The sequence below is a fragment of the Rousettus aegyptiacus genome, unplaced genomic scaffold (assembly GCF_014176215.1).
Source record: "Rousettus aegyptiacus isolate mRouAeg1 unplaced genomic scaffold, mRouAeg1.p scaffold_m13_p_9, whole genome shotgun sequence".
Taxonomy (NCBI): Eukaryota; Metazoa; Chordata; class Mammalia; order Chiroptera; family Pteropodidae; genus Rousettus; species Rousettus aegyptiacus.
Genome location: NW_023416312.1, coordinates 81,847,148 through 81,991,326, shown reverse-complemented (window position 1 = coordinate 81,991,326; position 144,179 = coordinate 81,847,148). Strand labels below are relative to the sequence as shown.

At 40.4% G+C, this 144,179-nt stretch overlaps 2 protein-coding genes and 2 pseudogenes across 4 annotated transcripts; 2 read left to right on the top strand and 2 right to left on the bottom strand.

Moving 5' to 3' along the window:
• The first annotated feature begins 14,337 nt into the window (after nucleotides 1-14,337).
• LOC118607951 lies at nucleotides 14,338-14,456 on the top strand (annotated as a pseudogene).
• A 19,598-nt stretch (nucleotides 14,457-34,054) lies between these two features.
• APLN (apelin) lies at nucleotides 34,055-43,155 on the top strand. Its single transcript, XM_016152757.2, has 3 exons — nucleotides 34,055-34,538; nucleotides 40,167-40,338; nucleotides 41,005-43,155. The coding sequence occupies exons 1-2, from the start codon at nucleotides 34,472-34,474 to the stop codon at nucleotides 40,331-40,333; spliced, it is 234 nt and encodes a 77-aa protein (XP_016008243.1). The 5' UTR covers nucleotides 34,055-34,471; the 3' UTR covers nucleotides 40,334-40,338; nucleotides 41,005-43,155.
• A 41,703-nt stretch (nucleotides 43,156-84,858) lies between these two features.
• Nucleotides 84,859-140,263, bottom strand: OCRL (OCRL inositol polyphosphate-5-phosphatase). Of its 3 annotated transcripts, none has more exons than XM_016152756.2 (24): nucleotides 139,866-140,263; nucleotides 139,563-139,642; nucleotides 129,111-129,190; nucleotides 126,425-126,463; nucleotides 118,797-118,907; nucleotides 118,297-118,386; nucleotides 117,494-117,614; nucleotides 117,244-117,405; nucleotides 115,930-116,031; nucleotides 115,294-115,408; nucleotides 114,087-114,203; nucleotides 113,797-113,984; nucleotides 111,758-111,869; nucleotides 110,440-110,549; nucleotides 108,787-108,922; nucleotides 104,619-104,729; nucleotides 103,815-103,980; nucleotides 103,316-103,551; nucleotides 93,523-93,546; nucleotides 90,718-90,834; nucleotides 89,220-89,304; nucleotides 88,483-88,610; nucleotides 87,627-87,738; nucleotides 84,859-87,437 (listed from the first exon to the last, which is right to left on the bottom strand). In XM_016152756.2, the coding sequence occupies exons 1-24, from the start codon at nucleotides 139,902-139,904 to the stop codon at nucleotides 87,313-87,315; spliced, it is 2,706 nt and encodes a 901-aa protein (XP_016008242.2). In that variant the 5' UTR covers nucleotides 139,905-140,263; the 3' UTR covers nucleotides 84,859-87,312. The 3 variants fall into 3 exon arrangements, with proteins under 3 accessions (XP_016008242.2, XP_036082693.1, XP_016008241.2); XM_036226800.1 differs by having other exon boundaries at nucleotides 126,425-126,460; nucleotides 139,866-140,100; XM_016152755.2 differs by lacking the exon at nucleotides 93,523-93,546 and having other exon boundaries at nucleotides 139,866-140,099.
• On the bottom strand, nucleotides 120,068-120,186 carry LOC118608617 (annotated as a pseudogene).
• Nucleotides 140,264-144,179: the final 3,916 nt, after the last annotated feature.

The following is a 144,179-nucleotide window of genomic DNA, read 5'->3' as shown; positions in this document are numbered from 1 at the left end:
GAAAAAGACAGGCAATATACCCCAAGGTAGAGAAATACATGTATTTATTTGAAAATCTACAAGTGCTGCAGAAGAATGCAGGGTGCTTTAAGAGCACTTACCCAGAGAACCTGACCCAGACCACGGATCAGGGAAGGCTGACTTGAGGAAGCAACATTTTCATATTTGGGCCAAATTATGAAAATCAACTAAGTGTTACCCAGGGAACCATGGTATCTTTTAAACAGAAGACAGCGGATTCAAAGGCCCTGGGGCACATTTGAAGAACAGGAAGAAAAGCTGTACTAAGGGATGTGGCTTAGTTAGATGAGGGTCCTGGAAACATCATTTTGGTTGTGTTGTGCGGAACAAATGGGAGAGGAGAAAGAGTAGGTACAGGGAAACCAGTCAGGAGGGGATTGTAACCATCCTGTGTTAGTTTGTTCTTGCTGCTGTAACAAAATATTGTAGTCCCTCCTTATTTGTGGGGGATACATTCCAAGACCCCCAGTGAATGCCTGAAACCACAGATTTAGCACCAAACCTGATTTAGACTATGCTTTCTTCTATACATACATACCTTTTCACTTAAAGAAAACACATAGTTTTTCTTTGGCATACCTAAAATACCAGCATCATTACTGTTGTGCTTTGGGGCCATTATTAAGTAAAACAAGGATTACTTGTACACAAGCACTGCAAAATAACAAAAGTTGATCTGATAACCCCAATGGCTTACTAAGTGACTAATAGATGAGGAGAGTCTACAGCGTGGAGCCTGGACAAAGGGATGATTCACATCCTGGTGCAGAACAGAGCAGGACTATGCATAATTTCACCATACTGCACAGAATGGCCCACAATTTAAAACTTATGAATTCTGTATTCCTGGAATTTTTAATTTAATATTTTCAGACCTCGGTTGACCGTGGGTAACTGAGATCATGGAAAGTTAAACCATAGATAAGGAGGGGGGACTACTGTACCACAAAGAGTGGCTTAACACAACACAGATGCATCCATTTTTAATTCTGGAGGTCAGAAGTTCAAAATAGGTCTCACTGGGGTAAAACCAAGGTGTCAGCAGGGCTGTGTTCTTTCTAGAGGCTTTTCTGGCTCCTAGAGGTGCATACATTCCTTGGCTCATAACACCTTTTGATTTTCAAAGCCAGCAATGGCCAAACAGATCTTTCTTATGTCCCATCACTCTGAATCTGACTGTCCTGTCTCCCTCTTTCACTTACAAGGACCCTCGTGATTATATTGGGCCCATCTGCATGACCTGGGATAATTTCCTAATCTTCCTATTTTAAAGTCATCTGATTAGCAAACTGTAATTCCTCCTTGCCATGTAACATAACACATCCATGGGTTCTTGGGGTTAGGATGTAGACATATTTGGGAGGCCATTACTTTGCCAACCACACACCCCGATTTATGTATATTACTTAATTTACTCCCTCTGCCCCCCCCCCCGCCCCGCCAAGAGATTGGTATGATTGGTATGATAAGAAACCGAGGCTCTAGGAAGTGGCACAGTCTAGAGTCAAACCCTAGGCTGCCTGACTGTAGATCCAGTGATCTTATCCGCTGCCCCATACTGCCTCTCCATGTGCTATGAAGACAAGTGGAGGGCACAGCAGAGCTAGCTTCTCATGTGTGATGGACTGGCTGTTCCTGCCACATAGGACGAGGTTCTGGGTGACTCCGGAAGGCAGAATCAGGTCAATAGTTATAAGGATGTAAATTCCAATTTTTGTTTCACACCTACAGCACCCGGTCTTCCTAGGTGGTCTCTTATCCAAATACTAACCAGGCCCGACCCTGCTTAGCTTCTGAGATCAGACAGGATTGGGCTTGTTCAGGCGTAAATTCCAATATTTAGCAATTCAGAATGTTATAGCTGGAGGGGAACTGAGAGGCCATCTAGTCCATTTTCTTCCAAGGAAACCAAGACCCAGAGAAGGTAAGTAATTGACCTAAGGCCACTCAGCTAATTAGTAACATAATAAAGAACTTTCAATCACAGTTCTCCTGACAGTAATATGGGCTGCAGCATTAAGTGAGGGGCTCTTCATCATTGAAGGGGGTTGATCATCTAACAGGGACCCCAGCATAGGTGTTGTTGGCTATTGTGAAGTGTGTTGAGAGCAAATTTCTTAAATTTCTATTAACCACGAAACACAAAATTTGTGAATAATTTACTTGTGTTAATAAGCTAAAGCAGTTCTTTCTACAACAGTTTCACTCTCTCTGATGTGAGGCTTTTATAAAAATTGGGCTTATTAAAACACATTTTACATACATTAAAATTCACCCTTTATGTGTACAGTTCAGTGAGTTTTAACAAATATATAGTTATGTAAGCATCACCACATTAAAGATAGGAAACATTTCCATTACCTTGAAAAGTTCAAGAAGTTCTCTGTATCTCTTTATTTGTTTATTTTCAAGTAACTATAGACACAAGAAATTACAAAAACTGTACAGAAAGGTCCCATATACTCTTCATGCAGCTATCCCCAATGCTAACATCTTACATAACTGTAACACAATATCAAATCCAGTGAAATGGCATGGGTATAATACCATTAGGTATATTGCAGACCTTTTTCAGATTTCATGAATTTTGCCATGCACTCACTTGTGTGTATAGTTCTATGTGATTTTATCACTAGTATAGGTTTTCATAACCACCATAAAGAAACTCTCTGGTGTTACTCCTGTAGAGTTGCACAGATGCACCCCCAACTTTGACCCCTAACAACCACTAATCTGTGTCCCTTTTTACATGCATTATCATTAAACTGAATTTTTAATTAGAAAATAAATTGATGAATAAATTCACATGGGAAAAATCTAAACTAGGTATTTTGCAAGAATTCTTTGAGACTCCTTTCTCATTCCAGTCCCTTTTCTGAAGGTAATCTCTGTTAGAGTTTGGGGTATCCTAAGTTTTTATCTGTGCAGTTGCATACTGTGATGGTTAATTTTATGTGTCAACTTGGCTGGACCGCAGGGTGCCCAGATTAAATATTATTTCTGGGTGAGTCTGTGTGGGTGTCTCAGTATGAAATTGGCATTTGAATTGGTGGACTCAGTAAAGTAGATCACCCTCCCCAATGTGGATGGGTATCATCCAATATGCTGAAGATGTATTCAGTCAGAACAAAAAGCAGAGGAAGGGACAGTTTGTTCCTTTTCTATCAGCTTGCTTGAGCTGGACCCTAATCGTCTCCTGCCCTCGGACTGGGACTTAGACCTTTAGGTCCCCTGGTCTGCTTCTTGACTCGGACTGGAATTATACCACTGGCTCTTTGTATCTCCAGTTTGCTGATGGCAGGTTGTGGGACTTCTCAGCCTCCATAATAGCAGTAGCCATCTCTATATCTCTATATCTCTGTTATCTCTATATCTCTATATTCTGTTGGTTCTATTTCACTGGAGAATTCTAACATACATACAAGTACATACATTTCTTGCATATGTACCTATCTATAGAAATAGATTATGTTTGCATGTGATGTTTAACATATATATTGTATCATACATATTGTTCCACAGCTTTTTTTTTCAGTTAACTATTTTTCTTGGATAACATTCTATGTCCACATATTCATGGCTACTGCATTAAAAAAATCTCTGAACAGCATTCCATATTATGGCTGTCCCATAATTTATTTAACCAATCCTCTGTTGGTTGACACTTAAGTTGCTTTTGGTTTTTCCCTATTGCAAACAATGCTGCAATGACCAGGCTTGGTGTACTTGCACAAGAACTTATGATAAGCTGAGAGAAGTAAAATACTTTTTAGAATGGGAGGAAGAGGGATAAATGAAGTTCTAGCTGACAGACAGAGAATTACTCCAAACTCTGGAGTGGCAATGGGTCCCCCATATGAGTGTCATCTGGAACTGTTTATTCTGGAGGCTGACAACCACTGGGCTTGAGGATTTTGGCAGTGCTTTTTAGTTCTGAGGGTTTGAGATTCTCTAACTCAGCCAAAGTCATGTCACATGACCAGAATTGCCTCTCTAGTCTGCTAACTCCTGGGCCCACACCCTGCCTTATCCAGGTCTTAGGTCCCGTGAGATAAGGGAACCTAGGGGGCTCCCTTTATTTTGGGAAAAACATGTATTGTTTTGATGACTGTTCTGACTTAATGTTCCCCAGCCCCAGAGGCTCACATGCCACCCTTGCACAGTAGATATGATAGAGCCAAGAAATCATCAAACTTTTCTCCAGCAACAGGGGTTGTGATGAATCCTTTTTCTTCTAAGAAAACTAAGGCCTAGAGAAGAAAAGTACTTCACCCAAGGCCATACAGCTAAATTAGTAGCCTAACAAAGAACTTTCTAACTGGAGGATATAGGACATACCTATTCTAGACTGTGTATAATCTCTGGGGATATGAATAGGCTGGGGATGTTAGAGCAAGGCAGAGTGGACTTGTGAGTTCTGTGTTGAACACTTTGTTCAGCCTCAGCTCCTTCCAGAGTGAGCTGTTTAGAAACTAGGGGATGGACATATTGCAAAGCTCTGTCTGCCTGAATACTATCATATATTCCTAAGTAAACGCTATTGGCCAATGGCAGTTCTATAACCACTCACAGCCAACTTACCCATTCCTTGGAATCTCCATGCTGGTGGGGAAGGAAGTGGCAGGAGAGGCAAGAAACAAGTACAAAAATTAATAGCATTTTAAAAGCATTTTCTGCTCTCAGAAGGTTCTTTCTATATTTCTTATTTGATGATCACATAGGAAGGAAGAGCAACCTTTAGGTTTCATATTGCAGAGGTAGGGAAACTAAGACCCACTGACAGAATGAGTGGTTTGCCTCAGGTCACATATGCATCGAATTGGCCAGAGAGCTAGTGCAAGGACCCTAGTTTCCTAATTCCCAGCCAAAGGTTCTTGCCAACACATTTTATTGCCACCACCCACCTGAATGCCAGGACCTTGTGCTCAGAGCTCAGTCTGCTCCTGGGCCCAACTCAGAAGAGACACCGAACTATGATTACTGCTCTGTCCTACCCTTTATGGTCAGAAGCCATGTGAACCTGATGCTCTATAACCCTGGAAGAGTGAGAAGGACAGTTTAGCCAACAAGACTCACATGCCTAGGGCCGAAATATGAAACCCACAGACACTCTGACCAAGTGTGGAGCAAATCTTTGGCCTATTAAACATGCAAGTATCTGTGTGATTTGAATGAGGGGGAAACTGCTACTCATGGTGCTCATGGGATTCTTTAGGGAACTTTAAGGAAGGCACTGGAAAAGAGCAGAGGGCCCCTCGGCAGGAGCCTGGTAACAGCCAAACTACAAAAGCAAGACATCAGAAGTCTTGTCTGAAGGGCCTGTAGTGGCCCTGTTGGCTAAAGCAGAAGGTTCACGTAAGGAAAAAGTGGGAAGTAAGATTGGGATGGCAGGTAGTATTTTCCCAAGATGGCTGCAAAAAGATCCACCCCGCATGTGCTCCTGACAATGTGACTTTGACATTGCCCCCATTGAGATGTAGGAGCTATCTATGGTCCTTTTTCCCCAAAGCTGGGCAGGATTGCGACTATAGCAGGAATAAAACTAGGTGACTTTGCAGGCTACATCATAAAAGGAGATACAGCTTCCATTTTACTTTCTGGAACACTTACTCTTGAAGACTTTAGCCACCATGTGATTCATTTGATGGTCACCATGCTGTGAAGAAGACAAAACTAACTCAAATAGAGATCACAGGACTACATGGAGAGAGAAATGCCTGGCCTGTCCCCAGCTGCTTCAGCCCCATCTTCACCACTCAGCCTACTCTTCCATCAATAGTTACTCTCCTACTGCAGCTTTAGAAGAGACTCTAAGTCCGAGCTGCCCAGCTGTGTCCTTCCCTAATTCCAGACCCACAGGAACCATGAGACATAATAAAATGATTGGTGTTGTCTTAAACCACTGAGGTTTAAGGTGTTTTGTACATAGCAACAGACAAATGAAGTTAGTGAAAGCAGAGTAATGTTGTGTAATAGCTCTGATTTGGGAGTCAGGAGATCTGGGTTCCTGGGTTTACCCTTATCAATTACTTACTATGTGGTCTTGGGCAGGAAACTTTTCCTCTCTGGGCCTCAATTTCATTATTTGTGAAAACAAGATGTTAGGATGAAATGATTTAGTCAGCCCTTTCTAGTTATAAAAATTCCTTTGTGATGATAAGCCTCAGAGAAGTTAGAACTTTATCCTTAAGCAATGGGGGATTATTGAACAGAAGATGACATGCTAAGAGAGGGTTCTAAATATAAGAATGCATGGATGAAGGTGGAGCTGGGGAATTCTCTTTCTTCCTGCTCAGACAAGTGAAAGGAGAGCACTGAGGTGATGAGGAATCCCCAAGGAGATATCCAACAGGAGGAGACGGTTGGATAAGTCAGAGACAAGCTGTCTAACTGGCCAGGTTCAGAGGAAAAGCTTCAGTGGTACCAAAGAAGCTCCTCCCATTTGGAGAAAGAACCCCTCCAACCCTTTCTACCTCAGACCCATCCATCTCCGTCTGCCTGAAGGACCATCTATTTATGAAATCCCTGCTCTATCTTCCTGGTGGGAAATTTTATGTTTTCTCACTTTTGGAACAAACCCACAAGGTCACCACTTTGCTCAAATGGAGCCAAAATTATACTCATCTTGTGCCCATTGCTCAGATGTCAGGGTCTCAAGCAGTAATCACCACAGGTAGCCGACCACAGGGGAAGAGCCAGGCCAAATGCTTCCTGTGACTTCCTTTGGGCTCTTTATTATTCTTCCCAGGATGCCTGACCCTGGGCTCTGTTCTAGAGTATTTAGCTGTGGAGAATTTGGGGTATATAATACTCTCACTGCAATGGCATCTCCAGGGTGCCATTTCTGTAAAACAGAGGTAGCCCTAGCTTTTGGCTTGGGATGGTCTCTTAGGAAAACAAGGGACAGTCTTGTGCTAGTCGGGATGGGATAGGTTTGCTTCTTAGCAACAAAGGGAGCATTTGAGTGGAAAAGAATCCCAGGGGCCTTCTAGGACTGTCTCAGTTGGTTATTACTCTGTGCTCCTAGATAACTTCAGGCAGCTTGGCGTCCTGGACAACTTTGTCTGTAGCCTGTGGCTAACACCTCCCCCAGAGTAAAAGAGGGCCTGTGTTTTTGCAGCCCTTGAATGGAGCAGCTGGCCTTTTCTACATCTACCTTGGCATAGGCTCACGAACTATTCAAGGAGTTGCAAAAACTGGAAGGCTGCAGTTGGAGAAGAGTAGGAAGGAGCATGTGGGAGAGCAGAACTGTTTGAAATGGGCTCTGCTGTACAGCTAGAGCTGAATCTGTCTTCTTTAGAGGGAGGTCAAGGACACAGCTGAAGCTTGTTGGCAGCCCCTTCCTTTCTACATACTAAAATTTACCGAGCCCTTAGGATGAACGAGGCACCATTCTCAGCCTTCTCCATGAATTGTCTCATTTAATCCATCATAATAGCCCTGTGAGTTAGGTCTATTATTATCTCTACTTTAGATATTAAATAATAATTTTTAAAAACCCTGAGGCATATAGAGGTTAGGTAAAATAGTAAATGGCTCAGCCAGAATTACCAATCCAGTTTGGCTCAAGAAGGCAAAACCTAACCATTAGGCACTGTCTGTCACATGACAGCCCAGTTACATTGTCCCACCCTCTTGGGGCTGCCTTCTGAAGTGTCCCTTAGGGGCTTGTCCTCTTGGAGCCTACCTCAATGCTTCAAACACGATAATAACCACCTATTTGTGGAGTGTTTATGATGCATTTTAAATAGTTTATTTAGTATAATCCTCATGACGATGCTATGGAATAGGTATCGTCGCTATCACTATTCTACAGATGAGGAAACTGAGGCTCCAGAAGATTTAATAAGTTGTTCAAGGTCAAGCTAGTAAGTAGGAGAGCCAAGATTTAAATTTGCACCCATCTGATTTAAAAGCTCTAAAAATGCATACTATTCATTCATTTCTTCAACAAACCAGAAAATTTCAGACTGTCTGCTGTGTGCTTGGTGGGTATACACAGTGGTAATATTTCTTCACTTCTGACCCTATCTGTCCTCCAGCTTAGACTGCTCTCTAGAACTGAAGACTCATGAGTCCAACCACCTGTTTGACATTACTATCTCAAATGGACACATTCAAAACAGAACTCATGAACCTTTCGCCAAAGTTGCTTGCCCAAAGCCTTCCCCAGTTCTGTAATTGGCGTCACCATACATGAAACTGCTCAAGCCAAGTTAGAGGCCATCTTTTCAATATTCTCTTTCTCTCATCCCCTATTTGTAATCTATCAGCCTATCTGGTTGACTTTATCTCTGAACGTATCTTAAATCTTTTCACTTTTCTCCATCCTCCTTTTCCCCACCAAACCATTCCCCTGCTTCAAACACTACAGTGGATTCCCATGTTCTCATAACCTATAAGACCCTACCTGAAGTGGCCCTTATACTCCCAGTTTGGTCTTGCTCTCTCTCTACATCACAACGCATGATCCTGCCTTATGTTTCTCTCATATGCCAAACTCCTATCCACCTTTGCTTTTGCTCACATACCTCTCTCTTCCTGGAACATCCTCCCCGAGATCTCAATTTAAATGTCACCTCTTCAGAGAGGCCTTCCCTATCAGCTTCTATAAAGTAGCCACTCTTCTCTCTGCATGGCTCTTATTACCAAAAAAAATTTTTATTTTATTTATTTTTTTTATTTTCCTACTTACCTGTCTCTCTCACCAACAAGAATAAATGTTCTGTGAGAGGAAGGAACTGACTTCTCTTATTTATCATTTTATTCTCAGCATCTAAAACAATAGCTGGCACATTGCAGATACACAATGAGTAAAGTAGCAGAAGTTGGTAGATACAGCATGGAGGGGGTATGCAGAGTAGCATATGATCCTTGGGAAATGACAAAAGAACAACAGTCTGCAAGAAGCAGAAGGGAGTAAGAAACATATTGACCCTCCTCTGAGCTTGGGGCTATGGGAAGAGGAGGTGTGAGGCCTTCAAGTTTCCACTATGTCACTCACTAGCCAAGTCATTCAGCTTTCCTGAGTCATAGTTCCCACATTTGAAAATGAGAATAATAGTAATATCATATAGCAGCATTGTTGGGGAGACTCTGCTCAAATTTTCCAATGACTTCCCATCTCGCTCTGGGTAAAAGCCAAGGTCACTGCACTGGCCTCCGTGGTCCTGAACCATCTGACACCCCTCCTCCCATTTCCCCTCTGTCCTCATCTACTACTCTTCCTCTCACTCTTCTCCTTCAGCCTTACCAACCTCCTCCCTGTTCTGGCCTCAGAGTCTTCAACTAGATGTTCTTTTTGCCCATAATACTCTTCCTTCAAATACTCATAAAGGCTCACTTCTCATTTCCTTCAGTCTCAGATGTCTACCTTCTCAGAAAGACCTTCCTTGGTCACTCTATTTGACGCTGTAGCCACCCTTCTGTGTACTCCTCCCCCTTCTCTGCTTTGTTTTTCTCCATAGCACTTCCCACAGGCTGGCTGACTATATCATTTAGTTATTTATTTTGTGTACCATTTTTCCTCCCCACTAAAGTATAAGCTTTATGAGAGCAGTGTGTTTAGCTGTCTTATTCACTGCCATCTCCACAGTCCCTATAACAGTGCCTGGCACATAGTAAGCACTCAGTGAATACTGAATGCATGCATGCATGCATGAATAAAGTGCTGACATGGTACCTGGCATATAAAACATGTTTGATAGGTGGCAGTTATAATTACTAATAGCCATCTCTTTGTGTATTCATTCCCATGCCTGGGGCTTAGCACAGAGCCCCATACTCAGCAGGTGCTCAGTTGACACGTGTTGAAAGAGGAACCCTATGTGAGATGAAAAATCCCCTACCTGCCACAAGAGAAAAAACAAAGGACACAACTCTAAGAGTGCAGAGGAGTACTGCAGGCTGTTTCTAAAAACCAATATCCAGTTTCATGCCTGCTCCTCCCCCAAAAAGGAGACCTCGAGTGAGAGGACTTGAAGCAAAGGGTGATTCATACAGAGGAGCACCAGGAAGGCTATGTGGATCCTTAACTCATACCCCTAGTCTTATAAAGGGTCTGTGCTTATAATTCCAAGAGTTCATGGACTTGGCTGCAGAAAAATACATCTTTATTTCTGCTCTCTTTTAACTGGGCTTTAGTATTTCCTTCAATCATGAATGCACGCAACAATTCACCATAATATTAGAATACCTACGACTTGGCCATCAACGGAAATCACACATATTTTTATCACATTAGAGTGAAATAGATCTCTTAAAATATGAATATGCTCATTACTATTTTGAAATTATAATAGTTATAAGACACACCACTAGAACTTGTTATTTAGTGTGTCGTAGTCATCACAAAATTAAAAAAATATGTTGTTAGCTGTACTTCAGTATAATTGGTTTCTGTGATAATCCTTTGCATTCTATTTTAAACATTTAAAATATTATTCTGAGAAGGGGACCATAGCTTTACCAGACTGCTAAGGGGTCCATGACATGAAAAAAGCCAAGATTCCTAGGTTAGAGCATACCCAGTCTGGTTGCAATTGGTCTCAGCCCTCCCAGGTGACTTCCTCCAAAGAGAGCCTGAACTTTTGCATATGTGAGCATAAGTCGGTCAGTCATTCTTGGATGGGGACCTCTATCCCCTACAGTCTCATCTTCTAACACTATGAGTGCAGAAGATGATAAAGATGAGGAAATCAAGGAACACAGAGGCTAAGGCATTTGAAGTGATGTCCATATGAACATTGAAGTCATCCATGACAACAGGGGGCTTCTGGAAGAGAAAAAAAGCATGAACTATTTTACCAAAAGTCTTTAATGAATGATAGATGACAGTGATTGGGTGAGGGAAAGGATAGCATAGCCCAGTAGTATGGACCTTGGGAGAGCAAGCTATCAAATAGAGTTCTTCAAGGCCTATTCTAGTTCTCTTGTCATTCTACAACATTTCCCCAAGTGATTCATTCACCCCCTGGCTTTAAATATCTATACTAATGGCTTTCAAATTTGTATCTCTAGCTCTGATCTCTCTTGAGCTTTGGACATCTTATCCAACTGCGTACTTGGAGAAAACTATGACCTTCCTTCTAGATGTAGTCTTCTTCTAGTCTTCTCTATCTCTGTGTCACCACTATTTGTTCAGTTGTCTAAGTCAGCAACTCGTAAGTTCCCCTGTCTCTCTATTTCCCACACCCAATCTATTATTGAGTCCTACTGATTTCTCCTCCTAAGTAACTCTTGAATTCATCTACTCCTCTCCAGCACCACCCTGGCTCCCGCTACTAATATCTCTCACCTGGTCTAATTCAATAGCTTCTCCATACATGCATTCTCCCCCTTCCCCTGCAATCTGCTCACTATGCATCCAGACTGATAGTGTTAAAATGAAAATATGATTATGTGACCTGATTGCTTAAACACATCAATACCTTCCTATGGTTCTCTCTGTGTGTGTGTGTGCGTGTGTGTGTGTGTTCTATGCATGGTATTTTATATTATTATAATCCATCAAACTTAAAACAAATACATTTAGCATAATATAAATTATATGTCACATCATTATTACATAACATGTAATATTATGTTATATAATTTAGCAAACATTATTACTGTCTTTTTTTATTTTTTATTAAAAAATTATTTAGGTCTTTAGTTCTTAGTTCTTTTTTATTAAATTTATTGAGGTAACATTGGTTAATACAATTATATAATTTTCAGGTGTACATTATCATTTGACATCTGTATATTCTAATGTGTATTTACCACCCAAAGTCCAGTTTCCTTCAGCTACCATATACTTGATCCATTTTACTGCTTCTCCCTCCCCCTAATGCCCTATATTTGACTCCCTTTACCCTGTCTACCTACACCTTCCCCTGTACCCCACCAGTAATCACTACTCTATAGTCCTCTGGTAACAACTAGTCTATAGTCCATGTCCATGAGTCGCTGTTTGTTTGTCCTGTTCATTTTTTGCTTTTAGGTTTATATCCCACATAAAAGTGATATCATGTGATTTTCAACTTCTGTCTGGCTTATTTCACTTAGCATGATTATCTCGAGGTCCAGCCATGTTGTCACAAATGACAGTATTTCGTCTCTTCTTATGGCAGAGAAATATTCCATTGTATATCTGTACCACAGGTTCTTTAGCCAATCATCTATTGTAGGACACTTCGGTTGCTTCCATGTCCTGGCCACTGTGAATAATGCTGCTATGAACATCAGTGTGCAAAAATCTTTTTGGATCTGGATTTTCAAGACTTTGGGGTAAATACCCAGTAGGGGGATTGCTGGATCATATGGTAGATCAATTCTTAGTTTTTTGTGGAAACTCCGTACTATTTTCCATAGTGGCTATACCAATTTGCAGTGTATGAGGGTTCTTATTTCTCCACATCCTCTCCAACATTTGTTATTACTTATTCTGTTGATTATAGCTATTCTAACAGGTGTGAGATGTTATCTCGTGATTTTGATTTGCTTTTCCCTAATAGCTAGCGATGTTGGACATCTTTTCATATATTTGTTGGCCACTTGTATGTCCTCTAGGAAGAAGTGTTTGTTCAGGTCCTCTGCCCATTTTTTGATTGGATCATTTCTTTTTTTGTTGTTATTGAGTCATATTTTATCAGAGGCATTGCTTGCAAATATATTTTCCCATTTGGATGGTTTTCTCTTTACCTTGTTGACGATTTCTTCTGCTGAGCAGAAGCTTTTTAGTTTGATGCAGTCCCATTCATTTATTTTAGCTTAGATTTCCCTTGTTTTTGAGGTCAAATTCATAAAATCCTCTTTCATAAAATCTAAGTCCAAGGTCCTTGAGTTTAGTTCCTATGTTTTCTTCTATGCATTTTATTTTTTCAGGTCTTAAATTTAGGTCCTTGATCCATTTTGAGTTAATTTTGGTGTGTGGTCATAGACAACAGACTAGTTTCATTCTTTTGCAGATCGCTCTCTAGTTTTCCCAGCACCATTTATTGAAGAGGCTTTCCTTTCTCCACTGTATGTTTTTGGCACTTTTGTCAAAAATTATTTGCCCATATAAATATGGGTTTACTTCTGGACTACCATTCTGTTCCACTAATCCATGTGTCTGTTTTGCTGCCATTACCATGCCAATTTGATTATTGCCACTTTGTAGTATAATTTGAAGTCACGGAGAGTGATGCCTCCAGTCTCGTTCTTTTTTCTTAGGATGGCTTTGGCAATTCGGGTTCTTTGTGCTTCCATTCAAATCTGATGATTTTTTGTTCCATTTCTTCAAAAAAAATGCCTCTAGGATTTTGATGGGGATTGCATTAATCTGTATAATGCTTTAGGTAATATGGTCATTTTAACTATGTTAATTCTTCTAATCCAAGAACATGGACTATCTTTCCATTTCTATCTTCTTTTAATAGGGTCTTATAGTTTTCATTATATAGGTCCTTCACATGTTTCATTAAATTTATTCCTAGGTATATTATTCTTTTTGTTGCAATTGTAAAAGGAATTATTTTTTCCACTTCTTTTTCTGATGCTTCGTTATTAGAGTATAGGAACGCTATGGATTTTTGAATGCTGATTTTGTATCCAGAGACTTTACCGTACTTGCTTATTGTTTCTAGTAGTGTTCTTATGGAGGCTTTAAGGTTTTCTATATAGACAATCATGTCATCTGCAAATGGTGACAGTTCAACTTCTTTGTTTGCTATTTGGATGCCTTTTATATATTTCTCTTGCCTGATTGCACTCGCTAGGACCTCCAATCTTATATTGAATAACAGTGGTGATAGTAGACAGCCTTGACTTGTTCCTGATCTTAGAGGGAAGGTTTTTAGTTTTTCACCATTAAATATAATGTTGGCTGAGAGCTTGTCATATATGGCCTTTATTATGTTAGGGTACTTTCCTCCTATACCAATTTTGTTAAGTGTTTTGATCATAAATGGGTGCTGTATCTTGTGGAAGGCTTTTTCTGCATCTATTGATATGATCATATGATTTTTATTTTTTAATTTGTTTATGTGATGTATAACATTAATCAATTAGTGTATGTTGAATCATCTCTGTGCCCCTGGGATGAAGCCCACTTGATCCTGGTATATAATCTTGTTTAATATGTTGCTGTATTCTTTTTGTTAGTATCTTATTTAGGATTTTTGCATCTGTGTTCAACAGAGATATTGGTTTGTAGTTTTATTTTTTTGTGTCTTCTCTTTACCAGGTTTTGATACCAGAGCAATATTGGCCTCATAGAATGAGTTGGGAAGTATCGCCTCCTCTTTGATTTTTTTGGATGAGTTTGAGAAGAATAGGTATTAAATCTTCTTTGTCTACAGCTATGCAACCCTGAACAAGCCTGATTCCATCTGATCTCGGAAGCTAAGCAGGATCTTGCCTGGTTAGTACTTGGATAAGAGACCACTTAGGAAGACCAGGTGCTGTAGGTGTAAAATATAAAAAAAAAAAATAAGGGATTGTATGCTGACAAGGTCTTTGCAATCTGTGAGGTCAACCAAAGTTTGCCTTGCTTAAAAAATAATCTTCTTTGAATGTTTGGTAGAATTCACTGGTGAAGTCATCTGGTCCTGGACATTTTTTGGTAGGTGTTTGATGATTGTTTTAATTTCCATAGTGCTGATCGGTCCATTTAGATTTTCCAGTTCTTCTTGATTCAGTCTAGGAAGGTTATGTCTTTCTAAGTACTGGTCCATTTCTTCTAGGTTATTAAATTTGGTGTTATATACTTTTTCATAGTATTCTTGTATGATTCTTTGTATTTCTGTGATGTCTGTCTTAATTCCCCCTCTTTCATTCCTGATTTTGTTTATTTGTGTTCTTTCTCTGCTTTCTTTAGTGAGTCTAGCCAGAGGTTTGTCAATTTTATTAACCTTCTCAAAGAACCAGCTCTTTGTTGAATTTATTTTTTCTACTGTGTTTTTGTTTTCAATATCATTTATTTCTGCTCTAATTTGGATTATTTCTTTCCTTCTGTTGACTTTATGTTTCATTTGTTCTTCCTTTTCTAGTTCTTTAAGATGAAGCGTTAGATTATTTATTTGGACTCATTCTTTTCATTTTTTTTGGAAGTAGGGTTATAATGATATGAACTTTCCTCTTATGACCACTTTTGCCATGTCCCAAAAGTTTTGATATGTTGTACTATCATCATCATTCATTTCTATGAATCTCTTGATCTCCCTTTTTATTTCTTCTCTGACTCAGTTATTCTTCAGTAGTATGTTTTTTAATCTCCATTTATTCCTGATTCTTCCTTCTTCCTTTTTGCAGTTGATCTCTAGTTTCAAAGCATTATGATCAAAGAATATGGTTGGTATGATTTCAAACCTCTTATATTTGTTGAGACTATCTCTGCATCCTAGTATGTAGTCAATTCTTGAGAATGTTCCATGTGCACTAGAGAAGAATGTATAAGCAGCTGTTTTGAGATGGAAGGTTCTGTAAATGTCAATTATGTCCAGTTGGACTAATGTGTCATATAAGGATGTTATTTCCTTATTTTCTTTTTGGGTGATCTGTCCATATCCAACAGTTTGGTATTTATGTCCCCTAGTGTTTTGGACTGCTTCTTGTGCTTCTGTTAGTAATTGCTTTACATATTCAGGGCTCCCTGATTGGAAGCATAGATATTAAGATGTGTTATTTGTTCTCGATGCATGATTCCCTTTATCATTATGAATTGTCCCTTAGTATTTTTCTTTACATGTTTTATTTTGAAGTCTATTTCATCTGATATTAATACCACTACTCCCGCTTTTCTCTGAATGCTATTTTCTTGAAATTTCATTTCTCAACCTTTCACTTTTAGTCTATATTTGTCTTTGGAGCTGAGATGTGTCTCCTGGAGACAGAATATGGTTGGGTTTTGTTTTCTGATCCAATCTGCAGCTCTGTGTCTTTTTATTGGTGAGTTCAGTCCATTTACATTTAGGGTGATTATTGAAATATGAGGTCTTCTTATAGCCATTTTATCTTTTGCTCTCTGGTAGCTCAGTGTTTCCATTGGTTCCTTGTCATTGTGCTTCTGTTTTATTTATTTTGGTTAGCTTTTGTGGTTTTTGCCTCTGGTTTTTCTTATTTTATGTTATATACTTCAGTTATGAATCTTTGGTGTGTGGTTACCATTACAAATATGAAAATGATATTTATATATATACAGTTGTCCATTTTCTTCTGCACATGCCTTATTTCCATTCCCCTTTGCGAATTTGGATCTCGAATCCTCCCCTTTTCAGGCATTGTTAATCTCAATTTGTCCCTATGTATCCTGAATGTTTAATACTATTTCGTTATATCAATTTTCTTCTTATTATTTAACCTTATAATGCCCTGTTCTTAGTAAGAGTTGCACTCCTCTGCTTCTATTTGCCTGATATTCACTTACTCTTAATTATGTGTATTTTTTTTTTTTTGGTTATTTTGTTTTAGGTGAACTGATCCCTTTCAGTATTTCCTGTAGTGCAGGCCTCGTTGTGGAGAATTCCCTCTGGTTTTTTTTTTTTTATGTCTGAAAAGGTCTTAATTTCTCTTTTATATCTAAAGGAGAGCTTAGCTGGATACATTATTCTAGACTGGTATTTTCTTTCACTTATTAGTTTGATTCCATTTGATTCCATTCTTTTCTGGTTTGTAACATTTGTGCTGAGAAGTCAAGGATAATCTAATGGGTTTTCCTTTATAAGTTACCATTTTTCCTTCCTGGCTGCTTTGAGAATTCTCTTTAGATAACTTTAATACAATGTGTCTAGGTGAAGGCCTTTTCGGGTTGAGATAATTGGGTGTTCTGTTGACTTCTTGAATTCCCAGGTTCTGTTCATTCTTTAGATTTGGGAAATTCTCACCCAGTATTTCTCTGAAAATGCTTTCTAGTCCCTGCTCCTTTTCTTCACCTTCGATAATGCCCATTATTCTTATATTTCCTCTCCTGATAATATCAAATAGTTTTCGAATTTCTCTTTCATTATTTTTCATTCTTCAGTTTCTCTCTTATTTCTTCTGATTTATTTCTAGATTTCTGTCTTTGATATTACTGATCCTTTCTTCCATTTGGTCGACTCTATTTCCCAAGTTTGCTATTTCATTTTTCAACTCTTGCAGTGTTTTGTTTGTTTGTTTGTTTTTTGTTTATTTCCAGAAGATCTATTCTGTTCTTTTAAGGTTTTCAATCTCCTTGCTCTGCTCATGTAGTTGTTTTTTCAATTCCCGAAATTGTTGATATGGCTCATTTCGGGATACACTGAGTTTTTTCAAAAGTACCATCCTGAATTCTATGTCATTTAAGCTGTATATTTCTATGTCCGTAAGTTTATTTTCTGGAGATTTTTTCTTTCTTCCTGAGATGCCTTGTCGCCTTGGTTGTTCATGGTGTTTAATGGACTATTTCTTTGCCTGGGCATTAATGGAAGTGTATTCCATTAAAAAAGATTTATTATATAAAGATCTCTCTTTAGACTGCTGCAAATAAGGCACTTTTCTTTTGGTTTCCAGTAGGTGGTGTCTTAGCCTCTTAGATCCATGCTTTACATAAAGCCTTAAAATGCCTTTATAAAAATTTTCTTGTAGATATTTAATCACGCTCACTACCCTCAGTTTCAGTCCCTGTCAATGTCAGCGACAGTTTCGGCAGTGTTTGCTCAGATTCCCCTGGGGCTCCATGGTGATCATTCTCGGAGGGTATGGGGGGAGGTGCCCTCTGGGTTTGGAGTTGGGAGCTGTGGTTCAGACTCAGTTGTGCAGCTAGGGCTGGTAAAATCAACTGTTTCTCTGCGGTCCTGTCCTTCTTCTCTGTCTTCTGCCCTGATGACTGGGCCCTTCCACCTAGTGCAGGGAACTTACAGCAGTCCCAGGCAGGGCTGTTCATGGAAGTTCCCACACTTTTACCCCTCTTCCTCCTCCTGCTGGGAGCTCTGGTGGCTGCGAGAGGCAGTTTTTTTTTTATTTCTCCCAGTCTACCACCCAACACCCGGGGTTCTGATGTGTGGTATACACAGATCCCACACTGTTTTTTTTTTTTTTTGAGTTTTAGATGTTCAACTTATTGTTGTGTCAAGGGAAGAGATCTGGGGACATCTCTCATTCCACTATGTTTCTACCCGAATCCTCTATTTTTTTAATTGAAGAAATGATTTAAAATTTTCCCGCATCTACCTTTCTTCTCTCCTTTCCCCCTTCCCTTTGGTGACCACTAGTCCATTGCCTATGGTTCTTAAGATAAAGGTCAAAAGCCTTATGTAGCTCTTTATCAAGTGATTCCCATCCTTGACTCGACATTATAATTACCTGGGGAGACTTTAAGATTATTGCTACCTAGGTCTTACCCCAGACAATGAAATCTGAATCTCAAAGTTGGAACCCAAGCATGAGTATTATTTAAAAGTTTCCTGGGGATTGTAATTTTCTAGGAACATTCGATCTACATAGGTACTTCTCTACCTCTCAAGCTTCATCTTTCCCCATGTCCACCTTGGCTTTGCATTCTGTGCACAATGCTCTACTGTCAATCTCTCTGCCTTGAATGTTTCCCTTTCCCTCTACCCCCTCTCTTTCACATAGTTAATAGAAATTCATCCTTCAGATTGCAGGTAATTAAATGTCATTTTTCTGTCCCTTCTCTCCTTGTGTGCACATTAAATCAGACATTTTTCTTCATTTTAGCACTCATCCAATTGTACATTTGCATTTATTTTAGCAATTCTTTTATTATTATCCGTATCAACCACTAGGTTGTCTGTCTTATTCATTGTTGAATCCTTAGTAACTAGCACGGTGCCCAGTACAATATAATAACTCAATAAATATTTGATGATTGAACGAAAGTGAGGTAAGATGAAGTATTTGAAACCATATGGACCAATTATGTTCTTTTATTACAAACTGAATTCCTAATTTTGGTTGTGAACTGAACCATACGGTTGGGCTAAATATGAAAGCAATGTCCCTGGCTATAGCCTAAGTCCCTCTTCATAGCTACTTAGACCAATGGCTCTCAATCCTGACTGTCATTTTAATTACATTAAAAGTGTAATTAAATAAAAAGCCCACCCTAAACCAATTAAATCAAACTATCTGGTGGTAGAGCCTGGCCTAATTAGTTTCCCCCCCAGCTTTGTTGAGGTCTGATTGACAAATACAAATTGTATGTATTTCAGTTGCACAACATGATTTTTTTTAAAGATGTGCAATGGGATGATTTGACATATGTATACAATGGAGTTGACACGGCTATTACCTCACATAGTTACATTTGTGTGTGTGTTCGTGTGTGTGTATGTGGTGATAACACTTAAAGTATATTTTCTTAGTGATGTTCAAGCATTTGAGGATCCTCATATAATTTTAATGTGCAGGTGCAGTTAAGAGCATTGCTCTACCTGTTGCTCCTTCAAGTGGGATCCAGGGCAGCAGTTGCATCACCTGGGAGCTTGTGAGGAATGAAGAATCTCGGGCCCCATCCACATCATCTGAATCAGAACCTGTGTTTTAACAAGGATCCCATGTGATTCGCTCAAGTGATAATATTTGAAAATCACAGCAAAGGAGCCAGGCAGGAGAGTGAGGACTTCAAGATGCTCCCAGTTTTTAGGGAGTGTGCAGCTGCTTGGGTGGGAGCAAATCTCCACTCCTCCTGAAGTCCCAACCTAACGACTAGCTCAGCATTTTGCCAAGTTTGTGGTTTGACATCCTAGTGTAGATATTGTAAATAAGGTCTTAGCATGGACAAAAAACAAAACAAAGCAACAACAACAACAACAACAAAAACCTCATCATGAATAGTGACAGCAAAGCAAAGGTATTCATTTCATTGGGAAAGCCAGAACTAGCAGAATGTTTGCTAAAGCCTTTTCTGACAGAGTGATAACAATAGAATAAAGAATCAGCCCTTGTGGTCCTGTCATGTCCCTGCACCCAGCTAGCAATGATTGCAAGCACTGATGCTTGCCAGGGGATCAGCTCCCTGTAACTCTCCACCAGCTCCCCACCCACCCCAAATCCCCACCCCAAGCGATCAAATGTGCTCCAATTCTATTATTGGTTTGGTTTCTAAATGTTGGCTCTGCTTTGGCTAAGAGCCCTGATCCTTCGGGCTGGGATAGGTGGGTGAAGTCGTGGGGAGCACGACTCTCCCCATACCCCACGTCAGAAAGGGTCTTATGGGCACGTTGCCCATACACAGTATGTCCCCAGCTGGGAGACATCTCTTCCAGCTGAGACTGCAGTGGAGAGGGCAGATCCCAGGGGCACAGAGAGGCGGTTGCAGGACCAAGGGCACCAGCGGGGCAGATGGAATCTGTTTGCTTACCAGGCCTGGCGGGCACTTCACTGTGCTGCAGCTGCCCCACTGCCTCTCTGTACTCCTCCCGCCCCGCCCCGCCCCCTTTCCCCTCCAGGAAATGTCTTCTTACTGGAAAGACTGCCGCTGTCTGCTGCTGCGGTGGCAAAGTCTAAAACTAATTTGCACAAACCGTGGACTACAGAAAACTTTCTGTTCATTTTTGGAGGCATTCCATCAGAATAAGTATTTTTAAAAAGCCACTTGTCAGGTCCCAGCCCATAAATGAGCACTCCCAAACCTACTGGTGGAGGATGAAGGTGGAGGAAGGAGTCTCACTGTCCAGGTTTAAAAACATTGCTGGAGGCTCTGGGTCTCAGCGCTTAGGACGCAGCCATTCTGGAGCCAGCTGTTTGCTGTGTAACTGAGAGCTAAGTCCTCTGAGGACAGTCAGGCTATTGGGTAAACACTCTCTTTGTCTTTCCTGCAGCTGAATGTGGACTGAGGTATTCTATGACAAGGAAAGTTAGGACACCCAACTGTTGTTCAGCCAAGGTGCCTCCTTCCTAAGGGCCCCAGGTATCTAGCACTTTCCTGAAGGATACAGAGCTTCTGAGGAAAGCACAATATGGTCTTTCTAGGAGGAAAACATATACAATACATAAAATCATGTGAATCATGTGTCTGACTGCTTAGCACTGGCCCTGAGGCCTGTATCCTCCTGCCTCCATCTTGGCAATGATTCTCTGGGCAAGGGTATGGTCCCCATTGAAAAACTGGCTCCCTCATGAAAATAAATAAATAGGGGAAATAGATAAAACTAGAAGCTGGCTCTTAGAGAAGATTAAAAAATTTGATAAATCTCTAGCCAGGCTGATCAGAAAAAGAAAAAGATACAAGTTACCAATATCAAGAATGACAGGCGACATGACATAACTATAGATTCTACGGATATTAAAAGGATACTAAGGAAATATTATGAACAACTTTCTGACAATGAATTTGACAATTTAGATGAAATGGACAGATTTCCTGAAAGACACAATACAAAAACTTACTCCAGAAGAAATAGGTACTCTGAATAGACTTCTATTGAGGAAATTGGATGTATAAACACCTTACTAAAAAGATAACTTCAGGACCAGATGGCTTCACTAGTGGATTTTATGAAACATTTAAAGAATTAATACCAATTCTAAACAAAGTCTTTCAGAAAGTTGAAAAGGAGGGAATACTTCTTCATTAATTCTATGTTATCAGCATTGCTCTGGTAACAAAACTAAAAAAGACATAAGAAAACTAAAGACCAATTTGTCTCATTAATATAGATGCAAAAAATTTAGAAAATCAAAGTTAACAATACATAAAAAGAGAATACATCCATGATCAAGTGGGGCTTATCCCAGAAAGGAAAATTTGGTTTATTATTAGAAAAATCAAACAATGTAATTCACCATATTAATACACAAAAAAGAAAAACATCATTTGATTATTTCGATAGATGCAGAAAAAGGATATGACAAAATTCAACATACATTCCTAGGAAAATTCTCTGTAAGCTAGAAATAGAAGAAAACTTCCTGAATTTGATGAAAGATATTATGAAAAACCTATAATTAACATAACGTTTAATGGTGAATTACTGAATTCTTCCCTCCTAAGATCAGGAGCAGGACAAGGATGGCTGCCCTTATTCAACATTTTACTGGAAATTTTAGTCAGTGCGAAAAGTCAAGAAAATGAAACAAAAGTCATCTAGATAGAAAAAGAAGTTGTGAAACCATCTTTATTTTCAGGTAACAATAATTTATGTAGAAAGTCTAATGAGATCTACAAGAAAGCTACTAGAAATAAGTGACTTTAGCAAGGTTTCACAATACAAGATCAATTTTACTTCTGTATACTAGCAACAAAAATAAGTGGACACTGAAATTTAAAAACAATAGTGTTTACAATTCAATGGGTGAAAGAATAATCTTTTCAACAAACAGTGCTGAGATAAATGTATAACCATATGCAAAAGAGTGAAGTTGGTCTCCTTCTTTACACCATACATAAAAATCAACTCAAAATAGATCATAGACCTAAATGTAAGAGGTAAACCTATAAAATTCTTAGAAGAAATCATAGATGTAAATCTGTGTGTCCTTGAAATAGCATTAGTCATTAGGGAAATGCAAATCAAAACCACAATGAGATACCACTTCATACCCACTAGGATGCTTATAATGAAACAAAAAGAAAATAAGTGTTTGGGGGACAATATGGAGAAATTGGAACTCTTGTATATTGCTGGTGAGAATGTACAAAGTTATTGCTCTGGGAAATACTTTGGTGGTTCCTCACAAAGTTGATCATAGACTTACCATATGATCCAACAATTCCACTCCTAGGTATATACATACCTAGGAGAACTAAAAACGTATTCACACAAAAACTTGTACACGAACATCCAAAGCATCATTATTCATAATAGTTCCAAAGTGGTAACAACTGAAATGTCCATTAACTAAAGAATGAAGAAACAAATCTGGTATATTCATACACTGGAATATTATTCAGCCATAAAAAGGAACAAAGTACTGAAACAGGTTATAACATGGATGAACCTCAAAAACACTATGCTAAATGGAAGAAGCTATTCATAAAAGGTCAAATTACATGATTCCATTTATATGAAATGTGTGTAGAAATGTTCCGGAATTAGATAGTGGTAATGATGGCTGCACAACTTAATGAATATACTAACAACCACTGAGTTGTATACTCAAAAACGGTGAATTTCATGTTATGTGAATTATATCTCAATTTTAAAAATAGGCAAAGGATTCAAATAGCTATTTCTCCAATGAAGCTATATAAGAGACCAATAAGCACATTAAAAGATGCTCAGCGTTAGTAGTCATTAGGGAAATATAAATCAAAACCACAATGAGATATTACTTCATGTTACTAGGATGGCTAAACTAAAAGTGACGGACAATAAAATGGTGAGATGAAGAAAAATAGGAACTTCACACATTGCTAGTAGGATTGTAAAATAGGGCAGCTGTTTTGGAAAATAGTTTGGTGGTTCTGCAAAAGGTTAAACATCATAAGGTATATAAATGTCAAATCACAATGTTTTATACCTGAAACTAATATTTTATACACACACGCACAAATTTGTACATGATTGTTCACAGCAGCATTTTTCACAATAGCCAAAAAGTAGGAACAAACTACTAATATATATGACACTATTAATAATTACATGAATGGATCTCAAAATAATTATCCTGAAAAAAGAATCTAGCCCAAAAAAATGCATATTGTGTATTACATTTATATACAATTCTAGAAAATGTAAACTATCTTCTTGGAGAACTCACCACCCCACCACATCTTCTCCTGGCTAATATAAGGTCACATAAATCTTCCTCAAGGGATACTTTCCCTTGCCCCCAGACTGGCTGATATTCCCCTGTAATAACATCTCTCATAGTTTGCAATTAGATTTGTGTTGAATTAGTGTCTCTTCCTGCTCATCTATCCCCCAACTAGACTGAGCTTCATGAGGGCAAGGGTTGTGACTGTCTGGTTTCATCACTATGAAAGCAGATCAGTGGTTGCCTGGGGAGAGTAGGGAAGTGATGAAGTGATTAAAAAGGGCCAGAAGGAAATTTTAGAGAGTGATGGAAATTCTATACCAGGGATGGTTTCATGGAGGCATGTATATGTCAAAACCTAGCAAATTGTAGTTTTTGTACATAGCATGCAAATTGTACAGGTTACTGTATTTCAATTATATCTCAATAAAACTATAAGCCTAAAAGGAGCAGGTCTCTGAACAGATAAGCTGCAAGGTCCTTTCCAGCTTCAGTTCTGTGGCCCTTATTAGAGGGAATAATTTTGAAGCCTTGTACCAAAAAGGCACTTTGTACTAGGATGTCTAACTCATTGAGACAAAACTGAGGATTTTGTTTGGATTACTCAGAGGCGTACCTTTTTCTTCACTTTTCTGGGACCATGCGGACAGAACCTCAAAGCCCAGTGGAAGCATATCATCAGGCCAGTAAGAAGACATTCAGATCAGTGGAGGAAGCTGAGGAAATGACAACCTGGTGAGGTCTGGTCTTTCCAATTTCTTTAAGTCTGTGATTCAGAGGATTGGCTCACCATAGACATTCCAGACCAGTGAGGCATCTCAGGGCCATGAATGCAGAGACATCCCAGGGGAGAAAACAATAGAAGAAAATATGAAAATGAGAAATGGCCTTTTTAGGGCTCTTGACCCAAGTGCAAGAAGCTAAGAGGATATGGAGAAAGAGGTGGAAGTGTCTCTTCCCTGCAGGAAAGGAGATTATGATTTGATGGGATCTGGGGAAATCAAATGTAAGAAATTGAAGACCTGGAATGTTAATCTTCCAAAGATGCCTTTTAGATGGACGTGCTAGAGTTGCAGGAGAAAGTAGGCGATACCCTCCCCAACTCTTAGCAGTGAAAGCCAAGAAAACAAGGAAGGAAATGAGTAAAAAGGTAAGAGGCACGCTTCAAAGTTATTTCTCAGCTGGGTAGTGACTTAAGCCAGTGCCACGGCTGATGGACCACCTCATGGGAGACACTGTTGAAGATGAACTCAGCCCAGGAGGCTGTCACCCTATTCTCAGCCTACACCTGGAGCAGATGCTTTAAAAGAAGACAATTAAACCTCAAGATGCCCAGGGTGACTTTAGGCAATATTTATACCTAAGAAGAGTGGTATGTTCTTTTGATTCCAGAGGGTGATGAGTTATGAGCTTCAAATCTGAAGCAGGGGAATTGAGTGTTCTGATACATAGTAGGTGTTCAATCATTATTTGAATAAATATATGAATAAATGAATGGACTAATCTGAACATCTGTGTTCTGATCCCTCAATTTCCTTTCCTAAAAATGGGGGAAATAATGCCTATTTCACAGGGTTGAATAAGAATTAAAATAAGGTAATGTGTCATGAGTCTCTCCTAATTTTGTCCTACGCAGCAGAGCCACAGAAATGCTTTTTATCCAGAAGAATGTAGACCTCAAGTACCTTTCTCACATCCACCCCAGTTTCTCCTGCAGTCTCTATGCACCTCCCTGTCCCCAAGAGGGCTGGGTAAATTGACCCATATCATAGTGATCCCTTAAATCAGTATAGAATCTCATGGTTTATAAAGCTCCTTTTCTCCCATTATCTTATTATATGTCTATTATACATGACAATTTTTTATTCATTCATCTGTCCATGGGCACTTAGATTGTTTCCATATCTTGGCTATTGTAAAAATGTGGTGAACATGAGGGTGTATATATCTTTTTCAGTTAGTATTTTTATTTTCTTTGGATAAACACCCAGAAGTTAAATTACTGGATCATATAATAGGTCTATTCTTGAGTTTTTACACTAATTTTTATTTTTCAATTACACTTGACATTTGATATTATTTTATATTAGTTTCATGTGTACAGCATAATGATTGGACATTTATATAATTTATGAAGTGATCCTCCTAGTAGTCTAGTACCCACCTGGCACTATACATAGTTATTACAATATTACCGACTATATTTCCCTATGCTGTACTTTACATCCCCATGACTACTTTGTAACTACCAATTTATACTTCTTAATCCCTGAACTTTCTCCCCAGCCCCCAAATCCCCCAACATCTGGCAACAATCAATTTGTTCTCTGTATCTGAGTCTGTATTCATTTTGTTTGTTCATTTCTTTTGTTCCTCAGAATCTGCATATAAGTGAAATTGTGTTATTTTTCTTTCTCTGTTTCACTTAGCATGATATCCTCTAGGTCTATCCCTGTTGTTGCAAATAGTAAGATTTCATTTTTTATGGCTGAGCAATATGCCATTGTATGTATGTACACTACTTCTTTTTTATCCAATCGTCTATTGATGGACACTTTGATTGCTTCTATATCTTGGCTATTATGAATAGCACTACTGTGAACAGAGAAGTGCATAAAACTTTATGAATTAGTGTTTTGGTTTTCTTTGGTTAAAGACACAGAAGTGCAATTGTTGGGTCATAAGGTCGTTTTATCTTCCATTTTTTGAGGAACTTCTATACTGTTTTCCATAGTGGCTGCACCAATTTGCAGTCCCATCGACAAGACACAAGGGTTCAGTTCTCTTTTCTTTTCATTCTTGCCAATGCTTGTTTTTTGATTTATTGATGATGATAGCCATTCTGACAGCTATGAGGTGATGGCTCATTGTGGTTTGGGACTGCATTTCTCTGATGATTAGTGGTGTGGAGCATCTTTTCATATGTCTATTGACCATCTGTATTTCCTCTTTAGAGAAATACCTATTTGGGTTTTCTGCCCATTTTTTAATTAGATTGTTTAGTGTTTTTTTTATTGTTGAGTTGTATGAGTTCTTCGTAGATTTTAGATATTAACCCCTTATCAGATGTATCATTGGAGAATATCTTCTCAGAGTCTATAAGGTTGTCTTTTCATTTTGTTGATGGTTCTCTTTGCTGTACTAAACGTTTTAGTTCAATGCAGTCCAATTTATTTATTTGGTCTTTCTTTCCCTTACCCAAGGAGATATATCAGAAAAAAATATTACTAAGAGCAATATCAGAGAGTTTACTGCTCATGTTTTCTTCTAGGATATTTATGGTTTGGGGTCTTACATTTAAGTCTATAGTCCATTTTGAGTTTATTCCTGTCTATAGTATAAGAAGGTAGTCCAGTTTCTCTCCCTCTCTCTTTTTTTGCATGTATCTCTTCAGTTTTTTCCAACACTAGTTGTTCAAAATACCATCTTTACTCTGTAGTATATTCTTGATTCCTTTGTCACATAGTAAGTGAGTGTATAGGCATGGATTTATTTCTGGGCTCTCTATTCTGTTCCATTAATCTATGTGTGTTTTTATGCCAGCACCGTGTTGTTTTGATTACTATAGCCTTGTAGTATAGTTTGATATCAGGTAGTATGATACCGCCAACTTTGTTCTTCTTTCTCAAGATTACTGTGGCTATTCAGGGTCTTTTATAAACTTCAGGATTATTTGTTCTAGCTCTCTGAAAAAAATGCCAGTGGTATTTTGATAGGGATTGCATTGAATCTATAGATTGCTTTGAGTAGTATGGGCATTTTAATGATGTTATTTCTTCCTACCCGTGAGCGTGGTGTATACTTCCATGTATTTATATCTATTTCAATTTCCTTTTTCAATGTATTATAATTATCCAAGAACAGGTCTTTTAACTCTTTGGTTAAAATGATTCCTAGGCATTTTATTGTTTTGGATGCAATTGTAAGAGGGATTGTTTTCTTAAGTTCTCTTTCTGATAATTCATCTTTGGTGTATAAAAATGCAACTAAACTTTGAATATTAATTCTGTACTCTGCTACTTTACTGAATTGATTTACCAGTTCTAAAAGTTTTTTGGTGGAATCTTTAGGGTTCTCTATATATAGTATCATGTTATCTGCAAATAATGATAGTTTTACTTCTTTTCCAATTTGGATGTCTTTTATTTCTCTTTTCTGATTGCTGTAGCTAGAACTTCTGATACTATGTCGAATAGAGTATTAAGAAATCGCTTTTAGCTTTTCCCTATTGAATATAATATTAGCTATAAGTTTGTCATATATGGCCTTTATTATGTTGAGGTATGTTCCCTCTATTCCCACTTTGCTGAGAGTTTTTATCACAAATGGATGCTGGATTTTATCAAACTCTTTTTCTGCATTTATTGATATGATCATATGATTTTTATCTTTCAGTTTTTTAATGTGGTGCATCACATTAATTGATTTATGGATATTAAACCAATCTTGCATCCCAGGAATAAATCCCACTTAATCATGGTATATAATCTATTTAATGTATTGCTGAATTCAGATTGCTAATATTTTGTTAAGGCTTTTTGCATCTATGTTCATCGAAGGTCTGGGTCTATAATTTTCATTTTTTTGTAATGTTTTTGTCTGGTTTGGGAATCAGGGTAGTGATGACCTTATAAACTGAGCTTGGGAGGCTTCCTTCTTCCTCTTGAATTTTTTGAAGTAGTTTGAGAAGGACAGGTGTTAATTCTTCTTTGAATATTTGGTAAAGTTTACCTGTGAAGCCATCCAGCCAGAGACTTTTGTTTGCCAACTGTATTTTGATTACTGGTTTGATTTAATTGATAGTAATTAGTCTGTTCAGATTTTCTGTTTCTTCTTGACTCAGTCTAAGGAGATTGTATGTTTCTAGAAATGTATCCATTTCTTCAAGATTGTACAGTTTGTTGATATAATGGCTTGTAGTAGTTTCTTATAATCCTTTGTATTTCTGTGGAGTCATTTGTTATGTCTCATCTTTCATTTCTGATTTTATATATTTGGGTCTTCTCTTTTTTTTCTTAATGAGTCTGGTTTAAGGTTTATCAACTTTGTTTATCCTTTTAAAGGACTAGTTTTGGGTTTTATTAATCTCTTGTGTGTGTGTGTGTTTTTTTAAATTCCAGACCGTATTTCATTTATTTCTGTTCTAATTTTTATTATTTCCTTTTTTTCCTACTAACTTTGGGGTTTTGTTTGCTGTTATTTCTTTTAGTTCTTTTAAGTGTATGGATAGATTGTTCATTTGAGATTTTTCTTGCTTCTCGAGGTAGACCTGTATTGCTATGAATTTCCCTCTTAGGACTGCTCTTGCTCTGTCCCATAGATTTTGAGCTGTTGCATTTTCATTTTCATTGTCTCTAGGTATCTTTTAATTTCTTCCTTGATCTCATTGTTAACTTATTCATTATTTAGTAACATGTCATTTAGCCTCCATGTTTAGTTTTTTTCTTGTATTTGATTTCTAGTTTCATACCATTGAGGTTGGAGAAAATGTGTGAAATGATTTCAATCATCTTAAATTTATTGAGGCTTCTTTTGTGACCTAACTTGTCTATCCTAGAAAATATTTTATGTGCAGTTGAAAAGAATGTATATTCTGCTGCTTTGGGGTAAAACACTCTGAAAATATAAATTAAATACAATTTGTCTAGTGTGTCATTTAAGACTACTGTTTCCCTGTTGATTTTCCGTCTGAAAGATCTGTCCATTGGTGTCAATGGGGTGTTAAAGCCTCCTACTATGAATGTATTATTGTTGCTCTGTCCCTTTATGTCAGTCAATATTTGCTTTAAATATGTAGGTGCTCCTATGTCAGGTGCATATATGTTTACTAGGGTTATGTTCTCTTTTTAGATTGATCCCTTTATCATTATGAAATATTTTTTGTCTCTTATCATAACCTTTGTTTTAAAATCTATTTTGTCTGATATAAGTATTGTTACCTCAGTTTTTTACATTTATATTTGCATTAAATATCTTTTTCCACCCCTTTACTTTCAATATGTGTGTGTCATTTAATATGAAGTGAGTCTCTTGTAGATAGCATATGAATCAGTCTCGTTTTTTATCCATTTAGTTACTCTAAGTCTTTTGATTGGACCATTTAGTACATTTACATTTACAGTGATTATTGATAGGTACATAGTTATTCCTATTGGTGATGAATTCTTGTAGCTTTGACATGTCTGGGTAATTCTTTATCTCATCTTCAATTTTAATTGATGGCCTTGTTTGGTAGAGTAGTCTTCATTGTAGATTCTTGTTTTTCATCACTTTGAATATTTCATGCTAATCCTTTTTGTCCTGCAAGGTCTCTGTAAAGAAATCAGTTGGCATTCTTATGGGAGTACCCTTGTAAGCAACTAGCTGCTTTCCTCTCTGCTGTTAGGATTCTCTCTTTGTCTGTAACCTTTGGCATTTTAATTATGACGTGTATTAGTGTGGGTCCATTTGAGTTCCTCTTGTTTGGGACTCTTTCTTCCTGGACTTGTACATCTATTTCCTTCACAATGTTAAAGTTTTCTGTCATTATTTCTTCTAATAGATTATGAATTTCTTTCTCCCTCTCTTCTCCTTCTGGTACCCTTATGATGCAAATGTTGGTACACTTGATATTATCCCAGAGGTCCCTTAAACTCTTGCCATTTTTTTTGGTATTTTTTATTCTTGTTGCCGTTCTGATTGGATATTTTCTTCTACCTTGTCTTCCAAATCACTGATTCATTTATCTGCTTCATCTAGTCTACTGTTGATTCCTTCTAGTGTATTCTTCATTTCAGTTATTGTAGTCTTCATTTCTGACTGGTTCTTTTTTATTGTTTCTGTGCCCTTTATGCTTATTGTCTTTCTGCTGAAGTCCTCACTGAGATGATCTATTCTTCCCCTAAGTTCATTGAGCATCTTATAAGCAGTGTTTTGAATTCTGTATCTGGTAGATTGTTTGCCTCCATTTTGTTTAGCTTTCCGCCCCCTGGAGTTTTCTCCTCTTGTTTCATTTGTGCCATGTTTATTTGTTTTCTAATATTAGTTGCCTCTCTGTGTTTGCTTCTATATATTAGGAAGATTTGTTACAGTTCAACAAGGAGCAGTTTGGGAGGCTACTAAGAAGACAAGATACATGGAGCAGTGCATTAATAGAGCCTTTCTTTCTTTATCATTCCCAAGAGGCCAGAAGACATATTCCAAATGTGGAGTTGGGGGAACATGTGAGGAAAAGGAGAAAACTCGCATAGAATAAGCAACTACCATGGGCTAGGAACCTCGCTAATATTTTACATGCATTATGTCATTTAATCTCCCAACCATAATAAGGTATGTACTATTATTATTGTCATTTATCAGATAAAGAAACTGAGGCTTGGAAAAGTTAAATAACTTTCCCAAATTCACACAGCTAATGAAGGGGCAAGAATTGAATTTAGTTATTTGAAATTCCGAAAGCTCTGTTCTTTGTAATATTCCACATTGCTCACATGAACTCAGAGGACAGAAATGTGGTAATGACACAGGACACTAAACTGGTGGTAATGACATTGGACATTAAGGCAGAACTGAATAGCTTGTGCAGAGTGCTGATGAGAGTGCCTTCAGGTAAGAAGAACTACCTTACCTCTGTCCCTAACAATACACTGAGTCAGACCTTTGCCTCCAAGATTGCTCCTTACCTTGATTGGAAACAGAGACTTGTCCTTGCCTGAGCCCTGTGGAACAATGTACTTCGCAACACTTTGCTGCTTTAGGGCAAGAGAGTAGGAATGGTCTCATGTATCTCCTCCCCACCCATGAAGACCTTAAAACATTTATTTTGCTGATATTAACTCAATAGTATCATCTTCTTGAACAAAAGACAGCAGAGAGTTATGCCAACAGTTATTTCTTTAACAAGCAGGTTCTAAGTGCTGACTACGTGGTTTCGGAGTGAGCAATCAGAGTTGCATTTCTTGCCTTGTGGGCCTCAATTCTAGGATAGGTACTCTGGTAATGGATCCTCTCCACAAGTCCACAGCTCATGGTGTGAAGACACAAAAGTGCTCCCAGTACATTGCAATAGAAACTTCCAGTGGAAGGTATAGCCATAGCTGTTATGAAGAAGGCAAAGCCTCTGTGGACAAGAGTGGCCTGAGAAAGGAGGAAGATGAGATCTTGGATCTGGGACTAGAAAAATGGATGCAATTTGGTTAAATGGAGAGAAGGAGAAGATTAAAACATGATTCTCTCACAAGTTCAGCTTTTTAAATTTTGCTTTATGCATAACTTCTATTTACTGGGTGTTGCTTGCCTTGAACACTATTGATTTGTTGTATTTTCCCCCCTGTGCATTTTGAAGCCTAGGTAAGGTAGGCAAAAGATTATTATTATTATTATTATTATTATTAGAAGAAGAAGAAGAAGAAGAAGAAGAAGAAGAAGAAGAAGAAGAAGAAGAAGAAGAAAATGAAGTACTGTAACTCAGAGCTGTCCGATAGAACTTTCTGTAATGATCGGAAGGTTCTATTCTATGCTATCCAATACCATAGCCACTAGCCACATGTGGCTACTGCACAATGAAAATATGGCCAGTGCAACTGATAAAATGAAGTTTTTATTTTATTTTAAACATTGTTAGTATCTACTGGATTGGAAAGCACAGCTCTAACCACTTAGCAAATAGCCCATACACACCCTAGTAAAAATATGATTACACATGAATGCTTCTATTAACCTAGTTATAAGGGGCACTCATTTGGGGTGCACGGGCTTACTCATTCAGGGCTTGGAGCATCATGGTTCCTAAAAGTGACTCTACAGTGGCTTACTCCTATTGGCATAGTGCCCTCAGGTACATTACCTCATTTAATCCCATAGTACCTGTGAAGGGGGGAGGGTAGAGACGATCAATCGCCATGAGACTTGGTAAATTTAGGTGATGATAGCATAGACCTACAGTAGATAAGGGTGAGACTAGAGGCCAGGAAGACTTTTTCCAGGGTGACAGCAGGAGGAAATGATCTCATGCTACTAACGCCCATTGCTCACAGTCTGGGCCTCAGATGAAGAGGTGCTCTGCTTCAAGTCTCAGCTATTTCCTACTGGACAGTGGCTAATGGGCCACAGACTATTAACAAGAACCTTATTTAAATCTATTCCCACTACCTTTGTTTAGGTAAAAGGAGTGTTTTTGAAAATTTTATGTATTCAAAATTATGTATTGAGCACCATGTCCCAGGCACTGTTCTAGATCTGAGGATACAGCTGTGAACACAGTGAAGATTCCTCTCTTGTAGAGCTGACAATTACAGTGGAAGGAGTGTATGTACTGGTATACTGGATTGTTTTAACATTTCAAACATATTTTAAATATATCGTGTTCTCTCACATCTTTTATGACACACATACACACTGTCCAATGTATTTTTTGTTTAAATCTGGACTTGCATTTCAAGCAAACTGCCTGAAATTTGGAAATATCTTTCAATTTAGGCTTTTGACAGGTGTTGAGTGCCACCTATGTGCAGAGTTCGATATTAGGGACTTTAGAGAGATGCATAAGAATGAGAAGACAGGGTCCTGTCTTAGAGGTTTCCCAGTCTGGTGAACAAAGTAGTCCCTTCCCTTGAGAGCTCCCAGGCTATAGGAGCCCATGGTCTAGTTTGGGAAGGCAAACAACTTCAGGACACACTTACGAAGGGGAATCCCAATGGCATGAAAAATGAATCCAGTCTAGACTGTTTGGAGTTCGGTATATAGCCCTCCTCTCTCAAGAAAAAGGACACCATAGGAGCTGTTGCATGTCCCAACAATGAGTAGGAACACAGAGGTAGCCCCTCCTGTAATATTGCTACCCTGGCAAGTCTTCTAGATTTGAGGTGCCACTGCAAGAATGAAGAACTCAGGGGCAGGATGGACAGGGTAGGGGCATTCCAGGTAGAAGGTACCTCCTGGGGACACTGAGCAGTGAAGAAATCTTTGACACGAGCCTGAGCAGTCATTCCCAACACTAATCCAGTTGAAGTTGCAGAGGAGAGAGGAGGGCCAGTGTGGGGGGTCTTGGTCAACCCCATGCTGCTACAGAGGGGCAGGGGGAAGGAGATGGTCAGAAATGTTGCGAGTGAGTCGGGGACAGCCTGGGCCGGGTCCTTCTCAGAGGACCCAGGTTCCTAGACAGGAAACCAGGTGATAAAGGGTTAAGTGTGTCCGTCCACCACCCCAAATGCTTCCTGTGTTTGAAATCCTTCAGTTTTCCCAAACCGTCTGGCCCCCAGCCAGGCGGGCATTGTCCGGGGAGTGGTTGAGGGTTGTTGGAGCGGCAGTGCAGCCTTTGTTGTGGGGCCACCTCAAAGTTTCCTCTAGTGCCCTGGCTGGGGCTGCAGAGTGCCTGCTGGGATGGGGGCGATGCGGGAGCCTCGCTCCCTCTCCCTCTTCCTGTCCCTCCTCCAGCCCTCCCAATGACCACATGACCAAGTGGGCTCGCGGCCAAGCCACAAGCTACAAAATGCAGCCACTAGAGTGAGTGAGGAGCATTCTCGCTGCTAGACTGGACAACGGGCAGCTGGAACCTCGGCCGAGCAGCCAGCCGCTTGGGAAGAGCTTGCCGCCGCCCCGAAGCCACCAAGGCCAGCTTGGCCACCTCACTCGGGAAGTAGGGGGAGGCTGCAGGCGAGGGAAGGCGACAAGTGCGTGCGGCAAGCCAGCCTGTAGCACGGCCCAGGAGCCCCGCAAGCTCTGCGCCAGCCCGCACTAGCCGTTCGCGCCTTTTTTGGCCTGCGGGCGCCCGGCTTCTCCTCCTCTCTGCTCCCTTGGCTAGGGCAGCAGCGGTGGCTAGAGTTGCAGCATGAATCTGCGGCTGTGTGTGCATGCGCTCCTGATGCTCTGGGTGTCCCTAATCGCGGTATCTGGAGGTGAGTGCGCGCCTCCTGCTCGCCCGCGCTCCCCTCGCGGTTCTCCCGGTGCCGCTGCCGTGCTCCTGGCCCTCCGTCCCACCTGTGCGCTCTCTGCCTCCTGGAGTCGGGTGCCTGCAGGGCTGGAGCAGCCACGCGCTGGCCGCGCCCGGCTACCGACTGACAGGTTGCCCCCGTCCAGGTTCCAGCCGGCTGTGGCCTCGGGCATCATCCGCTCTGCCTCGCCGCTCCTGACCGCCCCTTGCAGTACCAGGAGCTCAGGACCGTAGGAAATGCTCTCCGTGTCCCGTGCCCCAATTCCCACGTGGTGTAGGGAAGCGGGGGCGGGGCACGTCCCACTCCCCTCCGTAAATCGATGGAGGGAACTGACCTGAGCCTGGTGGTCTGGGCTCCCACGTTGAAGGTTTTCTGACCCCTAAAAGTTAGGAACCGCTGGCGGGTCCATAGGCGCAGACCACTGGGGAGGATGTGCCAAGATGTAGACGTAACACTTGTTGCATAGGCTGGAGTGCGCGGTGGGGTTGGCGGTGGGGAGCCCAGCTGTTGCTCCTTTCAGCTTACATGTGAGCAGAGGCAGTCTCCTCCTGGCCAAGGGCTGGGCCAAGTTGGACTTCTCCTCCTTTACCTAAGGTCCTGCCTGGTCCGTTTTGCTGCTCCTGCACAGAAGGCCCACAGAATCTGGACTCCATTCTTCCTTATCTTGCACAGGCCTCCCCTCTGCCTCAGGCACAGGCATGTTTCACCTTAGTCCACCTGTCTCAAGGAAACAGCACCTGACCTGACACCTCCATACAGTTTAGGGAAGGGGAGTCCTTCTGCCCCCATCTGCACCACATCTCCCACCTGGCATACTTGTCACTGGTGCTTCCTTCCCCTCCCCCAACCTGGGCTGCCTGTCTGTGTGCCAGTGTCTCCTGGGGCTGCCGGCTCCCACCTTCGGCTGCCACAGTCCTATGATCTGGCTGTCACTGATGCCTGCCTGGCACCACAGAAGGGAAGACCAAAACCAGGTGGACTAAAACCAGTGCCAGGGCTGGAGTCACAAGGAAGTGGGAGGAAAGGGGAAGTGAGGGCAGGGCAGCAAGTTTCCTAGAGGAAGGGCACAGGGCCCCACTTGGTTCCAGACCCTCCAGAGCAGGATGGCCTGCAGCCCAGGAGCCTCTGAGGGGCCTGGTGGGCCTCTACTTCTTTCTCTTTTAGGTCTCTTCCTCTCTGTTCTTGTTTTTTTTAACACTGCCTTGGCCCTGTGAGCACTGCCTGGCTTCTAAGGAAGATTCATTGGATGGGTCTGGCATCACCTGTCTTCTGCTAGCTGTTCAGTCATCTTTCACTTAGGGCCTGAGCGCTGGGTCAGCCACCTCCTTGGTAAGAAGAGAACAAGCTTTTTCCTCAGAAACTCCTATCAGGAAGGCAATGGCAGGAAGAAAGCAAAAAATATGAATGAAAGACATTACATGGCCCTGCCTTCCATAAGCCTACCATCCAGTGCAGTTGGCAAGACAAGACACCCACCTGACACCACTACTGGCATATAGTCTGAGGTGATGCTTTCAAGGAAGAAAGAGTAGGTACAGAGAGGGTATTCCAGAGGAAGCTGGGTCTGCCTGATATACATACCTGATGCTCCTCTAGAGGCCACAGGGAGACCTTTGGCCAACTGACAACCACTAGAACCTTTTAGGGGTCCAGCTATTAGGGCAATACTGGTAAAGGGGAGAGCTGGTTTCATGGAGAGAGAATGCTGTTTCTAGCCCAGATCCTGTTACTTCTTGCTTTAATTTACCCCTTTATTAGGCCATTCATCCTCATGCTCTGATTTGGGTAAATTTGTTTCCCTCACAAGAAACTTCCAAGGCTATAACTGCCTTCTCCACCTCACGACTTTTCCTGGAGCTTAGGAAGGGTACCTCTGTACAAGTGGCAACCGGCCAAGGTCCAGGTACACACATCTTGTTCTTCCTGCCTTCTGTCTTGGGTCAGAAACAGGAACCCCAGAACCACCTTGCCTTTGTCTAACTTGCATGCTTTCCCCATTTAGAGTTCCCAGTCAAAGACCTGGGCCTGGAAACCATGCTTCTTCCACAACCCACTCTGTCCTGACTTGGAATGTCCCTCCTTTTCCACCCAGCACACATATACCCCTCCACTGCCTCCTGACCCGGGATACACCTTTCTCTTCTGAGCTGGAGAACTGCTGGACTATAGCCAAGTGTCCCTTGATCGTTGTCTGAGCACCTCTTTCATTCCTTCTCCTTCTTAACCTCAGTTCAAAGCCCACAGTCACAGTGATAGTGTAGGGGCGGCCTACTGAACCCTTTCCACTCAGAGTAGGAGCATCACCACTCCAATCCTAAACCTTATGTACTAAGCACCCATGTAACCTGAGTCAGCCCTCTTGGGTGGCAAAAGACTAATTCAAGTGAAATGGAGGGACAGGCTGCCAGAGTATACTGTTTATAAGAGTGGCAAACTGGCTTGGGAAGATTGCTTAGGACTACTGGGTTGGGGTGCCGGGAAGACAAAGGAAGAGGCCTCTTCCTGGAGACACACGAAGGATCCTTGAGCAGTGGAGGGGACAGAGTTATCAGGGTCTCCACAAGAGCACTGATGTGGGCTTTTAAAGCAATCATAAGATGGGCTGGAGGACTAGAGGAAAAACAGATGTGTCATTCTTGGTGAGGCTGACATATTCCTGAAAAGTCGCATGTACCTCTTTGTGCATTGGCTGGCTTGGAATTCAGGCTGCCTGAAAATCAAACCCTGTTTACCCCTGACTGTGGTTCTCAGTGCAGAAATGCTGGAACTTCATTGCTGATGGTGTTTCAGAGAGCAATGGCTCCAGTCCCTGTAGGCTGGAGATTTTTTTGGGGGGGTTGCCCCAGCCTCCTTTAAGTAGCAAATACGTTGAAAGAAACTACTTAAGTGCACTGAGGATGGCCTTCATTTCTAAAGGGGATTCTTTGGTACAGCCAGAATCTCTTCAGTGATGAAAATCAACAACCTGTAAAAGTCCCTTTGGATTGGATTAAGCCTGGGTTTCAGGTGTCAGCTTATCTAAAGGTGAGCCAAACTCAGAATCAAAAGTAGGAAACAGGTGGGTGATGGGATCAGGGTGTAGGGGGAGATGCAGACTTCTTGTTACAAGAGCAATGAACTCACTCTATGGGGTGCAAAATATCAGGGGCTTCTTAGTGGCTGCTCTCTAGGGCTTGGCTGAGTGCTCAGTCAATGCAGGATAGTTCTCTTCAAGCTTAGAGTCTAGACATCTCCCTGGCCAGTATGAGCCACCATCTTTTTACCCTATCTTGGTTTTTTTCCTCCCCTCACTTACAGATCTTCACCCCTAGCCCTCCCTCCCTGACTGCCATCATCACGGTCCTGGGTGCTGAGCATTTGGAGATGATACCCTTGCCCCCACGTGGGCACCATGCCTTTCTTCTCCATGCCTGCTATACTCCTGGGGCCGTAGCCTGTGCTATTTCCCCATGCCTATCCCACCCTCAGTTAGTTGACAGGGATTCAAGAACCAAGGTCTCACTTACATTGTCAAGGCCCCAAAGGTCATTCCCATTTCCTGGCCACACCCTCAGCACAGTCCTTCTTGCCCTGAGTATTTCTCTAGTACTGACCCCTTATCAGCATCATTCTTATCGCCATCGGTAGGCAGGGAGAAACCTCAGGAGATCCTGAAACACAGGGGGAAAACTGAAGCAGCTGGAGTGGGGAGCTTAGTGAAAGTCCCTCCCCCATCTCCCTCCTCAGCCCAGCCCCTTTGCTGATGGCACCAAGATGGTAGCTCTGTGACAGACAGAAATGTCCTCCTGGACCCTGTTCATACCTATGGCACCAAAGTGTAAATCTAATTTATATTTTAATTCTCATTAGATGATGGATTTAAGGAAGGAGCTGACATATTAACCCACTCTGACCAGAAGCATGGAAGGGTGACTGGTAAATAGCAGAGTCATAATGAACCTGTGACTTTTCTTGGGGAAGGAGAGTGGAGGACTAGAGCGTATGTGTGTGTGGTAGCTGTGTATGTCTAGGAGGAGAACAACAGGCCCCAGAAGCCTGGGCAGGGAGGACTCAAAGGATAAAACTCAATGCTTTTGGCCTAAGAGGAGAATAAATGCCTGGAAATTGTGTGCAAGTAGAGGAAGAGTCACAGGTGCCAAGGAGCCAAGGAAGGAGCCAGAGCATGGGGATGCTGGAGGCAAGGAGGAGTGAAAGGAGGAGCTGCCAGGACTCAGGGGCTTGACTGCAGGCTAACAGCCAATAAGGGTTTATGTAGAAACTGAACTAGTGGTGGGGATTCATGGATGGATGGAAATGGGACTCGAGGTACAAGGATATAGTTGAAGGTGAATCTGATGGTGTCAAGTGAGAGAGACTGGGATTCCTGATCATAGGCCTCAGAAGCCATATTCCTGCAGGCCAGCCCCATACTAGACATTGCACGAACATCCTGCCAGTCTGCCTGTTGTCTAGCACCACCTCACCTCCTCACTCTGCCTGCTTCCAGCCTTGGCTGGGTAGCAGTCTCCATGAGGACCAACCCATGTGCCTTCTACCTCATTGCATCCAGGAACACCTAGCACCACTTGGATTCCATCACCAAGGCTTGGTCTGGTATCAGAAGGCTTCTGCTCTAAGCTGGATGTGGACTGAGGCAGATCAGGGCCCTAGAGAGCAGAAGAGAAGCCAACTGGGTTTAAAATGGAAGGAATTTACATCAGATTCACAATGGAGTGTGATCTGGGGATGAAGGAGATAGGGAATCCAGTAGGGAGGTACCAACTGCAGCAACCCAACCCCTTCCTCATGCACCAAATTGCTCCTTCAGGGAGCATTCACCCATTTATTTACTCATCCATTTATGCAATACTAGTTGATATCTAAATTTGGTTACAGGCTGAGTAGAACCCAGCATAAAGCATACATAAGAGTCAGAGGACACCCCCAGCCACAACCACAGAAAGGCCATAGGAGAAATGAGCTCCACAGATGCTTACACACTGATGAGATGCCAGGAGTGAGGTGCAAGATCTCCAGCACTCAAAAGTGGGTTACCTGTAAAGCGAAGGATGTAAGAGTACAATGACATGATGCTCCAGATTAGCTTTAAAATACTTCGGCAAATAAAAAAGAAAAGGGATAACAAAATCACACATTTCTCCACTGGATAACTTGAATCTGGGTGACGAGGACATGGAGGTGGAGACATTCATTTCACCGAAATGTTGTGTGTTTAAAATGGTTTAAGTGCATTGGTCCAAAGGAAGCTATTGCTGTTGTGCCCCAGCCAAGTAGAGGCATAATTCTCCAACTGTCACCCCCTTTTCAATGATGTTCTAAACAAAGAATGAGTTTGTGTCTGTCAGGAACACGATAGAACTGTCAAGAGGACATAGAGTCAGTCAGCTCCATAAAATTCAAGACTTGCAGAGTGGGTTTCACTTGCCCTAGGACAGTGTAAAACTTGCAAATTGTTCATCAAGGTATTATACTAAAACAAAGAAAGCTATAATGAATGCTATCTCATGGAGAGATTGTCCCCAACCATGGGCCTGTGTTCTTTGGTCTCCATTTGTGTCAGCTTTCCTGCTAACAGGCTTCTCCTTCCTACAGGGCCCCTGATGCAGCCTTCTGATGGGAAGGGGCTAAAGGAAGGCACTATCCACCACCTGGTGCAACCCAGAGGGTCAAGGAATGGACCAGGGCCCTGGCAGGGAGGTCGGAGAAAATTCCGCCGCCAGCGGCCACGCCTCTCCCATAAGGGCCCCATGCCTTTCTGAAGCAGGTACTTGAGCCTTCTGGTCAGTGGAAGGGGTCCATGGAAGGGGTTGGGGAGAGACAGCCTGGAAGCTGGGTGGCCCTGTGTTTATTACTGGCTGGAAACCTGCCCCAAGTAGTTCTGTTATCACACACACTTGTCTTACCCCCTTCAGTTTGCAGAAGAGAAGATTGAGGCTGAGAGAGGGGCTTGATACCCAGAGCTAATCTTATTCCTTAGGAGTTACATGCTGGCTACTCCCACCCTGGGGTTGGGCAGGTCGGCCTAGTTGGAAAGTTCTAGAAATCCTGGGGCGGGGGGCCTTGATGAACTGGAACATATGCCCCAGAGCATGCCTACAGGTGTGCAATGTGGATCCTCACCAAAGACGGGGAGGGGAGCAGAAAACCTTGAGGGGTAGCAGGCAGAGAATTGGAAGAGAGTTGCTTAAGCATGGGGAAGAGAGAAAATCAAAGGCAGCAGCAGAGAGAGCAGGGCCTATGCCTGTCCCCAAGGCCTGGCCTAATGTCTCCCTCTGTAGCCAGGACAGGGTGACACCAACTCAGGGGCCTTTGGCTTTAGGTTCAAGATTGTGGAGAGGGGACAAAATGAAGGCTGTCTGTTCTTTCTTGGATGGTTTCTTCGACTTAGGATATGTCAATGACTTCTCTTTGATCATTTTTGTCTCTTTAGGACTAAAGGGACCCTCAAGTGCCCACCTCCTGCACTTCTCTCTACTCCATAGATGAGTCTGCTTCTCTGGAGCCCTCACATCCATTCGCCTCTCATCCTACACCCATCATAGCTGCTGATGGTCCCAGCTCTTTTCGCCTCACCCCTAGCCTCTCTCAACGGTGTGGTCCTGCCTCTAGTTCAATGATTCCATTTCTCTCCCAAGGATCCATTCAGTCACTCTTCCTGGCCCTTCCCTGGACTGCCTTTGGAGACTAAGAACTGGAGACCCCAGCCCTTCTACTGCTCTACTCTCCACCTCTCCCACCTAATACCAAAACCCTTCACCCAGCCATCCCTTTCTCAGGTTTTCCCTGGGAGCTATATAGAAACACTCCCTTCTTCGATGGGCTCTAGCGGATCCCAGATTTTTGTACCAGTTGGACTCTTCAGCTGGCATCCAGAGAGGAGTGCAAAGATGAGCAATGAGAGACTAGTTAGAGGCCAGGGCTATTGGGAATGCAAACAAGTTACCTTGAGGGACATTAGAGTTTGGGGTTGACAGTCTGACAGGGAAGGGATGAAGCATTAGAAAAGAGGAAGAATAGCTATGTGGCTTCTTCTTCATTCCCATGTTTGTTCTGGTTAAGGAAGAGGTGAAGGAGAGGAGCCATGAAATACTTTCTCACTTCTGTCACTTTACTGTGTCTTCTAACACTCCCCCCAGTCTCCCTTCTCCTAGTTTACTCTGCCCCCTTCCCCTGGTAGTTCAAGCTTTATCTCAGGAAGGGAGGACACTGGGTCTGAGGTGGCTCTATACCCTCCTATACGGAAAAGCCAAGCAGGAGTAGTGTTTTTTGCCAAGAATCACTAATTATCAGAGCCAAAAGGAACTTTGGAGATGACTTAGGCTCTCCATTCTTATGACAACTCCTGCAAAAACAGAGGCCTAGAGAGGGATAGTGACCTGTCCAGGGTTACTGCAGAGCTGGAATGAGGACCCAGTTCTCCCAATTCCAACTTGATGATGTCCTCTTCCATTCTGATGTCTTTTCAAAATACATTAAGTGACTTCTCTTGGGTTCGAGACTAGGAGCAGCTGAGAGGGGAGAGACAAGCGGGCCGTGAATTGCCCAGGGGTGAGAATGGCATGGGGAAGAAGCTGCTCCTGCCTCCCTGGCCTGCCCCTGCCGGTCAATTCCCCAACCTAGGCTGAAAAGTTCCTTAACTGGCCAGCTGATTCCATTCCTTCAACTCTCTTAGACTCCTGGTATTTTCATAGGGGCAGCTAGGCACCAAGACTGCAATTCCAACCCCAACACTTGTTCTCAGGAGCCCAGAGGTGGCCTTAAGTAATTGGATTCAATAGCCTTTACTTCATGTTGACTGGACCTTCTCTCCCAATGGCCTCTCCATGAGGGAGGGGAAGGAGGTGAAGAAGAAGGAAAGGAGAAAGAAAAGGAAGGAAGGAAGGAAGGAAGGAAGGAAGGAAGGAAGGAAGGAAGGAAGGAAATAAGGATGGAAAAGAGGGAGAGAAGGAAAGGAAGGAAGAAGAAAAGGAGGAAAGATGGGAGGAAGTATAGGTCGAGCAGGCTTCCTTCTCAGAGGCTTCCCAGGAGGGAGAAAATGAGAGACAAGAGCCTGAAGGTCACTTATGTTTGTGTGGTGGTAGGGGGAGTCAGGGTCTCTCCATTCCCACAGTAACCCCAAGGTTACCTACCTGCCTCTCCCCCTTATTTCTGCTGCTACTAATGCTGCTGCTGCTGCTGTTTCAAGGCCTGCCCTAGGGAACTGGGCTGGGCACTCATCCCTTCCCCCATCCCTCGGGCTCAGAGTTGGGGCTGGCCAGTGTCCAGAAAGCCTCTTCTGCCACTGATACCCCTACAAGAGGCCTACCTTTCTCCCCTCCTCTTCTCTGCACCTCCTGCCTCATCAGCTGCCCAGCCTGGCGGGGAAGAGAGGAAAAGGGGACAGCACAGGGCAACAGAGGGCAGTGCAGGACTGGAAGGCTGTCTTATTTAAAGTGGTTGTGTATGATTCTTATACTAATTTATACAATATTAAAGGCCCTTTTCATTAAGAAATTGTCCTTTTTCCAAAATTGTGTTCACTACATTTATAAAGATTGTTCTGTGTAAATATGTCTTTATAATAAAGAGTTAAAGCTGGTAATTTGCCCTTATTCTTGGAGGTCATATACAGGAGGGATGTTCTTGTCCCCTGAGGTTCATGGTTGTCTCCATGCCCACAATATTGCATGTGTAAGGGAATAAGCTTGCATTCTAAATGGGTTCCAGGTCAAATCACCACAAACCAATTTGCCACAAACTCCCAAAAAGAATCTCCATGCTTAATGACCTGTTCACACAAAATTCAGTGCACTTTTAACCTTTGGCATCTATTTGGGTGTCCTAATTTTTTTTGTAGTGTCATTTAAAAGATTTTTAGAAAGCAATTTATTTAAGAATATTCTGGTTAAAAGTGAGATTTCTAATAAAAATTGTTTTATATCCTTGGTGGGTGTCTTCTCATTTTATTTACTTTTGAACACTTTGAGGACTTTTTAGCTGCCAGTTTGCCTTTCTTGAAAAATGTTATTTTTCCTGAAATAAATACATTTAATAATGACTTTGTATGTATCATTTTATGTTTCATAAGTACAGTTGCTTGATGAATGAGATAACCTGAAAAATAAAATGCAAAGAGTTCAATACAATTCTGTCCAATCTGTCTCACTTACTCTTGCTTGTTGTCAAAATGCCAATACCTTGCAGAACAGTAAGGAACAATGGGTACATGCTAATTTGGTTAATCAACTCATTAGGTGTGCATGGGCATACATTATGCAAAGTAAAACCCAGCAAGTAGTTGAGGGCGATCAAAAAGGTGCATTCAATAAATCTTGTGGGAAATTCTACAGATTTGACAAATATTTAGTGCTAGAAATATACAATTTTAAGAGGTCTTCAGACAAACTTGCTAAAAAGTCATAAAACTGCTCAATAGGAGATAGAATAGAAAAAGTCATCCACAAGCATACATAACGATCTCATCATAGACAAAATGTTACAGATTGTGACAGAGTAATTTAAAAATATGACATTATGTTGGAAGTGCCTCCTAAGAAAATTGGTACAAAATGCCTTCTTTCAAAATTACTACTTTGACTTTTAGGCAAACTGGTTGTCAGAGTCATTGGTTTTAGGCAAGGAGTTTTTGGGTGGGCTAGCTTTATGCTGGTTCATCTGTTACCTCCCTAATTACACCCCAAACTCTAATTTTACATGAAACCAAGGAAAAGGGGGGGCAGTAGCAGGGCAGGGCAACTTAATACTGACCCATAAGTGTGTAGCTCTTTAGCAGTTTATAGAGCTCTTTAAAAAATATCAACTCATTTTATCACCCTAATAATTGGGCAACACAGACCACTATACCCATTTAACAAATGAGAAAACAGGCTCAGATAAGTGAAACAATTTGTCCAGAGGTTCACAGCCAGTAAGAAAATCTAGAATCTGGACTTTGAATTCTAGAATGCAAACTCTTTCTATGGTACTATAGAAGGTCCCCTAATTAGAGAGTAGACTTAAGTACAAAGTATGTTTGGTGTTTTTAGTAAATGCAATAGAAATGGATGTCATGGTGTGGACTGGTGGGATTAGAGAAAGGCTAATTGAAGCTGACCAACTAACAATGGCTCCTGAAGGCCCAATTGAATTTGGGTAAGTTGGCAGGAGGATGCTGGGCAGTGGAGGTGTGAACATGAAGCAGGAGAAACCACCTGGGTCCTCCGGGCACATGTAGTCAACTGAATGCTAGTGGGTAGCTGAAAGTGTGAACTCCTAGGGTGGGGAGGAGGAGAAGGAGAGCTGGTGTCTTTCTCAGAAGATAATTCAACATCAACCAAAAGAAAGCAGGACATGTGGGTTGCCACCCTTTGGTGATAATTTGATTTACCAACCACAATAGAATCAGAGTATGAAGTTGGTTTTGAAAATGCAGAGGAAAAAAAGGGGTTCACTTAACTGTTTCTGGACCATAAGTCCTGAACCTAGATGTTGTAGAAGGGGAGGGGACAAAGAACCTGAAAAACAACTGTGCTTCAAATCCATCTGAAACGACAGAGATTAGGGAGGCAAACAGACTCAAACCACACGTGGTTTTTCAGGCCCCCAGGTGTGGTATAAAATGAGCCATAGCCGCTTTGAAGCCTAACATTTCAGACTCTCCCACAATCCCTGGCTGACTTAGTACCCATAATTGGGCCTGGGCTCCTCTGCCACTGAGGGAACTATAGGACCTGGCTCAAGTGGTGTTTATATAATTCTAAAATATTCAGTCCCAAAGCTTAACTGAAATTTCTCAGTCCAAAGTTTCTTTCTGACCAGAGTGAGCCTGTGCCAGCTAACTGACAAAGTGAAGACAGAGAAGATGACTACATTCTGCTCCTGGCCATAGAAGGGGCTGCTTACCAAGCCAGAATTTCTCTGGGACCCCCAAATGGAGGGCCTCAACTGGGTTCCTTTGAAAAGTCAGTTTTTCCTTTGAACTGGCCAATGCTCAGAGAGGTAGCTGAGCAAGGGACTTCCCTTGCTGCTATCTTGGACTTTAGCCAAAGGCCAGAACTGCATCTCCAGAATATTTCCTTGAATGCTAAAATCAGGAGTCAGCAAACTTTTTCTGTGAAGAACCAGATAGTAAGGATTTTCAACTTTGTGGGCCTTTCGGTCTCTGTCCCAACTACCCTGGTCAGCCGTTGTCGTACAAAAGCAGCCATAGACAAAGAGTAAATGGATGTGGCTGTGTTCCAACAAAACTTTATTTATAAAAACAGGTGGCAGACTACAGTTTGCTGAACCTTGTCTCACAGGAAGCATCATCAAGCCCTTGATTCAGCCCTTGGACCCTTGCCTGGGGCCCAAAGGGAAGACTTACATTCTTCGGTAAGGTCTAGAATTAAGGGAATTTAATAAATTGGTTATGAATTGACCTCTATGCATGCTATCTGATAATAATTATAATAAAGGACTTTAGATGGAAGGGGAAGCTGGGTCAGATCAGGGTTCAAATCCTGATGCCACGATTTACTTATCTGTGATACCTGAAAGCCAGCATCTTGATCACAATGAGCCTTGTTTCTGCATTGGGCAGGATATTCTGCCTACTTTTCAGCGCTATGGTTAGGCTTGAATGTAATGATGCAGGTAAAGTGTTGGGCATGGTGCCTGGACCATGGTATGAGCTTACTAGTGGGAGCTAATATTATCTCTGCTAAATCTCACTCTAACCCTGAGAAGAGGACAGGACAGCCATCATTATTCCCAATTTATAGATGAGTAAATAGGCTCAAGGCGGTCAAGTTGCTTGTTCAGATTCATAAAGCTGCTAATTGGTGAGTCAAACCTCAAACCTGGATCTGTCCTCAATTTGGGTTGGTTTGCCTTGCTCCCAGAGCTAGGGGTCTGCTTCTATGCCCTGAGTGTGCCTCAGCCACTGGAAACTTCCAATGTCCTAGACAATTCATAAAGCCTCCCTAGGGACAGATCAGATCCTCAGCCTTCCTTTTTTGTGGCAGTATTAGCTTGGGCAGAACCTGGGCTGGGATTGTAAAGCCAGATACTTCCTCCAGGAGACCTGCCTGGTTCTTGGGCTCCTTTCTACACAAACCAGGGGCCCAGAAGCCTGAGTTCCAGTCTGCTTCTTCCCAGGGATTGCAGGGTGGCTTGGCAAAATCTCTCTTTGGGCCTTTCTGGGCCTTAGCCTCCTCAGCAGCCCAGGCTACTTTGAAAGTCTGATGTGTGTGTGTGTGTGTGTGTGTGTGTGTGTGTGTAGTATCTGCTCATGATTATGGCTTTGTTGGGATCCCAGCAAACAGTGAGGATGTTTCAGGCCACCCTCCAGAGAGAATCAGTGCTCTGGGAGAAGAAATAGGTGTATGGCAGAAAATGGGGACCTCAGCCAGTGAGGAAAGCCACCCCAGGATATGTGCGTCTGCACAAGCTTCCCTTAGCCCCAAAGGTTGTTGGAATCTCCATTTAGTACTTCCACCATTGTGCAAACCAAATGCTTTCTGATATTTCCTAGGTGTTAAAGAACTGGCAGGCTGCTTGTGAGCCAGCTGAGTGGCCTGAAACTAGTTTAACACTCTGGATCCTAAACTCATCTTGGCCTTTAACTGGCTGTGAGACCCTCAGCAGGTCAGTTCATCTTTTGGGGTTGTCCAAGTACCCCCACATATTTTCATAGAACAATATTCTTTGCTCTCCTTACCTCAGACGTATTGTATCCTTGAAAATTAGAGCTAGCAAGAGCCTGGGAAGTCATTTAGTCCTCTGAGCTCATTCATTTTTATAAATGAAGGAAGTAGAATTCAGAAAGGTTAAATGGCAACTTAAAGGGACATAGCTAGATGATATTAGCAAACTTGTAGGGAGCACTTTCTATGTGCTAACCACTGTTCCAAGCACATTGCCTGTCCTGACTTCCTCAGTCCCCATCATAACTCCATTTTGTAGCTGAGAAAACTGACGCATAGAGAGGCTAAGTTCATCTGAGGATCTTCTGCAGTATGTGAAAATGAAATGAGAGGACCAAAGTGACATTGCTTTAAAGGAAGATAAAAGCACTGTTGAAATGCCAAGCAGTCACTCAAGGGCTGCGGTCACCTCTTGGCTGTGGGGAGAGCTTCATTCTGACACTCTTAGTCTCAAGACGGCAGAAATACTTGTGTCTCTGACTCTCTCCCCAGGGTGGGGACAGGGGCTGGTGAGGTTTCATCCCCCTGCCTCTAGGCTCCCAAACTTTTCTCACAGCCTAGAGTTCCTCTCACCTCCTTCAGGAGCTCCCGACTCTTCAGGTGTGAAGGAAGTGTTAAGATAAGGGAAGATAAAGCAGGGAGGGAAGAGATACCACAGGGATAGAATTGGGTGGGGTCTCAGGAAAAAGGGCTCACTGCTCAGCCTTTTCCACCTCTATCCCCTCAAAGATCTCAGATGCTGCTTTCCCCGGGAGTCCAATCAGATTCCCTTCCTTCCCCACTCCAAGGTGACTCTGGGCTACCCCACAGTTCAGCTCCACGACCTTCTCCATCTTCATTCCCACCCCAAATTGACTGTCAAGTTTCAGGTCTCATGCCTTGTGAAGTCACCTCCCCTCAATCTATGCTAACATTTTCAGAAACCAAGCATAAGAAAAGCCCACTTAGCCTGCCCCTACTTAAGAACTGATTCAAAATAATTCCCTGGACGATCAGCTAAAAAACACCTACCCTGGGTAGGATACCACATAAGAAGCAGTGGAGAAGTCTTGCTCCATGCCTGGCCTACGGAATGCTCAAGAGAAAGGTGTGTGGTAAGGGTGTGATAGCCCTTTATGCCTGTGGCTGCCACAGTGCCCTCTCTTCAGTCCTGAATGATTTCCTGGCCCCAGGAGAAGTCGAGGAAGTGAATAGCTTTCAAGAAGCAGAAGCTGGGACGATCTCAACCTAAGTCACCCAAAACCCATTTCCTGGACCCTCTAGATCCTCTGGTCTCCCCAGACTTCCCTTCCCTGGCTCTCTGCCTCCCCAAATGCTCCTGAGGCAAGATAGATAATTCGGGGACACAACTCCCTCCTCCAGGATATGGCTCCTGAAATTTTTTTTTCTTTCCTTTGAGCTCCTCCTGTTTTAGCCTAGGTGAGGAGATCTTATGGTAAGGCTAATTATAATATCATTGTAATCTCATCTGCATTACAAATCCTGCAGCTTCCATCAAGCACTTGATGGCACAACAGTTTCAGGAACATTATATAAGAAAGAAAGAGTGGGAAACCAAGCTCCCAGCCTAATGGGAGGAGACAACAGTCTACATCAGTATCACATTTCTGGGCCTTGACCCCAAGAAGAACAAAAGCCCATAATTGATTCATCCTCCCATGACTCACACACTCCCCCCCTCACCTGCACTCTCCTCTTGAATGTGTACTTTCATTTAATAAACCTTGCACTTTCCAGCTTGCTGTCCGTCTTGTCATGCCTTGAATTCTTTTTCTAGGCTTAAGACAAGAATCTGGTCACTGGAGCTCTGAGCTTTATGTCAACACTCCAGGTCCTCCAAGTGCCAGCTAGGGCTACTCCAACCCTCATAAAGCTGTCAATGATGCTCCTCCAACCCTGAAGATCACCAGCAGGCGATGCCTGGATAGGATCCCAGGCTTGTTTCCCTGCAATTCTGTGTGCCTGCCAGCATACACTTTCTTGTAACCACGATGGAAGTGACAATGTCCACAGTAATGATCATACCTTTCAACACAGGATCTGGAGACAAAAAAATCCTGACTCCTCCAAGTACCAAGCCTGAAGTGCTCACTTCACCTTTCTGGGCCTCAGTTTTATTGTTTCCAAAATGGAATTAATAATCCCTAGCTTCCTCACAGATTTATAGTGAGGCATAAGTGGTTTCTGAAGTTAAAATGTTTGGATGCATGTATGAAAAAGGGAGAAAAATGCCTACCTCAAAGGGTGTCCAGTTTGCATGTGAAAGTCCTTTGTCATCTGAAAAAGACTATAGAAATTCATTTCTAAACATTCAAGAAATGCGTACTGAGTGCCTACTATGTGCTACTATGTATTCCTTATAACCGTGTAGAGAAACCAAATGTTATTCGAAAATCACAAAGCATCGTCTGACTGGCACTGTGGTAAGGGCTCTAGGAAGTTCATTTTAGAGAGAGCCCAAGATCTAGTTTACCAAGGGGGTCAGAGAAGCTTTCTTAAGTGGGAGCTGAGACCTCAAGGTGAGTAGATTTTAAACAGGAAAAGGAAAGTCCTGGCCGAGGGAGCATAGGGCTTGAGTTCAAGCACTAAGGATATAGGGAACAGATGTCATTTAAACCCACTTTACAGACAGGAAGCAGGCCCCAGAGGGCTATACTTGCAGAATGAGAGATTCTGTTCAACTCCTATGTGCTGGCTGATTCCCTTCCAGGGTCTCCCTTGACGGGGCAGAACTAGAGCAGGGCTCTCTATGGTAACTAAGACATCCTCTCCTGATAACCTGCCCAATAATCTCTCGATTTCACCAGCTGGCAGGCTTGGGCTGAGCCCCCTGCCTCCACAGAAGTGGGGTGCCCCTAGGCCAGCCAACCTGGTCAGGTACTTTGAAATCTTAAAATTTCCATTTTCCTTGTACTCTGCCTTCCTTTCTCCTCCAGGCCTTTTAGTCTTTGGGTGAAATTTAGTGTGGTGTGAGAAGCTGTCCTCTGCTGGCAGAGCCTGGGAACTGCAGGGAGTTCTTACTGCCTGTGAAAGCCCAGGACTGAACCACTGAAGGGAAGCTCCTAAAATCATCTCATGTGTCTTATTCCATAGGTGTGAGGAAGAGCAAAGACCAGAATGTGTGTGGAGGGACATCGATAGGAGTTAGTCAAAATAGACTCTTTTAGTTGTTTCAGTTGAGGGATTCTGAGTCCGTGAATGATTTCGTGGGTGTGAGGGTATGTCCCATGCATGAATTGAGAAGGGATAAGGGTGCGTCTCCAGGTCATGGATATAGATGGGCTCTGTATGTGTGAACACTGACTAGGCAAGTATGTGCATTTCTATTGTATTAAGTCTGTGTGCATACTAAGTGCTCGTGCATGGTATGTGGGTGGGGGAGGAAGAGAAGTTGCCACCCAAGGGTTCCTAGTGTGATGTTCTCTAGCTTGTGGCTGCAAAGGGAAGCAATTGGTTCGCTGAGTCCAGGCCAGGCTCTGTCTGTGCCCATACAAGATGGTCCCAAGTTGTCTGGCTCCCAAGGAACACTTTTTTATTCCACCAGTCTTGAGAAAATCTGATTTCTACATTTTCTCATGGCAGGGGCCTAAAGGAATTTTCCCACTACAGCTGAGGCTCAATCCAGGGTTGCTCCTTTCCTCTGTGTGTTAGTAGCTCCTTCCTGGGTGTTTCTGGCCAGCAAATATTCTGATTAGTAGTTGGTGCCCACACCATGCTGGTTAAAGATTTTTAATGTCACCCCTGTTCATCTCCCACACTCTCAGGTAATATATATATTCTAACCTTGAGCTTCAGAAGACCATGAGTTTAGGGTATTGTTCTTGTTCTCAAGCCTAACAAAAAGTTTTTTTTAACATCCCTTCTTCATCACCTCTTCAAATGACATGAAAGCACTAGTCTACCTTACTAGTCTCAGCAAACAAAATCCTTTGTCCAGGCCATCAGCCATCAGATAAATATTTGAGCCATTAAGTTGGGAGCAGAAAAGTCAGAATGGAGTCTAATGACTCCCTTGAACTTTCTCCCAAAGCCTAGCTTTCTGAGTAAGTTCAGAAGGATGGAACTGCTGGTGAATTCAAGTTAAGGTTAAAGTAAGTGCTCAAGAGCAGGTCTAACCTTGTCCTTTGCCCATGGGTGGGGCAAACCAGTCACACCCAAAGCATTTCTAGGAAAGACCCTCTTCTGCTCCCTGGCCTTGGGGCTCAGCTCCTTCTTGAAAAAATGCAAAGAGCAGAGAGCTGCTTTCCACAGGTCACTGCAGGGAAGGGCTACTCTTCTGCTCACTTAAAGACTTGCTCCTTCCAATTGCTGTCCTACACATAAGTTGACCCTGAGGACTGTGAGGTAGTGTGATAGAGGGGAAACTTTCATCTCACTTCTGCCACTTGGTAGCTGTGTCACTTTTCCCCTTTGAGCTTCACCTCCCTTATCTATAATATGAGATGATCGTTGTACTTGCATTGTCTTGAAGCTCAATTAAGACACTGAATTAGAAAAACTCTGAAAAGGAAACTATTGCTGGAAGCATGCAAGGGGTGAGTGCAAAGCTCTAAGATGCTCCCATCAGCAAGCTCTCCAGCAGGACAGTCTCACCCTTCCCAGAATCTTTTTTATATCCTCAGAGTGTTCAGGAAGACTTATAACTAACAGTCATATAGAATCCCAGGGTTGAGCCATCATTAGATAATGCAAGCTAATGTTTATTGAGCACTTATTATATGCTAGATAATAGTCTAAGTGCTTTTTATATACTCATTTAATCCTCACAATAATCTCACGAAGTAGAAACTCTTATCTCCCCTATTTTACAGACAAGAAAACCAAAAGTCAATAAACTTAGATTGTCAAAAGTCGCATAGCTATTCTATTGGGCCAAGATTTGAAACCTGGCAGTCTGGCTCTAGAACCTGTGCTTTTAGTCATTGTGCACTACAATCTCTATACGATTTGCGCTGAGCAGGTTTTTTGGTCTCTGTGCATACCATCAATGATGGGGAGCTCATTAGTTCCCAGAGTAGCCTGTTTTGACTTCACACAGCAGTGGCTGCTAGAATCTTCTCATACGTCTGGCCAAAGTTTTGGTTATCCAGACCACACAAAAATTCTGATTCCCTGAAGACCCAAGCAGGGGGTAGGCTCAAAACAGGAGACTACAGAAAGCAAACATTGTCCCTTTGCTTTCCCCTCACACACAGACTCCTTGATCCCATTCCCTTTAACATGCTAACACTTTCTCCTCAAATGGAGATTGAAGCAGGAAGTAAGATGGTTCCTCCCACCTCACTATTTCTCTTTCAACTGAGGAGAGTGAGTGAGCAGGTGATCCCATGGTTAGAGCCTAGTGCATTGTGTATGAACTCATTGTATTAATAGGTCCTCAATAAATGCTGAATGAATGACTGAATGAATTGATGGACAAGTGAATGAAGGGCAGGCTCACAGCCTCTTTACCTGGCATCTTCGTTCTCTTGGAGGAGATAATATTTTGCATCATGCTTTAAGATCCTTAAAGCAGCACTTCCATAGTAACAAAGCATAGCTTTGCCACTCTACAGGGCCTGATTCTTTCCTGTCACACTGACTCTGAGTTCGCTCTAGAAAAGATACTAAACTACCTTGAGTGTCCAAGGAGTAGGTCACACTATCCATTGGGAGGCCTGTGGAATGTGCACCGCCTTAGGCAGATCCCCCAGCACACATCTCTTCAGGGAAGTTCCCAGGCTGATTGACTTTGCTGGGGTTTCCATGGTAACAACACAAGGCTAATGGGTTGCCAGGGAGATGGTGTGCTACTGCTAAGATTGCACAAGATGGGACCACACACAAGGCCGCTGAGTTGAAAATATGTTAATAACACCTTTCTGAGTCTCCATGGCAACAACACTCAAGCACTGGGTAGGCTTTTTCCCAAATACAGATTACCTACTCTCCACGCTCAACAAGAATGCCCTGGAAGGTGGGCTACTGGTCCAGTGTCCTGGGAACTTGGCCCCTGCCATTGCCTCTGTAGAGGAAGAGCCAGACAGGGCTTGTTTCCCCTCTGAGATCCCCTTTCAGTCCCAGGCTCTCTCACTATACTGCTCCTTGAGGCATTTGGCTGAAGCAGTCTGTGTTTGAGCAGTTGGGAATGTCAGGTGGAAGGGCTGGGGTAGAAAGAGGGCTCAGGCTACTTGACATGGGAGAAAATGAAGTTTGGGCAAATTTCTGGTCAGGAACATCTTTTGCTGTGGCTTCTCCTAGGTCATGAGGCTCATGCACTCTGGGGCTGAGGAAGCGGCCAAGGAACCATCTTCCACTAGCAAAGCCAGGAGCATGGGGCCAGAGTTTTCAAACTGCTTTTAAAGCTGTGGCACATATGATGTCCATTGAAGGAGGATTAGAGGCCCAGAGCCTCACTCATTCAGTCTTATCCCTCCTCCCAACACAGTGTCCCCCAAAGCACCTAGGCTTCTGTGGAACATAATCTGGCAAAACCTCTTGCCTAGCCCAGTCCCTCATGGTCCATATGGAGAGGCTAACTGGCAATCAGAGGGCGGATAACTTTCCCAAGGTCCCATAGCCAGTTATTAGTATAGTCAGGACTAAAATAAACCCCAGGTAGAGCCACTCCCAATAAACCAGAGTGTTATAAACTTCTGGGTGACCTCAAACGTGGGGTCTTTGAATTCTGAAAGACAGCTCCGACTTCTGTTATAATAAGGATCTGGAGAGGAGAGAAGGTTCCATTGTGCAGGCAGGCAAAAATGTTTAGAATGGAGCTTCCAGATTGACATTTTTGAACACTTACTATGTGTTAGACATTTTGCTAGAACATGTTTTCTGTGCTAGATTTCATCTTATTTTTTCTTTATAACAAGCTATTTAGATAGGCATGATTATCTTGATTTAGCAGATGAGAAACCAGAAGCTTCAGGGGTTGACTGAACCCTGAGTCTATTACACATTCAGCATCTCTTCAGCAGGGATGCCTGTGGACTAGCCCCAGAGAGGATTCTTGGATGAATGCTGACCAATGGCCTATCTCTGGTGACATTGAGCTAAGGCAGATGGATGCATTCAAAACATTAGAGACACCTTATCCCCTGCCACCCCACTCCCCACAACTAATATCCACATCTAACTCTGCCCCTTCCAGGGTGACTGCAGGGGACATCCAATATTAAAGGCTGAGCATGTGTTATTTCTTCACAACCTCACACAGCTGCTGACTGCAACAGGCAGAACATCTTGTGAGCTGGAATGGGGGAGGTGATTCCTAGTTTGCACAGAAACTCAGGCACAGGTGTTATGAATACCAAGTTTGTTAAGTGGAAGGTTTGGGGCAGCAGAAGGCAAAGTTTCCTCACCCGTTGGTGGGCCTGGTGGGTATGGCCCTTCTTTGGCTGCCCCAGGAACTGCCAAGTGTGGGGGCTGCTGCCAGAAACTTTCCTGGGACTTTACTGTGCCTTGAAGGGCACTGAGCTCTCACAGGTTCCACCTCTCCCCCTAGATACCTGTACCCTCCTTTGGACTCCATCTCTCCTATAAGATCACTTTCCTTCCAACCCTTCCTGCCTCACACCTTTCCACTATTGCATGACTCCCTTCCATCATTGGATGCTTGTTTGCATTTGCCCTTGCTGCAGTAGGGAGTACACTGGACCAGGAGTCATAACATTGACTCTGGGTCCCAGCTCTGTGACTCATTGATGGTGTGTTCCTTGGCAAGTTACTTGACATCTCTGAACCTTAGCTTCCCTCTCTGGAAACTGGGCTGTGGTGAGAATCAAACAAGATCCCAGCTACAGGTGTCCAGTTCTTTAGGAGATAGTCTCTGAAGCACTAGCCTGGGTTTGGATTAGACTTAGGTTTGATCCCTCTTTAGTTCCCCCATAGCCCTCTCACTGCCTCCCTATTGGCCCCATCACACCACAGAGTGACTGTTTGCTAGTTGTTCTCACTTTCTAGACAGTGAACTCTGACTGCAGGGACAGGCTTGAATGGGTTTGAATCAACTCCTTTACACTCTGCTTAGAACTCTTGCCTTAACTGTATGACAGTCCTTTCTCAGCCTTGAGTCTCCTTCAAACTATGGCTCTCTTCCTCAGCTGCTCAGTAGCTCTGTGATCTTGCACCAAACCGGTCTCTCTTCTGTACATCAATTTCCTTATCTAAAAATGAGGCTCCAGAAGGTCTCTGAGAATCCTTGTAGCTCAGGTGATCTGCAAGTTGTTGCTAGCTCCTTGTCTCACCGTCAGGGGTGACTTGTATGTGTCCTGGAGCTCACAAAGGACAGTGTTTGGGTTGCCTGTCTGCCAGGAGAAACACAGCTAAACAGTCTCAAGGTGCTCTAGGTATCCTGGGGAAGGGCTAAGGCCATGGTGGCAGATGAGGTGGGACCTGAGGCAGGGATTCACAGAAAGGACATCGTCATCTCCCCAGTGAGTTTTCAAATGTTACCCAAAGTGAGCCAAGCTACAGCTGAAAGGGGGAAGACAGGCATTGGTGAGGCTTGATAAAAGTAACTGTCTAGATCTCACTACGGCCTTCCAAGCCTAGATGGAAACTCTCACTGGGCTTGTCAGCTGCCTGCAGAGCCATTGACACTGAGTGGCTAGAAGAGGAAATCATGGGGACAGCTCCTCCGTAGTGAGAGCCAGCCTCCCAGGCCTTGGGCCTCCCCTGACGGGCCTTGGCCCACATGGACTCGGCAGCTTTCCCACACACACTCCTTCATTGGGCCTAAACAGAGTCTCATAGACCCTGTGGCATATACCTCATCAGGTCACTTTGAAGGGTCTTTCCTACATACCCCATAGCCACACAATTAGAGTTACAACCCCTTGACCTTCAAGAAATTCTTACTTCTTTCTATCTGTAGTCTGCCCTGCTTTAAACTGAAATTTTAGTCCTTCATCCAGTCCCCTGGGGGTGAGGAGAGATCCTCAACTTCACAGGCACAATGGAACCAGGTTGGTTCCTGAGCAGTGGAAAAGTATGATGAAATTGTTGGGGCTTAGTGAAGAACCAGCACTGGATTTGAAATGCTGAGGGACGGGAGACTGAATTCCAGTCCTGGTTTAGATAATTGCTATATGACCTTGGGAAAGCCACTTTCCCTCTCTGCACTTGTCCCCTCATCTGTAAATGGGATGATGCTATAACCTGCTCTTCCAACCTCACTGAGTTTACATGAGAATTAAATAAGAATATATTTGTAAAAGTGCCTTTAACCTACAGTGTGCTATACAAATGTTCAGCGGTAGATGGCAGAATGCCCTTCCTTCTGTCCTAGGGGTCTGGCTTCATGCTGGCTCCTTCCCCTTGGCCTTTAACCCATTTCCCACTTACCCCAAGAATAATCACCAGTGGCACTTAATGCTGCAGCGTTTACCCAAGATAACTCACAGATCATAGTCCTAACCTTACCCCCAAAGTTTGCCACGAAATATCTAACTTTTGTTATTATTTTCACATCACTCTAGTATCTCGATAGTCGTTAGAAACAAATGACATCATTCTATTTAAGCATTCTGTTTTTAGTAGTGGTATTTCCATTTACAAAATACAGTAATTCTTGATCACTGAAAATGTCAAATCCTAGAAAACATAGCATTCCTATGTATGGTGTTAACTTCATCCTCAAACAGTTGTTAACTGAAGTTTCATTTGATGAGTCTGATTTTTTCAAAATAGACGATTCTGATTATATTTTGGATAGTGCTTCGGAAGACTATATGGTCAGGCCTCCATCCAATTTGGAATCTGATGGAAATAGTCCTACATCAGCTGGTCTAGGTCACACTTTGAAATGGTCAACTTGTGTTATGATACCATGTCAAAGGTATAAATTTACCAGCACAGCTGGCAGAAAAGGTGATGTCAGTGATACCACTAACCCACTGCAGTATTTTGAACTTCTCTTTACTGAGGAATTAGTTTCAAAAATTACCAGTGAAATGAATGCCCAAGCTGCTTTGTTGGCTTCAAAGCCACCTGATCTGAAAGGATTTTCGTGAATGGATAAATGGAAAGACACTGACAATGATGCACTGAAAGTCTCTTTTTGCAGAAATGTTATTGTGAGGTATTGTGCAGAGTCCTGAGCTGGAGATGTTTCGTCTATATCCGCTGGTTAATCAAAGGCCCAGACTTTATTGCAGAAGATCAAACCCGTGTTCAACCTTTTTTTGTAAATGAGTTTTCAACTGTATATTCTCCAAATGGAAACACTGCAGTCGAAGAATCACTGATGTTGTTCAAGGGGCAGTAGCTATGAAGCAGTAGTACATCCTGACAAAACAAGCACGATTTGGTCTCAAATTATGTGTATTTTGTGAAAGCCAATCTAGTTATATGTGGAATGAACTTGTTCACACAGAGCTCAGTATGAATTTGAAAAATCCAGCTGATGGTCTGAAATCGTCATACATTGTTCTTACCTTAGTCAGCAACCTTCTTGGCCAAGGATATTGTGTCTTCCTCAATAACCTTTGTACATCTCCCACACTTTTCAGAGAATTACATCAAAACATGACTGATGCAGTTGGAATGGCTCATTTGAACAGAAAACAAATACCAAATGATCTGAAAAAAGGATTGCAAAGGGAACAACTGTAGTCAGATTCTATGGTCAACTCATGGCACTGAAATGGTGTGACAAGAAGGAGGTGACAATGTTGTCAACATTCCACAATGATATTGTGATCAAAGTAGACAACAGAAATGGAAAGAAACTAAGAAGCCATGTGTCATTGTGGATTATAATGAGAATATGGGAGCGATGGACTTGACTGATCAGATACTCACTTCTTACCCAACTGAGCGCAAAAGGCATAAATTTCGGTATAAGAAATTCTTTTGCCACCTTATAAACATTACAGTGCTGAATGTCTACATCCTGTTCAAGAAAGACAATCTTTAGCACATTATCAGCCATGTGAATTTCAGACTGATGTTGATTGAAAAAATGCTGGAAAAGCATTACAAGCCAGGGCAGCAATGTTTTTATGCTCTGGTGATGTTACACCATTTTGCCTGTCTGGAAGATATTTCCCGGAGAGCATTCCACCAACATCAGGGAAACATAATCCAACTGGTCACTGCAAAGTTTGCAGCTTGCACAATGACAAAGATGGCAAGAAGATCCAGAGAGAAATGCTATATTTTTGTGTGGAATGTGATATTTCACTTTGTGTCTTTCTGTACTTTTAAATTTACCACACACACACACACAGATTAAATACTGATCATCATATACATTTCTGTTACATTAGGATTAGAGACAAGTTCTGTTTAGAAGTAACTGCAAGAACAGTTTTTATATTTTATTTTCACATTGAACACCAGTCAGATTTGCTTCAGCTTCAAAGAATGTGTTTATGTAAAATTAAATTAATCCTGGCAGTGAGCTGTACTTTTCTTTTCTGAATGGGAAATGGGTTAAATGTGCTTGAAGTTTCCCTATCCCTCCACTTACATGCCTTTTCACTGACATACACTTTACTTTCATCACCAAAGATCTGAGACAAATGGTCTCTGCCAGATACCTTCATTTTCTCAGCCCATCATCCATCTTCCTACTCCCACTCTCTAGCTTTCACCCTCTAGCCTTCCTCACCCTCCATCTTCTTTGATGTCTTTGCAGGCATTCGAATCCCATTGATCTTATACCCACCTACGTTCTTTGGTTTCTGTGGTAGGCAGCTTCTATGATGATCCCCATGTTCCCCGTCTACTGGTATTCTCACTCTTGTCTAATCCTTCCCCAAGGCGTGGACTGGACACAGTGACTTGCTTCATGCAAATAGAATATGGCAAAGGTGATAGGCTGTCATTTCCAAGATTAGATTGTAAGACTGTGACTCTCATCTTTCTCACACTCTCTCACCATCTTTCATTTGTGCTTTGGAAGCTGGCTGCTATATTGTGAGCTGCCCTGTGGAGAGTTCCACGTGTCAAGGAACCGCAGGTGACTGAGAGCTGGCAAAGAATGAGGCTGTCAGTCCGACAGCCAGTTAGCTCCTGAAGGTCCCTACCAACAGCCTCTTGAATGAGCTGGAAGAGATCTTCCCCTACTTGAGTCGTGAGATGCTTGCAGCCTGGGATGACACCTTGATTGCAGTATGAGAAAAATCCCGAGACGGAGGGTCCACACCCCATTTCTCATCCACACAAACCACCAGAAAAATGATCATTGTTTTAAGCTGTTAATGTTTGGGATAACTCGAAAAGTGAAAATCATTGCTGTTATTTTCCAGCCGTTTGGACTATGCGGCTAACCAAATATCACCAGAGAGAAAACGGTTGGGCCCAGCTTAATGAATAAGACACAATGAACTCAATAGATATGATTGGTTCCCTATAGCCTAGGAATTAATTATCCCAGACATACAAGTGGAGGCGAACAGAAATAATCACTTATTATCTGTGTGCTTAGCACCAGGAAGCATTGCATCACATTCCATGGAAGCAGAAAATGCATCCAGTAATTCAAGCAACCTAAATCTATTAATAGGGACATGGACACAAAAATTGAGGCATAATTATACAATAAAATACTATAGAGTCAAATTAAAAAAAAAACTATACTTTTTAACATGATAAATATCAAAAAAAAAACTAGCATTGAGCAAAAAAAAAACAAGTTACAAGAAGATATGGTATTATTTATACAAAATTTAAACACTCATAAAGCAATCTTAGAAATTATTTATAGACATAATGCAATGTAAAAGCATAAAAACACACACAGGAAAGGTTTAGGTCTCTCTCCTGAGCTCTAAACTCATGTACCCAACTGCCCATTCACGTCTCCATTTGGATGTCTGATAGTCATCTCAAACTTAATATGGCCATAACTCAGTGCCTGATTCTCTGCAGTCTCCTGTCCCTGCCACTGAGTAAATACCTGATTCTCTCCTCCCTACAATAAATGTCAATAAATGCCAACTCCAAAGTAGCTTAGGGAGAAACTTTTGATTCTTTTTTCTTTCACATCCCGCCGCCCACCCCTCCCCCCCGCCCCGCCACCCCACCATCAAATGCATCGGCAAATTCTGTTGACTCTATATTCAGAGTATATCTAGATTCTGCCCATGTCTCATCACATCCACCATTACTTGTTATCTGGATGATTTCAAGAAGCTCCTAACTGGTGTCCCTGTGTCTGCCCTTACCCCCACTCCACAGTCTATTATCAACACAGCAGCTGAAATAACCCTTTACAGTATAAATCAGGTCACATCCAGCCTCTGCTCAGAACACTCTGGGAGCTCCCATCTCCCTCATTACAATGGCCAATAAGGTCCTTATACGATCTGGCTTCCATAGCATCTCCAGGCTCACCTACTACTGTTTCTCCTTCAAGTCCTCCATTACAAATACATTGGGCTCCTTGTTATTTCTTGCTTATTCCAGGCACGTTCCTACCACATGGTCTTTGCATTTGCTACTCCCTTGTTCTGGAACGTTCTTCTCCTGGGTTTCAGCATGGTCTACTCTTTCACATCCTTCAGTATTTAGTTACATGCCACTTTTTCAGTAAAGCCTTCTCTACCCACCACATTTAAAATTGCAAACCCTGTCCTTACTTGCTTTTCCTCTTTCATCCTTTATTTTTTATCCATAGCTCTTATCACCATGTCTCATAATATACATTTTACTTGTCTATTGTACTCATCTTCCCACACTGGAATGTAAACTCCAGGAGAGTAGGGCTTTTTTCTGGTATGTTCTGTACTGTATTCCCAATGCCTTTGGGCCTGACACATAGTAGCTGGAGGTGGATGGGGACAGTTTCCACTGGGGAAGATTTATCTATTGTCAGGGAAGGTTTTCTGGAAGAGTCTCAGTCCACGTCCACAGCAAAAGTAGCTTCTGGCCCTGCCACACTTGACAGCTTCCCTGGAAGAATGGGTTGGATGGGAGTATACATATAAAGCTGTATGTGAAACTGTATGGAAAGAAATAAGATTGGAAATAGGGGTGTAGCTATGTGTGTGTGTGAATGTAGGGTAACTGTGTATATGTTCAGGAGAGAGAGGAAAGATGCCCTTCTGGGGCCTTTAGGGTGAGCCTGTGAAAAAGAATCCTAGTTAGCCCTTCTAACTGGTCTTTGGCCTCCAGCAGGTGTACTTGTGGTGTTGCCAGCCTAGCCAGGCACTCTCAAGCAGTGTCCCTTGAGGGGGAGTAGGAGTGCTGGTGACTATTCGACCAAACATCTCTGAGGGGATGGGAAGCTAGCTTCAGGCATTTCCCCTCATGAGCCAAAGGAATGCTGAAGAAACCCAGAGAACAATGGGGAGCTGAGAGCTCCTCAGTGGACCTCTGACGTGAACCCTGAGGGGGCACACGGCTGCCTGCCAGAACTTGGGACAGAGGAGAGGGTTTGGTGCGGATACAGAGGAGACTCAAGATCCATGAAGGAGGAAGCAGGAAGCATCTGGGGATGACACTGATAGGCATTTCCTGCCTCAGGATGCCCTCCCGCTTTCTTCACTGCCGCTGCAGCTGCACAAGCAAAAGCTGCAGCTTCTCTCTGGCCCCAAATAGCCATCCTAGAGTTTAGAAGCTGTAGGGCCTCAGTCAACCCCCACTCCCAGCTTTCCTCCCTGTCCCTGAGGAAAGAAGTCTACTCTCGCAACCCACAGCAGGGTACCCTTTGGGACTGAAGGAAAGCTGGGCTAGTTTAAGACGATCATCTAAAGCTCTTTCTCTGCTTGAACCCAGGCTTGTGCTTCTTTTGCCCAAAGTTGAGCTGGTTCTGAGGGTTTGAGGTCTGGAAGATGTGACTGTCCTCTCGCCCTTCCACTGTGACCCATGCCAGTGCGGCCTTGCTGGCTATCACTCAGCCTCAATGTCTTCTATCAATGCCTCAGTGAACAACATAAGGTTCCAGAGGCCTTTCACTATGGACATCTTATCCCACCTTGGTATCCTGTTCCAGAACTTCTCAAGCTAGTTGCACTATGACATACTCTAAGCATGCTCCCATTGACATACTCAGATTGTGATACCTCCTCACCCCAAATTTGTAGTCATCATGACCACACCTATAAGTGATCCTCAATTGTTGCTCAAGAGTTCCACATAAGGAAGAGAGGCAAAGGGTCATGTTCAATTTCCAGCACAGAAGCTATAATCCCACCTTTCCTCTCTCATTTAAGAAGGCCTACTGGAGCGAAAATGGCATCGTTCTAGGAGGAACTTGACTTTATTCTTATTTATAATAGGAATAATCCTGAATCCCACCTGGTTTATAATAAAAAGTAACTCATTTGCGAATTTGGTAACCAATCTGCCTAACTCTGTTGTTGATAGAAACGGCCCCATCCAGAGCTTGCTCTGAAATGTGATTGCTTAAGAGAGGTTCCAATGAGTCGCCCTCCCCTGGATATCTCAGCAGGGATGGAGGTGACTATGGGTACAGATGGCAGGTTGTACCAGGGGCCAGCACCCAGGTCGTGCACACAGTAGCATCAGCTTGTTTCAAGCCACCTTGAATGCTGGAAAGCAGCCTGTTCACCACTCTTTAGGTACACATCACAAAGCTAGAGTCCATTCAGACAAATATATGTAGAGAAGACAATGTTTTTGATATATTGAGTTAAATAAAATATGTTATTAAATATATAATTACAAAGGGGCACAAAGACACTTCCAGGGGCGATGAGTATATTCAGTATCTCAATTGAGTATATTCAGTATCTCAATTGTGAGGATGGTTTCACAGTGTATGAGGGTTCCTTTTTCTCAGCATCCTCTCCAACATGTGTTATTACTTATTCTGTTGATTATAGCTATTCTGAGATGGTATCAGTGTGATTTTGATTTGCATTTTCCTAATAGCTAGCGATGTTGAGCATCTTTTCATATATTTGTTGGCAATTTGTATGTCTTCTAGAGAGAAGTGTCTGTATCGATCCTCTGCGGTTTTTTGATTGGATTATTTGTGTTTTTTTTGTGTTGTTGTTATTGAGTCATATGAGTTCTTTGTATAATTTGGATATTAGGCCCTTATTGGCGTCCTTGCTTGCAAATATCTTCTCCCATTCAGATGGTTGTCTCTTTACCTTGTTGATGGTTTCTTTTTCTGAGCAGAAGCTTTTTAGTTTGATGTAGTCCCATTCATTTATTTCTGCTTTTGTTCCCTTGCCTTTGAGGTCAAATTCATAAAATCCTCTTTAAGTCCAAGGTCCTCGAGTTGAGTTCCTATGTTTTTTTTTTCTATGAATTTTATTGTTTTGGGTCTTATATTCAGGTCCTTAATCCATTTTGAGTTACTTTTGGTGTGTGGTGATAGACAACAGACTAGTTTCAGTCTTTTGCAGGTGGCTTTCCAGTTTTCTCAGCACCATTTATTGAAGAGGTTTTCCTTTCTCCACTGGATGGTTTTGGCTTTTTCATTGAAAATTATTTGTCCCTATAAGTATGGGTTTACCTCTGGACTCTTGATTCTGTTCCACTGGTCTGTGTGTCTGTTTTTCTGCCAATACCATGCCATTTGGATTACTGTTGCTCTGTAGTATAATTTTAAGTCAGGCAGAGTGATGCCTCCAGCCTCATTCTTTTTTCTCGGGATGGCTTTGGCAATTCAGGAACTTTTGTGCTTCCATACAAACCTGATTTTTTGTTTGATTTCTTTAAAAAAATGCCAATGGGATTTTGATGGGGATTGCATTAAATCTGTATAATGCTTTAGGTAATGAGGTCATTTTAAGTATGTTGAGTCTTCCAATCCAAGAACACAAAATGTCTTTCCATTTCTTTGTATCTTCTTCAAATTCTTTTAAAAGGGTCTAGTAGTTCTCATTATATAGGCCCTTCACATGTTTCATTAAATTTATTCCTAGGTATTTTATTCTTTTTGGTGCAATTGTGAAAGGAATCCTTTTTTTCCACTTCTTTTTCTGACACTTATTTATTAGAGTATAGGAACGCTACGGATTTTTGAATGTTGATTTTGTATCCAGAAACTATACTGTATTTGCTTATTGTTTGTTGTAGTGTTCTTGTAGAGTCTTTAGTGTTTTCTATATAAAAAATCATATCATCTGCAAATAGTGACAGTTCGACTTCTTCATTTGCTATTTGTATGCCGTTTATATTTTTCTGTTGCCTGATTGCACTTGCTAGGACCTTCAATGTTATATTGAATAACAGTGGCAATAGTGGACAGCCCGGCCTTGTTCCATTAAGTATAATGTTGGCGAAAGGCTTGTCATATATGCTATTTATTATGTTATTTTCCTTCTTTACAAATTTTGTTAGGTGTTTTGATCATAAATGGATGCTGTATCTTGTTGAAGGCTTTTCCTGCATCTATTGATATGAACATATGATTCTTATATTTTAATTTGTTTTTGTGGTGTATCACATTAATTGATTTGCATATGTTGAACCATCCCTGTGCCCCTGAGATGAAGCCGTGTTGTATAATCTTTTTAATAAGTTGCAGTATTTGGTTGGCTAGAATCTTATTTAGGATTTTTGCATCTGTGTTCATGAAAGATATTGGTCTGTAGTTTTCTTTTTTGTGTGTCATCCTTTCCAGGTTTTGGTATCAGAGTAATATTGGCCTCATAAATTGAATTGGGAAGTATTTCTTCCTCTTTGATATTTTGGAAGAGTTTGAGGAGAAGAGGTATTAAATCTTCTTTGAGCGTTTGGTAGAATTCACTGGCGAAGCCATCTGGTCCTGGACTTTTCCTTTTTGGTAGGTTTTTGATGATTGTTTCAATTTCCATACTGCTGATCAGTCTATTTAGATTTTCCAATTATTCTTGATTCACTGTAGGAACACTGTATTTTTCTAAGTATTGTTCCATTTCTTCTAGGTTATTAAATTTGGTATTACATACTTTTTCATGGTATTCTTGTATGATCATTTGTATTTTCAGCGGTGTCTGTCGTAAATTCCCCTCTTTCATTTTCAATGAAATAAGTGTCCTTTCTCTTTTTTCTTTAGTGAGTCTAGCCAAGGGTTTGTCAATTTTATTAACCTTCTCAAAGAACCAGCTGTGGGTTGCATTTATTTTTTCTATTTTTTTGTTTTCATTTATTTCTGCTCTAATTTTGATTATTTCTTTCCTTCTGCTGACTTTAGGCCTCATTTGTTCTTCCTTTTCTAGTTTTTTAAGATGAAGCGTTAAGTTTTTTTTTTTTGTGGGGCGGGGGGGGGGGCTCGTTCTTGTTTTTGGAGGTAGGCCTGTAATGATATGAACTTTCCTCTTATGACCACTTTTGCAATGTCCCTAAAGTTTTAATATATTTTACTATCATTATCATTCGTGTCTGTGTATCTCTTGATCTTTCTTTTTATTTCTTCTGTGACCAGTTATTCTTCAGTAGCATGTTCTTTAATCTTCATGTATCTGTGGTTCTTCCTGATTTTCTTTTGCAGTTGATCTCTAGTTTCAAAGCATTATGATCAGAGAATATGGTTGGTATACTTTCAACCCTCTTATATTTATTGAGGCTATCTCTGTGTCTCAGTATGTGGTCAATCCTTGAGAATGTTCCATGTGCACTAGAGAAGAATGTATAAGCAGCTGTTTTGGGATGAAATGCTCTGTAAATGTCAATTATGTCTAATTGGACATAACGTGTCATTTAAAGATGTTATTTCCTTATTGATTTTCTGTTTGAATGATCTGTCCATTTCTGACAGTGAAGTATTTAGGTCCCCTACTATGATAGTGTTTTGGTCTGTTTCTCTTTTTAGTTTTGTTAGTAATTGCTTTACACATTTCAGGACTCCCTGATTGGGAGCATAGATATTAATAAGTGTTATGTCTTCTTGGTGCATGATTCCCTTTATCATTATGAAGTGTCCCTAGTATCTTTCTTTGCATTTTTTTTTATTTTGAAGTCTATTTCGTGTGATATTAGTATTGCTACTCCCACTTTTCTCTGAATGCCATTTGCTTTAAATATCATTTTCCATCCTTTCACTTTGAGTCTATATTTGTCTTTGGAGCTGAGATGTGTCTCCTGGAGGCAGCACATAGTTGGGTTTTGTTTTTTCATCCAATCTGCAACTTTACGCCTTTCTATTGACGAGTTCAGTCCATGTACTTCTAGGGTGATTATTGAAATATGAGGTCTTCTTATAGCCATTTTATCTTTTGTTTTCTGGTAGCTCGGTGTTTTCACTGCTTCCTTGTCCTTGTGTTCCCGTTTTCTTTATTTTGGTTGGCCTTTGTGGTTTTTTTTGGTCTGGTTCTTCCTGTTTTATGTTATATACCTCAGTTATGAATATTTGGTGTGTGGTTACCATTATAAATATGTAAAGGATAGTTATATATACAGTCATCCATTTTCTTCTGTGTGTGCCTTATCTCCATTCCCCTTTGCCAATTTGGATCTTTGAATCCTCCCAAAGGGGGTAGGATTTAGATATTAATTCCTAACACTTTGTATAGTGCTTACTCTGTACCAGGTACTCTTCTAAGTGCATTACAAATAGTAGCTCTTTTAGGGCTCACCACAATCCTGTGAAGTAAATACTTTTATCACCTTCGTTTAACAGATATGGAAATGGAGGCACAGAAAGGTTAAATGACTTTTCATGTAGATGGTAAGCCTTGGAGCCCAGAACCAATCCTAGAGAGAGTCTATGTTCATAACTACTACACTATACTATCTCTTGGATGAGCAGAAACAGCATGGGGCAGAATGGTCCAAGGAAGAGAATAAGCAGAAAAGGTCAGGAATGCAAGAAAGCTTGGCCCCTTCCTGGAAAGCAAAGATGAGTCTGTTATGGTTGGTGAGTTTGGTACATAAACGGGAGTAGTCCAGGATGGGATAGAGAAAAAAAGGTGATTCAAGCTCAATCTTCAGGCACCTGAGAGCAATGGGTTTCATGGGGCTTTGAGAGATGCATTTGCAGCGCTCACCCCAAGCCTGACTCAAGAAGGGAGGCATGCTCCTCTGAATCCAGGCCAAGCTAAGACGGTGCTGCCCATTTCCAGGGGGTATTGCTAAGCCCCATTGCCCTCCACTAGGCTCTAATATTTGTGTTCATTCGGGGACAGAAATGGAAAAACCATCGTGTCCAAGGCAGGAAATTCCACAGTGAAGTTCCCTTGATTTACATCATTGTAGCAAGGCCATTGCCCGTGTGAGGCAGGTTCCATTTCTGTTTGTTTCAGGACTGAGTGTTTTTATTCTCTGCTCTGCCTGTGTTTATGTTGGGGGAATGTTTGTTATCAACAAAGTCCAGGCAGCGCCTCCTCCAGTGAGCAACCATAGACGAAGCCCTTCACTCTGGCATTTCCAGGCTTGCTCCCACCTGTTGTATTTCTCAATTGAACAACATCAAAGACCTTCTCTTCTGGCTTCTGTCTCATCTTAAAGGGACTGGTGCTGAAAGGAGGCCATTTGGTTCTGGAATAAAAGCAACTTCTATACCTAGCATCCTTGCCCATCACTAGCCTGGGTTAGAAGCAAAGCAACACCCAGAAAGCAGAAGCAAGGCACATAAGGCCTGACCCTTCATGTCTCCCCTCTAGGACATACATTTGCAGGAGCCAGCAGAGCCAAGAACAAGGAGAGCAAACCCATGGCAGCAGCTCTTATTGAATCAGATTTCAGAACTGGAATGGAAAGGAAGAGAGGTGACACCACCAATCTCCAGCACGAGTACCGTTAATTTGCAGGTGAAGTAACCGAGACTCAGAAGAAAGGGAGGAGGACCACAAAGAGATCCAAAGAAAGGAGAGACAGTAGGGGGAGTGGTGCAGAAAATGAAGGCTAAAAGGAGAATAGAATGAAGGTTGGAGAGAAAGGACCAACTCCATGGCCTCTGCAATCATCTGACCAAAGGTCCCTGTGTGCCTTTCTTCTGCCTCCACCTCTGGCTCCCATCTGGGTATGCTATCTGTTGCCTGGGCCGAATACACATGTCCTTCACTCCTCGCTGCCTATTGGTGCCTGCTACAAACCCTCAGACGGTTGATTGAGTCTGCCCACTCCATCCTAATCCTTGTGTTCCTTTAATGTCCAGCCCCAGTCCCACTTCCTCTGCTGTGGCTCTCATTGTTCTTTCCCTCTTCTTTCATAACATAAAGTACAGGCTGCACAATTTCACACTGGAAATTGTGTGGACTGTCCCTTAGGTTTCCTCTCTCCCTGCTGCAGAAGATGACATACTCCATTAGCCAGGGCAAAGACCAAGTCCTCTCCTCTCTCCCCTTTTTCTTTCCTATCCTTCTCTCCCAACAGCACCCAACAATGGGCCATGCCCTGTGGGGCAGTGAGACATATTGACATGATCCAATGAGCCTCCCCATTGCCACGAGGGATCTAATGACCCTGTGGCTAGTAGTGACTGAGAACAGTGATTGGAGAGTGGGAGATAGTGGGTTGGGCAGATGACAAACAAAAGGACACAAAGATAACAGGAAGAGTCTCTGAAAAGAAGAGGAAGCCACTTCCCAAGAAAAGGTAGAGAGTGATGACACATTTCCATTGGCCTAGAAGCTGAGGAGGGGAAACAGAAACACAGTGACCCAGTTACAAGCTGCACATCACTGGTTCCCCACTCCCTGTTCAATGCGCAACTAGAAATGTATGCCCTGGTCCACTGTGCACTTGAACTTGCACTCAGTTGTGATTCTAGCAGTGGTGGGAGTGTGGAGGATAGGAGTGTGGGTGGTTCACTGAGCCAGTAACACTCTCTGGCCTGAACTTTGTGGGACCCACACCAGCGGCTTGCACACTCAACTGCAAGGTCTTATGGATGAGGTGGATGGATGGGAGCTGGGTGAGGAACACAGCTGAGTTGGCTCTTGTCTGACTTATCTCTGAATTCCTCTTCCTAACTCTCCCACATCTGGCACAATGCCTGGCACATAGCACATGCTCATCAAGTCCTTCCTAATTAATAGTAATAACAGCTGCCATTTATGGAACATCTGCTATGTGTCAGATTCTGTGCTAGGTACCTTACAAGGATTATCTCATTTAATCTTGACAGCCTTATGAGGAAGGTGTTGCTTTTTAGTGTTGTTTTATGGATGAGAAAAATGTTTGCTCGGAGAGGTTAAACATGACTTGTCTGAGGTCATAGAACAAGTGTATGGTTGGACTAGTACAATAGTGCCCCGTTATCTGAAGTTTTGCTTTCCACAGTTTCAGTTACCTGCAGCCAACTGCATTCTGAAATATTAAATGGAAAAGTCCAGAAGTAAACAATTCATAAGTTTTAAATTGCATGCTGTTCTGAGTAGTGTGATGAAATCTTGCACTGTCCAGTTCCATCCCACCTGCGATATGAATAATCCCTTTGTCCAGCATATCCACGCTGCATACATTACCCACCCATTAGTCACTTACGAGCAGTCTCAGTTATCAGATATGTCAGAGAGAGACTACATTCACATAATTTTTATAACAGTGTATTGTTATAATTGCTTTATTTTATTAGTAATTGTTGTTAATCTCTTATTGTGCCTAATTTATAAATTAAATTTTATCATAGATATGTACATATAGGAAAAAAAACAGTATACATAGGGTCCACTACTATCCGTGGTTTCAGGCATCCACTGGTGGTCTTGGAACATCTCCCTCACACACTCACAAGTAAGGAGGGACTACTATACTCAAGGTAAAGTTGATCTGATGCTAGAGTCAGGTTCATAGCCCCATGTTATACAGTCAAATGAATGAAAGAAACTGTATCCTACAACTATGACCTCATTAGTCCTGTGCTCAAAACAAAAGACACCAATTGATTAAATGTGAAGATCTGAGATAAACTTCTCCTTCAAATGACCCCACATACACACACATCCATGGCTTTGGAAACATCTCTTTAGTGTAAATCACAGTCCTAAGCAGGGACGTGACTCTGCAGAGCACAGACTGCTGGGGGTTAAAGGGCAAGGGAGGGCCTCTGCCAGGTCTGCCTTCATACTAAAAATACAAAACCAGAAGGACATACATCAGCTGAGGTTCTCAGCAGAGAACTTATAACATTCTGGGGAGCGGGGTTGCCTCTTTGTGGAGTCTCTTGCAGTTGTCTACCCGCCCCTTTAGTTGCAAGAGAGTCATGGGGATGGCATCATTTCAGCACAGCAGTGTCCCAAGACCTGACAGGGTGAGAAGTGGGTGCCCTTAGTCTGAACTGCTTATGCCAACCTTCAGCCAACAGCAGCTAAACACACAAAGTTAAAAATAAGAGATCTACCTCTTAGGCACTGGCAAGCCAGGCCAAGGCCCAATGTCTTATATATACAAGGGCCTCAAGCTAAGCTAAGAAGGAACACTCTCACCTTCTTCAGATCTTGCTCATGAGCCACTTTCTCAGTGAAGACTACCCCAGCAACCCTATTTAAAGTTGTACCCATCCTCAGCTCTCCTTAGTCTCCTTCTTTGCTTTCCTTTTCTCCAGTAGCATTTGTCATCAAATGGCATTTTTCAGTTATTAATTTTCTTTGTTATCTATCTCTCTATCACCTTCTTTGGACCAAGAAAGCAGGGGGTTCTAGGTTGTTTTGCTCACTGCTGTAGCCCCAATACCAAAAATAGTACTTTGCACATAGTTGTCACTCAAGAAATATTTCTTGAATGAATTCACTGATTTCAATTATTTTTGAGCACTTTATAAAACATGATGATATTTGCATTGTCATATATTCTCAGCCATGCCTAAAGGAGAGGTATGACATTTGGGAGTATAGCATTAAATTGGTCAGTGTGAGATCCTAACTTAGAACAAAGAAGACTTCCTTGCTAAGATCAATTACTCTTCAGGAAGGGCCTCACTGACTCAGGTTCAAAGCTATTCAATCATATATGAAATCAATGAGAAAATTCAGCAGTGCTCTGGGCACACACAGGCTTCCTAGAGCATTGTTTGTTTACTGTGACAATCAGCAGATAGGATCTAATCTGCAATAGGAGTTGATGTAGCACTTCCTAAGCAACCTAGGTCAGTCGACAACAACCACAACAGAAACAGGGGAATTCCCTGGTTAGTGACTAATAATAGCTTATTTCACACTCACTGGCTATGTGACCTTCAGCAAATTACTTGGTCTCTCTGAGCCTTGTTTATACAAATGGAAACCATAATGCGGTCTACTTCATAGGGCCCACTGTAAGGCTTAAATGAGTTAGTAGATGTAAGGTGCTTGGAACGATGCATAGTACATAATGAGCACTATATAAGTGTCACTTATTATTTGTATTGTTATTTCTAGATGGTGAGCCTCTATAGGAGAGTATCTATATTTCCCCTTCCCACATGCACAGAATAAAATGTGTAAGCACAATATAAGTATTAGCTATTACTACTGCTATCAGTATGATGATGATGATGATGATGATGATGATGATGATGATGATGATTAGGGGTAGGTAGTATAATTACTTGATTTATGTGTCTTCCACAGGAACCACAAGCTCCAAGAAGGCAGGCAGAGACCATGGCTACCTTGAGCCCTAGCACATAGTAAACACTAAACTAATCCACAGTAGGTGCTCAATTAAATCACATGCGTGACTTTCACCCAGAGCTTTGGTAACTCTCCTGTTACTTTAGAACTCAAATATTCCTGAACATGACTCCATCCTGTAGGAGAAACAAAGGATATAGAGATTTCAGTTCCTATTTTTCCTGGGGAAACTCAGAGTCTAGTAGGTCCAGCCCCGAAAAATCACCTCCAAGCCATTCATAAATAAGTAAGTCACTGAAACAGGTAGATGCAGACTGATCATTGTAACCAGAAAAATAAATTGAGTGATGATAATGAGTTCAGGTGCTGATGGATGGCCAGGAGACTTTATGACTTTATATGGGTAGTCAGACCTCTATGAAATGGTGGCGTTTGAGCTGAGACCTGAAAGATGAAAAGGAAGCACACTGCAAAGATTTTGGAGAAGAATATTTTAGGTAGAGGAACAGCAAGTACAGGGCAGCAAAGTGCTTGGGGTATCTTGGAACCAAGTGGATGACAGTGTGCCTGGGTCCTTAGGCAGAAGGGTAAGGTTGGAGCAGCAGGCAGATCGTTAATTCACAGTGAAGAAGGTCACTATCTCAGATGGCTGAGACTTTTCCCTAAAACAACCTGTCAATACATATTACTCAATTTACCTACATTTTATCAGAATGGAAAGAAGATGTGACACTCAGTCATGCATATTCTCATCATGGTCATGGACACTTTAGAACAGCTAAGATTTTCTATTTTGGACTTCATCAATTCAAACTTTAAACTAGTTCATGAGGAGGCTGGGCTGAGATGGTGGGTTTTCTGTACTTGCAACCAAAGGAACCAGAGTTTATCTGTTTGAAAGAACAGATTCTCCAGCAAGGTAGAAATCAACTATGGTTGTGCAGATCACAGAGCAGATTTAATGGCACTGTGTTAGCCTTCTTCCTATTTATATGTGATGAGAAATTATTTTTTTAATGAGAAACATAACTTTGGGAAGGAAGAAATATTCAATGTGTTAATAATTTTTTAAAAATTGAGTCAAAAGCCTGGTCTCTGCTCAATTCATTTGAATTTCCTGAGCATCTATTGATACATCTATGATGAAACATTTGTGTTCAAAGCCTGAGACAAGTTTCCTATATTACCTCTCCCACACCCCACTCTTAAGAATCCTATTCAGAATCATGTTTCAGGTGATGGCTCCGTGAACTCACCTGACAAATAGTCCCAGGTGTGTGTTTTTTACCTTATATCTCAGAGCTGTTCTGACCCTGAAGATTTTCTTTCTTTAGCAATGCTCAGCTCATAAGAGAGTGTGTGGCAAAGATTTTGCTCTACAGATATCCACTTGTTCCCCTACATATCCCAGCCTCCTTTACACTTACGTTTGGGCCACGTGACTAATTCTGACCAAGAGTGTCATCAGAAGTAATGTGCACCATTTCTGAGCTAAGGCGGTAAGAGCTGGTGAATTGTGTCTCCACCACCAAACCCATATGCTGAGGCCCTAACCTCCAGTGTAGCTGTATTTAGTAAGTAATTAAGGTTAAATGAGGTCATAAGAGTGAGACCCTTATATAATAGAAGTGGTACCTTTATAAGAAGAGACACTAGAGAGCTCTCTCTCTCTCTCTGCCATGTGAGGATACAGTGAGGAGACTTTCTGCAAGCCAGGAAGAGAGCTCTCACCAGGAATTGGATTGGCTGGTACCCTGATCTTGGCCATCTAAGCCTCCAGAACTGTGAAGAAATAAATTTATGTTGTTTAAGTCACCATGGCTGTGGTATTTGTCATGGCAGCCCCAGCTAACTAAGACATGTGTTTCTCCAGCTCTCTCTTCCCTGCTATAGAGATTTGGGAAACCACATGTTTCAGATAGCCCAGGCTTTCCTGTGTTCAACCACTGGGATTTTCAGGTTTCTATGTTGCTGCAGCATAACCTAGTCGATCCTGACCAACGCACAGTGGCATAGAAATGACATGTATGCCATGTTTGTCCAAGCAGGAGAAAAAGCAGATGGGCACCACCAGCTGTTCTCCTTCTGGTCCTGCTTGCCCCCAAGATTGAGTGTGGATCCAGTGAGTCCTAGGTATTCAGACAAAAGATAAGTGTACTTCCTGGGTCCTGGGGTTCAGTCAACAATGTAGGTATAAATTGCTCAAGGAACCCATTGCAGTTTAAAATAATAATAATAACAACGATAATAATAATAATAAACTAGCTCCAACTTCTCAAAAGTTGGGAAGCCCTGGGAGGTAAGGCATTGTCCCCAGAAAGCTACCATTGAAATGCATACCAGTTTCCTGGAAAGGGTCATACATTTATCTGCTGACAACCAGGAAAGCACATTCTTAAGGATCAGTTTCTCAGGGGAGGACTGGAGCCGACAGGCCTAGGCCTCTGGAGGCTACTGTGGGTCACAAATTAGAGGCATACCACAGAGCTTGTCCCAGGGTTAGCCCTCCCCTGCCCATGAAGAGGTATAAATTTCATCGGGAACAGTAGGGACATCTCACCACTTCAGTTTCCCTGTGACTTCTCACTGGCCACCCATAGACCATCTCTTTTTTTTAATGCTTGGCAAGACTTGCCTACAAGCATCTTCTTCCATCTGACCTTCCAAATTCTCCTCTTTCAAAGTCAAGCTCAAACCTAATCTCCTCCCAGGAAAACTTCTCTAACTCCCCCCTTCACTTAGTAATGCCTGCTAATAACAGTAGCTATTACCAACATTGATCATATATTTCTACTTACCAAGCCCTCTGCTAGCTCACATTTCTTGTATGCTATCTTATCTGACCCACTCAGATCTCAAGAGAGGTATTATCACCCCTACTTAATATCTGAATAAACTGAGGTTCAGAGATGGGAAGTGGTTTATCCAAAGTCACACAGCTAATACATGGCAGAGCCTCTCTGTACTATTCACTCGCTGTGTAATTCGGAGTGAGTCTCCTAATCTTTCTGTGATTGGTCTGTATCAAATCGAAGAATGTTTTTAACTACCTGAAAATGGGTATTACATGGAAATGGAAGTATTTTTTTTAACTACTCGAAAGAAGAGGGCTGGTTTTTATGGTCTCTTAAGTTTCTTTCCTGTTTTGTGCTTCCAAAACAAAACACCAACAAAAACTCTCCTTGGAATGAGAGAGGGGAGTCAAATGACAGGGTGCAGCTTTCTGTACCACTCCCCCAACAAGCCAAACAAAACTGATGTTATTCTGCCCCCTGGTGTCCTCTTCTATCGCTTCAGTCACTCTTAGTGGCCCATCTAGGTTTCAGAAAATTTAGAATCACTTATTTTCATTTATTCATTCATTCATCGCTTACACATTTATAGAGTGTCCCACTCTGGGCCAGGAGCTGTGCTGTACACTATGGGTACAAAGATGTATAACACTAATGTTCTTCCTTGAAAGGGGCTGCGGTCTACTGAGACAGGCAGACACACAAAGAGTTCATTTTGATACAGTTAAATAAGTGTTCTGTTACAGGTCATTATGTGGTGCAAGGAGAGAGAGCTTGGCTTGGGGTAAGCAGGGAACATGTTAGGAAGAGCTCGGCAAGAAGAGGTGGTGGTTGTTTAATGGCTTTTTTCTTTAGGTGGCTGGGGGAAGGGACTTCAGGACAGAGGTGGGTGTGTGTGAAGGCATGTGGGGCACATCTAAGGGACTACAGGATGTTTTGTATGTTGGAGACATAGTGTGGATTTGGAGGGACAGTGGAAGATGAATTTGAGAGCTGGCTGATGGTCAGGTCACGGAGGGACTTGTGAGCCAACATGTGAATTTCTGTGAGTTCATTCTGGCTGCTTTCTAGAGAATTGGTTGTAGAGGTATAAAGCTGGGGAGTCTCTTGGAAGGGTTGCCAGATTTAGAAACAAAACAAAAGAAAAATAAACAGGACGGAATTTCAGATAGAGAACAATTTTTAATATAAGTGTATCCCCAAAATTGTTTGGGATGCACTAAAAATAGTTCTTTGTGTACCCGAAACTCAAATTTTATCTGTTAACCTTATCTTAGAGGCTTGGAGCATAGGGTGGGGATAATAGAATTGTATAGAAGTAGAAAAATTCAAAGGGTATTCAGGAAATAGAAATGGAAGAACTTGAGGATGACATGTATGAGCGAAGGCGAGAGAGACGGGTCAAACATAATACTCAATCTCCAGTTTGGGCTGTTTGCTCTGTGTTGGATCTTGTAGCTGTACTCCAGCCCAACCACCATACACACCGAGATCAAGGGTCCTTCCTAAAACATACCAGAGAACCCCTGAACCCAAGAGCCAAGACCATCTAGACTCCTGTCCCCACCCCCACCCTCGCTCTGGCCTACCTCCTGCTTGTTCCTCTCAGGTTTACATCTGCTTGGTTCTGTATCTTGATCCCACTGCTTATTTAATCCAGCTAATCAGCCAAGGTCTGGTGCCTGGAATCAAGCTAGGGCCATTTTAGGTCTCTGTTCTTTGCCTCTCTGCATCACTCTGCAACAGGTAGCATGAAGCACCCAGTCCAGGTCTCCATGGCTGATTAGGATAGATCCTTGTTACTAGTGAAGAATGTCCCAAACATTCTTAGAATGCCCCAGGCTTTCCTAGAGGTTTTCTCATTCCCAGAAAGCTGGCTGGAACTGTGGCCTGGCTTCTCAGAGCTTCTCGTGACCCAAGAGTGCCTCCCAGTGGTCATAGAGCACACTGCAGGCTGAATGATGGGAGACTGGTTTTCAGACCACTGGGAAAGCTTTGCTTTCCTGATCTCTCCCCTGGCAGGGCACAGAGGTCATCCATCAGGAGTGCTAATGGCACTCCTCAGCAGTTAGGGATCTGAACAACACATATGTTCAGTGGACCTGTTCGTAGAGAGGTGGCCCAAAATGACATCCAAAGAATGGAACAACTAGGCCCTGAGGTCTCCATTCTTGGCAGGACTCAGGAGGGTGTTCCAGGTAGAATGAGTCAAGAGTCTCGGAAATCCCCAGTCTTCCATATTTGATAGATACCACCCTAAAAATAAAGGTACACTCCAGACTAGCCTTGTACTCCAGGAGTGCAAGGAGGAACACTCCTCCCAACCCCCCACCTTCTATGGACATCCCCACCTATAAAATTGGAGAGATGGGGTGGGTCTCACAATTGAGCTCCCCACAGCAGGCATGTTGCCAGCCAGCCAGTGGGCCTGGCTACCATAGAGGGTGGCTGCCCAACTCTCTAGTGTGTTACCACCTTCTCTGAGGTCACAACCAGTCAGAAAGAACCTGCCAAATGTCCCACATTCTTTCCCCTTCACACCAGTCTTTGAGTTTGTGGCCAGAGTCAGGGTTCTATGCCCCAAGCCAGAGAGCTAAGAGACATCGGGCCTCAGATGGCATTGTGGGCTGGAATGCAAGGCTAGTCTGGAGTAATTGAAAAAGTCTTCTAAGGAGCACAGTTCAGGAAATACAGCCCTCTGACTGAAGATACTTGCCATGGGGGCTGGGGGACACCCCAGGCTGTGGTAATTACTGACCTACTGCTGGTGTTGCTAGTACCATCTGCCTGGAGATAACAAACCATCCCCTAGGTATAGCATGCATTCTGCTTTCTATCATGTTTTGGCCATCAGCCTTTACTATGAGCCCTGTGGGCCCTGGCCCCTATTTTCTGGGGTCCAGGACTTTGGAGAAATATACAACCATTTGCCTCATCCGTATAATAATAATACCTCATAGGTGTTAATATCTCACTCAGGCTACATGAGTTAATACATGTAAAGTGCTTTGTTGTTGTTATAATTAATACTTCTTAGAGTCTGAAATTGAGCTTCTGTAAGGATCTAGACACCGGCTTGGGTCTCAAGTGCCTTAAGCTCTCTCTCTTTCTCTTCCTTTCAGGGTCTCCAGTCATCTACTTGTCATAAAGTCCTGCAAGGGTTGGGGAAGCAATTCTGTCCATTTTCTTCCATTTTCTCATTTACCTCTGAGATCCTTGCCCCAAAGAGTCTAGTTTGCGTTGACTGCTGTAACAAGTAACAGAGATTGGGTGGCTTAAGCCGGGGGTCCCCAACTACCGGGCCGTGGATCAGTAACAGTCCACAGCTTGTTAGGATCCTGGCCACACAGCAGGAGGTGAACAGTGGGCAAGCGGGTGAAGCTTCATTTGTATTTGCAGCTGCTCCCCAGTGCTAGCATCGCTGCCTCAGCTCCACCTCAGATCACCAGGCATTAGATTCTCATAGGAGCACCAGTCCCTGGTGCCAAAAAGGTTGGGGACCACTGGCTTAAGCAACACAAATTGATTATCTTACAGTCCTGGAGGCTAGAACTTCAAGATCAAGGTGTTGGCAGGGTTGGTTCTTTCTGAGAGCTGTGAGGGATTCTCTGTTCCATGCCTCCCTCCTAGGTTCTGGTGGTTTGCTGTCAAGCTTTGCTATTCCTTGGCTTATAGATGCATCACTGTGATCTCTACCTTTCTCTTCACATGGTGCTCTCCCTATGCATATGTCTTTGTATCCAAACTTCCCTTTTTCATAAGGGAAGTTTTTTTTTTTTATAAGAACACTGGTCATATGAGTTCAGGTCTACCCTATTCCAATATGACCTCATCATACTTAACTAATTACATGTGCAATGACCTTATTTCCAAGAAAGGTCACATTCACAGGTACTGGAGTTTAGGACTCTATATCATTTTTTGTGTGTGTGTCGGGTGGGGGGACACAATTCAACCCATAATAATCCTGTTGATCTCCTTTCTTTCTACTTCCTGTTCAATCATCTGACCAGGGAGCATTCGGTTCCCTCCCATTCACATCTGTGCCTCTCCCTCCTGCAGCTGTGTCATCATCACTCCTTCCAGCTCTCCTCTCTCCAGAGAAGATCTGATTCATCAGCTTTCAGCAGCAAAATTACCTTTCTACCCTTGCCTAAAGTGTCTAAATAACTTGGGGCATTGAGGAATGGTGAAGGAGGCAAGAGAGGAAAATGTTATTTAATTCCTCCTGGTTTTCAGTGAAAGATAGGGCTGAAACCTCCATGGTCTTTAGACAATTTCAATCTAGTCTTGAAAAAGTGTTTTGTGGTTGTTGTTGTTGACTTTTTAGGCCACAAGTAAGAGATTTTAAGAATAGTCTAATTTCTCAAAATTAAAATGATCATGAAAACTGAAAAGTAAGTTCAGCTTTAAATACCATTTTTATAACAGGGAACAGTCATTCTCCTTTGCCATCTGCTGGCCACAGCTACAATTGGTAAATAATCTTTGGTTTTTGGAGCTAGGGACACCATTAGAGGTAGAGGAGAGGCCATGGTGCCAAATAGCCCTTGCAAGTGTGCATTGTGCTTGAACATGGCTTACAGCATCAGGCTCAGTGGAGCCAGAAGGTCCACAGTCGGGATGGGACCTTGACCAGCCAGGGAGCCCTGAGGCTGCCTGGTGGCCCGCTGGTCTGATGTGCCAGAAGCTAGAGGAGAATAGCCTACAGATGCAAGGACCAGAGTAGGCCTGGGATGTGGGGGTGGAGTGGGCAAGTCCCTGTACTGGTGAATCCCTCTTCAGCCACCTACATGCCTGAGCGTGACACTGTGTCTGTTCATTCCAACACACAGACATCTGTTTTATGAAATAATGTTTTCTTTAACCATTTTCTGATATAAAAAGTAATGCACATTCCACTGCTGGTGGGAATGCAAATTGGTATAGCCACTATGGAAAACCGTATGGAGGTTCCTCAAAAAACTAAGGACTGATCTACCATATGATCCAGCAACCCTTCTTTTGGGCATTTACCCCAAAGACTTGAAAACCCATATCCAAAAAGATATTTGCACACTGATGTTCATAGTAGCATTATTCACAGTGGCCAGGACATGAAAGAAACCAAAGTGTCCTATGATAGATGATTGGCTAAAGAAGCTGTGCTACATATATACAATGGAATATTAGCCGTAAGGAGAGATGAAATACTGCCTTTTGTGACAACATGGATGGACCTCGAGATAATCATGCTAAGCGAAATAAGCCAAAGTTGAAAATCACATGATATCACTTATGTGTGGGATATAAACCTAAAAGCAACAAAGGAAGAAGACACACAAACAGAGACTCATGGACATAGACTGTAGACTAGTGGTTACTAATGGTGTGGGGGAGGAGGGGAGAGGTAGATCGGGTAAAGAGGGTCAAATATAGAGGGGCAAGGGGAGGGCAAAGTGGGTAAAGGGGATCAAATACATGGTAGCTGAAGGAAACTGGACTTGGGGGGCAAACACACTATATACCAATGTCAAATTATAAAGTACACCTGAAAATAATATAATTTTATTAACCAATGTTACTCTGATAAACTTAATTAAAAATTAAAAAAAGAAAAAAACATAAAATAAAAAAATAAAAAAGTAATGCACATTCATTGTAAAACACTTAGAAAACCAGACAAATATAAAAATTAAAAAAAAATCATATAGGTTGGCACTAGAGGGTGACTTGGAGGCTTTATCATAATCTCCATCAGCATCCCCGAAGTCACTCTAAATGCACATCCAATTTAAGGGAAAGCTGCTTCCTATGCAAAAGCAACTTGCAGTTTCAAGACAAATCTGTAGCCTCGTTCTGAATGGCTTCTAAATCTTCCTTTATAGACGTTCTGGAGCTACCGCAATACTATCTAAGGGTGACTGCTACTTGTAGAACAGAACATTGACTTCCAACATTTTTGCGCCTTCGTATTATTATATTATTTTTAATTTATTTTATTGAGATATAATTGACATATAGTTAGTTTATAATTGTAATATATTAGTTTTAGGTGCACATCATAATGATAGATATTTATATGTATTGCAAAATGATCACCATAGTAAGTCTAGTTAACATCTATCACTATACAGTTACACATTTGTTCTTGTGCTGAGATCTTTTAAAATCTACTCTCTTAGCAACTTTCAAATATACAATATAGTATTGTTAACTATAGTCAACATGCTATACATTACATGTCTTATCTTCATGTATTATCTTTATGTCTGATTTTTAAATTTAGGGACATTCAGTCCATACCTACTTATATCCTGCTTTTCCACTCAAAGTTGCATCTTGGCTTTTTTCCATGCCTCAGCAACATTATTTGTAAAGGCTGCACAATATTTTATTCTTAAAAATTTATGTATTTATTCACCTTCTGGTTCTGAAGGCTATGTAGATTATTTCCAGTTTTTGCTCTAATGAATAATGCTGGTATGAACCTCAGTGGACTTATGCCTTTGTGTGCCTCTAGGATCATCTCCTAGAAGCAGAATTACTGCTGTGAATGTTTCCAGGCTCTTGGCACATATTGCAATTTGCTTCTATAAAGGTCACACTCATTCACCCTTTGACAAGCAGCAGACGTGCATGTTTTTGCTCACCTTTGCCAACACTGGAGTTGCAGATGACACAGATTTTTGAGTCCCAGGCATTAGGCTAGGCACCGGGGATACTATAGTAAGGAAAAAAAAAATAACGTTGTCTGTGCTTCTACTGAATTCCTGACCTGGTGGGAGAGAGTAGTTTTCATCAAATAGTGAATGTAGATTACAAACTGTGATGCATGCTCTGGAGGTGTGAGGAGAACATAGCACAAGAAGAGTTGGCTCTGTAGTTGGGGGGGGGGTTTGGCAGAAAGCAGTCAAGGACAGACGTCCCACTTGGCTGAAGCCAAGAGAATGGGGGTGGTAGGTTGTGGGAAGAGGCTGGAATCAGTGACACTCAGACTTGCTAGGCCTGTGGGTTTTTGTAAGAACTCCAAGAAGCCACTGAATGGTTTTAAGCAGATGCGATCAAATTTGCCCTTTGAGAATCACTTAATTTTTTTTTTTAAATTTCAAATTGCAGTAAGAAAATTTGAATTATGGTTAAATAAGTAACATAAAATTTACTACTTTAACTATTTTAAAGTGTATGGTTCAATAGTGTGAAGTATCCCCAAAACATTTTCTTCTTGCAAAACTGAAGCTCTACACCCATTAAACAACTTCCCTTCCCATTTCCCCCTCCCCGCAGGCCCTGGCAACAGCCATTCTATTTCCTCTGTCTATGAATTTGACTCCTACTTTAGATGCCTCATATAAGTAGAATCATACAGTATTTGTCTTTTTGTGACTGGCTGGCTTATTTCATGTAGTATAATGTCTTCAAAGTTCATTCATATTGTAGTAGTCAGAATTGCTTTCATTTTTAAGGCTGAATTATATCCCAGTGTATACCACATTTTGTTTCTCCATTCATTCTTTGATGGACACTTGAGTTGCTTCCACATTTTGGCTTTGTGGAAAATGCTGCTATGAACATGAGTGTGCAAATACCTATTCAAGTCCCTGCCTTCAATCTTTTGGATAAATATCCACAAATGGGATTGCTGGATCATATGGTAGTTGTATTTTAATTTTTTGAGAAACCTTGAGGATCACTTTAAAAAGCGAATATAGCAAGGCTATCGATTGCCTAAAAAACAATAGAAAATAGTAGTGAATGGCTGCTAAAAGCTATTCTCTTCTTGGACTACATTAATATAACTTATCAAGCGCACACATGTGAATGCCTCTAAAGTTAATAGATCTCAGTATGAATAATTAAATATATACACATTTCAGGAACACCTATTGTATACAGACTTGTGTCTTTAAGTGTTTTGAGGGACAATCTTTATTTATTAACCAAATAGTTTATTTACTAACAAAATATTAACCAAATATTGAGTATTTGTTCTCTGCAAGGCATCATAAGGAAACCCAAATTATGCCCAGATTAGTTTCCACTCTCACAAAGCTTCTAGTTCCAGAGGGGTAGCAACACCCTTTGGTGTGCGGTGTGTTAAAAGCGTTACAGAGAAAAGGTTCTTGGGGTTCAGGGGAGGCAAGAGCGATGAGGACAGTCTTCCTGGAGGTGACATTTGGGTTTGATGAGTATGGGCAGGTGGCATGGTAGTGTTTAGAGGGTTCCCAGTGGCTGGCACACTGAACCAAAGTGGAGACTGTCAATGAGTTTAGGGAAGTAGAGAGCAGGTCAAGAGTGGGAAATTTGGCCAGAGAGCTGAGATGAAGACACTAAGGAGGGCTTTAATGCCAGGCTGAAGAACTGGAACTTTTGCGGTAAGTGGGGGTGAAGGGACTGGAGGGCTTTTTTGGGGGGGAGTGATATCAAAGCAGTGCATTGGGAAGATTAGTCTGGCAGTGATATATGTATGATAGACTGAAAGGGAGAGGTACTGGCAGCTGACAAATTAGTTGGAAAGGGATTAAAAGGAATACCTCAGGCCTGAGATGATGAGGGTTTGAATTTGGTGGTGGGGTGTGAGAAGTGGGCAGTGGAAAGTAGTGGCGGGATAGAGGATACAGTGAATTACCTGACCTTGGCTCCTTTTCTATGGATGTTCCATCATACCTCTTCTCCCTGCCCCTCCCCTCCCTCTTCCTTCCTTCTTCCCTCTAAATATATATTATATATGCCTTATCTTAGGATAACCAATCATACTAATTTTGGTTTTCTTCAGAACCTTGCCTAGTAGCCTACACTTAGCAGGTGCTCAATAAAGCAGGTGTTGAATTGCAATTGGCAACTGATGAGAAGTGGGTCAAGAGCCAAAAATAACAAAGAGTTCAAGCCTGTGTGATAGGAGAAAAGAGGATACCAGAAGCTGGTCAGGTTCAAAATCAGGTTGAATTTGAGCCCCTGGCAGGTTATCCAGCTGACTTGAGATCTAGGGATGTAGCTAGAAGAGAAAGGACTTTTAAGGAACATTCCCACCTTCACTCCCACTCCAGCTAGGGAGATAGTGGCTAAGTATAATAGCTGAATTTTGGTCTGGATTCATATTCTGGTCTTCCTCTAGTCAAGTACCAAGTTAGGTAGACTCTGAGCCTCAGTGTTTTTCACCTATAAAAGTGAGGTAAAGTAGTACTTTATAAGGTAGTTGTCAAGGCCAAAGGTGAGATAAAATTATTATTACTATTATTAAGCATAAATCATGTCACTCTTGAGTAAGGTCATCTACGGATTCCTGTTGCACATTGAATGAAAGATAGCCTCCTTTCCCAGGCTCTGAAGGCCTGAGTGAGCAGCTTCCTGTCCACCTCTCATCCAACATCCCCTCTCAACGGCACTGTTCTGCCTGGCTGTCCCCTGAACGTGGCAAGATGTTTTGCTACCTTAGGATCTCTGCATTTGCTCTTTCCTTTGCTTGGAAGGTTCTTTGTCAGATCTTGTACAGCTTTTTTTTTTGGTGGGGAAGGTATATTCGGTGTAATCATTCAAATCAAACCTAAGTCCCTCATTCTCCCCTCTAAGCCTGACTTTGCCCACCAGAAAAATGAGATTGGATTAGTTCATCACTTAGGCTCTCTCCCTAATACTTTGTGAGCCTACTGTGACAGTGTGTGGCTTTAGATTATTAGGCTACACCAAGAACAAGGTCTTCAATTTGCCCTGAAGTTAGGAAAGCCTTAACGGTTCTCTTGGAGCAGCAGCCTGGGATGCAGTTTCTAATCTCTGGAAAGGTGGTCACTAAGGCTGCTCTGCCACATTGCCTGCTGGTCTGTAAAAACAGCTGTTTATCATTCTCCACCCACTGGGGGAAATCACTTAAAAATAACATGACAAAACGAAAACCGCTTTCTTCTGCCCGAGGCTTCAGGGTGTGGCTATAAACACTGTTCATGACAACACTGAATCAGCACATTCATCAGGGTCAAGCTCACAGTCAGAAGGAACTGGAAGAGGGCCCTGGTTGAGAAGGAACCTTTGGCTGAGGCCTCTTCAGTGTTAAAGGGAATGAAATCAGAATGTGCAAATCCATAATGGAGATGGCAGAGGAATAAAGGCACCACAATCAAGTTTGGCATTCCCTCTTCAAGTGCTAGAGTTCGTATTAGAGAAAAAAAATATTAAATTTGTGGACTTCATCATTCCAAGAGGTAATAAAAGTTCAAAACTTGTTTTCAAAAAAGTTGCAAAATGAGTTATGTAAAAACAGGCTCTTTGGGGGGCATGTCGAAACTACTGAGGCTATGTTGGCAAGGACAACTGGGATCTCTCAAAATATGTATGTTGAGGTTTGTCAGATTTCTGGGCCTGGAGCGCTCATGGATCTGACCCAATGTGACATTTGTGTGCATTAAGAATCAACATCCTTTCTCCTGTTATTTTGTTGCTTGAATATCTAGGATTAAATAAGGATCCTTGGTTGGCCTCCGAAAGCACTGTGACTTCTTTATTAGCCTCTGAAAATATGTGGCTGCTTCTACTATCCAAGAGCAAATATAGTGAGAATTCTTGATATTTCCCTCTAAGACAGGAAATGACAGTACACGTGTAGCTGTGGGAACTGCAGCAAATGGGATTCAGGGACATGTCTCCCTCCTCAGTTCTTCACCAAGATCACACTTTGATTTTTTCATAACATATATTTATTCAGAGAAAAATCTGCAATAAATAATAAAAAAAGATGACACAAAATACAGAATCCCACTAGCAGCTTTGCTTAGTGACCATAACATTCTGGGGAAATATAACAAATAATTATAAAACAAGAATCAGAAAACAGTGAAAGGGACATTAATGCAACATCACCACATGAGTTTGAACAGTTTCTTCTCTAAAACCATAGATACAGAGCACTTCTCTACCAGTTGGATATGAACTCCTTACTTCTGAGGTGCTATGTACTAGTACATTAGAGGTACTTAGGGATTAGAGGTTGAGGTGCTGGAGGAGGCACAGTAGGGAGGCATCTCTCTTATGTTTGTTCTGTTTCTTGTCTCCGCTACCTAGATTGTCTAAAACCCTCAACCCTGTGTACATCCCAGGACCAGAGCTGAAAAAAGGTCGAAGTAGTAAACCGAATTAGTGCATTTGCTTTATGAAGGGCTAGGATGCTGCACATGGCCCCCACTAACCACATCCTTGATTAACGAAATATCCCAGGTTGGCAACATATTAGAAAATGGGCCCAGGACAGGCATTGCCCTGTCTTTGCGTTATGGCCTTGTCTCTCTGGTGATCACCTTCTGGCCTAATAGAGATGACCAAAGTGTTCTGCTTACCATCTTCCATTGTACAACTATTTGGCACCAGTAACTTGACTCCTAGTTCCATAACTCCCAGTCAGGAAAGGGTTTAATCAGTCTATTGCAGGATATGTATCTTTTCTTCCTTCAAAGAATTCAACTTATAAGTGATGGGGGAACTGGAGAAACATTCAGCTGTGGGATTTTTCCTGGCTCTCTCCTCCAATATACTAGAAGAGTTGGGAATCAAGGTCCAAGACCAGATGCAGCACCTGTCCTTTAGGATCTTTGGATTTAATGGTAAGAGGCAAGCATGAGTGGACTGAGGGTGGTTTTAAAGAAGGAAAACCAGGAGGAAGCCAATTGCACCAGGCAGTTCTGCAGTCAGTGGCTGGTGGCTGGTTTGCCAACTAACATAGACTAATTTAAAAAAAGGGCTGCCCCACAGAGGGTTTTCTTGGGTGAGAGAAAGATGCCTGGCTGGTCCCACTGCACAGTCTCTCTTACACAGCACTGGATAAAGTGTCTGGGAGCCAAAGGGAGCTGGTTGTTGAGCCCAGTCGGCCTTGATGAGGGAGCGGTGACACCCGCCCCCTTGTACTTCAGGAGACCGAAGAGGGTTCCAAGGGTTATCTTCAGTATTTCCTTACTGGAGAAAGCAGCAGTAGCTCTAGAAAGGCCTGCTTGAGGTGCAGACTTGCTTTCTGACTGTGGTACAAGTGTTGCTCCAGAGGTGGATTTCTAAGTAGGGGACAGGTCCCACAGACACCCAGAATTAGTTCTCATGTAAAATTTGAATAAAACAAAGGGATGGTAGGAAGCAGGACCTGTCAAACATGAATATTTTCACTCCTGAAATACTCAAAGCACTTCCATTCTGACTGTGATTCTCTCACATCAATGGGATGTCATCTCTAATAGTCCCTAAGGTTCTACTACTAGATGTGGTCTAAGACAAGAGAATATGGTTCCATCCAGTATAGATCTATGAAAAGGCCAAAGTTACAGAAACATATAGACACCATTGTAGTAGAAATGCACAAATGCATGTAATAACCACATGTAGATGCTCTCACCTCACTGTTGGGACACCCAAGGAGTCACTAGCCTTATTCAGACTTCCTTCAATGTGATAATACTAGTGAAGTGGAGTGCAAAGAGGTGGCATGGTGAAGGGGGGGGGCAAAAGTGCTTTAGAGGAAGGACTACACATAAATCTGAGCTACAAGTAGTGTTTATAGGCCTAGAACAGGAACATCTCATAATCTAGGCCTAAGGTGCGAAGGACAACCATGACAGCTGGGCAGGAGGCAACAAACACATCCTTAGATAAAGAAGTGTAAATACAGACCTCTTCGTTTTATAAAGAGAAAACACAAAACACACCAAAATATAATAACTTTGGCTTGGCAACGTAAGTCTAAAGGTATTTTTCTGTGTAGGATACGGTAAGGGAGGGACTAGGAAATTCTCTTCCTTTCGCATCAGAAACAACTTTTTCATGCCAACAGCCTCAGAATTCTGCAGTAAACCCATCATGTGGCATGACTTTGCAAATAATTCTGAAATTCTTGGTATCTAAGATATTCCACCTTCAGAATCTTGGAGAGTACTTAAAAGAAAAAGACTTATTAGTCTTCATCGCTCCCAAGCAAGAAACCCAGAAGGAATTGGATAGCACGCTGGCGGTCACTCGAAGTCTGTCTTGCCATCAGGTTGGGTGGAGGCCTTAGGAGAAGACTTGTAAAGAGAGTAGCTAGAGGGCAAGGAAAGAAAAGGAGGGAAACCCCTTATTAGAGATGATCTAAGCAAGAGGCTAAGGAATGAGGGCAGTGGGAAGGAAGTGACTGTCCTTTGCCTACATATTAAGGACAGAATACACTGTGTACACCATTCAGATTGTCCCAACCAGCAGCCACTGTGGCCATTTAAGAAGTACTCTTACCGATCATGTTGGCATTGACATTGTTGTATTCAGAGAATTTTAAGAGTTCTCGAAGGAATGACATCAAGTAACGGAAGACATTTCTATGGCATCTTGGAAGCTGGGAAATCACCTATTTTTTAAAAAAGGGGTAGGCAGTGAGAAGAGGTAGAAAACGGGAGTTAGAAGAGCTTATAGCTGCCATATAAGTAGTTTATAATCCAACCCTTACAGGATCCCATTCATCTGTCCCAGCCCTCTTTGATTTACTTATGACCAACACAGTACCAGCCAAATGATAACTTCCAGGTCAGAACAGTCATACTGTTTGGCCCCTGTCCACTCAATGACCAGGCCATGCCATCATCATACATTCATACACACACCCTACCTCACAAGCAGGTCAGTGTTAATATGGTCTTTTCCCATCTCCCTATAATGGGAAAATGTGAGATACCTATGGCATCTGCCAAGCTGAATAATTTTCGCTGAAATGTCATTTTGCTTGGATGGGAGTATCTCCCAATACTAGTCTGATTCAGAGGTATTTTGGCTATTGTAACACCAAGAAGACAAAAAGAAGAAAGGTTCACAAGTAATGTCAGCCAGAATTCCATGTGTGATCAGCTTTAGCGATATTACTGCAGGGTAGAGGTTATCACCCTACTTAATAGACAAACTGGAAGAAGGTACAAAATAGGAAATAATACAACCTAAAATTTATGGGTCCCACCTCCCAGTGTTGGTGTGCTGCCACGAAAAACAGATCCAGACCCATTCTGCCACATAGCTGGCTGAACCATCTGGCTTTGTAAAATCAATGATTTCTCTGTGGGGGAACCTGCCCCAAACACATCCTCAGAACAATAAAACTCACCTGACGGCAGACCCGGGGATCCTGAGCTGAGTCGAGGCACCGCTGATACAGCTCATAACAGATAACTGGCTCTGGCAGGGCTTCCAGGAAAATGAGCAGTGCCTCAGCCACAGAGTGATTACTGCCAGCTGGATTGACTTAAGTCAAGGGAAAGAAACTCTGAAGAAAAAGGCACACAGACACCTGATTTGCTCCCCTCAAACTCCCTCAGTGAAGGTTTCCAGCCTCTTATTCCTGGCACAGTGATCCTAATCAGGGTTTGCTATTTTACTGGCCAAGGTATGTTGCAGCTGAGTTGTTACAGAACTGATCATACTCTTGGAAGGTTTGGCCCAACTTGAGAGTCAAGGGAATATAGCCTGCAGAATGACAGTCCACACTACATTAGTCCTAGAAAGTAGTTGCTGATCGTTCCCATCCTCCTTCCTTTCCTAAGTGACAGGACACATGGTGGCCTGATCAGTGGCTTGAAACAGAACAGTACGAGTGCTGTGGGTCCTATGTTCTATGCTTATTAAAAGTTACTTACCCCCGATTCCTTTCAGTAAGAGTTTGATACAGAGAGGTCAAAAGTTCCTGAAACAAACTGAGAAACAACTGTACAGTCCATGATTACCTTATAATAAAAGGCGGTTATGAAGAAAATAAAGATGGAAGCACAAAAATCAAATGGAGGTGGGAAGAAGAGCTTGGTCAAGTACTCATTCACCTTCCTAAGCTTTTGTTGAAAAGGATACGAATTGTCTCAGGAATGCTGGTATCCAGACAATCTATGATCTGCTGTAACTCCTCCTGCATTCCAGGGGTTTGGAACAGGTCCTCCTACCAAAGAGGTCACATGGAATGATAAAAAGTCCTAAGGTTCTGAAGACCACCCAGAAATCAAGAGTGCAGCAGGAAATAAAAGGAAAGGTGGTATGTGTATTCATGACTTAGGAATGGAAGTGTGACAACGGTGCTGCCTCTTCTTATCATCTCTATAATCCATGTGAAGTTTTATTTCAAACCAGAAAATTATCTTCAAAGGTTTTAGCCTATATCTGATATGGTAAGGGCCTAGATGGCTAGATCGGGAGAGCAGGGGTTAACACTTCTAGCCTCTTGACAAGTAGAAGGCAGAGTCAAAGCAGAACTGTATTCAAACACTGATAAAGGTATACCCCACTTTTTGAAATTTCGTGTTATGCCACTTTGCTTTTATAAAAGACCTATGTTAGTACCTGTTTTCGCTAAAAGAAATCTGAAGATTTTTGTTTTTATGAGAAAAGGTGAAAAGCTAAAATAGCATTCAGTGTTTGCCTTGCAGTGAGCTATTGTACAAGCAGCATACATCCGTAGCAGTGAGAGTGGCCACGCCAAGCTCCTTCCCCGGAAACCATACTCGATATCTTAGCATCAAGCTGCCATAGCTCTGAACTATGTTGTGAGCATTTGTGCTTTATCTCCATTTATTTTGTGCATTCCTGATTTTACTATGTTAGAGTTATTTTTGGTTTTATGTGTTACTTGGTATGATTTGGTTTTATGTGTTACTTGGTAGGTTATTTTGTGGGTCTGGGAACACTCAAGAATTTTTCATATAAATTAATGGTAATTGCTTCTTTGCTTTATACCATTTTGGCTTATGAAAGGTTTCATAGGAATTCTCTACTCTCAGATAGTGGGGGAGACCTGTACTATGGAATGCTAGGGCGGGAGTAAATGGCATGTCCATACCAAACCTTGCTTTCAAGTTCTATTACTCTTCAGTAGGTAAGACACATTGCCCTTCAATTTGGTCCCAAGACATTCCTCAATTTTGAGGGAATGGGTTGGGGTGGCTAGTATATGAGACGGGAATTAAAAGAAAAATGAGTACCAAATTAAAGAATGGACTTCAAGTGTGCTTTGAACTTCAATGATCTGCAAGGCTTACATGACAGCTAAAGCAGGCATAATAGACTCAGGAACACAGTGATCTAGGGGAAAGTGTAGTCAGGAGACAGGACTACTGGGTTCAGAACCCAGCTCTGCCACTATGCTTATGTTATGGTCTTAAGTAAATCACTTAGCTTGCATGCTTCAGCTCTCACATCTGTAAGTAGGGATACCTCCATCTTCCCAGGCAATCTGACAGTGCTGCTCTGTGGTGGTAGCTTCGGAACATTAAAAGCTCTATACTGACATGAGTCATTAGCATTTCCCACTGGACTCACACACCTTCCAAAGTTGCAGGGCAGGCCCACTCTCATTTACCTGGTGATAGGCATTTCTGAATAAGTGATCTACCAGAAGCCAAATCTCCTTGGGGACCTGAAGGGGTTTCTCACTGGCACCTTCATCCAAGGGAACCATCTGGAGAAGGGATTTCTCCTAAGAGATGAAAAACAATGAGAATCGAAGGGGTCTCAATAAAAACTTCTGTCTGTAAAGCTTCAAATTCTGCTTTATATAGGTACAATTTGACATTCATGTCTCAAGATTTTGTTGTTTTTTATTCACAGTGGAGACACCCTTGGTTAGAAGGTACTTGTTACTGATTCCCAGTTAGAAGATCTCCTTTTTTAGATGCTTCACTTAACTGTTAAGCATTCCATTTAGGTTTATTATGTTTATCACTGTGTTGTGTGTTGTTAATATTATGTTTATCATTGTATTATGTGCTGTAAATCCTCTCGCGGGTGACACTGAGACTAGCAATACAGTCATGATAGAGTCCACAGGCCACTAGAGACTTGCGGACCATTAAATTAAAATTGTTAACACGGTACTCTGAGAGAGCAGCATCTACTTAAGTTTTTTGTTGACTTTTAATTTACTCTTCTTTCAGGTTTAATCACAAATATCGTAGTTTTCATTGTTGATTTAAATGAGGATCTGTGGTCCTCAGGAATTAAATATAATTTTCCACACAGACCTACATATATGAACTATTTCAGGCTTGATAGGTCTAATCGTAATGTACTAAAAGTCATAAACCTTAAAATCCAAAAATAGTAAACTGAATATAGCATAGCAAGAGCCATAAATACTATGAAAAGTCTAGGGTCTCAGTCCAGAAGTTCTTTTTCACCTAACAGCTCAGCAAAGATTTCTTGTGGTTTTGACTACCTTCACCTATCTTTCTACTTTCTGTTAGATTCTCCTGAAAGAATCCAAGAGAAATAGAGCAGATCAGTTAACTAAATCTGAACCTGAAAATGGCAGTGGTATAAACTCAATTATCTTATGTTTATACAAATTATGTCAAATACAAATTATATCAAAAAGATGACTGGCATAAGTTAAAAGGCATCTGAAAGCAGCCTTCAGAAAAATCCTAGGGGACAAAACGGTGACCAATGTTTTGTGTCTTTCCCCCTCCTCCACGAGGAAATTCTGTAAATTCCATCCACAACTCCCAGCCATGTGCCTTCAAGGGAAAGAAAAGCAGCATTTCACTACTTCCAGAGACTGTGTACACTAGTGCAGAGCTGAAGGCTGTTCTTAACATTAAGTTCTTCAGTAAGCACTGGCGACCTTTTAAAGCCACTGTGTCTAAGGGAATGAGAAAGAGAAAGGAGCATGACAGCTGGTTACCATTTAAAATCTATTTTCTCTACATTAATTTTGCTTCTTTTTTCTTTCTTTCCCTGGGCTTCTATCACTTGATATTCATGTTTCCTAGAGCATCTACCAGTGGCTCATCCACTAACGTTTTTCCAGGTATAAGTATTAAATCTAGGCATCCACATGATATCTGAGCCACAACACCGTCCATAATGCACTCTGCTCACCTTAACCAAATACAACACATGTACAGATTCTTTAACAGATGCCTCCAAACTTACCATATATAAATTATTCAGCACTGATTCATGCATGTACTTAAAAAATCTGACATCCAATTGGTGCTAAGGCATCAAGGCAACACAAGGCACTGTCCAAGATGAAAAGACAGAACATGGCCTATTAACAGGAAATGGCTGGGGGGCAGAGCTGTCACAATGCTTAGTAGTTTAAAAAGGTTAATAAAATGTCAGTAGGTTATATACACCATCCGCTATCCATTTTCAAATTAATGTGTGACCATGTGAAATGTCATACTTATGTCCCCAACGTCTAGAGAAAGATCGTGCAAAGAAACAATACTTTTTTTAAAAATCCACAAATTATCCTAAACTCTAATTTTCAAAGGGAAACCAGGTACACCTTGACTTCTTTCAGTGAGACACATCTGGTACCTGATAAGCCCAAACATTTTAACCTTAGTGCTGATAACTCCACCAAATGGGGAAGTCTTGTTAGATACTGTATGAAAGTGTTTTAAAAATGTTTTTCAAGCATATGCTTCTCTGCTTTATAGCCCTGTATCGAGCTAGTCACTCTCCAGCTCAAAGAGGCGGAAAGCTGCCTTACCAGGTTCTTTCACTAGGTATTCAGGAGACCTGGGTTCTTGTCCCTTCTACCTCACACCCCTGATGTCAGGAGCAGTATATGACTCTAGTGAATTTTACAAATCTTGCTGGCCCTTGGTTGCCTCATCAAGTAGAATGGAGAAAACACCTTACACTGTCTGAAGGCAGAGTTGGACCAGATAATCCCTTATGAGCTCATTCAGCTCTATGATTCTGTTCTATGCTCTATTTCTTAACCATATCTGGGTATTCTTTTGGTAATTCATCACATTATCACTAACCCCAAATCACTTTTACTGCAACAGAAATCAACTTCTGGTTTTACTATCACTGGAAATGGAGGACAGCTAAATGGTACCCTCCCCCAACTCATGAGCTTTCAGATACCACCAGACTGCTCTTTATTTACTTCTCATTTCAAAAATACAAGTCTGGAACCTTGAGTCCTATTGTTTTTTATGTCCTGGGTCTCAATGACTGGACCAGTATAATACATATCTTTCCTGTACTTTAGATACACTAAAAGACAGCAGGCAGGACTCTGGGGGATTTTCATAGTATCAGAGGTTTTTGATATGGGAAAGCCTAAGGACAAATTCCAGGCACCACAGTTAAGTGTTAATCAAGCACAGGGAAACATATAACCACCAAGAGATTATATTACCTTTTCTAGGAAGCTGTCTTCTTCCTGAGAGCAGAGCAGGAAAAGAAAGTCATTGACAGATAGAAAATGATTAGAATTAATTTACAGAATTAGAAATAGATTAGAACCCACAAGCTTACTAGATACATAAATAGTTTTGAATTCTTCAGATAAACCATGATTGCTGAAAATGGAACACATCCTCACATGCAAAGTTGTCTATTATGCATATTAAATTTTTGTGCAGTTTACTGAGACTATCAAGAAATATACATGTTTCCAGTCCTAGACTTTTGTGTCCTGTGGCAGCTGCCAGCTGACCTTGCCAAATGCCCACTGATGTTTCCTTTTTATGTGCTGCTTGGAGGCAGGCTCTACTATGGCACCATGTGGCTTCTTGCTCCACTATAATGCCACTTCGATGGGAGAATCTGGTTGTGAGCCTGACTATGGCCATTCTCTTCTCTCAACTGCCATTCCTCTCACCCCAGCCAACCACACTCCTTTCTATCTTCCCAAACCCACTCTCCTCCTCAAAGGCCCCTGAAGTCTCTAAATATGGTGGTCCCTCTTAAATGTAAATTAATTTCATTTCAGATCTTTGTGGTTCAGAACAACCATCTTTATTCCTATTGTGTTATCTTATACGGTATAAAGAGAAAAAAAGAAAAGCAGGGGAGAGGGAAGAAGCACTGAATTAAAAAGCTTTTAAACCATCTGCTGTTTGTGTTATTACTACAATCCAATTACAGCCACACGACAATAACTACTGCCACCACTTAGGGAGCTTCCATCATGTAGTGGGAACTATGCAAAGTGTTCATATATGACGTCACTCAGTCTGTACACGTGTGCAAAGCGGTATTATTCCCATTTTACAGATGAAGAAACTGAGGTTCTGAGAGGTTAAATTATTTGCCCAAGGTCACACTAATAGTTAGTAAGTGGCAGAATCAGTATTACAACTCAGGTTTGATTCCACAGTCATTATCACTATGCTCCCTTAGACAACTCAAAAACAACAATCTGACTGCTTCCTGAACAAAGAGGCAGGAAAATGCTGTGAGTACGTATTTCACTCCACAGCAGGCTTAAGACAGTGAAAAACCCCCTTACAAGGTGGCAGAGTTAGTGGAAAGAGTACAGGCATTGGTACAGTCCTGGGTACAGATCTCTGTTCTGCCTCTTGTTACTTTTGTACAGATATCAAGCAAGTAACTAAACTTTGCAAAGCCTTCGTTTCTTCATCTCTAAAATACGGATAACTGTATTTACCTCATAGGGACAGGGAAGCAGCCTAAACCCAGGGGTGGTGGAGCAGTGGGCCAGCAGAGCCTAGGTCTTTCAAAGCTCCTCACATCTCCCCAGCCGACTCCCAACTGGAATCCTCCAATTCCACCATGGGCTATGAAGAACTTGAGTATAAATCACACATTTCAGGTCTGATAGTAAAAGGAGAAATCTGATCTTGCTGTCAGAGATGTGTAGGGGACTGAAGGAGTGGGGGAGTATGTGTTCCCTAGCATTGTGAGTGGTAATGCTGAGTGCATTTCCCCCAAATGACTGTGATATATGGTGGGTAGGCTGTTAGTAGTATTACTAGATACATTATGAATTAAACATTCTTTTGTGGCTTTACCTAGACTTTGAAATATTGCATATAAGATGAAATTTAAAAAATCAGAGTAATAGTGCTTTATAAAATATACAGTATTTATAGTATTGTAATTACAGTGCCTTTTAGTGTTAAAGTTCTGAGTGCCAAATATCTAATTTAACACAATTTTAGAGCACTATCTTTTTTAACATTTAGGACTACAGAGTAACAAGTAGAGAATCTACCTGACAAACTCAATTTTCCCTCCCATGTATACATGACATATGATATGATGAGTAAAACTAGGCAGAGTTTTTATATACTAACCTGTCAAACTAGTCCCTCAAAGCAGTTCTGAGCAGTGACCACTACCAGTGCAAGACACTGTGCTAATGCCTTTGGGAGGTGGGGAGGATGAGAAATGAGGCTACAGAGGAGAAAGGCATGGTCCTTGACTTGGGTTGCAACTGAGTTGGGATGAGGAGTCCCAAAGTTTATTGCCTGATATTGTTATAATACACAAGTATTATTTCTCAGTAAATAATTAAAACAAAAAAAAAACAAACAAAAGAGCGTTCAAAGGAAGGAGAGATGGCTTTCACCTGGGGCTGTCAGGGGACTTCTCACAATGGAGATGGGACCTACTTAGCCCTTAAAAGCTTCAAAGGATTTATCTTTCTCTGACTTATTTCACTGAGCATAATAACTTCTAGGTCTACGTATGTTGTTGCAAATGATAGGATTTATTTTTTTAATGGCTGAGTAATATTCCATTGTATATATGAACCATAACTTTTTTATTCAGTCATCTGTTTATGGGCATTTAGGTTGCTTCCAACATTCAGATGGGGGGGGGGAGACTGGGGGGCTGGGAGAATGGGGTGAAGGGTTAAAGAAGACAAATTAGTAGTTGACAGATCATCACGGGGATGGGGAGCATGGCATAGCGAATGTAGCTAGCATTAATGTAATGGCTAGGTGGAGAGCCAGAGAAGAGAGAGCAATTAGGGGGATCGTTTTATAAAGTATATAAATTTCTAACCAATGCACTGTATACTTGAAACTAATAATAAAATAAAATTAAAAAAAAAGATTCACAGGATTTTAAAGGGTAACAATATGGTGGGTATGTTACAAGTAGAAGGGGCAGAAATAAGTAAAGATGCAGAGAAGTTATACCACAAGGTGAGATTAGGGAGAAGTTAGCTATATCAGGTTTGTGGGGAATGTGGGAGGATGTTGAGAAAAATAGCAGGAAATAAACCTGAAAAGGTGTCTTGAAGTCAGACACTGGGTGACCTTGAACAACAGGTAAAGAGCAATTTGGACTGCATTCACCAGGCATGGGGGAGCCACTGACTACCTTTAAGCAAAGAAGTGACAGGCCTCAAAGCCGTATTACAGAAAGATCAATCTGACAGCCCTGAAGAGGGAAAATGGAAGGGATATAGAGGCAAAAGGAATTGTTAAAAGGTTAACAAAGTAGGTTAAGCAGGAGAGAATAAACACCTTAACTACAAATGAGAAAATTATACACACACACACACACAATCTCTGTACATATATATTCTCATCTCTGTATGTATGTGTACGTATGTGTGTGTATGTGTGTATATATTAAATGAATGGATGCAAAAGAAAACTGTTAGAAGAATTAAAAAGACAGATTTACATTGAGAGTTTGCTTTCCTGGCTACAGGCATAAAGTAGATTTAAATTATAGTTATTTAAACACTAGACTCAAGTCTGAAAATAGAAGCACCACTTAGTCCCCACTAATAAATAGTACATTGCTAAGGTAGTCCTACAGTGACTGCTAATTACTTAGTTCAACTGACCTGCCCACTCTCTGCAAAAGGCTACATATTGATCACACTAAAAAAGGGAACCTAGTTTAGGATTTCCTCAGTGGGGCAACCTTGTACACTACAAATTTATTGCAAATCATTCTTCATCCCAATGTTCATCCTCAGAGGAATTTTCCCAGTAGTAAATGCAGCCAAAATAATGTAAAAGTCACTTAGAGGCAAATTCAAATTTAAAAATAAAAAGGAGAAAACTGAATGGATACTTAAAATCCTAGAAAGGATTACTTCATGTGAAATATAAAAAGAAACACAAACCATACACCTAACAGGATAAGACTTGGGTGGTTAGATCAGTAAGACAAAGGAAACACCTAATAGAGAAATCACTGGGGATGAATTAATCACCAAGTTGTTAATCTTGTTATTTCAAATTTTTGATACCGTTTTCCTAATAGACATGTCCTTGAGAAAATACAAATTGTCCACCCATCTTTAAACTTTTTCTCATCTCTGTATTTACAATCCAAACCTTTAATCAGATCTGGCACATTCAGATCTGGTCTCTCCATTAGTCTAGTCTATAAGCAACACTGAAATGCTCCTCCAAATGTGTCCATTTATAAGCTCATAGCACTCATCAAAGCCTTCTGATGGTTCTAGATGCTCTCTGGCTCTAGCATAAACTCATCTGCTGATTTCAAGACCCTCTTTCCCCTGCCCCCACCCTACCTAATCAGCTCTATATACTCTTATCCTTAATCTCTCTTCTTCCCAGGGAAATCTTATAATTGTTCATACACGGTCTTTTTGCTTTCACCTTCTAAACTTTACTCATGATGTCTCTTATGCCTGAAAGAGGCTGCTCACCTAATATAGTGATACATGCTTCTTAAATACTTGGATTTGATTCAAAATATTTCTATGAATGAACCTCAAAACACTTTCCTAGTCCACTTTATTCTTATGCGCTAAACTTATTTTTAGTTATGTTAATGTTACATGCATGAAATATTCATTAAAGCCAAAACACACTGATTCTGAGATTGATTTTTATAGAGGTTAGCTGAACAGTCAATAAGCTTTTATAGCATATGAGGGCTTGCGTAACTAGCACAGGAAAGGAATTAATTGTTAATACAAATTACAAGTTCCATAACTCTCATTTTAAGTGACTTTCCAAAATATGGACTTACCAAACACTTTGGACATTAGCCAGTAAAGGTGGTTAATGTTTAGACTATCTCTAACTAAATTCTCGATTTACCTCGATTCAAATTTAGCTTTATTATACATATGAGCAAAGTTCCATGACCACTAAATTACAGAACCCACATAAACTGCATAATACTTTGTATCCTCTGTTTGCCACTTGAGCTAAACCCAACTCTTCCAGGAGTGACAAAATCACTGTCATTGAGAAGGGAAGAAAGAATGAAAAGGATTTATACCAGCTATTTAATGGTGCATTTGGTGGGAAGAGTAGGTTTGGCACAAGAATCTTTCTGAAACGGTACATGGAGAGTCGACACAGGCACTGAACTCATTTCTGGATTCACTAAAAACTCGGTGTAAATAATACAAAGACAACAACAGGTACCATTATTAATAATGCTGTCTCACGGGATATGAAATGTCACCTTGGGTCTTGGAACAAAGATGAACAAACAAACCTAAGAAAGCATTTCCGAAGAGCAAAATCAAATCAAAACAGAGTGTGAAGATATTACTAAAAGGGTACAGATGTTAGATTTCTTGTTTACTGCCCCACACTAATATGTATAATTTCCTCATCAATGAGATATAAGAATTTAATAACATGGAAATGCAACAGACTGTGAAAAGAATTAGAAATCTAAATCTTACAAAAACTTTTTTAAAAGAATAAATGATGACCACACACATACCATTTAATAAGAACTTAGCAATTTTGTAACAAAAAATGATAAAGGTTCTATTTTTTAAACTTTGAATCAGTTGTGCACAAAGAGAAGGAAAGGCTTCCTACAGAGCCATTAACTCCATTAAAGATTTTTGACTACTTCCTATTCATGGTCAAGCATGGTTAAAACACCAGATAATATTTTAAATGAAATTTTAAAATGTTATGCTGGTTGAGCCTCCTTCTAATCACTTTAATATGGGACAACTACAGTAAAGGGTATTATAAAGCTTTGCCAACTCTGAACAAAAGTTAAGCTAGATTCCAGTTTATAGGAAAAAAAGGTGTGATGGAGTTTAAAGGGATAAGTTTAAAAATTATGAAGAAGAAAAATGGCGTAGATGATAGAAGCTCTGTTCATCCCTCTAGTGACCAAATCGGGGTTGTGACGGAAACAAGCAGCAGCAGCAAGGAAAACTTGCCTGGGATCTAGAGGAACAAGCCATACAACCAGGGAGATATACAAGAAAGCACCCTGCAGTGGCAGAAGGTGGGACTGGGCAAGTACGCCCCCTGTCCTGAGCAGCTGAGTGAGACGGAGGCTGCGGCAGCAGCAGAAGCTTCTTAAAGGGGCCGCTTCCACGAGCAGATTTTCACCGGTGATGGACCTGCTCGCTCTGAGCACCAGTGCCCATTCGGAAGCGCACAGGGGGCACCAGGGACTTCCAGGGAGACACTGTCGGAGTGAGGGCCAAGGCGAGACTTGTTCTGTACAGAGTGCTGGTGGTATCCATTGTTCCAAGTTTAGCCCTTCCCCGTCCCAGTGCCTGGACACAGCGCCACCATTGCTATGATGTCATCAAACTGAATAACAGAGGTCGCTCCGCACAGAGGATTCCCTGAAGCTCCATCTCTTCAAACTTGCAGCCCCACCCAAGCCCCATCCAGGTACATCCTCAGAAAGTCAGGTGCCCCTGGCTGAGCAGCGCCTAGACTCACACTGGAGGCAGCTGGTTTCAGTTTCTGGTGTAACCTTTTGAAGCAACTATAAGCAAAGCACCTGTGGATTGCTTGCTGAATCTTAACAGGCGGACCCAGAGGGGCACAGGCTTGGGCTAAATTTGGCTTGCAGCTGAACCCCTCTCAGGACTGTGCCATTGGACACCTACTTCACAAATCCACACTAATGAGACCGGGAGATTTAGGAGCTTTGCTTAGTACATAGAAACAGACACAGAAAGGCAGCCAAAATGGGAAGACAAAGAAGCAGAATCTATATGAGAGAACAGAACAGAGATCAAGATATAATGGAGTCAAGTAATTTAGCAAATGCAGAGTTCAAAACACTGGTTATAAAGATGCTCAACGAACTTATGGGAAGCATAGATAAATTCAGTGAGAACTTCAACAAAGAGATAAAAAACAAAAATGGAAATGAAAATTATTAAAGCCTAAAATGAAGAACACATTATCTGAGATGAGAAGTATATTAAATGGAATAAAACTGAATAAAGGATCAAATGCCCTATCTAGAGGACAGGAAAGCCAAGGACATGCAATCAGAATGGCAAGAGATAAGAGGCCAAGATTATAAAAATAATTTAAGGAGCATATGGGACACTATTAAGGATCCAAATATCCATCTAATCAGCGTAAGTGAAGAAAATCAAGATGTTGAACAGCTGTTTGAAGAAATAATGATGGAAAACTTCCCTAACCGGTTGAAGGAAATGGACATAAAACCCCAGGAAGCTCAGAAAATTCCAAAAATCAGAGATCCAAAGAGGCCCACACCAAGACACATCATAATTAAAATGCCAAAGGTTAAATACAAAGAAAGAATATTGAAAGCAGCAAGAGAAAAACAGATAGTTACTTATAAGGAAACACCCAGAAGACTGGCAGCTCATTTTTCAAAAGAAACTATGCAGGACAGAAGGGCTTGGCACAAAATATTCGACAGGATGAAGACCCAGGATATACAACCAGGAATACTTTATCCAGCAAAGCTATCATTTAGAGTTGAAGGACAGAAAAAGAGCTTCCCAGACAAAAATAAGCTAAAGGAATTTATCACCACCAAGCCAGTTTTACAGGAAATGTTGGAAGGACTTCTTTAAGAAGAAAAAACTTGTATCAAAAACAGAAATAAAGAATGGTAACAACTACATTCCTAACAGTAAGTACCTTAAATGGAAAAGAATTAAGTGCTCAAACCAAAAGACAGAGTGGCTGAAAGGATAAGAAAATAAGACTCCTACATATGAAAAAAAGGGGATGGAAAAAGACATTGCTTTGATGGACCTAGAAGGTATTTAAGTCACAAAGAGAAAGATAAACACTATATGATTTCACTTATATGTGGAATCTAAGGAATAAAAAGAACAAACTAATTAAAAACAGACTCACAAATATAGTGGACAATTTGGTGATGGACAGAGGGGAGGGAACTTTTGGGGGCTGGAAAATGGAGTGAAGGGTTTAAGAAGCACAAATTAGTAGCTGAAGGATGGACATGGGGATGGGGAGCACAACATAGGGAATGCAGTTAGCATTAATACACTGGCTAGGCGGAGGATCAGGGAAGGGAGGGAGCAACTGGGGGGATCATTTTACGAACTATGTAGATGTCTAACCAATATACTATATACTTGAAACTAATTACAATAAATAAATTTTAAAAAATTACGAAGAAGAAACAATCAGACAAGTTTAGGAAATGATGGATTCATGACTGGACGACTGCACTGGACTCTTAAAAATGAAATGCCATTAAAATAAAAAAAGAGAACTGTTCTACTTTAAAAGAGACTGCAGAGACCTCACCAAATATTCTGTATGAATCCAGATTGGATTTTGGCTTTAAGAAAGCTACAAAATAAATACTTGGGACAACTGGAAAAATCTGGATATGGACTGGCTAGCTTTCTGAGGTGCAATAATGGTACTGTGCTTATATAGAGGTTGTCCTTTTTCTTAAGAAAGGCAGACTGAAGTATTTACTGGTGAAAGTGCATATCACCCCTTAATTGAAAATGGTACAGCAAAAAAATTAAGTATCTCTATATATGTATGTAAGGCATGTGGGTGTTCGTTGCACTGTTCTTTCAATTTTCCTGCACATTTGCCATTTTCAAAATAAAAAAGTTGGGAAAAAGAAAGTTAGGAAATGGTATTTAGGGTCGAGAGAAGGGGATATGAAAGAAACAACTTCATTTAGAATATATTCTAAAAGGTTAAATATTAAATTTGAAAGACGAATATGGTGGCAGAAGAAAAAACAAGTATGAAAAAACAACAGAATGTCAGGATATGAATTTCTAAAGAAAATGGTTCTCTCTCAGAGGTAATACACTCAGTCACGAGGGCTCTAGGGAAACAGGTATAATTCCAAGAAAGAATGCTAGGACTGCATTCAGTGTTTTAATCTGCCATCTGAGTCATAGCTAAAACAATTCCATGGCAAGAGAACAGATGACAGAGAAACCAGCAGCCTGCCCTCTGGTCCAGCCCTTCCCAATAGATGATACAATCACTGCCGTTGGCTAGGGCAAAAGGATCAAGTGAATTCCAGTGGTAATGATAATGTATGCCTGTCACATACCTAAGTTTCCTTGGTAAAAGACCAAAAATATACTTTTATAAGCCCAAAGAGGTCTGCGCACGAATCCGACAATACTTTCATTTAGAAGAAAATTTAATAGGATGAACTTGTTACTAAATCAATTTATGTCACTGAAGATAATACAGCCATTTCTCCATAAAGACACTGATTTTATAGCTTGGAGATGGGAAACCTCCTCCTTTCCTTTATTATGCAAGTCACATAAAACATGTATCACACTTTTGTGCACCTTATAATAATCTAGAGTGCAAACATATGTCGATTCCCTGAGATTCTGACTCTATCGCTGGAGGTAAGTGGGAGGAGGGACCTGGACTTGCGTAAGGACTCCAGGGGTTCTGAGGCAGGTACTCTGAGGTTCACAGATAGGTCTGGGCTGCAAACAAGCAGCCGAGTTTGACCTAGATTAGATATGATATAGCGAGGAGTAGTGGACTGGGAGTCAGAAAATGTGGGTGACAGATCTGTCACTAACTTATTGCACTCTGAGCAAGTGACTGTCTCTGTGTCTCGGTTTTCTCTTTCATTTAATGAACATAATACTGCCTCTCCCATTTACTGTACCTCACATACATGCTAATTTATACAAAAGTGACTTGGATGTATGAAGAGCATAACAAACAAGCATTATATCTTTGAGAAGGGAATCTTTATTCTAATTCAGTGAATTCAAGTATTATCTATTGTATTCCTAACAAGAGCCAGGTATAGATTACCTGCTCCTCTTTCCTTTTAGGCTTAATCCAATGAAAGCAATGCTAGAGTAAGTGAGTCTTATTCTTATTTATCACTTGACAGTCCCCGTTGCCCCCAACAAAAGAGAAAGCACAGAGGCAATGAGGACACCACTTAAGTATTGTGAAAATTGTACCTATAGGACGTTCATGTCTTAGAATGTTTCTTACCAAGTCTATGAGTTTGGTAACAGGAACTTCTCGGATTGGTCTTTTCATTCGGCACAAAGCCTCTAAGGATGTACCAAAGCAACTTGGGAGGTAATTTCCACTAATGGTCAAGAAGTAATCTTTGCCTCGATCCAGGTGAAGGACAAGAATATCTTCAATTTTATCTTCCCCTGAGTTCAGGATGGTCACAGAGTCTTTGCTGACATACACATCAAGGGAAATGTCCACTGTCTCATCTGAAAAGTAAGAGATGACACATGACAACAGAAAGTTCCAGTGGAAAATCAAAATGGGGATAAGAACCAACAGAAGTGTTCTCTAAAATATCATCAAGTGACAAAGGAGAGATTGGACACACAAAAGACATATCCCCAATATATAACAGTGAAGGTAAGAGACGTATGGTTAGAAAATAAGAAGTTAAACAAAGGCAGGGAATATGGGAATCATGAGGAGATGGTACATCACAAACAGAGGTGATGGTAAAGGGAAAACTCACTTGGCTCCAAGTAGCCCTCAAAAGGTTCAGCCCGAAGCCATGGCTTGCAGTATTGGCTGTCATTAAGTTTAGGGATGAAAGAAAAATGGCAGGGAACCTGTCCATTGTTGCTGATCTGGAACTTCTCTTTTTGTAGTTGCCGAAACTTCACATTCTCAAACACAAACTGGGGAATAACAGACAGACACAAACATGCATCACTAGTAGGAGAAGGAAGTCAGTTGGATTATTCCATAGAAAATAAGAAAAAAGAATAAGATAATTATTAGCCAGGTGTGGAACTGCCATATACACTCGCCAAATGAGCCAGCTATACACCATCCCCTCTCATATATTATTATACTCAGACCAGCAGATGAGGAGTTAGGCAGCTCTGGCTACTTCTCTAGGCCACTCTGATTGTTCCTGGGATCCTAAGAGGGTAACCTAACCTTGGGTCAGGGCATTCATCCTGTGACCGAGTCCTGGTTCCTGAGATATGATATTATAGCAACTCTGAAATATTAAATAAGAATGGCTAAATCTGAAGGCTTCCTTTGTGCCAGGCGCTGTTTTAAGAGCTTTGCATGTATTAACCTGTGTAATCCTCACAACTACCCTTTTATCCAGAAAAGGAAACCGTGGCTCTAAAAGGGTAAGATACTCACCTGTACTAAACGGCAGTGCTGGGATTGTAATGGAGGCAGTCTGACTTCAGTATACATAGTCTTCACCACATGCCGTGTTGCCTTCTGTGAATAACATGGTTTCCCCTTTGCTAACCAGGATGGGCAGTAGACAGGATAGCCACATATTTTTACTCACCTCCCTTCTGCTGAGTTCTAAGGAAGGAAGGAAGTCATTTTCCATTCTGTCCATAATGCGTACAATATCTTCAAACACTTTCCGATACCTCCGTTCATCCACAACCTTCACCTGAAAGAAGATATACCTTTTTTGGGGGTCTTACATGTTCCTAGCTCATCTTCCTTTGAGATTACCTAGCAATTTAAAACTGATCATTACAGCAACCATTTAAAATATATTGTGGTACAAACAACATTCTCAAACACTTTCTGGTATCTCACTCCATCTACAGCTTTTATCTGAAAGAAAGCATATCCTTATTTTAGTTTTATAGGCTCTCAACTTAAATATCTCTAAGAGTCTAACAAGTTTTAAAAGGTCACTAAAGCAAATATAAATTAAACTAAGCATTACAGAATCACACACTTTCAAGTAAAGGTAAGGTTAATTGGTTACCTTCCTGGAATAATTAAACCTCTGTGCTAAGAAGCTTGGCAATAATTATAAATATTTGGGAAGAATATTTTCCTGCTCCACGGTTATTAGGTGGTGGAGAAGATGTGATTTTGTAAAATGAATTCCTGCACTGTACAAAATAACAGTGTCAAAACATACCTGTTAATTGTTTCTAACAATGATTATAAACTATTGAAATAGCAGAAAGGATGATTAAAGAAAGCACTTAGCTCTATTAGCTGCCATACACAATGCTAAGAATCATAATATCAATGCTCAGATTATAATGATAAAGGTACGTTAGTAAATAGAGCCTATGGCCATTTTAGAAAATGGCTAACCCAAAATATCCTAGATAAAAGTGTGACAAAAGACAAGTCATTCTGACGAAGAGATCAAAAACCTCCCATCTGACACAGCACTTTCAGCTTCTTGACATAGCTGTACTTTTTTCACTATTAAAACTTCATACAAATCAATGATAAAAATGAACATAATTAACACAGCATTTTAACTTACTGAAAACCCAGTTTCTTTTTAGAATGGAAAACTTCACAAATTCAATGTCAAAAAAAGTTGATGCAGGTACTAGAGGTTGTGATGTGGAAAACAAAAACATTAAAGCTGAGTCAATTATCTCAAAGACTGGGGAGGTTTTTACATATCTGTAATATAACACTTGAGAACTGAGGAGCAAGCAGTCACTAGCATCACAAGGGTCATACTATAGTATCAGGTTAAGAGGAATGTTATACTTTCTAAATACTTTCATGAAAGTTGGCAACTTTTTATCTCAAAAAGTATTTTACATGTGCCATCTTATTTCCACAACAACCTGCGAGGCTACCAAAGCAAGGATTATTTTTCTTCTAATAGTTGAGAACATGGAGATACAAAAAGATCAACTAAATTGCTGATACAGTTAATATCAGAGGTGATACCTGGACCTCTAGTGTAATACCCTTTACAAAATAGCAAGTAGGCAAGAAGATCAACTCAGGTAGGTCTTAAACATGCAGATTTTTTTTGGCCTACTAATCATTATCTCTGGGGTTGGGGTCCATGCATCTGCATTTTTTTAAAGCTTTCCAGGCAATTCTTATGTCCACCAAAGTCTGAGAACCAAAGCAACAGATACCATTATCAAAGTGAAAGGGTGCGAACCTTATCTCAGCTCAATCTCAGCCAGCTCACAGCAAGTCTTCTAAAGTTAATCTGTCACTAAGCACTTGGCCTCTTTGTTAACAGTTATTGATACTAATGGTGGTAAAAATATAGTGTGGCTTTTAAAACCTCTAATCATAGCATGACCAAGAGTCTAAAATATGGTGATTACTCAATAAAATCGAAGCTTTTCTCAGCAGGTTATCATGATCATTGCCCTTAATGGCACATTAAGGATAATAAAGGGGAAAAACACCATAGAATGTCACCACCTGATACATCCGTTTCAGAAAAGGAAATCACTGACAAAATCAGGAATTAAGAAAAAAGCACAACGAGCTAGATCTTTATGTAATCACATGGATAGCTCTCCAAGACATGACACTGAATTTAAAAAAAAGCAAGCTGCAGACCAACACACCAACACATACGGTATGAGACCATTTATGATATATACACACCAACATGCAAAGCGATACTATATTGTCTGTGGGTAAACAGAAAAGTATATGCAAAGGTCTAGAACTGTGCAGTCCAATAGAATAGCCAGTAGTCACATAGGGACATTTCAATTACTCCAAGGTAAATAAAATAGAAAATTCAGTTCTCTAAGTCATACTAGCCATGTGTCAATAGCTATCTGCAGCTAGTAGCTACTGTGCTGGACAGTACATTTTCATCATTACAAGAAAACCTACTGGACAGTGCTGGTCTAGAAAAATATAAATTCCTAAGGGTAACTGGGTTGGTTGGGGAGTGGAGGTTCGGGTAAAGGTGGGAATGAGGGATAGAACAGTAATTGAAAAACTTCAGACTTATCTGTAAATTTTCCTTAAAATATATATATTTTTCATTTTAAATTTAATTTTGAGTTCCTGAGTAATTTAAAAAATATTAAAAACTACAACAGTAGGCCTTTATTAAAGATGCACAAAAATATACAAGTATGGAAAAATTTTAAATATCCTGCTGAGAGCTCTGGATTAATATACATGGAGTATTAAAAATATCCCAAGATATGAAAAGAAATGCAAACAAAAAAGCCAAGCATAGCTGATTAAATCACAAAGGTTAGTGTTTGGGGAAAGACGTCCTTTTAAAAATGGATTAAGAATACTCAAATGGCGAAAACAGGGCAGTCCCCAAGTATAAACTAGAAATTAGGTAGGATTAAAAATATAGTATCTGAAGGCATATCTAGTTAGTAAGTTCTTTGGAACTACAGAGGCATTGTGGAGGTAGTAGACAGAGCTTCTATAGCTTAGGAGTTAAACAGACTTAAGACTTGATTCTCAGCAATCCTAGTTGAATGCTCTTAAAGAAGTTATTTAAATGCATTGGTTCTCCATTTGCTCATCTGTTAAAAGAGAAATATTTAACTCAAAGCATTGTTGGAAGGACTTAATGAGATGTGTGTAAATTGCCTAGTACAGTCCCTGACACATACTAGCTACTATTCATTATTATTTTAAAATCTCAAAATGGACAAAAGTAAAGTCATGATTGCCTCAGTAAAATTTAGACTCTATTCTAAGACTAAGAACTATTTTTACAAATAAAAGAAATTCCTTAAAGTCATTTTCCTTTAAGAAAAGAGTACAATAAGACATGTTGGTGATAATCCACCTCAGAAGCCTCCAAAATTGACATGTATGCAGAGAAAAGTAACCACCATCCTATGCTCTTGCATGTCTTACCTCTTTAATCCTCATAAGTAGGTACTATTTTATTTCCATTTTACAGAGGAGAAAACTGAGACACAGAGATGTCACATAAATTTTTCATGGTTATACATGAAGTGATTGAGCTGAGATAAAAATCTAAGCAGTCCAGCTACAAAGTCCATCCAATCAAGCACTGCATTATGTAGAATTTGACAAATTGCATGACCACAGGTCTGAAAAATCTACAAGAAATAACCTAAACGTGCTCGCTGTCATAAATTAAATCAACAAGATCACAGGTCATAACCTGCATACTAATAACAACACAAGTAGAAAATACAATGTGAAAACAAAAACTTTATAAAAGAGACAAAAAATGAAATAATTGGTCATTCATCTAGCTCAGGATACAGTAGAGTTAAAGAAAAATTTATAACCTGTGCTCCTGGATGGGAAGACTTCGCCAGAGTAGGGCTGACACTATGCTTATGGTATTCAGAAATTTGTTTGTATTCTGACCGGTCTGTACCTTTGCTCCTGCTATTTCCACCCCTCCACCTAGAATCTCTCTCCCTGTGCTTCTGCTCTTTACTATTTATTTGATGAAAAGCTACTCATCCTTTAAAACCTAGCCTCTCTTTTTGACGTATGAGGACTTTAGGAGGCTAAGATTACTCCCATTATGCAGCATGAGAAACATCTGGGTCACTAAAGGGTCTGGAGTGTTAAGAGCCAGAGACAGCATTTAGGAGGGTTGAGGGCACTAACTTCTTAACGTTGCAAATGCCTGGCTATGGAAACATTTATGGGTCACTGAATTACTGATCTGTTCTGAGTCGAAATAATGCTCTAAGAATATATACTTTACACAAAAACAAATGAAGGAACAAACAAGTGTTTACCCCAATACAGAAGAGGGCGCTAACAGGCTTGTGATCGCTGGTTTTCAGTTCCATATGACTCCGGTAATGAAGCTGATTAATATTTGTTCCTCTCCAAAGAATTCGGTCACACCATGCTGGAACCCGACATTTTCCACTGCACATAAAGGAAATTATAAAGAGAACATCCCATGTAAGAATGTACTATCTACCACATTGGTTCAGACCTGGGTTAGGCCCTTTTCTTATATACTTCTTCTTTCTTAACAACCCCAACTATTATCTTCCCTACTATATTGCAAGCTCTGTGAAGGGACTGTGTCTACTTGTTTGCCACTGAATTCTCAGCCCCTAGCACAGTATCTGTTGCAAAGCAGGTATTCAATAGACAGTTATCTAATGAATGAATGAACAGTGCTCTTAAGATTAGTATTATAACTTCGACAACCTCGTCCCATGGGAATGTATAATACCCTCTTAAAATATCCTCAGAAGGTCAGGATTATATTCAGAACACATCCTCTTCCTTTTCTTTTGCAGCTCTGTGAACTGCAATGATACTTCACAAGAGATAGACAACTAATCTAAAAATCCAATCCTATATTCCTAGATTTGGCTTAATCTCTGGATATGAGTAGTAGTAGAGATTTCTTCTTTAAACCTGAACTTTTGTGGACAAGCCTAGCTTCTTGTAGTAGAAATAAACTAACATCTAAGTATGCCAAGTCTGAACACGTAAGAGCCCATAGAGGATCAAGGATAGGGAAAATGCCCACTCATCATTCTATTAAAATAAGCAACCTTATACACTTGATCCAGAAGGTGACACAAACAAGTTCTTATCAGTAGCTCATAAGTTGACTCTTAAGTCAGGTGAGTGTAAGCAACAAGGCCAGTGTACAGATAGATCTTCTGTCAGTGTCCCTTTTCACTTGCTGACCAGCTCCTGTGGAGCACAGACTTCTCCTTATCCTACTCTATTGCGCTCTGAGTCTAAAGAAGATAAATATACCCAGGGATTCACTCTTTTGAGCTTCTGGGCTCAGGCAGCTAGCAAACCACAGGAAACAAAGAAATAGATGGTAGGTAGAAGACAAATAGTTACCAGGAATGGACTGACAGTGGCACTTCACTGAGAGTAATTAGGAAATCAAAGGGCCCCCCAGACAGTGGGTCTCAGCTTTCATTAGCAGTTGCAGAGGTTGGGCCCAGACATCAGTATTTTTTAAAGCACGAAGAGATTCTAATATATACTCAGGACTGAGAACCACTGTGCTAGAAGAACCGTTCATGGCTCTTTGTTTTCATTTTCTGGTGTCTTTAGTTAAAAAGTTAAGAAACAGTTTGGAAAAAACAGAACAGGGAAATAGTAAGGAAATAGGGGCAAGATCAGGAAGGTCAAAAATCTAAGCAAGTCTACTGAGGTGACAGAAATAAGGCACTGCAGGCAGTACATAAAACTTTAACAGCCCTGATACAGAAGTTATATTTTTTTAAGATACACCCACCTTTGAGTACACACTAATTAAAAACTTCTGTAATAGCACTGAGCCATTAGATTTTTCATATCTGCTTCTGCATGACCTAAAACATTCCTAGCCCTTCACCAGTATGGAGGGACAGAAATAATATAGGGCCTTAACATATTCCATGAGGAGGTTCTTGCTACTTTACCTGGAATCCCATCGATCTGTTTTAGAGTCATACTTATAAGTGGGAATAAACTTGATTTCCCCTTCGGTGAAGTCAGCGAAGGCTTTCTTCTGTGTGCGCTGAATATTTAGCTGGCAAGGGAAAGAAGCATTACATAAGCAGGGTAATATCATCTTAAAATAAGTGACAATCAGGCTTATCAGCCGTTTCTAAGTATCTAATTTCACAGCCTTTGCTATCATCAGAATACATAAATAAAATTTCTGTAGCCTCATAGCACCTAAACTCACCAGTTCCCTGAAGTTGGACAGGAACCATCTAGAACAATTTTAATTTTTTAAAAAAGCACACGAATGTTGAATGGATAATTCTGAAAGCCAAATTCAGCGAATAGTTACAGATCATTTTGAAAGTTATCCTTGCTCAACTATTTACTAGAATTATGTAAGACTCCGAATTTATTCCAACTGTATCCTCTTTGGAGGCAGGAAAGGAAGCAACATAAAGAAATTAGCCAGGTAACCTCAATGTGAAGGAAGACTTGGCCAAGACAGGTTTACTACAAACACTATTCTACTATAAAACACCTGATTTTGACTATATAAGAAAGTCAAAAGGGCTCACATAAAGATATAAAGACATTCAAATCAAGTTGAAACATTTTCTTTCCTCATTAAGAAACATTCACTTTTAGCAGCCAGTATCCATGAGCTGAAATAAAAATTCAAGTCATGTGCTAGGTTCCAAGGAAAATTAACAGAAAACTAGCTTCCTGAATATCAAGTTTTATTTGATATATCAGGTTTTAGAATCTATAACCCAGCTATCCCAAACTTTTCAATCAATTCTTATCAGACCACAGTCTGTGCTATTTGTGCCAGACAGACTTTTCTTCTGTGCTTCCCAATCCCCTCACAGGGCCTCCCTTTTACCGCTAAGATATTGCTGAGCCTGCCAAGTAATCATTGAGCAGCTTCCCTGCTCCATCTGCCAAACCACATCAACACGGCTGAAGGCCCACTTCCTCCAGGAAGTGTTCTCCAATTCATCCCACCCATTCTCCAACTTACTGACACAAATCTCTTCTTGATAAAGAATTGATGAATAAACCTCATATATTTTTATCACTAACACTATCTCTCCTACCACCTAAGTGCTTAATAAAAGCACTATAAACCTTGTGTGTATTCGCTGCATCACTAGTCATACTGTTCCCCAAGACAATGAGACCTTTCCATCTATTCCTAGAGTAAGTCACGCCTTCCACACATCTATCTCATAAACCTAACAATTTTATCTGCTATCTAAGAAAGTACCTATAAAATGAAAATTTACTTACCTGGTCAAATTTCAAGAGTCTCTGAAGGTCATTCTTGTTAATGAGACTCTTCACTTCACTGGCATCAGGCATGCAAAGTCTATAGTTCAAATCTCCCAACCAGATGACAACACTGAGGATCAAGAAATAGATGAATGAAGTACCAATAATTAGCATAAAAATCAATCAGAGAAGAATGGAGAACAGAAAAATGGGTAGATTATTGATAAGGATTCATTTATCACTATCTGACAACCTGAGAGAGACTAGGGATTACAAAATAGGTGGGTAGATAGGCACTCAATACATGAAGAATGAAGATGGGGAAATACAGTATATGTATGGGATTCAGAAGCCAAGGAGTTAACTGCCTGAGAGAACCATGTAGTTTATTTACTGAACTAGCTTTCAGTAAAATTTTGCTTGGTTGCTTGCCAGGTCTCTCGGGGAACCTGAATGTTTTCTGCCTCACTGAGCCCTGACGTTCTGCAGGCTCTTTGCTAAGGTCTGCGTGGCATGAACAACAGTTCTCATAGGCAGGGCTCACTAGGAAAAGTGAGTCTGGGGCTTTCCACTGCAGCCAATCTGTCTATCGCTGCACCAGATCTGCACTCCCAATCTCAGGCAGGAAAGAGGCTGGCATACGATGGGATCCAGGCTCCCATGTGATCCTCAGGCTCCCAATCACAGCAACAGACTCCTAAATGGGCTGAGAATCCCACAGGTGAGACCCCGAAACTGTATCAAAATAGATTCTCCTATAAGCTATCGCAAGTTCTGAATGAGTCTCTGCCAATCTTAAGTGCAACATGAAATTTCTGGAACCTTAGGGAAATAAATATATGAAATTTCAGGGTAACTTTATGACATTAATGTCAAGGTCTTGACTTCACCATGGAAAAGAATTTCATATGTTCCTAATTGTTGAGACAATATGGAAATGGGCCACCATTGCTACTCTTCCCTACTCTGTCCTCAATCCCCCTACTCTCTACTGATGCTAATACCCCTAAATTATCTTTTGTTTTCCTATAATTCCCATCTCAAATGACTTTTTCCAAACGAATTTACGACTAATCATTTTCTACCACTCAATACATTCCTCAACTGATTTCTGCTTCTATATCCTTAAGTCTCATTCTTCACTAACCTTTCTCTTAAATTATCCTACTGATTCACTGGGGTCTTTAAATCTTTGCCACCCCTATTCTTAATGCCACAGCTATTAAAAAGAATAATGTAGATCTATATATACAGGCTTGAAAAGAGATCCATAATGAATAGAATAATATAGTCCTATATAACAAGTAGGCATGTGTATGTGCATAGACAAAGTCTAGAACAGCACTATTCAAAAGAAATACAATGCACATAGTGAAGGTAATTAAAAATTTTCTAGTAGTTGCATTTAAAACGTAAAAGAAACAAATGAAAATAACTTTAACAATAAATTTCATTTAACTCAATATATTCAAATTATTATCATTTCGACATCTAATCAATATTTAAAATTTGGAAAATTTTACATCTTTTCCATATGAAATCTCTGAAATCCACTCATTAGTTTATGCTTACAGAACATCTCAACTCAAACTAGCTGCTTTCTGGTACCCTTAATACCCATGACTACTGGTTGTCATATTGGACAGCATAGACCTGGAAGGATACACACCAAACTGTTAACAGTGGTTCCCTTTGGAGAGAGGGACTGGCTGGGGAGAGCAGGGGGTATGATGAGGAAATTATACTTTTAATTTTATCTGTTATTACATTCATGATGAACATTCCTATTTTGTAATAAAAAAATAAAAACTGACTCCAATTGACAGACCCCTCCTGCATTACTCTAGATGCTCTCTAACAGAACTAACCTTTCCTCTGATAGCAAATCCAATTTTTCTGCCTCAATGAATCTGTTATTTCTCAAAAATCCTCTCTTCTTTGTGACTCCCAATCCCTAAACGGTAATCCCTCACTCGTCACAGTTCTATAGTTTTCCGTCATGTTTAATCTCTTCTCAGCCCCACTATTCAAAGGCTAAAGGAGACTTAACCACTCACTCATGTTTCATGATGTTCAGCTGTGGGAGGGTCTGATTTGGGACTGCAAAACTCATTCGTGCACAGATGTCCTTATAATCTTGATTCCTTCTCTCAAAGTCTTCCACGTGAGCAGCCAGGTGGGAATTGACAATGCAAAAGGTAGTGTTGTGAAATACAAATCTCACAGCTACCCCACCCTTGTTTCCCTGTTGGCAAGAGTAATTATTCAGTTAGAACAAAGACACATGTATCGACTGAAATTCACATAGATGTAAATAATAATCAAGCTCATTTCCTAAGGTACTCACCATTTTCCCCATGATTCCAGTTCCAACGGTTTCTGTAGCAACATCACGGATATATCGCCACTGATCCTTTCTGGCAAATATCAAAAGCATCATCCCAACAAGGCGAACTAGTTGAACCTGTGAGTTCCAGGGAGTTAGAAAGGTTCATGTTAATACCACTCTTTTTAGATACCACATATCTAACTTCCCACAACTCATTTTCCACCAAAAAGATAGAAAGATGCCCAAATTTGAATCCAAATCATCTCATTTCCTAGTGGACCTCATAAATCAAGAACAAAATTTCTCTGGTGAACTCTTACCTGGCTCTAATCAGTAAGGGTTAAAAGTCTTTGGGGACAATAAGTTCACTCTGCTCTAGAACCATGATTTTAATCACTTTTTAGCCTATCAGGAGTAAGGAGCATTAAAAATTCAAATAATAAAGAGAACGCCTCTATCCAAGCTTGTTCCTTTTTCCCTTCCTTCCTAGTTTCCAATTTCCAATTTTGATCATTTTAAATCTGTGAACTAGAGCTAGTAATGTCTGAAATATGTATCAGCTAGGGACCTATAACACCATCAGGAGTTTTATAACCTACATCAACTGTTAGAAGATACAGACAAAAATTATTCAGGCAGATGACTCTTTTTACAGGTATTACTATAGTAGCCCTGAAATTAAAATACCTCTTCTGGTAGTCTCTACCTTGGGCCTTCTAAAGACCAACAAATTGGTCCACCTTGCTAAAGTCAACTCTACTCTTGACTTGCAACCAAGTTTAAACTTATTTAAACTCCACAACACTTCTATTTGTGCTCTGATTCCAAAGCATATCCTAAGTACCCACATGCTTCAGACTATTTTTCTGTAAAGCATCCAGTTCTGACCATGTTGGTTAAAAATTTCAATCTTAACTCTTACTGCACAAATCAGTTACCTTACATGTAATTAGTTTGAGTTAATTATTGTTATAAGAACAAAATTCTTTTTTCTTCTTTCTCCTAAAAGCTACCCGAGCTATGAATATATAGAATCAGGAAGCTCAGGGAAAATTTTTTTTCCTAGGAAATAGGTATAAAAAGGATTAGTCTGCCCTGTTCCCATATTACACATGGGAAAGAATTCAATTAAATCATCTTTTGGAACAAGCCATAGATAACAAGAATAACTTCTAGGGAGTTCTATTTAGTCACATACTAAAAAAGATAATTAAATGTGGCTTACTTTCTTGTACTTGGCTTTGGAATGCAAACTCCTTTCCACAGCCATGGACCACTCTTGTTCTTTCACGGATTCAAAGTAGAAAAAGGCTTCTGTGCTCAAGTCTAGCTCCTGAAATCTGAGAAGCAAAAGGATGTGAGACCTACAAATATCCCGTAATTATCTCTGACTACCTCCTGTCCCATTATGAGACACCGGATGAAAAAAGGAATGGAAAAGAGAAATTTTATAGAACTACTTTTTGACCCAGGTGATCAGTAAGGACAAGTAGCTTTCTTTTTCAAAGACTCCCGACAAGTATATGCACAGGGTATGCAAGATTTAAACAAAAAAACTTCCATATGGGGTAACAGTAGAGCTTTGCTTACATATCCTAGGGATAGAAACTGTTAGAATTGAACTCATGTCTTAGTTTCTAGGAAGAAAATAGTTTTCTATGTCTTTCAAGAGAAATAGATGCTTCCTTACACCATTTTAGGTATCTGTTCTTTTGTGATCTCACAAATTTGACCTACAAGTTAACTCTCACTTATAGTCTACAGTAGGTTTTTACCAAACAGCTTAAAAAAAAAGAAGGCAAAATGTCATGTGAACTAACACTAAACATAGCCAAAAGGAAATTCTAGACGTGTTCTTTACCCAATGCAGTAGATATCGGGAGGATTCGGATCACAGTTCAGCCACGGTTCTAATCCACTATCTGGAGACTGGCCATTCACGTTCCAAGTTCCAACAAAAAATCTAATATGTAATACCGAAAAATAATGTTAAACAAAGGTCAAGAATAAACTAATGGAAGTTCTCTCATCACTTCTAAGACAAGGGTATGTTCATGATAAGCCAAGATAATTTTTCAAATGTTTTGCCACACACATAAGTAAAACCTTCTGCATGTAGAACACAAAGGCAGTGAATTTATGCTAAGTTTTACATTAGGTGAATCTACAAAAAGAAACCAAGACTTTGTTTTAAATACACAGAGTTAATTCCTCTACCACCTTTCCTTTCACTTAAACTCCATTCAAACTCATACTTGAAGGCAGAGTTTGTGGATGGGAAAGAGGCATCTTCATGCTATAAGCATGTCTGTTATGGATAACTGTTGTGTAAGGAGCTGTAGTTGAATCCAAAAACATACTTCCCAAAGGATTACAAGGACACCCATGTAGGAAATTTTGTTGAGGCAGATACAGTATTAAGGGGGTAAGCACGAGGGAAAACTCAGGATTGTCTTAACTGTTTATATACAAATATAAGCATGATGGGAAGATGAGGAACTGGAGGTTTTGTCACAGAGATATAGTTACAATTAAATTAGAATAAATGAGGCATAAGGTGATGGCACATGTTACTGGAATCTTGGACTAGAAGGGTACAGGCTGTTTACAAATAACAAAGAAGAGTGTTACTGCTTTGTGCACTAGGATACATACTAGGCCATGCCACACCACATACCATACACACTGGGTCCAGAAAAGAAGATATCAACAAGGTGACATAAAAATATAATACAGAGGAAAAAATCCAAGACAGACTTCACTATCAAGAGGATTAGACAAAACTTTCATTAGTTAACTATTAAAATTAAGTAAATTGAGATCTAATAGTAATGGTGGACTTTACTTTTCCAATATTAGTGGGAAAATATTTGGCAGGCCAGGTAGATAAACATACTTGCTTATGGAATGTGCTAGGGAACAGTTCTCTAGTACATGTGAGCTTGATTTGGTTCTCTAACAGTAGATAGAAACATTAATAGACATGGTATCATCAATAGTTAGAAAATCCAAGAGATTTTTGTAGCATTTGCATTATTTTGGATAGACACGGGGTCTTGAATCAGCTGACCATTCCTTTTTATTATGCTTTGACTCCTAATTAAGCTAATTAAACTAATACCTTAAATATCAAAAGGACATTTTCTGCTATACCTCAGTAAGTACAAGAGAGTACCTGAAAGTCTGAATGTTGACATATTCTTTCTCTCGCTTTGCCAGAATATGTTTGATAAGACCCTCCCGCTCCCCAGACTGGGTATTTGGTACAAAGAGCTTCCGCATGGTGTTGGTCACTTTAGGCTGTTCCTTGTTAGAAGCTTCCTTGTCACGTGGAAGCCTAGCAAATAAATGAGAAATTCAAAAGTGAAACTGCCTAAGATAGAAAAATCACTTAAATTGGAAATATGTTTTGAAATGCGACTTACATTCTGTTCACTGAAGGGGGTGGAGGTGGGGGCTCCCGATGAATCCCCATAGGCTGATTCTGTGAATTTATTTTCTTGTCTAAATTCATAGATGAAAAATTATCCTCAAATCCAAGTAGCCCTGAAGGAACAGAACCAAATGTTAAAGGAGGAACAGCTAAAATCCAAGTTAGCCAGGATAGGGTTTTGCTTTGATCAGTGGTTTTGATTTGATCAGTGCATGGTCAATGGCAAATACCAAACAAAAAGGTAATGATAACTTAGGTTGGGGGAAGATGTACATCTGTCCTTGAAGTACTTGACATATCAACTAGAACAATAGTAAGTTACATTAATTTGGACCTTAAATAACGAGCGCTAACATTTGTTGAAGACTTAGCACAAAGCTTGGTTGATAGTAAGGGATTATATTATTATCTCACTTAATCAATGCAAAGACCCCACTGAGGTCAGTGCTATTAAAAATCTTCCCATGTCACAGAAAAACAAATGGAAGCTGAGAGTTGTTGAGTAATTTGATCAAGGTCATATAATTAGTATGTTGTAGAATTTGGGATTCAAACCCAAGCAGTGTGGCTCTAGTGTCTGCATTTTTTTTGCCACACTGCTAAGCTGGCTCCTGAAGGGCTAACATACCACAGAAAGAATAAGGAGTGCACAACAGTCAGTGGGCATGGACTCCATAAAACCACTCTATAGGAAGTGTCTGACATTGACATTAGTCTACATTATTTTATCTATCCAGATACAATTTCCTGACTCAGCAATGAGCAAAGCAACCAGGAAAAGAATCTTTTCAGTACCTGAAAAGACAGAAGGTTTGTCCTTAGTGTCTAATTTCTGGTACCAGCTGGATGAGTCCTTTTGCTCTGGAACAAGAAGTTGTGACTGTGCTGGAGAGATAAGGGTCATGGTCAGAAATTGGGGAGCCCTTCATTGAGTGGAATTTACCATAACCAAAAGCCATTCACTCAGCACTCTTCGAATGCAGGGGCCAGTAGTATTCTTGAATATAAAGGGAAAGACGAAGACGATGAGGGCATCTTGGGGATCATGTGGGACTAGAAGGCAGATGACAGTTTGCAGTAAGATGTCCATGCCATGACTGCAGAGATTCTGGAAACTGGCTCAGTGTTCTTAAAGTTGGATACATCTCTGGGGTCATTTCTGAATTTAAAGAAATTCAGCCATCAATGCTCAGGGGGTGAGGTACTTTGCTCATGGCTGCTTGCCTCTGTATCAGCATATCAGAATTTCACTCCCATTAAAATAACAAAAAGAAAACTTCTGAGTCTTGAGTTACCTTCCTGAGCTGCAAGGACCTCTGACAGGAACTGCAAACAGTGCTCCTCATCAGAGATTTCGAAGCGGCGCTCTCTGGTCCAGTCCCCTTGAACCCGAATTTTGCAGCTACCTAAAGAGATTTGAAATCCACACACACAGAGCTATGGAATACAATGTTTTCTTGGGGCCGTATTCCCATCTTACCAGTTTAATAAAAGAAGGTCCACATCACAAATATCCCAGACCTCTAATGTAGGAAGCATGTCTACAAGATCAAGGGATTCATCATGGTGGTGGTGGTGGTAAGGAGATGCAGGGTTGGGGGGTGATGCGGAGAAGGAAATCTAAGGGGCTGATAACTGTGTCAATGAGCAGCCTAATAGAATAATATGATACATACTAAAATCATAGTTTTCTACATTCTGATATATCTCTCAGACGTTAATGCAGGGACCACCAAATTCTAGCAAAAGATTAACTCCCCAACTACCCTCCCCCCATCTCTTAGCTGGAAATTCCTATTTTAAATCCAGATCATATAGTAAGAGTATCTGAAGCATGAAGGGAATAAAGGAAATAGGATGGCTTGTTCCTAGGTACAAACTGTACTTAGCCAATTTACAAACTAATTAAAAATAAAAAAGAATTGTGGGATTGGTTTGACTTATTCTGAAAAGAAGCATCTCTACCTCGTTACAAGGAAAAATGTATGTCTTGAATAAACTCAAACAGCAATATAATGACCTATGTCCAGGAGTGGTTTGGTTCAAGTATAGCCAATTGGAAAACAGTATAATTAGAAGCAAAGTTATCTAGGACTTTAGTTTCTTATGTATACAACATACTGTCTCCCTTTTTTCTGATGCCCTATAGTTATCATCTGTATCAATCATCTGGATATGGTGATCCAGGAAACCTATGTACTTGTTTATATATTTATTTTAACTGACTTATTACATGTATTGCTTTCTCATGCCCCTGGAAACTATAAGCTACTTAAGAGCAAGAGGCAGGGGGCACATACGGGTTATCCAATGTAACACTTTTGACGGTCTACCTAGGGTTGTTTGGGACTGAGGGACTTCTCAGGACTCAGGATTTTCAAAGCTAAGACTGGGAAAAGTCCCAGGCAAAGAGGGGTGGTTGGTCACCTTACAGGCAATAATGATGACAGACTTCGCAGACAGAAGGCATTTAGTAATTAACTGTTTAACTGGACTTTTTCACACTTGTAAGTAACAAAGAAGTAAGAAAATGAAATGAAAATCCTAGTTTCTTTTATTTTTTTTATGCCTACAGCACCTGGTATTCCTAGGGGGTCTTCCATCCAAGTACTAACCAGGCCCGACCCTGCTTAGCTTCCGAGGTCAGGTGAGATCGGGTACATTTAGGGTGGCATGGCCATAGATGAAAACCCTAGTCTCTTATGGTGGAAATCCACTTCTGAACCTTTGACTCTCCTTTTTCCCTTTTCCTTTCCTTAAGTTTCTATATTCATAGATTTAATGGTCAGAAGAAGAAAAGAGATAAAAATAGAGAAATAAATGAAAAAAAAAAAGGCATCCAAGTGGACCAGAAATAAGAAAATGAACGATGGTGCCACTGTAAGGAGGAGGGGGAAAAAAGATCACCAATTGGGAGCAGCCTTGAGACATGGGGAAAACTCCTTCAGGGTATGAGTAATCTTTTCTTTCTCAGATAATTTATATCAGAAATAGTTAAAAAAAAAGAGAGAGAGAAATTTCTATCTGAAAGAAACAGAACAAGAACATATACCTCTCTCTCCCATAATCCTTGAAAGATATATTTTAGCAAACATAAAAAATAAAATAGTCCATTTAACAAACAGAAGACTCCAGAAATTGCTTACAAAGTAACACCAGATACTATCTCACCATGTTGCATGGGAAAAGAGAACAAATTATCCCACGACCTAACCTTGTACTCGGCTCCCTTCCAAAACCCTCTGGACTCTTTGTGATCAGCAAACACTCCTAGATCCTCAACTTCTCCTCTGAGCATTCCCTGCATCTTTCAGTAGTTCCCAACTATGGCTGTATTTGAATTAACAGAGACACTTTTTAAAATACTGATACTTGGGCCCCACCCCAGGCCAATAAAACAATCTCTGTGGGTAAAGCCCACACACTGGTAGCTTTTAAAATACTCCCTGAGTGATTCTAATATGCATCCAGATTGAAAATCAGAGTCACCTGCAACTGACTGGTCCCTGAGAACAGGACTCTCCCTGTAGCTCTCTGAAGTGAAGACTGTTTATAGTCTCTCATACCCTATGTCATTTAAGACTCGTCCTTATTTGTCCTAATGCAATCTCCAGACCATTCCCTCTCCTCCTCCCTGAGGAAAAATCTTTTCTCCTTTGAGTCTCATCCAGTGGGCTATACCAGCTTCTATTCTTTACTCCATGAGATCATCCACTATGCTCCCAGAAACTTCTGAATCCAGGGTTCAATACCTGACTCATAAGACTTCCTCTCCACTCAAACTTCTGCCTTAATTCTGGGTCCCTTCAAAATTAACACAGAAAATCCCGTCAGTCAATGCCTTCAACTTCCTCATCCAATGATTTTGCCCCTCCACCTCAGCCACATATTCCCTCAGTCCCTACTGGAATGCAGTTATACCGTGGACCTTTTCATCAAAGAAACACCACCACCTCATAAAACTCTAATTCGGACATCCCACTCTGACCTGCTACTTCTTCCAGCTTACTTGCTCACATTGGAACCTCCAGCTCATTGATCCCTTCACTTTCTCAGTATCCATTCACTCCCTCCTACTTTCACTTCCCTTTTTACCAAATATATGACATCATTATACTCTGTTCCAAATACCCAGAACTGCCTTACCACTCTGTTCTCCCATAGCACCTACCTGGTTAACAATCGACCCTCAGAAATCCAACTAATTGCCTTCTCTGTACTTATATCTGTGTACACACACACACACACACACACACACACGCCATTATAAATGGATTGCTAACCTCAATTGGGCACTCTATGATAGGAAGCAATCTAAGTTTCCATAGTCAATCAGTCTCCTACTACTATCAAGAACAACTATTTCATACCTTCTCATTTATCCTTGATCTCTGTATCCCCCCCCTTTTCAAGCCCTCTCATTCCAAGTTGACTGCTTCACCTTATATTTCAGAGAAAATGGAAGCCATCATGTATTTGTACTCATCTCTTTTCCCTTCTGATATAAGAAAAGTACTCCTATCAAAGGTCACCCTCTCTTTGAATTACTTCTCCGATTCTCTCAGAAATTGTACACTCACAATCATTCCTAGACACTTCCTCCCAATATCTTTAACCTCCCCCTTTCATAGGCTACTTCTCATCAGCATTAAATTGTATTCTAAATCCTCCCCATTTTAAAAATAAAAAAAAACCTTCTTAAACCCCATATTTCCCTCCGAGTCTAGTCCATATCTATATTCTTCTTTGCAGTCAAGCTTCTTCAAAAAACTAAGCTACTTCCTCATCTCCCATTTTTCTCTTTAATTCACTCCAAAAATGACTTTGGTTTCCACCACCCTTATGAAATTGCTTTGTTAAGGTCACCAATAACCTCCGCATTGCTAAATCCAATGAATATTCTGCAGTCATCTTGTTTGACCTATTAGCAGAAATCAATAGTTGACCACTCCTTGAAATAATTTTTTCTAAAGACTTCTATGACACCATATTCACCTAGTTTCTCTCTTTCTCTCTCTCTCTCCCCCCCCCTCTTGTTACTAGTTTTCAGTGTCCCTTGAGGTATCTCCTTCTCTATCTAACCTTTACGAAGTAGAGTTCCTTAGAGTTCAATCCTAAAAGTTTTTCTTCCTCTATAGCATTGTCCAATAGGACTTTCTGTGATAACAAACATGTTCTATAACTGTGTTGTCTAATATGGCAACTAATGACCGCATGTGGCTAATGAGCACTTGAAGTGTGACTAGTGCAACCTAGGAATTGAATACCAAGTTTTATTACTAATTAATTTAAATAAGCACATGTAACTCGCGGCTACTGCATCTGATAGCACAGCTCTACATACAATCACATCATCACTCTTGGTTTCAAATACCAACTATATTCTAGTAATCCAGACCTGTCTTCTGAGCTTCAGATGCTTCACAACTTTTATCCTCTACACTCAAATGTCTCAAAGAAATATTAAAGTAAACATAGCTAAAAGTGAATTTATGATCCCCCATAGGAAATATCATTCCTCCTGTGATCCTGTAATGTTCTTATAATGGTACTATTATCCACATTCATGCCAGAAACCTGGATTCATCCTTGACCCTTCTCTTCCTCTCACTACTACACCCAAACCAACCTCTGTTGATTTAATCTCCAAAAACATTAATCAAATCTTTCCATTTCTCTCCATTTCTACTTCCACTACACTCTCTAGCTTAAACTACCAAAACAGCCTCCTAACTGGCTTCCATGCAAATGATGACATTCCAATATAAAATCCTTCATATTCTTCCCATTTTCTTTTAAATCTAAAAATCCAATTCCTTACCATGGATTAGAAGATCCTATTGCATTTGGCTCTAGCCCATCCTACCTTGGTGCGTAAGCCTTAATCCAGGCACCCTAGCCTTCTTTCATTTCAAGAAAGCGTCGAGCTATTTTTCAATTTGGGGCCTTTTCACATGTGGTTCCCTTTACCTGGAATACTGTTTTCTCCCCCATATTCACCTGTTTCTTAGTCCCTCTGGTCTCAATTTAAATGTCACTTCTTCAAGGGGTTCCCCCCTGATCACTCTGCCTAATTTAGTTAGTTCTCTTATAAACTCTTGACAGCATTCATCAAAACTGCAAGTTTTGTAAGTATGTATCCATACCTTCGACTTCAAGTCTGTTTCCTGCACTAAGTCCTATGAAGTACCATGACTATACTGTTTTCTGCTATAATCCCTAAAATCTAGCACAGTGCCTAGCACTTAAAAGGTATTCAAATTTTTATGGAATGAATGAATTAATTATAGGTATCTATATGACACTAGTACCAAATAGCACAGAAGACAAACCAAAGCAGGAACAGCAACCTCATCTATGTGGTTCTCTATTGCTTGTGTAGCACTTAGAGCCTGGCAAATACAAGGTACTCAACAAATATATGTTGAATAATGAAAAAGGGAGTGTTTAATATTAGAAAATGAGTATAATACAGTCCATCAATAGGTCAAATAAGAATGAATAGTATAACAATTTCTATAAATACTGAAAAGATGCTCGATAAAATTCAATATACATTCACAACTTAAAAAAACATACAAACTTGGAATAAATGCAGTTTCTTAATATGGTTTTTAAAAAAACCCTGTAAAATCAATAGGCAATAATGTCCTCAACAGTTAAGCACCACTTGAGACAGTCTCACTGAAATCAGGAGCTAAACAAGAATATCATCATTATTTAACATTGGTCTCAAAATTCTCACTGGTGTAATGAGACATGAAACAAAACTAATAGTTATAGTTACTGGAAAGGAGACAAAATTATTATTTGCAGATGACTAGGGCTGTTTATCAAAACCAAAAACAAAAACGCCAAAAAAATTAAATTTCTGTGAAATGCCTGGAAAAAATAAATAAATACCTAAAACTCAATATCTATGAAAAAGGGTTCCAGTGGCCACAGCAATAAACAAAATCCACCATAAAATACTTAACTTAAAAATGTGTGATATATATGAAGAAACTACACATTATTAAGAGATATAAAGAGAACTTGAATAAGTAGAGAGAGCTATACCATGTTCTTGATAACAACTTAATTTTATAAAGGAGTTAATTCAATAAAGTTTGGCACATATCTGTGATGAAATCGTAGTCATTAAAAATCATGTTTTTAAATATCTTTAAATGACATAGAAAAATACCACAATATAACGTTAAATGAAAATGCATGATAAAACCTACATAAAAGGATTCCAATTATGTAAAAGCATAAATAAAAGAGTAGAAGAGATACATAAAATGTTAAACACAGTGTTGATCTCTAGACTGCAGGAGCATAATTTTAATTTGATACTTTAAACTTTTTGAAAATTTCAAATTGTATATAATGAAGATATAGTCTAGACAACCAGAAAAAAATGATTTGAAACTATTTACTATCAACATCCAGACAATGGGAAAATATACACTTACACTAAAATCAGGCCTGCCTAACAAACCCAGGGTCCCTCTCCTGTAACATACTGTGTACTTTAGGGTTTATGTATGAAGCCCAAAGATCAAGATAAAATCTGGTTTCTGTGTAAATATTACTAAATGGGCAGAAATCACAAAGGAATAACAAAAATTCAAATGGCTATGATCCAATAACTTGAACTCCAGACAAAAAAACACGTGTCTAATTCTATGTAGGAGAGGTAAAAAAAAAATTAGGTGTTTATAAGAGAAAACGCACAGCTTGGTTTAACTTTTCAGCTTTGGATTAAATACCTATTCCCACACCAAGAACAAGACATTTCAGTATGTTTTTTTTTTTAGCAGCGTCAGTCACCTTTGCTCAAATTTTGCTTTTTTAGTGTTCTTTCTGCCTTCTCCTTTCTAAGCACAATAAAACATAAGTATTAAGTTACTTTTGCTTTCTTGTGTACCTGCGGTAGAAGTCAGCAGCTGAGTTTACTTAGCCTTTCAGGATCAGCCCTTAGTCTTCCAAAGTCCATGACCAAAGAAAAGAATAATAGAACCCAAACCAGAAAAAGCTCATGTAAACTGTTCAATGCAAATTAATGGTGCCAAGGACAGGGACTGTGTCTAAATAAAAGTATGTATAACCCATAGCCCCAAGCTAAGAGCCAAGCCCCACTTCATGTAAGGACTCAATCATGGGATAAGGCAACCAGTTTGATTTAGATTCATGTGGTCACATACTCTTTTCCATAGCAACCACAGAGTTGTCACAGTAGCATTCAAATGTTTATTTTCTTCTCCTCATAACACAGTATAATCATATGATAAAGAACAGTTTGCATAGAAAGTCAATGATGATTTGCTTCAAAGAGATGCAAATGAAAGAATGAAAACAGTAAGAAGAGATCATGTCCTCTCTAATAAATGGATGTCTTGAGGGAATGGGGCTTAAATAAGATACCAATATTATTTTAAGAAAAAAAGGTATGCCTGGTACAAGAAGGACAATACAGTTTCCCAAAATAATATAACAAGGGAAACCATAATTTAACATGTAAAATTAATAAGCAGGTGAGGGGAAAAAAAGCTTAAAACGGTGGTTAAAAAACAGCAAAAAAAAATCATAAACCTTATGTGCTTTAAACATTTTCTAGGCCTTCCTACAATTATCAATTTCACAGCAATGATTTAACTGATAGCAATAATATCGGTAGCTCAAAAAAGTTCAGCATTAGAAAAGTATGTCATATTTTCAACTTTTTAAAAGATTCTTGCTAGCCATCCATTTTTTCTTATGCTTAGCCTAAATGTTTTTGAGAGACAATGCTAATTAGTATGGTTGTTTGAAGAAAGTGGAGAATACAGGATAAGTTGGTAAGATAAAGGATGTGCCAAAAAAGGTGTCTTAAAATAGGGTGCAAATTCAAGTAAATATTTGTTGAATGAAAATCAATTCCATTCAGAAAGATACTCACTATTTGAAGCTATATCAATCAAAAGAGTTTCTTCTGCTTCTGAGGGAAAAGAAGAACAGGATCAGAGACTGAGAAAACCATTCATTACAACCAAAACAAGTATATGCCTACCTAAATAACTGCTGCTCTTGGTCACCACTCCTGGGTCATAGAACATATTTTTAAAAATCCTTTGCTTTTTTTGGTTAGCATTTAAAAAAAAAGGATTTTAATAGCACTGGGTTCTAAAGATTATAAGCAATTCAACTAAAAGAAAAATGAACTGAATCAAGTAACTGAATGGAACACCTCAAAGCAAATCAAGGAATGACAATAGTAGGGAATATAACATGTCGATTAAAGTGAATGTGAGTTTAAATTCTCCCCAACTATAACATACTAATTTAATACAACTTAATTGTATCCTTTAGGCAATTCTTGTAAAAAGCCAAGGAAGTGACCCCAAAGGCCTAGAGGTGAATTACTTTAACTCAGATCTAGTCTCTGAAAATTTCCGTGATCCCATTACCTCTGCCCCTGTCCCATATAGGAATATGGAATACCTTAAGTTCTTTGCCTTCAGACTATAATTAATATCTGTGGATCCAAACACCCAACAAGGAAGTGTAAATTAGAGCAAAGCATAGTCTCCAAGTTCAGAGTTCTCTTTTTTTCTCCACAGCTCTCCAGAACTTCCTTTCTTACCTAGTGTCTAGATTCAACCCATCTTGTCATCCCTAGCTTCCCTGTATTTGGCCAACACCTGCCAGACCCTCTTGGCTAGTTTAAATGTGGGTACTGACTCCCTGAGATTAACCTGGATCTCCTGTAGCCAGATGGAGTAGTCTCAGCCTTTTCTAGCTCCCTCACAAGCCTGGATTGCATATTTGGCTCTGTTATTCAGGCACAATAGAAGGAATTGGTAAGGAACTAAGTTGTGTAATATTAGAAAATAGTCTCAATATTCTTACTAGCATGATGAAGCAAGGGACAATTAGGCATCAGGACATAGCTATTATATGTTTACCAATGTTCTTTAGTAACTTTAATTATTTAAAACCTGAGTATTTATAGGATTTTTAAAATAGAAGCACAGGTCAGAAAACAGAAAAGATATGAAAACTCAAGAGGTTCTTTTGGTTATAGGAAACTACTACATGTGTGCACATATTTTCTTAGATTCCAATCTAACAACCTGCTATTTCTTCTTTTAAGAATACTAAAAGAAACAGGGTAAAAGAGACTCTAGAAGTAGTATAAAAAGGTATAGAGTTAATAGGTTATTAAAGTCATGTTCTTGGCTTTTCTCCTCCTTAAAAGGCTGGGCATGTAACAACATGAAAAGTAAGGTGACTTCAGCAACTTGCTATGGCATGCAGGTGCCTTGTTCAATGTCTCCCTAACACAGGGCAAGCTATATGGCTATAACTTCATTCTTCTATACAATGTGAGTACTATTCACTACAAGTATTTTAATTCTTAACACATACTGTCTCAAAAGCCACACCCACTTAGTATTTCTATTTATAGGAATAAATCCTAAGGAAGTAAGAGATGTGCAGGAAGATTTATGCACATAGATTTCATCGAATTACTATTTATACTAGCAAATAACCCAAATATCAAACACAGGGCAATAATTACATTATGGCCCATTCATAAAATAATGTATAGCATGGAAAAGCACTCATGTTATGATGGCATGTGGGACAGACAAAAAAACTATATACAGTATGAGTCCTATCCACTCTAAAAGTTTCAAGTGTAGAAAAAGGGTAAATATTAGGTGTTTATCTCTGAAGGATGGGAATTTGCTTCTCTTTATATTTTTCTGTTCTTTCCATCATTTTTACAGTGTGTGTGTGTGTGTGTGTGTGTGTGTGTGTGTGTATGTATTAGTTTTGTGATCGAAAAAGTTCAATGTAGTTTAAGAAAGAATCCATGTAAGGTAGGATTCAAATTTTCCAAGAAGCTATAGCTAAAACAGAATGCTTCTGTCTGATGAAGCCGATGGACTCACTGGAAACATAATGCATTTGTTCTCTAGTAAACAATTTCCTTTCGAGAGCAATGTGACATGACAGAAGCAACAGCTCTTACACGACTCCCCCACCCCCTCATTTTTGAGTCTCATTGTAGCAGGTGAAATAATAGATTTTCTATTCTCGGTCTCTAAATTTGAGGGCAGGAAGCCAAATATTTCCTCCCTGGAGTTGCTTATGATTCACCAATGTCAAGGTTTGAGAATTAGCACAATTGAATATAAGGTATTAAAATCTGTTAAGGTATCTTGCCAAGTGTTTTAATTTCAAATAGTGATGGGAGAAAGAGCTGAATGTGTGTGAATCCTAGCAACCTTGCTATTTTACAATGAGCAGTGTGTCAGTTAAACCCAAGAATGTTACTTAAATCCACATATAAGTCAGTCAGCATAGACTACCCATGCAGGCAACAGAGACTATATATGTCTCTAACCCCCAGCCAGGGAAGCAAGTGAGAATACACATATTCAACATAACCCTTCAGCTCTTTTAGACAAAGTATTTATCATCTTCTCAATGGTAAAATAGTAATGTTATCTTTTAATCCAAAGAGTAATACATTTCATTTTACATGTAGTGACAAATTTAAATATGTATGGTATGACACAGGCAATAATGACCAAGGAAAAATGTTATAAAACTAGCTAAGCAATTAAAGCTAGTACCTTGAACACATCTAAAGTGGCTATTTATAGGAATGATATCTTGAACATGTTGTTCCTTCGTGTGCAACTGGATTATTAACCTAGAAAACAAAAGAATGCATCAACGAATAGCTACTGAAGAACCCAAACATTTAACAAAATACACTGTTGTGTTGATACACAAATCTAGGCTGTATTGATTAGGCTTGCTGTATCTTCTTCCCTGGATCTAAGCATCATGACAGCTAGATATTGCTCAAGGTCTAAAAGGATATTAGTGGTGATCAATATCTGAATACCCACACTGTGCTTTGTCATAAAGAACACAGAATAGTCTTATATCCTAAGAAAATTTTACACTCTTAAGAGCATGAATTACAGCACATATACCTTCAGAGTATGCACACAAGAGTGAATAGCTAGGTGTGAACTCCATGAGGGCAGGGACTATGGATGTTTTTTCACAATAGTATTTCTAGCACCTAGCACAGTTGCTAGCACATAGCTGTAGTTCAAGTTCGTAAAATGAATGAATTAGAAATTTCATAAATTAGCTTTCTGACTATATATGCACGGCTTTTACCAAAGAATGGCTCTCTCTGTTCAAATAGGTATACAGGTTCATGGAGGAGTAAGAGGAGGTACCCAGTTGCCTGGATAGGTCAAAATAACCCCAGTGACCAACAAGGTAGCAGATATTATAATCAGATTCCCTTTACATCCTTTGTGGTTTTACTCTGGTTTCCAACTTCATGCTGGTAGCTCTAGGTAAATATGACTGAAAAATTTGGCTGCCAGTATGAAATGCAAGCCTTCTAAATTCCTAAGTAAGTCTGAAATATTAATTTTCCTTTACTACTATCCTTAGTGGCCCCAGAATCAAGGTATAACCTGCTGGTAAACAGCCATTCTGAACACCTCCCCGCTTCCCCCAAAAAAGCACTCTTCGGGTGGTTCTTTTTGCTGGGAACACTTCTTCCTGAGACTCAGCTCAAATATCACCAATTCTGTGATGCTTCGTCCAAAATCGAGCAGAGCCAGTACCCTCATCCCATTTGCTTGTCCCTCTAATATAGCACGTACACACTCTGTTATAGTTATATTTATTTCCCACACTGATTTGAGCCCCTTGAAAGCAAGGACCATATTATATTCAGTTTTGTCTACTGTCTAATAGGTGCTCAATAAATACTGGTTAATAAAAGACTAGAATAAGCTATAGAGAGATGAACATTTAAATATAACTGTTCAACTACTGACTTTTAAAAATGGCATTGCTGAGTTTGGAGAAATATAGTGGAGTGAGAGACATCCCCAGATCGTTCCCCTTGAAACAACAATAACCTGAGCATCTAAAACTAAATGGAAAACACCTAAACTACACACCAGAATGTCTGAGCGTGGGATCTGCGCATAAGAGCTAACACAGGTCAGAACCCTGGGAGTAGGAACGTGGACTAGGAGAAACAAAGAAGGTGCCTATCTAAGCTGGTACTCCCTGCAGGAGGAGGAGGAGGAGAGAAGGTGCAGCGATATCCCTAAACAGCCTGGGAGAGCTGTGAGTTCCCTGTGGATGTTGGCCAACAACAGTGCCCAGTCATCAGGGCAGAAAGCAGAGAAGTAGGATAGTAGAGAAACAACGGTTGAGTTTTAACCACTGCAGTTGCAAAACCGAAGCTGAGCTGCAGCCCCCAACTCCCAACCCAGAGGACCAATCCCCCCATATCCTCCAAGACCGAAAACTATGGAGCCCAGAGGAAACTAAGCAAATGCTACTGAAACTGTCGCTGACACTAACAGAAACTAAGACTGAGATTAGTGAGCGCGATTAAACGTCTATAAGAAAAAAGGCATTATTAAGGCTTTATATAAATCAGGGATCCAAGAGGCTTAGATGCTACAGGAAACCAAAAGAAAAGTGTCATCTTTGCAACAGGCTAAAGAGAGACATCTATATAATAAATTTTGTTTCTGGGGAAGAAAAAAAAAACCACAGCAGAATACACTTCCATTAATGCCCAGGCAGAGAAATAGTCCACTAAACACCATATGAACTACCTAGGTGACAAGGAATCTCTGAAAGAAAGAAAGAAAAAATCTCCAGAAAATAAGCTTGCATAGACATATGCAACTTAAATGACAGAGAATTCAGGATGGTATTTCTAAAAATCTCAGTGAGATCCAAAACAATTGATATCAACAATTTCAGGAACTGAAAACAACTAGATGAACAGAATGAGTTCTTTAGCAAAAGGATTGAAACCCTCAACAAGAACAGAATAGATCTTCTAGAGATAAAGAACACACTGCAAGAGTTGAAAAATGAAATAGCAACCTTGGGAAATAGTCGACCAAATGGAGGAAAGGATCGGTGATAGCAAAGAGAGAAATCTAGAAATACATCAGAAGGAAGAAGAGAGAAACCAAAGAATGAAAAATAATAAAAGAGAAATACAAGAACTAACTGATACCATCAGGAGAGGAAATATAAGAATAATGGGCATTATCGAAGGTGAGGAAAAGGTGCAGGGACTAGAAAGCATTTTCAGACAAATAGCTGATGAGAATTTCCTAAATCTAAAGAATGAGCTGGAACTTGGAATTCAACCAGTCAACAAAACACCCAATTATCTCCACCAAAAATGCCTTCACCAAGACACATTGTATTAAAATTATCAAAAATCAATGACAAAGAATTCTCAAGGCAGCCATGGAGAAGAAGATGGTAACTTATAAAGGAAAACCCATTAGGTTATCGTTGGACTTCTCAGCACAAACCTTACAAGCCAGAAAGGAGTGGAATCAAATATTCAAACTATTAAGTGAAAGGAAATACAAGCCAAGAATAATGTATCCAGCTAAGTTCTCCTTTAGATATGAAGGAGAAATAAAGAGCTTTCCAGGCATACAAAAATTGAGGATAATTCTCCAATATGAGGACTGCACTACAGGAAATATTGAAAGGGGTCAGCTCATCTAAAACAAAATGACAAATATAAGCAGAGGAGTGCAATCCTTACTAAGAACAGGGCATTATAAGCTTAAAAACAAGAGATCTGCTATAGCAAGATAGTAATGAAAGTTCAGCATACATAGGGAGAAATTAAGATGACAATGACTGAAAAGGGGAGGATCCAAAGATCCAAATTGCCAAAGAGGCTTGGAGATAAGGCATGCACAGAAATGGATGACTGTGTGTATGTGTGTGTGTGTGTGTATTTATAACCATCCTTTACGTATTCATAGTGGTAACCACACATAAAAGATTCAGAACTGAATAGATAACATCAAACAAGGAGAACCAGAGGGAAAACCCACAAGAGCCAACCAAAATAAAGAAAACAGAAACACAAGGACAAAGAAGCAATGGAAACACCGAGATACCAGAAAGCAAAAGATAAAATGTCTATAAGAGACCTCATATTTTAATAATCACCCTAAATATAAATGGACTGAACTCACCAATAAAAAGGTACAGAGTTGCAGAATGGATCAAAAAACAAAACCCGACCATATGCTGCCTCCAGGAGACACATCTCAGCTCCAAAGACAAACACAGACTCAAAGTGAAATGGTGGAAAATGGGATTTCAAGCAAATGGCATTCAGAGAAAAGCAGGAATAGTGGTACTAATATCAGATGAAATAGACTTCAAAATAAAAAATGTAAAGAAAGATACTGAGGGATACTTCATAAAGGGAATCATGCACCAAAAAGACATAACACTTATTAATAACTATGCACCCAAACAGGGAGCCCCAAAATATGTAAAACAATTACTAAAAGAACTAAAGAGAAAGAGAACAAAACACTATCATGGTAGGGGACCTAAATATCCAACTGTTGGATATGGACAGGTCATCCAAACATAAAATCAATAAGGAAATAACATCCTTAAACGATACATTAGACCAACTGGACCTAATTGATATATACAGAGCCATTTATCAACAAAAAGGTACTTATACATTCTTCTCTAGTGCACATGGAACATTCTCAAGGATTGGACACATACTGGGAAAAAGAGATAGCCTCAACCAATATAAGAGGGTTGAAACACACCAACCGTATTCTCTGATCATAATGCTTTGAAACTATCAAGAGATACATAGAAACAAATGATAATGATAGTACAACATAGCAAAACTGTTGGGACATGGCAAAAGCGGTCATAAGAAGAAAGTTCATATTATTACAGGCCTATCTCCAAAAACAAAAACGAACCGAAATAAACAACCTGACACTTCGTCTTAAAGAACTAGAAAAGGAAGAACAAATGAAGCCTAAAGTCAGCAGAAGGAAAGAAATAATCAAAATTAGAGGAGAAATAAATGAAATTAAAAACAAAAACAGTAGAAAAAAGAAATGCGACAAAAAGCTGGTTCTTTGAGAAAGTTAATAAAATTGATAAACCACTGGCTAGACACTAAAGAAAAAAGAGAAAGAACACAGATAAACAAAATCAGGGATAAAAAAGAGGAAATGACAACAAATATTGCAGAAATACAAAGGATCATACAAGAATACTATGAAAAAGCATATAACACCAAATATAATAACATAGAAGAAATGGACCAGTACTTAGAAAAATACAACCTTCCTAGACTGAATCGAGAAGAACTGAAAAATCTAAATAGACTGATCAGCAGTATGGAAACTGAAACAATTTTCAAAAACCTGCCAAAAAGTAAAAGTCCAGGACCAGATGGCTCGACCAGTGAATTCTACCAAACATTCAAAGATTAAATACTTATTCTTCTCAAACTTGTCCAAAAAATCAAAGAGGAGGCAATACTTCCCAACTCATTTTATGAGGCCAATATTACCCCGATACCAAAAAAAACCTGGTAAAGTGAACACAAAAAAAGAAAATTATACACCTATATCTTTCATGAACACAGATGCAAAAATCCTAAATAAGAGACCACCGAACCATATACAGCAACATATTAAAAAGATGATACCCCACGATCAAGTGGGCTTCATCCCAGGGGCACGGGGATGGTTCAACATACGCAAATTGATTAAAGTGATACACTACATAAACAAATTAAGAAATAAGAATCATATAATCATATCAATAGATGCGGAAAAAGTCTTTGACAAGATACAGCATCCATTTATGATGAAAACACTTATCAAAATCGGTACAGAAAGAAAGTACCTTAACATATTAAAGGCAATATATGACAAACCCTCCGCCAACATTATACTTAATGGTGAAAAACAAAAAATCTTCCAAGATCAGGAACAAGGCAAGGATATCCAGTATCACCACTATTATTCAATATAACATTGGAGGTCCTAGCAAGTGCGCTCAAGCAACAGAAAGATATAAAAGGCATCCAAATAGCAAATGAAGAAGTCAAAATTGTCACTATTTGCGGATGACATGATTCTCTATATAGAAAGCCCTAAAGACTCCACAAGAACACTACTAGAAACAATAAACAAATACAGTAAAGTTTCTGGATACAAAATCAATGTTCACAAATCCATAGCGTTCCCATACTCTAATAACAAAGTGTCAGGAAAAGAAATGGAAAAAATAATTCCTTTTGTAATTACAACAAAAATAAAACACCTAAATATAAATTTAACGAAACATGTGAAGGATCTATATAATGAAAACTACAAGATCCTATTAAAAGAAATCAAAGAAGATACAAAGCAACGGAAAGACATTTCATGTTCTTGGATTGGAAGAATCAACATAGGAAAATGACCTTTACCTAAAGCATTATACAGATTTAATGCAATCTCCATCAAAATCCTATTGGCATTTTTTAAAGAAATAGAACAAAAAATCATCACATTTGTATGGAAGCACAAAAGACCCTGAATTGCCAAAGCCATCCTGAGAAAACGAATGAGGCTGGAGGCATCACTCTGCCTGACTTCAAATTATACTACAAAGCAACAGTAATCCAAAAGGCATGGTTATTGGCAGAAAAACAGACACATGGACCAGTGGAAAAGAATCGAGAGTCCAGAAGTAATCCCATATTTAAGTGGGCAAATAATTTTTCACAAAAAAAGCTAAAGACATACAGTGGAGAAAGGAAAGCCTCTTCAATAAATGGTGCTGGGAAAACTGGATAACCACCTACAAAAGACTGAAACTAGTCTGTTGAATGGGAGTACATCAAACTAAAAAGCTTCTGCTTAGCAAAAGAAACAAGATAAAGAGACAACCATATGAATGGGAAAATATATTTGCAAGCAACACTTCCAATAAGGGCCTAATATCCAAAATATACAAATAACTCGCACAACTCAATAACAACCAAAAAAACAAACAATCCAATCAAAAATAGGCAGAGGACCTAAACAGATATTTCTCCCCAGAGGACATACAAATGACCATCAAACATATGAAAAGATGCTGAACATCGCTAGGTATTAGGGAATTGCAAATCCAAACCACAATGAGATACCATCTCACACCTGTTAGAATAGCTATAATGAATAGGACAAGTAATAACAAATGTTGGAGAGGATGTGGAGAAAAAGGAACCCACATACACTGATGGTGGAACTGCAAATTGGTACAGCCACTATGGAAAACAGTATGGAGTTTCCTCAAAAAACTAAGAATGGATCTACCATATGATCCAGTAATCCTTCTACTGGGTATTTAGCCCAAAGACTTGAAAACCCATATCTGAAAAGATATTTGCACACTGATGTTCATAGCAGCATTATTCACAGTGGTCAGGACATGGAAACAACCAAAGTGCCCTTCAATAGATGATTGGCTAAAGAATCTCTGGTACATATATACAATGGAATATTACTTGGCCATTAGAAGAGATGAAATACTACTATTTGCAACAACATGGATGGACCTCGAGGTAATAATGCTAAGCAAAATAAGCCAGACAGAAAAAGTTGAAAACCACATGCTCACTTATATGTGGGATATAAACCTAAAAGCAACAAATGAACAGGATGAACAAACAGAGACTCAGGGACATGGACTACAGACTAGGGGGGGAGGTAGATGGGGTAAAGGGAGTCAAATATGTGGTGACAGAAAGAAATCTAACTATGGGAGGTGAACACACAGTGTAAATATACATATGCCTTATTGTTAAAAGTATACAGCTGAAATTTATTGGATTTCATTAACCAATGTCACCATAAAAAAATAAAAAATAATAAAAAACAAATGAGTCAAAAAAAGATAATCAAAAGGGAAAATAATTTTTCTAAAATAAAAACACCCTTTATGTAAAAAAGGGGGTTGAATAATATTATAGGAACAGTGTTTCATTCATGAACATCTAAAATGCATTGCTAAGAATACTCAATGAAATTAACACACATTCCTCTAATTTTCTTCAAATTATTAAATGGAATATTATCAGTAAAGATACAGTCTTCTAAAAAAATAACTAAAATAAAATAAAAATGGCATTGTTGTGAAGGGTTTGACTTCTATTTTGTCTTTTGGGGGCTTGTTTAAGCTTTTTGAAAAAAAAAATTTTGCAAATGTGTTAACTTTTAAGGCAATAACCTGGGGCAAGAAATTGCTTAGCCAGGACTAAGGGAAATAATGCTGTCTTTCTGTTCTGATCCTGCTTGCCTAAATTACAGGGGTTTGTATTTTAAGGTGATTAGAGGAATACAGGACCTTTTCAACCTGCAAAGTTCATGAGTTGAGAGTCCTATAAATCCAGATGGAAGTCCAGAAACTAGATAAAGGCTGACAAAGCTAGGGTCTAGAAGGAAGAGCTTACTTTGAGGAAAATAAACACAAATCAATATAATATCAAAGTAAATAGAAATGATGTTAAACATGAGCAGTAAAGTTTCAGCTGGATTGTATTAAGAACCATCACAAAACAAACAAGGATGGACCTTGAGGGCATTATACTAAGTGAACTAAATCATACTGAGAAAGACAAATACTGTTATGATTTCAACAAAGAAAAAACCAAGCTCATAGATACAGAGAACAAATTGGTAGTCCTCAGAGGCAGGGGAGTAAGCTGTGTGCAAAATAGGTGCAAATGGTGAATAGGTACAAAAACCCAGTTATAAAATAAATCAGTCATGGGGATGTAATGTATAGCACAGTGACTAGATTTAATAATACCATATTGTATATTTGAAAGTTGCTAAAAGAGCAAATCTTAAAAGTTCTCATCACAAGAAAAAAACTGTAACTATATGTGATCATTTCACAACATATACAAATATCAAATCATTATATTGTACTCCTGAAATAATGCCAATTATATTATCTCAGTAACAAAAAGTACCCCCCCAAAAAAACCCAGCCCATCATAAAACAAAAATAAACTGGGAATTTAAGTCAATTCCACAAATATTTATTCTGTATCTATTATATATGTTAGTCACTAAATAAATTATAGCGAGTAGGGCTAATAATAATCATAAAAATTCTACTTAACTATAATCATTCCTTTAGAATGGAAAGATTAAAAAATAGGTACATGGCAAAACAATGGAAATCAGACTTTGGTAGTTGTCAAACAGAACAGAGTAACATGGAAATATAAAGAAGGTTAAAGATGAAACAGGTTGCACTGTAATACATTTGTTGTGAAAACATGAATGTTAGTGCTTTTTTAAAAAAAAAAAAAACCTTATTTTTAACTGTAGTATTGTTATTCTCACGTAAATTTCTCCTGTAGTTGACAGCAGCAACTACAAAACTAAAGATTAAAATAGGCTTCAATTCCAGGATAAAAAGGCCAAAAGTAAAAAAGTTCTGGACACCCAATTCAGAAATGGCACTTAAGAGATAAGAATTTGAGGATTATAGGTGTCTCTGATTTCTAAAGAAACTTCTCGATATAATTTTGAGATATGTACATGGCTATGCTACATTCTGTGAAAAAGTAACTTAACCTCCCTGTACTTCAATTTCTATATCCAGAAAAAGGGGATGATGATGAAATTACTACGTTTTCACAGTACTGCTCATATGAGGGTTAAATGAACTAATTCAGGAAAGTGCTTAGAAGAAGAGTACCTGGCACAGATGAAGCCATTGTTAGTTTTTGCTATATTCCCATAACTTATACAGATATAGAACACAAGAATTTGATTTCTATGTGGGAAAGACACAAATAGTCAGGAGAGCTACTGCTGCAAATTCAAAAGTTCTAGTGCAAGAGCTTAGGTAGAATGAGACATTCATTTGTCTCAAAGCCAGCTGCTCATTCCCTTATTAGCTGAATAGAGTTCCAAACCTACGGAAACAAGGGACCAGATCTCCAGCTGTGATAATCTCAACAATGTAGCTATTTTACTTAATTCTCGTAATTTTTTTTTACAGAAGGGTCACATATCTTCACCCTATTCTACCCTTTGGAAGTGGCAGTGATGTTCAACTTTTCATGTTTTTTGACTTTTATGAAATCGGTCTACCAGAATTTGATGAAATCTGGGAAAAATGAGTTTCCCACATCAACAGAAATGACCAAGCAAGACCTATGGAAGAGCTTCATTGAACAAGTTGATGTCCAGTTAGAGTAGCACCAAGTCTCAGAAAAGGGCAAGATAGGCCAGTGGGAATTTCTTCTGTAATAATTAGCATAGACATTAACTCCTGATAATCTAAAAGTGGAATCTGAGAAAAATTGCTTTTAGGCAGAATTCAATGTTAGGTGATAGCAAGATATAAGTGAGCAACAATTTTTAAATTCTAACGTCAAGAAACCTGTGAACAACCAAGGTGGTTTGGGCACACAGATAATATGTAATGGTCACCACAGATACTTTTAAGATGGAGCATTAGTGGCAAGGAAGATCAGCAGCTATAATGACAGCTTATCAAAATAATCTTTCGATTAACAGTATTACCATTATATCAACACATATTGATACAATGCTAAATGTCGTTTATATTTCTGCACATTTCATTACATTAACAGTGAAATCAATAAATGAGGCAGTTACTGGCCTACACTGAACCATTCCAGAATTAATGAATATAGCTTCTAGCAAGTGGATTAAGGGGGTGAAGAGACTGGAGGAACCAGTTGAATTGGGTTAAGAAAAGGCACTTCTATCAAGGTAAACAATGAATTGATTCTATAGCATTTCTATTTTCTGCAAACCACTTTCACATTTATTATTATCCCAGTTACAACTCCAAAGGCTATAAGGTAAGCAGTTAATGTTTTTATTTAACTGATGAGGACACTAAGGGCCAGAAAGCTTTATTGACTTGCCCAAGGTTACACAACACATGTCAGTTGCAGGGGCAGGAAATAAGAACCCAGGCTTCCTGCTTCCCGGCCCACTGAGTCCGTCCATTGAACCACAATGTCAGGAGCAATCCAGGGGCTTGGCTTGGAAGTTAACTGGCACTTCACACCTGGCCCTGAACCTGTTGCCCGTGTGGCCTTAGTGGGAGGGGGTGGTGGCTCATTGCGGTTTGAGGTTGGGAGGTAATGGCAGGGTCCTCTCCTCTGCAGGAATCAGGTGGTTACTTACTCATATTGCCCGTTCCTCTGGGCTAGCGTCAGGGCGCAGGGCTCCCGGAGAGGACCCTTCATCTCCATACCCTCGACAGTATGCAGGCGCTAGTCAAGGGTCTGCGGGAATCTGCCGTCCGTCCCTCTGACCGCCCTCCCCGGTGCCCAAGGCATCGTCTCCCATGCCAGCCCCCTCCGCAGCTTGGGTCAGCCTCCCCACCAGACCGCACCACCCCCACCCGTCTCCGCCGCGTTCCGCAGTCCACCCGACCCCCACCTCCGCCCTGCGCGGCCTCCCCTCCCCCTTCTCTCGGGCGGATACGGCAAGGGGCTGGGCTCCGACAGGGAGCGGCAGCTCCATCTGGGCGGCCTCCGGGTTCAGTGGTGCTGCGGCCTGCGGGCGGATCCGACGACAGTGCCTCCCGCGTCCTCCCACCCGCGCGCCTCGGCTGCGTGTAGTTTTAAGAAAGGCTCCGCGCTGGGAGCCGGGAGCCGAAAGCCGGGAGCGGAGAGCCTGACCTGAGAGAGAGCGGCGCCTCGTGCCCCCGCCAGTTTTCCAGGCCGCCGCAGAGTCCGCCCCCTGCGGCCAACCTCCAGAACTGCAGCGAGGGACCCGACGGACCCGAGGCGTCTCCACCACGTCCAGCAAGACATGTATTTTAAATGCTGCATGTGACACCAGAATTGTTCTGGGGACTTTGAAGATTGCCACGGAGACAATCAAGTCATACCTATGAGGGATCTCAAAGGTGTTGGTCCAATAGGATCAACCATTCAAAGAGATCCTTATTACGGTTGTAATGCACTGTGCTGGTTATCCTATCTCTACCCTTCCTCTTCTTCCTTTCACTCCCTTAATCAGAAAAAATCCCCAAAGTTCAGACCTTTGCGCTCCCTCTGGATCACCTCTATGCAGTCAACGACTAAAAATACATCCCTGGCCCCGACCCCTTACCTAATATACCCCATTTTGAACACAACACTGAATGACAAAACTAACACATAATCATTTCACATAGCCACCCAGGCTCGAAACTTCAAAGCCATATGCTTTCTTCCTCTCTCTTAATTCCTCTGGATCTTATCTGTCCACAACCCTTGTTAATATTTTCTTCGGAATTACTTTCAGATTCCTTGTTTTCTATTTGCACCACCATCACTTCACTTTATTGTAAGCCCTTGACCATTAAACCCTGTTGACAGTTATAAGAATATTCTTCCCAGAGGAATACTTCGATTGTGTTATTCATTTGCTCAACAATCTACAACAGACTATTTATTGAGACTGGTTTTAAACCTATAGTAACTAAGACCGTGTGGTATGGAGGTAGAGAGACTAATGGAACCGAATACAGAGCCCCCAAACAGATCTACATATATATGGGAAGTTGATATGCTGCATATGTGACGTTTCAAACTAGTGGGGGAAGGAAAATGGGTTACCCACTAAATGGTGCTGGAACTATTAATGATCCACATGGAAAATTATAAAATTCGATCCCTACCTCACACCATAGAGGGAAAAAATCAATTCTAGGTAAATCAAAAAATCTAAATGTGAAAAGCAAATCTTTACATCTTTCAGAAGACAATAGGAGAACAGCAATAAGGGAAGTGATGGACACATTTAACTACATTACATTTCAAAATGTATGTACTTCAAGACAACATACACAAGTTAAAAGGCAAGCTACAGACTGGGAGAAGATCTTTTCAATGCATATAACTGACAAAGGATAACCTGTCAAGTTCTACACTTCTAGCTGTGATCACCTTTCTGACTTCTTCTTCTATCATTTAGTCCAACTCACTCTGCTTAGCCACGCTGCTATTCCGAGGACTTGCCAGGAACATTCTTGCCTCAGGGCCTTTGCACTTGCTGCTTACCCTACCTGCACTCTCGCCTCCTTCAGAGCTTTCCTCAAATGTCACTTTCTCAGTGAGGCTTTCCTAGACAACTTTATTTAAAATTGCAGTTCAACAATCTCCTTTCCCACTGCAATACACACATGCTCCCTATCCCTCTTTATTTTTCTCCAGAGGACTTATCACTATCAGTTATTCTATTTTACTTATTAATTTTATTTATTGTTTACCTTCCCCCCACTTGAATATAAGTTCTATGAGGGCAGGGATTTTTTTTCTGTTTTGTTCATTGTTACAAGTACTTAGAACCATTCCTGGAACAAAGCAAATGCTAGAAAAATATCGAGTAAATGAATGAATGGATTAGTATCCAGCATGCATGAGATCCCCTACAAATCAGTGAGAAAAAAAGAAAGAAAACTAGTAGAAAACTTGATTAAATATATGAATAAGCAACTCAGAGTCAAGGAAACTTGAATGGTCAATAAATACATGAAAGGATGCTTTGCTTAATTACTATTCAGGGAAATTGAAAATTAAAGCTATGAGATACCATTTCACAACCATTGGTTTTGCAAAAATTAAAATTCAGACAACATCAAGTATTGTTGAGGATGTAGAACAGATAGAGCTCTGGTTGCTGTGAGGAGTGTAAGTTGGTAGAACTGCTATGAAGAGGAATTTGACATCATATAACATTGTACATGTAATACCCTTCAACACAGAAATTCCAATTCTAACTATAGACTTGAGCAAAATTCTACACTTGGTGCACAAGGAGACATGTAAAAGAATGTTCACTGCAGCATTATTTGCAACCTCAATGAAAAAATGGAAGGCAATTTAATGTCCATTAGTTGGTAAGTGGATAAATAAATCATAGTATTCATGAAGTTGAACACTGTTTTGAAATTAAAACGAATAACAAACTACATGCATTAACAGAGTTAAATCTCAAAAATATAATGTTGAGCATAAAGAGAAAATTACAAAATATGTACAGCATACCATTTATATAAAGTCTGAAAATGTTATATGTTGCTTACAGCTACATAGATATAATAGTAAAAGTATGTAAAACATGAAAGGACATGATCATCACCAAATACAAAAAGGGGAGAAGACTGAGACTGGAGAAGCACATACAGGGAATATCAACTATATCTGTAATATTTATTTTTAATTTTATTAAATTTTTTCTTTTTACTTTTTTTTTAATGACTACAGCACCTGGTATTCCTAGGTGGTCTCCCATTCAAGCACTGCTTAGCTTCTGAGATTAGATGATTTTTTTACTTTTCAATTATAGTAGGCATACAATATTATATTAGTTTCAGGTATACAACAGAGTGATTTGTGATCACGCTGATAAATCTAGTACCCATCTGACACCATAGTTATTACAATATTATTGACTATATTCTTTATGCCATACTTTGCCTCTCCATGACTATTTTATAACTACCAATTTATACTCCTTAAGCTCTTGCTCTCTTTCGCCCCTCACCTCCCCCTTCCATCTGGCAACCCTCGAAATGTTCTCTATATCTATGAGTTTGTTTCTGTTTTGTTTGTTTATTTTGTAACTTAGATTTCACATGTGAGTGAAATCATATGGCCTTTGTCTTTCTTTGTCTGACTTACGCCACTCAGCACAATACCTTATAGTTCCATCCATGGTGTTGCAAATGGAAGGATTTTATTCTTTTGCTTATATATTTACTTATTTTTATAGCTGAATAATATTCTATTGTCTATATGTACATACATATAGTATATATTGTATATATTTTCTTTATTCATTCATTGCTGGACACCCAGGTTACCTCCATATCTTGGCTACTGTAAATAATGCAGCAGTTAACATATGGTTGCACATGTCTCTTCAAAGAAGCATTTTGATTTTATTCGAATGAATACTCAGAAGTAAGATTACTGGGTCCTTCTTTGTCTCTTATTACAGCCTTGTTTTAAAGTCTATTTTATCTGGTATAAGTATTGCCACCCCACTTTTTTAATTTACATTTTCATTAAACATTTGTTCCTATCCCTTTACTTTCAGTCTGTGTTGTGTCTTATCTGGAGTTTCTTATAGGCAGCATGTATAAGGGTATTGCTTTCTTATCCATTTAGTCATCCTTTTTTTCTCCCTCATTAATTCCCTCCTTCCTACTTCCACCTCTGACCCATGGATGTTGCCGTTTCCCCTTAAGGACTGGATCTATCTTACAGATGATAAAACTGAGGTAGAAAGTAACTTGCTCAAGCTCCCACAGCTAATAGGTAGCAGAATTTGAAAATGGCAATTTCAACTAGTTTGAATAAATGCCAAGTGATCTGCCGGACTTAGTAAACACTCCAATAGGAGCACCCTGGCCCTGGCACCCCCAGTGCACTCGGGGCGGGGGGCGGGTGAGTGGGACTGGCGCACCTGGGGTATAGTCTGTGGCTCTACCTGGGGCATGAACCCAGGACCTTCTGTATGCAAAGCAGATGTGCTAAATAACCACTACACTATGGAGCCACCCTTAGTCATCCTATCTTTTGATTGGAGTATTTAATCCTTTTTCATTTTAAGTAATTATTAGTAGATATGTAGTTATTATTTTATTATTCATATTTTTTATATATTTTTCTTCTTTTTCTTAAAGAAGGCTCCCTAACATTTCCTGTTATATTGGTTTTGGTCTTATCTGGAAAGCTCTTTATCTGTCCTTTGATTCTAAATTATAACTTTTCTAGGTTGAGTAATCTTGGTTGTAGGTCCTTG

Excerpts from the sequence above, each read along its gene's own strand:
- OCRL (XM_016152756.2), bottom strand. The coding sequence starts at position 139,904 with ATGGAGCTGCCGCTCCCTGTCGGAGCCCAGCCCCTTGCC. Across the intron at positions 117,615-118,296 it reads CAAACCTTCTGTCTTTTCAG|GGCTACTTGGATTTGAGGAT; the intron begins GTACTGAAAAGA and ends CTGTTCCTTCAG. Across the intron at positions 87,739-88,482 it reads ATCCCCGGGTCTGCCGTCAG|GTGATTTCCCAGCTTCCAAG; the intron begins GTGAGTTTTATT and ends TTTAAAAAATAG.
- APLN (XM_016152757.2), top strand. The coding sequence starts at position 34,472 with ATGAATCTGCGGCTGTGTGTGCATGCGCTCCTGATGCTCTGGGTGTCC. Across the intron at positions 34,539-40,166 it reads CCTAATCGCGGTATCTGGAG|GGCCCCTGATGCAGCCTTCT; the intron begins GTGAGTGCGCGC and ends TCCTTCCTACAG.